The following is a 122,361-nucleotide window of genomic DNA, read 5'->3' as shown; positions in this document are numbered from 1 at the left end:
GGCTCACTGACTGCCATAAGAGGGGGCCCGCTACAGTCATGATTCAGTGATTTCCTATATAATCAACCAAATTTTTCTGTATTCGACCATTTTAAGCTATTATTCCATATGAAGGCTTGTCAGAAATATTGATGTCTAATAAAAAATTAACCACAGATGTATGGCAATGTTAACTACAAAAATCGTAAGTCCATCTACCAGTCATGATATGAAAAAATACAAACAATATATTTGAACATTTTGCTTCAGATGTTATCTCTTAACAACAAAAAAGTATTTCCATAGTTTAGTAAAATTCTAAGAAGGTTTGTCAGAGAAGGATGCCTAATGACTTTAACCACAGGGTGCATCTATGAATATCCAAGTGATATAATATTCACACCCAAATCTGATTAAAATTCTGATCTATATTAACTCTGGGACAGTATAATAGTCACAGATTAACCAGTGGCGGATCCAGGAAGGGGGGGGGGGGTTCCTGCGGTTGGAACCCCCCCCCTTTTTTTTTACGATCAATGCATTTGAATGGGGACATATAGTTGGACCCCCCCCCCTTTATCCTGGGTTGGGACCCCCCCTCCCCCTTTTAAAAATGGCTGGATCCGCCCCTGTTAACTCGCATGCTCGTATGAGGATAACGAAATCAGAGATTTGTATCTCAATTAGATTGTATCACACCATATACATGAAAATAAATTCATATGAACCCTGCCAGACAAACATTTACAACTTACAATAGTTGACCTGTTGCTTTATAGTACCTCGGAACCGGAATTAAGTAACCAAAACAAGTTAGTGTTGAACAAGAATGTCTATTAACCTCATGAACAAGAGACCCATTAGAGGCAACAGTAATTTATTGATGTAATAAATTAATTAAAAAGATATAAATCTCGGAAACAAACGAAATCTTAGTGAATCGCACGAAACTCCAAATGAAGAGATCGAGTGCGCCGACATTGTTAGCGTCTCCTGCTAATCATGTATGCATCACCTGCCATGCGAATCCACGTGGATTCCGTCACAATCTTAAGGCAAGCCGTTTTACTATTTATTCTTACTTCAAGATATCTCATATACTCATTAAATATATAAGATATCTGATAAAATATACAAGATATCTTATAAACTATTCAGATTCAGTCATATTGTCACAATCTTATGGCAAGTCGTTTTACTATTTGCTCTTACTTCAAGATATCTCATATAATATATAATTAAGATCTTATAAAGAAAATTATATGAGATATCTTATGAATTATATGAGATATCTTATAAAATATATAAAATATCTTATAAGATATCTTATAAACTATATGAGATATCTTGAAGTTAGAATAAAATGCCATACAATCTGAATTAACATTTTGCTCAGACTACCTCTCGATTTTAAAGAAGTTTCTGATTTTTGTTAAATAATTCAATGACTGTTTGAAGTAGTTATTCAAGTTACAAAATGTCTAATTTGACAGACTGTACTAAGATTTTGACTTAAAAAAAGGGAGAAAAGAGCTAAGTACATTTAACATTTGAACTAACTAACGTAAATTACTGTTGACAGACTGTATCTATAAAGAGGACATTCAAAAGTCGAGAGAAACTGACAACTTCATGGCAAAAATAAACCCGAAAGACGACGTAAAGACAAATAAGTTCACAAAACACTGCATATAAATCAAAGACCGAGCAATCTAATTAAAATATAGAAGTCTGATTCGTTATCTCCATAGCTCTTTTTTACATAAATTGTCATCCTGCCTTTTTTTTTTGCCAAGTTGCTCATCCTGCCTTTTTTTTTTGCCAAGTTGCTCATCCTGCCTTTTTTTGCCAAGTTGCTCATCCTGCCTTTTTTTGCCAAGTTGCTCATCCTGCCTTGTTTTGCCAAGTTGCTCATCCTGCCTTTTTTTTACTCAAAACTCCTGTCCTGTATTTTTCAAATTTCATCCTAGCCCCCATTCCCCCCTCCTTTTTTTTTGCCAAGTTGCTCATCCTGCCTTTTTTTTACTCAAAACTCCTGTCCTGTTTTTTTTTCAAATTTACATCCTAGCCCCCCCCCTAAAAATCAAATGGTAGCTCCCTAAGGAGATCTTGTTCACTAGTGACACCTATCGTGTTACTAATGGGAAGCAAACATTTGGTTGATTACAAAAAATCAATCCCGAATATCCATTTATCAGTAAAACATGTAAAAATAACAAAAATAGTACTTTGAAAATTTTGCTCCAAATGCTATTCCTTGGCGTAGAAGAATCAAATCAAATCAAATCTAAGTTTTATTTATTGTCGATACGTTGTAAACAAAGTAACACAAGCTCTAGTGAGCTTTTAAAATCGACATTATAATACATTACACACAATCAAAATGCCATGCAACAGAACACACCAGGGGCGTAGCTAGGCCAAAATGATGTGTACTCAAAGCCGGGGAAGGAAGTCATACGGCGATGGGTCTGGGGGCCGCTCAAGGCCCCTCAGAAGCTCTGGGGTAAATGGTGCAAAATCCTGCATTCTCGCGATTTCCTGGGACTTAAAATAACCCCACAGAAATCTTATGTTCATGAGTAACAAATCAACTTTTGAAAATAATTAAATTTGAAAAAAAAATATTGATTAGAGAAAAACAAACTTCTAATGTGTAGTGGGTTGATCTTGATTAGATATTAAGCACAATTAAAATATATAGTGCCACCGCCATATATTTTAATTATTACCTAATCAGTCTCAACCCACTATATATTAGAAAATCCAAATTTCTAAGCCTACACCGTGCAACTTAAAGGGTAATTTTTTTATTGAGAAAATACATAATTTGAATAAATAGAATCACATTTCTCTATGTTTTATTTTATAAGTGAACAAGCAGTCTTTCTTTCAGCTTTTAATTCTCAAAGTTAATACTGAAAATCAAGGACCATTTCCTTTCCTTTCTACTATTGAAGATGTCCAAAACCGTGTCTGCTGAAATTTGTTTTTCACGATATATGTTCAATTGACCAAGCCCAGATAAAAACGATCGGTTTTCATTGTATTTCTCAAGACTTCTCATGGTACTGAAAGACCGTTCTGCCGTTGCCGTCGAGACCGGCATACATGCAAATACGTTAAGTATATATGTTAAAGATTCCCGGGTATAAATCCTTGTTTATAACATCATACATCATAGGTTGGACACCTTTAACTGGCCATTATACATATATACATAAATATGTTTGAAGTCCCGAAATATACAGGAAAAGCATAAAATTATTTCCGATTTCTTTTTATTAACTTCCAAAACGAGAGTCTTTAATTTTTACCAAGCAGGGAAAACAAGCACTTTAGATCTTGAAGCATGGAAAATAAGCACATTTAATCTCGAGGCACGCCACGTATAATTAAATTGGGAATACACGTTGAACGAGGCACCCGTCTTGCACGACCGAACGTAAAATAATAAAGTAAAAACACGTTGATCGTGAAATTAAAAAAAAAACAGAGAAGACGTTGCACGAAAATTACCCTAAACAATTCCCGTTAAACTTAAGTTTGACTGGACTGTTTAAAAAATCTGTTATCATCACGTATGTAAGACTAAACATACCTCACAGGAAAATCATAAGAATAAATCGTTGCCCATGGTCTCTTTAGAACGGCATCATTTGAAATCTTCAGAAAAGATGTCAGGGTAAGGAGGCATAGTGGACGTAACAATTGTGTTCTGACACCCCGAGGACTCAGCTATTTTAATTGTTTGCATCAACAACACAATCACGATGCTGCTTCCGTATAAATGAAAACAGTAGACTAGTTTCCGGAACGGAATATAGCTACAAATTGACTATTAACATATTTGTGTAATACTTTTTAATTTGTTTTATAACTTTAGTTTTATTCTTACCAGATTTACCATATTTTTATTTTTGTCAAATTTTCGATGTGTACGCAACTGCGTTTTTGCGTACGGGTTGCTACGCGCCTGCACACATATATAGATAAACATACATACAATACAACAAGACATAAAAACATCAAGTACAGACATGAAATAAGCAAATAAAATAATACTGTTCATGCAGATAAATTATAAAATCATAGCGAACTAATTTAGTATAAAAGCAGCAAAAAAACCAAGCTACGCTCAAATCACAAAGCAGTAATTGCATGCATTACATTGGCATGAGCTGCCATTCCAGGTCTGTATTTGATTGGAAAATTGAGTTAGAGAATTTTCCTGTCTTGTGTGGTTTGGCAGCTCATTCCATAATTGTGCAGCACTATAACGAAATGATTTTAGCCCATATCTTGTAGTTTTAACTCTCGGTATATCAGCTGTATCCTTAGATCTAAAATTATAACGTTGAGTTTTGATATTTATTAGGTCATGAAGATAACTCGGACTTTTCTTGTGTACAATTTTAAATGTTTCAATTCCAATGGTTCTAAGTCTGTGAATTTTTAAAGAAGGAAGTTTAGAGGTCAAAAGTAAATTTTCATAGCTGCTTATATAGTCCTAATATATGAAGCGGAAAGCTCTTGCCTCAATTTTTTCAATTTTTTGTGTATTTTTTTCACTACAGAAATGCCAAATTACCGGACAATAATTAAAATTTGAAAGAATGAAAAAGTAGTAAGCTGTTAGACGTCCCAACCGGTTTAGATATTTGCCAATACGTTTTAGAATGTTAAGTTGTTTTGAAGCTTTTTTACAAATTTGTAAGATATGTTTTTCAAAATTTAGTTCAAAATCTATCGTTACACCAAAGAGTTTAACATCTTTATCACATGAAATTTTAATTGCCTTCTAAATCAAAAGTTAAATTATAGTTTTTTCAATGTCATTTTCAAGTATCTTAACTAAATTATCTACATTATTGTCACAGTAAGACAGGGTGTCATCTGCATAGTTGTAAATCGTACTGTCTTGAACACAGTAGAAAATATCGTTTATTAAGACATTAAACAACACTGGTCCAAGAATCGACCCTTGGGGGACCCCCTTTATCAGTATTTCCCAGTCACTGTAAGTGTTGCCAATCTTTATACGTTGCCTTCTATTTTCCAGGTAACTTTTAAATAATTTTAACGAGCTTTCAAAAACGCCATAAGCCTCTAGTTTTAATAAAAGTAAATCGTAGGGCAAACAGTCGAAGGCTTTTGATAGATCCATTAGGATGGCCGCAATATATTTATTTTCATCAAGAGCTTTTTTCCAATCTTCTATAATTTTTAATAACGCTGTTTGACAACCAAAACAAGAACGAAAAGCTGATAAAAGGGGATTAAGGCGAAGTGTACGTAATTAGCTACTCCACAGAATTTTTTTAAATTTTACATGTGGATTCTGCTTGTAAAAATACATCACACAATAAAATAAAAAAAGGGGGTAACCGTTTTCGTTTTTCAGATACAAGCTGTTGAAATTAACAGCATGATAAGCCAAAAATACAAAGGATATATAGGGAAAATCATAAAAATCGGCAGATATTTTTACTTTATCAAGATTTTCTAATTCGTTGCTCCACAGAATTTTTTTAAAAATCGATATGCGATTCAAAAATGAACGACCAACCCATTGGTGCAAAGAAAGTCCTTAGCAACCGTGCTAGTTTTCAAGCTATATCCTGTGGAAGTTTGATTTCTAGCGGAAAGAATAAAAACAATCGGCGACGTTATTGATGTCTACTGTAACGTCATCACAATTTCTACTCTATAACGCTATTATACCGTACAGTGTCGTAACAAAATCGTGAGTGTGTATAACCCATTTTCCTAATTATTGCAAATGCTCAAGCGTTAATTTCTGTGTCATTTGGACTCTTGTGGAGAGTTGTCTTATTGGCAATCATGCCACATGTTCTTTTTTTATATTGTAATGTTCTAATAATTATGAATCAAATATCATTACAAGTTTAAAATTGTCCCAGTAAACACAGCGTTGACAGAATGATTCTATACGTATTTAAATAATCGGTTATAATATTGGGATCGTACGGAGCCCTGTTGGTCTCACACAGATTATAAAGTGTCTTTTAAAGTCCTGCGCTGAAGATGTATAAAGTCTAGCGCTGGAGATGTAAAGTCTAGCGCTAGAGATGTAAAGTCCAGCGCTGAAGATGTAAAGTCTAGCGCTGGAGATGTAAAGTCCAGCGCTGGAGATCTAAAGTCTAGCGCTGGAGATGTAAAGTCAAGCGCTGAAGATGTAAAGTCTAGCGCTGGAGATGTAAAGTCCAGCGCTGAAGATGTAAAGTCTAGCGCTGGAGATCTAAAGTCTAGCGCTGGAGATGTAAAGTCAAGCGCTGAAGATGTAATGTCTAGCGCTGGAGATATAAAGTCAAGCGCTGAAGATGTAAAGTCCAGCGCTGGAGATGTAAAGTCAAGCGCTGAAGATATAAAGTCTAGCGCTGGAGATGTAAAATCAATCGAATTACACGAATTCCAAACAAAAAGAAATTAGAAAATTCAGCAAATAGTCAGAAACTCACTAAAATAAGTAAGAAAATACCAAAACGAGAATAAAAAAATTTATAGACGGAAGAAGAAATGAAGCACACTATGACCAGCAAACAACCATTAGATAGCTGATAGTGGGGGCATAAAGAACCCTCAGATAGCTGATAGTGAGCATAAAGAACCCTCAGATAGCTGATAGTGGGCATAAAGAACCCTCAGATAGCTGATAGTGGGCATAAAGAACCCTCAGATAGCTGATAGTGGGCATAAAGAACCCTTAGATAGCTGATAGTGGACATAAAGAACCCTTAGATAACTGATAGTGGGCATAAAGAACCCTTAGATAGTTGATAGTGGGCATTACACAGCAAAGAACAAAACACCCTCAGATAGCTGATAGTGGGCATAAAGAACCCTTAGATAGCTGATAGTGGACATAAAGAACCCTTAGATAACTGATAGTGGGCATAAAGAACCCTTAGATAGTTGATAGTGGGCATTACGCAGCAAAGAACAAAACACCCTCAGATAGCTGATAGTGGGCAAAGCGAACCCTCAGATAACTGATAGTGGGCATAACAAACTCTTAGATAGCTGATAGTGGGCATAACGAACCCTCAGATAGATGATAGTGGGCATAACGAACCCTTAGATAGCTGATAATGTGCATAACGAACCCTTAGAAAGCTGATAGTGGGCATAACGAACCCTTACATAGCTGATAGTGGGCATAACGAACCCTTAGATAGCTGGTAGTGGGCAAAGCGAACCCTCAGATAGCTGATAGTGGGCATAACGAACCCTTAGATAGCTGATAGTTGGCATAACGAACCTTTAGAAAGCTGCATTCTGGTACAGGATTGTGTGAATGTTCGCCAACGTCGCCAACGTCGCCAACATTTACAAAATCATTACTGTTCGCCAACGTCGCCAACGTCGCCAACATTTACGAAATCATTACTATTCGCCAACGTCGCCAACATTTACGAAATCATTACTATTCGCCAACGTCGCCAACATTTACGAAATCATTACTGTTCAGCTATCAGCTATCTATGGGTTTTTTATGTCCACTATTAGCTATCTAAGGGTTCTTTATGCCCATTTTCAGCTAGCTCAGGGTTCCTTATGCCCAATATAAGCTATCTAGGGGTTCGCAATGCCCACTATCAGCTATCTGAGGGTTCTTTATGCCCACTATCAGCTATCTGAGGGTGTTCTTTATGCTCACTATCAGCTATCTGAGGGTTCTTTATGCCCCCACTATCAGCTATCTAATGGTTGTTTGCTGGTCATAGTGTGCTTCATTTCTTCTTCCGTCTATAATTTTTTTTATTCTCGTATTGGTATTTTCTTACTTATTTTAGTGAGTTTCTGACTCTTTGCTGAATTTTCTAATTTCTTTTTGTTTGGAATTCGTATAATTCGATTGATTTTACATCTCCAGCGCTTGACTTTACATCTCCAGCGCTTGATTTTACATCTCCAGCGCTGGACTTTACATTTCCAGCGCTTGACTTTACATCTCCAGCGCTGGACTTTACATTTCCAGCGCTTGACTTTACATCTCCAGCGCTAGACTTTACATCTTCAGCGCTTGACTTTACATCTTCAGCGCTTGACTTTACATCTACAGCGCTTGATTTTACATCTTCAGCGCTAGACTTTACATCTCCAGCGCTTGATTTTACATCTCCAGCGCTTGATTTTACATCTCCAGCGCTAGACTTTGCATATCTCCAGCGCTAGATTTTACACATCTCCAGCGCTAGACTTTACATCCCCAGCGTTAGACTTTACATCTTCAGCGCTTGACTTTACATCTCCAGCGCTAGACTTTAGATCTCCAGCGCTGGACTTTACATCTCCAGCGCTAGACTTTACATCTTCAGCGCTTGACTTTACATCTCCAGCGCTAGACTTTACATCTCTAGCGCTAGACTTTACATCTCCAGCGCTAGACTTTACACATCTTCAGCGCAGGACTTTAAAAGACACTTTATAATCTGTGTGAGACCAACAGGGCTCCGTAGGATCGCGTATACACGTCTTTTTTAAAATCTTATTTCTGCATGTTTGTATTTTAAAAAAGTGAATATAATTTGCTGCATCTTTTCATCCTCACCGTTTCCGGCGCTATTCGAGGGATTGCGCACAAAGCCCATTTTTTGTCAGGTTCACACGCGTGCACGTGACACAACTCTGCAATTTTATTTAAAAAATTTCCTGTCTCGATCGCTTTCCCTTTTCTTTAACTACACGACAAAGCATGATTTAATGTTTGCTGGAGATTTTAAGTAGAAAAGGAAATAATTTTTTGTTCCATAATTTGTTTAATATCCACATGCACGACTCCCAAAAAATAAGAAAACTGCATCTGCATATTATCTTGAGAATTTTTATGACTGTAATAAGGTCAAAAGAAGAACCCGCATATGAATTTTAGCAAAGTAAAACAGATCGGAGTTTTAACTTCACGTAGCACAGATTATTCCCAGTGTTAGACTTAGCATTGCGTATATTGTGTATAATGCTATAGCATTGTGTATTGTGTAATGCTAAAGCTTTGCGCATAGTGATATGCTATAAATTAATTTACTGGTGTAATGCTATAAGAATGTACCAAGAGCGATGCTATACGAGTTTACCTAGTATAGTGCCATACAAATTGTTCCTGTATATAATGCAAATGAATTGCAGTTTTGTTAATATAATATGAACATAAGGAGCTGTGGTATGATTGCAAATGAGACAACTTTCTACCACGTTTAAGGTAGATCGGGTGTCTTTTTCTGAGCGTCCGTTCTGATCATGTTAATTGCAAAAACTTTTTTGTTTTAAAAATATTTTACCAAGTATCATTTAATATACAACAAAATACCTAAAACTTGAAGTTTAAAGATTGAACTATCAAGAAATTAAGTGTCGTAAAGTATATTTAACATTTTTGGGGATTTTTTCAAGAAAATAAGGCCCGTGACCCCTTATTTTTATTTGATATTTCGGAGTTATTAATGAAAAGCAATTCTCTCATCGAATTTTAGCCAATTCTATCGTTTAATGTTTCCGCAATAAGGAAAGCTTAAGTTTCCCCTATATCAACAATATAAAATAACCCAAATTTCGTTAATTTCAATGTGTTATTACGAAAAAACAAGGTCCGTGATCCCCAGTTTTTATATTGAAATTAAAAATTACATTGACACAGAAGTCTTACAGAAGTTTAAGAAAAATCTATCGTCCAACATTTAGACACCCCAGCTACCTTAATGGATGTGGATGTAAGCAATTGTTATAGGCAATCATGCGCCTTCAACAATGAGAAAATCCATACCGTATATAGTCGCCGGGTTATAAAAAGCCCCGACATTGTAGAACTATTATTCTTCACCCCTACCCCTTCTTCCCCTACCTTATACTACTGCTGAATGATACACAAAAGCACAACAAAAGAGAACAAATTTCGCTATCCCTTCGAAATCGGAATTTGATTAAGAAAAAATAACACGTTCTATTTTTATCATACATGTGTAGTTTCAGTTTCAACCATGGTTCTAAATTTAGATTTTACTTTCCCCAAAAATTGCGGACGGAATAGAAGACACCTGTTTATTTTCTGCACCTTGAAAACTGAGATTTGGATGACATAGATTTTACATATTCTGAGATAAATGTAATAGTGAACAATTCTTAGTTTCTGATCGAGTGTGTAATGTTTTGTGGACGGAATCTGATGGTTTTTTTTTGCTGTTGGCTTTTTCTTCGGCTTATAAATGTTGTACTAGTGGTCGATTACCCCTTAGTATCTTTTATACTTTTTACATAAATAATAAAATATAAAACATCATAAAATTTTCAATTGCATAAAAACGGACATGCCAACGTCTTTCTTGTTCAAGACACAAATTCACATGCAATATAATTATTCGTTACCTACAATTTTACGCTACAGGATCTACAGTACACTGTGCATTTCATTCAAAACTATGGTTTTTCAAAAAATATTGTGGGGTCAATTCTGGTTTGATTTTAATGAATTTGATACGAATAGGAGCAGAATTGTCACTGGTTTATTTTTTATTTGGTTATAATTTTGTTGTTTAGGCGTTTTTACCTTCTGTTGAAATAAACACGAGTCGTATACACCTTATCGCTATTTGTCCGCCATTACTGGACATCACACAAGTTCCCGTAAAATTTTGACGTCATAATAGAAAATGTCTGACGCCACAATGGAAAAGTGATTGTTGTATGACGTCAAAAGTTCGAGCGGGACAGATTCTCGGGTCAAGCGGGAATAGCGATAAGGTGTATTGTGTACCTGCTCCTGCGTGTCTAAAACAAAAACAGTGGTAATAGAGTCAGACTAACTCACAATAGGATACTCAGATTTCTGATTGGAGTCATTCTAATTATTTCTTTGAAGTTTTGAGATAGCACATGAAAACTTGTTTGAATTAATGATAGACCGCACGAAGTCATTTCTCTTTCATGTGCCCATTTTTCCTTTCTTGGAGTAGGGGAGATAACCCGCGTAACTAACGACGCACGTTTTTTATCCTGAATTCCGCTAGAGGCGTGCAATTACGTACACTTCGCCTTAAAATGTTTTTTTTTAGAAATTCCATTAGTTCATCGTGAATTGCTCGCTCATGAAATTTAGAAATAGCTGGCAGCACACTTATAGGACGGTAATAACCTTTTTCAAGGGTGTTGTTCTTTTTGAGAATTGGGGCCACTTGAGCAGATTTAAGTTTTTCTGGAAAGACTGAATTTTCAAAAGATTTATTAATCAACAATTTTATGGGGCTTGCAATAAAAATAAGAAGCTTCTGTAATAGTTTCATAAAATTCCACGAATTTTTGAAACAGTTTTTGATATATAAAACAACATTATCCTAAGACTGTATATTAAATGTTAAATGCAAAAAAAAAAATATAATATATTCTATTAATAATACGTTGATTATCAGTAAGATTTGAGGTAAACAGTATTTTGCTGATGTTCAAAGCACACAAATTCAATGAGAACGGAAAAACGAGAAAAAAAAGAACTAATTTTATTTCTGTTCCTTCTGCGCATTTGTGGGTATGCCTCTAATGCAGTCTTTTTTACTTTGTGTCTTTAGTGTTTTCGTTAGTTATTTTTGTGCTTTTTATCGTTCCTTTTCAACGGATTTTTATAGTTTGTTTTTAAGGTTACACCACTGTCCCAGGTTAAGAAGAGGGCTGGGCGCCCGTTAACATGTCTAACCCCGCCACATTCTTTATGTGCCTGTCCCAAGTCAATATTTGTTTTTCGTTCATTGTTTTGTACATAAATCGGGACGTTCTTCATGTGTATATGGGATTCCTCTGATGTTAATTGTGATTCACAAATAATGCTTAGTTTGTTTTATTCATGTTTATTTTTCAAGTTGAGTTCTTAAATCAACAATGGCAACAGCATGGTTGATATTGGGGCTAGAATCAACAATGGCGACAGCATGGTTGATATTGCGGCTAGAATCAACAATGGCAACATCATGGTTGATATTGGGGCTAGAATCAACAATGGCAACAGCATGGTTGATATTGGGGCTAGAATCAACAACGGCTACAGCATGGTTGCTATTGGGGATAGAAGACAGTAATTTATACTGCTACTTATAAAAGAGGGACTATGGTATGTTGAAACTCACTTATAAGATGTTTGTTTTTACGACATAAATGTCTTTTTGCACTGATGATAACGAGAATTATTAAAGCGAGCATAATATTGCATTTATTCATGTTAGCATATTGTGTATGGCAAAACTACCTAAATTTATTCACAACTAGTCACAAGTATCACAGTGTGCTTCTACCCTTATATACATCGTATTTAAGTACTTTTATCAAAATTGGACAGTAATTATAAAAATAATAATTACCCACACTAGATCCCCCCCACAGACAAACAGGAGGGTCTTGGTGGGGTTTACAGAATACAGAATAATGGGCCAAAGGTACAGAAAAGTGGCCAAAAAATAAAGAAAAAAGAAAAATAGGGCAAAAAAAAAAAAAAGAATAGAGAATAATACGGTACTAAAATATGAAGAATAGAGAATAATGGGCAGAAATATCAAGAATAGAGAAAAATAAATTAAAAAATAAAGAATACAGAAATGAGGGACCCCCATCCAGTAACTCGGTGTATGGTTGTTGTCTTGTCATTTTAGTTCGTAAATTGAATTGTTCTTAATTAAGAAATTAGAAATCGTTTAAATTATATCACATTTTTAAAGTGTTTTAAAGCTGACTACCGTATTCGTTTGTATACAATACGCACGTTTTTTTTACCGAAGACATGTAGTTGTAGGTATCAGGGGATGCGTATTATACACAACTGTAGACGAATATAGGTATACGTTATGGGTTTTTCTTTTATTGAAGGCTATACAATGACCTATAATTGCTTACATCGAAATCATTTGCACTCTGATGGATAGTTGTCTCATTGGCAACAAAAAAATGAAAAACAACAAAAAGTAATAACAACATGGTCTAACTAGCCTGACTTGATACATGCACAAAATGGGGGTGGGTAAACTATTTTTAGTTATGCACAAATCTACCCCTTTTCCTTTCTACACCATCTGTCATAAAGTAAAACACAAAAGAAGTTATTTGAATACTGGCACTCAAGCAAAGCAAACTTGTTGGAACTGTTTTAATGGACTAAAACTATTGTCTCTCCTTCATTTTCAGAAGTCACACTAGTAAAGAAAGTTCCAACAAATACATTATAATACTGAAAAGGTATTCCCATGGCAAATGAGAATATATTAATATATAAATGGTTAATGTAGGAGAATCTTATGTTTACAATATATTTAACAATTTATGATATGAAAGGGTGGGACATGACCCAATCACCCCTGTAACACAGACAACATCTATAGTACACTTAAAGGTCTTGTCATGGCACTTTGAAATTATATGATTTAGGGCAGGGATATATATGGTGAAGGGATAGGGATAAGAACAGTTTTCAAGCTATACAACAAATTATACATGTATGTGTGGGGCTGGTAATGCCCCCACCCCCAGCAACAAAACTATGATGAATCAGAAAGGTTTTACCAAGGGTATTAAGACTTTATAAGAATAGGGTGGGAATCAGATCCATTTTTGTCGAGCCTTCGACTTTTGTCGAAAAAGGGAGACATAGCGATCCTACATTCCGTCGTCGGCAGAGTCCACAAATATTCACTCTGTGGTTAAAGTTTTTGAAATTTTAATAACTTTCTTAAACTATCCTGGATTTGTATCAAACTTGGACAGAAGCTTGTTTATGATTAAAAGCTAGTATCTAGAAGGAAATTTTGTTAAAAAATTTTGTTCCATTTTTTCTGTATTTTACTTATAAATGGACTTAGTTTTTCTTCCAGTTAACATTACATACAGTCTGCAGTTTAATTTATTAAAACATTTATTAAGATTCATAAACTATCCTGGATTTTTACCAAACTTGGACAGAAGCTACTTATAATCAAAAGATTGTATAGAGAGGAATATTTTTATTAATTTTTTTCCTCATTTTTGTTGAGCCTGCGATTAACAGCAAAAGTAGGCGAGACACTGGGTTCCGTGGAACCCTTACGAATTTTTGAGATATTTAACAATTTTTCATATATAGGAGAGGGGTGCTCCTGTTTATCCGCAATCCACTAAATGTACCTTGAAAAGCTAGTTATGTCCCCATGCTCTTCCGTTATTGCAGCAAACCTACAACGCTGTACAGTCATCCAGCTTTGAAATGTTTGGTTGACTGCATGCATTACCATAACTTAAGTGTTGGGGAATGTCAGAAGAACTCTGTATCATGGTGTTATACAACGCTTTTTATAGTTATCAACGACTATGTTATATCTACCAGTTTGCATTGACATGGTTTATAGTAAGCTGACAGCTGATTGACATGGTTCTTAAAAGCAACCATTCTCAAAAAACCATCGTCAAGTAAAATAATAAACTTTTACAATGCCAAACTGAACAGCTAGACCAATCAAACTCAAAGTTCTTGGCCTGTCAAGAAGTAAGGATGACAATTACATCTTGCAAATTTTTGAAGGCCTTATGGGAACATCCACATCATTAGGATTTCGTTTGATAGTTGTTTACTTGGCAATCACAACAAATCTCCTTATTATCATACAAATCAATGAAAACAATACAAAATTTTATTTAAATCATATATTTATTATAAAAATAACATCCTTAGCACTTACAATTTTACAGCTTTATAAAATAATACAAGAAAATATTACTTACAGCTTAACTAATGTTAATTCAGAAATATTGCGTGCATTTTTTATTGTAATTTTTTGAAGAATGGAAATATGCGATTTTAATTATTGTGATTTCAGGAAAATCTGCATAGAGATCAATGTATCAGATATCAGAATGTGAGTTCTTATTATTGTGATACTCACCCAGTGGCATTATTCACATAAATAAAAACCTCACAATAATTTCTGAATTTACAGTATTTGAGAGTGTACAAAAAAATGAATATAATTTGCATTAGATTGCTTGCTAGATGGTCTAATTTGTAAATTAATAAAGATGGTTATTGCATGAATATTTATGAATATTGTCAGAAGTAGATTTGTAAATTGCATGGGCTTGTGTGCGTTATATATATTTTACAAGGGAAAGTATTCGCACCAATATTCATGCTATAACCCTACTTTTGTACAGTAAAGCTCAAAACATTTTTTTGTTTTGCATCATATTTAAAGCTTTATTTGCACTAGTGCAATATGAAACATTATTGCATGTTTACTTTAGGTTATGGTCTGTATGAAATTTGTTGTTGCTATACAAAACTAATTGTAGCTCTTTCAACAAGAGACTCCAAGGAGCCTGTGTTGCTCACCTGATATTTTTGTTTACAATTGATTCATGAAATAATGCAACCATTATACTTTTGCTTTTGTTTCAGAGATATAAGACAAAAACTGCATTTTACCCCTATGTTCTATTTTTAGCCATATCAACCATGTTCGTTGGCAGGCGGGGTCATTGGACACATTTTTGAATCTAATGATGATTGTGGCCAATTTGGTTAAATTTGTCTCAGTAGTTTCAGAGAAGATTTTTGTAAAAGATTACAAAAATTTCTGAAAAATTGACTTTAAAGGGCAATAACTCCTTAAGGGGTCAATTGACAATTTTGGTCATGTTCACTTATTTGTAGATCTTACTTTGCTGAACATTATTGCTGTTTACAGTTTATCTCTATATTAATTTTCAAGATAATAACCAAACCTGCAAAATTTCCTTAAAATTACCAATTTAGGGGCAGCAACCCAACAACAGATTGTCTGAATCGTCTGAAAATTTCAGGGCAGATAGATCTTGACCTGATGAACAAATTTTCCACGTCAGATTTGCTCTAAATACTTTGGTTTCAGAGATATAAGCCAAAATCTACATTTTACCCCTATGTTCTATTTTTAGCCATGTCGGCCATCTTGGTTTGCGGGCTGGGTCATCGGACACATTTTTTTAACTAGATACCCTAATGATGATTGTGGCCAAGTTTGGTTAAATTTGGCCCAGCAGTTTCATTGGGCCAGATGAGCTAAAAATGAGTAAAAATAAATGTAACAGACCGATTTCGGGTTGAGTTCTGTTTTACGAATAAGTTACGCTGGTCGACTATTAGTCAATTGGTGTAAATGACGTCATTGAACAATCAACTCTTACTCTGACATTTAACACAAGCATTGAGACATTGGAAAAGTATAGGAAAATGCACGAATGTGAAAGTTGTCTTTACCTATACTTCCATGGTTCACCTAGCAAAAACACAACTTTTTTCATTTTTCTTTGTAGCGCTATCAAATACCGGTAGATATAATAAGCTATAAAAATTATCTATATAAAATGGTATATAATATAACAATCATGTGCTTTCTCTTGTTAAATTTACAAATGAAAACTACATTTACAATGGGTAAAGCATACCTATCTCTGATCATAGATCGGAGGTCAGGATAATAAACAAATTCTTGCCTGTAATGCTTACAAGCCTATAGCTAACTCTCTGATCACAGATCGGCAGTCAAGTTAATGAACAATAAAATGCTCCGCAGGGCGCAGCTTGATACGACCGCAGAGGTCGAACCCTGAACAGTTGGGGCAAGTATGGACACAACATTCAAGCTTGATACAGCTTTGCATTTGGATTGTGATTAAATATTTGACACAGCATAGGTTTCTGACACAGAATGAATGTGGTCTAAGAACTTAAAAATTTTAAATTGGACATTCACCTATTATGGTCCAATATCCAAAATCTAAATACATGGTTAGATTCAGCATATCAAAGAACCCCAAGAATTCAATTTTTGATGAAATCAAACAAAGTTTAAAATTGGACCCTTTTGACCTCAATGTGGACAAAGTTGATAACGGGGCCCAAAAATCAAAAATCTAAATACATGGTTAGATTCAGCATATCAAAGAACCCCAAGAATTCAATTTTTGATGAAATCAAACAAAGTTTAAAATTGGACCCTTTTGACCTCAATGTGGACAAAGTTGATAACGGGGCCCAAAAATCAAAAATCTAAATACATGGTTAGATTCAGCATATCAAAGAACCCCATATATTCAATTTTTGTTGAAATCAAACAAAGTTTAATTTTGGACCCCGATTTGGACCAACTTGAAAACTGGGCCCATTATCAAAAATCTAAATACATGTTTAGATTCAGCATATCAAAGAACCCTAAGAATTCAATTTTTGTTAAAATCAAACTAAGTTTAATTTTGGACCCTTTGGACCTTAATGTAGACCAATTTGAAAACGGAACCAAAAATTAAGAATCTAAATACACGGTTAGATTCGGCATATCAAAGAACCCCAATAATTTAATTTTTGATGAAATCAAACAAAGTTTAATTTTGGACCCTTTGGACCTCAATGTGGACCAATTTAAAAACGGCGCCCAAAATCCAAAAACTTAATACACGGTTAGATTCAGCATATTAAAGAACCCCAAGAATTCAAGAATAAAACCCCATTGAAATTGGTCAAGAAATAAGCAATTTATACGAAGTATCTTCTTTTGCACAATACTGTGCAATTGAATATTTCCTGCTATTGCGCAATACTGTACAATTGACAATTTCTTGCTATTGCGCAATACTGTGCTATTGGATAATTCTTGCTATTGCGCAATACTGTGCAATTGAAGATTTCTTGCTATTGTGCAATACTGTGCAATTGAAGATTTCTTGCTATTGTGCAATACTGTGCAATTGAAAATTTCTTGCTATTGCGCAATACTTATTATATAAAAATTTACACATCCTGTTTGGTGTGTATCTCCTACCATATCATTATTATTTGCTTTTAAATATAAATCAGAAATAACCAACTTAAAATGGAAAATTTTAAAAGAAAAAAAAAAGGAAAAAAAAAATCCCCCCCCAAATTTTTTGAACCCCCTTATGATTCATCACCCCAAACTCAATCCCAGCCTTCCCTTTGTGGTATGGTACCTTGCAGTACAATTTCAGAGAGATCCATACACTTGAACACAAGTTATTGTCTGGAAACTAAAAAAAATGTGTTTTTTGGCCCCTTTTTGGCCCCAAATTCCTAAACGTTTAGGGCAATTACCCCCAAACTCAATTCCAGCTTTCCCTTTGTGATATGGAACCTTGTAGTACAATTTCAGAAAGATCCATACACTTACACACAAGTTATTATCATGAAACTAGAAAAATGCTTGTTTTTTGCCCCTTTTTTGGTCCCTAATTCCTAATATTTTGAGGCAATTACCCCCAAAATCAATCCCAGCATTCCCTGTGTGATATGGAACCTTGTGGTACAATTTCAGAGAGATCCATACACTTTAACACAAGTTATTGTCTGGAAACTAGAAAAATGCTTATTTTTGGCCCCTTTTTGGCCCCTTATTCCTAAACGTTTTGGGCAATTACCCCCAAACTCAATTCCAGCTTTCTCTTTGTGATATGGAACCTTGTAGTACAATTTCAGAAAGATCCATACACTTACACACAAGTTATTATCATGAAACTAGAAAAATGCTTGTTTTTTGCCCCTTTTTTGGCCCCTAATTCCTAAAATTTTGAGGCAATTACCCCCAAAATCAATCCCAGCATTCCTTTTGTGATATGGAACCTTGTGGTACAATGTCAGAGAGATCCATACACTAACACACAAGTTATGTCTGGAAGTTACAAAAATGCTTATTTTTGGCCCCTTTTGGCCCCTAATTCCTTTACTGTTGGTACCATAACCCCCAAAATCAATCCCAACCTTCCTTTTGTGGTATTGAACCTTATGGTAAAATTTCATAGAGATCCATTGACTTAAACTAAAGTTAGAGTGCGAAAACCAATGTGTCTTCGGACGATGCCGGACGACGACGACGACGACGACGACGACGACGCCAACGTCATACCAATATACGACCACAAAAAATTTTTTGCGGTCGTATAAAAACTAGCAAAGCTATATACCACTATGATATATATTTTCAATTTGTTAATTTTTCCATTTTACAAATTTTTTTAGTTTTTAAAGAAAGAATAATCAACAGTTGAGTTAAAAATTTTTGGCTTAAAAAAAACAGAAATTAGAAAAGGAAAGAAATGCTACTGGTTAAAAAAATCTTGGAGGATTCTTGTACATACATTCAGTCAAATATATATTTTCATGAACAATAATTTGATTAAGAGTTGAAATTTAACAAAGAGGATATACACAGTTGTATAATATAAACTATATATTGTTGTAACTGGCCAATATATGAGACAGTAAATAAAATGAATAATGCTTGACAATTTTTTAAAACTTTTTACCAATAAAACAAAAACATTGTGGTCTAACACAAAACAACCTAATTTTACCACCATATCTAGCCCTGTTAAAATGGAAAATAAATTAAACAACAAAAAAAACCAAAAACAATCTATATATGTATTCAATATAAATGTGTTTGGAATTAATTCTACATGTGATAATAAATTTTTTTATTACATTTTTCATGCATAATGCTATTTACTGTCCTTAGTGTCATGAATTTCATATTCAAGCAGTAGGTGGGTCTTCTTCCATCTTGGATTCTAAGTAGCAGAAACAATTGGTCAAGATGATTAAAGAAATAGGTAAATTTTGATGCAGGGATACCTTTTCATTTAATGAGGAAATTTATATGCTTGTATCTTAATATTAGAACTATTTTCTGAATACCACATATTTTAAATTGATTTACTTTATTTTCATTTGAGCCCTTGAAGAGGAATATGTCATTTAATCTAATTTTATAATGTACAGTAAAAAGTATTTTGTATTAAAGCCAGAAAAAAGTTTGGTGACACCATTTTTCTTTTAATTTTCTAAAAGCATTTCTGACAAGTGAGCTAAAATTAGACTTGAGATAAAACTTTTAAGTTTTTAGTTCTCAAAGACTTTTGAACTGGAAAAAAAAAGGATCTGAAATTTCTGTAAAGTCATGTGAAATGAATCTTATATGTTTTGATTGAATGTTAATATATTCTTATTTTATCGATTGATCATAATTTAGTTCAAGAAATCAATTTTGTTCTAAAATCTAAACATTTTGTCAAAATAAAATATCACATGAAACGTGAAAATTTATTTCTTAAAACTTCTTATCGGCTGGTATCTATATGAAAGTATAAGTATATCAGCTTTGTGCTTATTTCATAATATTTCATGCACATTTTGGAGAGGAAAAAAAAACAAAAAACAAAATAATAAACAAATTCACAAACAGATCTACACGTCAACATACAATTAAAATAAATCCTTAAAAAATAAACTGGCACATCATTATGCTGTTGGCAAGTAAAGCTACAATATATATATATACTTGAAACATAATATCAGAATAAAACAATTAATTAGCACACAGACACATGCATAGCACTTAACATTTATCTGAACACAAATGGAATTCACATTTAAAAACCCTGTGCACTAATTCTCAATTAGGACTGATCCATAAATTAGGGGTGTTCCATTACTAAATTTACAAACATTTTTAAGGTGGAACAGGAGTTATAACTTTTATATAGGCAATTCCTTGATTTCATTTTTTTAACTGTAGGACCTTATGTATCAAACCATTCAATACAGTTTTGCCTTTTTTGATTATCTTAAATTCATTTACAATAAAGTAATTAAAAAAAGAATATATTCTTCAGGTTGAAGAGTTTCTGAAAAGGTGCCATAAAAGACATCATGATCTTTTCTTTATGGAAAAGTCCAAAGTACTCAACAAAAAACAGTATTATCAATCATTCATTACAAAATGATTCAGTACATTTATAATTATAATTTCTGATTAAGATAATTAGCTTTGAAAATATAACATATTAAATGCTGATTTTAAATACATAATTCTACTGGCTTTCTCTGTGACAAACCTATATTGACATGGTTACAGTTTTACATGATTTTAAACTATCATTTGTGATTACAACATTTACAAAAAAAAAAAATACACCTTTATAAATGATCATACACAGTACAACTCCATGGAAACACATCAAATAAGTTTATACTTCCATGACATCCATTTTTGGTTTTGGGTAAATATTAAAAATTCTCAAATCTTGATAACCTCAAAAGTAAATTCTTAATTAACCTTTTTTCATACATAATCTCATGCAGTATTGTGCATTTCATTTAAATTCTCAATACAACAAATAAGGTAAAAAATATTCAAACAATATTTTAGAGAAAGACATTAATTCTGTTATTTGATTTATTTGCATTGTAACAAATTTTCATACATTGAGAAAAAAATGTACTTTTTAGAAATTGTGGTTTCGACAAATACTGCATACAATCTAATAGAAAATTTGTATCATATTGAATATCAGTAAATCTATAAAATCATAGAAAATAGGTAAAAGACAAATGGCACTGAACTAATGACAAATGAACTTCAGTAGCAGGCAAACCTATTTTACAACAACCAAAACCATTTCAAAATTAAGCAAAATAATAAGCATAAAAAAACTCTCCTATTTTACATAAAAAAAAAATAGTAGGAAATAAATAGGGGAAAAAAGACCATGAATCAATAAATTAACATTAAAACATTCTAATTGTCATATCAAAATAGAATTTTTATCACAATATTCAATCCAGTTTAAGTTAGGTTTAGAAATAAAAAAAAATAAAATGATTAATTGATCTTTCATATAAAGATATCAAAAAAAATATTCAATGGTATTACATGTATTTATATTTTTGAAAATAAAGTAAAAATGCCGTTTTGATGACTGTTCTGATATCTTTAAAAAAATGTAACCATTCATTTGTACTCTTTATTTATCTGTTGTAAACATCGTTTTTGAGCAATTTCAGACAGTTTCTTCGCATCAACTATTACACAATGTTATCACTTTAAATATTTCATGGGTATGGCCTAGATGGCTAGTACACATTATTGATGGATAGAAAGACATTGTATTTTTTGCGAGATAAATAATATTACATTGCAAAATTGTGTCTTTTAAACTTGAGGTCAACAAGAATTTTTTTTTTCTGTAAAAAAACATATTTCAATTCTGTAACTGTTTAAACTACTGTGGATTCATATATTTTCATGAATACCAATTTTCATGAATACCAATTTTCATGGATATCAATTTTCATGGGTACCCATTTTCATGGATACCAATTTTCAAGGATACCAATTTTCATAGATAATGAATTTCATGGGAACCAATTTTCATTAACACCAATTTTCATGAATACCAATTTTCATGGATACCAATTTTCATGGGTACCAATTTTCATGGATATCAATTTTCATGGATACCAATGTTCATGGATATCAATTTTCATGAATACCAATTTTCATGGATACCAATTTTCATGGATACCCAATTTTCATAGATAGTGAATTTCATGGGAACCAATTTTCATGAACACCAATTTTCATAAATACCAATTTTCATGGATATCAATTTTCATGGATACCAATTTTCATGGGTACCAATTTTTATGGATACCAATTTTCATGGATATCAATTTTCATGGATACCAATTTTCATGAATATTTAATTTCATGGTTTTGCCAGTCTGCAAAATTTGTACTTTGTTGAACACTTAAGTATATGATTAACTGATATCCACTAAAATTGATACCCCACAAATTATAATGAATCCGCATTATACTTGATATTTAAAGTTAAGATGGTACCTAACACTACAGGGAGATAACTCAGCTAAATGTTTTAATTACGTTGTATTGTTAAGGAAATATTAAGCTTCTCAATGATCAAAATTAGTGTTTGTCAAACTGCTATATAACCAATGAAATTTTTCTGATAAAGTGGTTGGTTCAAATTTTTTGAAATTTTTATATTTTTGTCAAAGGGTCAAAGTAAACATTTTGTCAAAATTTTATGAAAATTAAACGAGCCAAATTAATATTAGTCAAGGTGTTGGGTACCACCTTAAAATCATATAAAATCATATAGGAAATAAATACTATATAAATTTAAAACATTTCTGTTTGTCATGGGGTAGCCTAGTTTTAAACAGAACTGAGTCGACCCTGTATTGTGTGTACAATAATGGCATATAACCATACACTTTTACAAAGAAGTTAATACACTTATGTCTTTCCTCAAAATGGGATCTGTCATTTGATAATGTCTGTGGGCAGCCGGGGCAGCGGAATGTCCATCGTGATGTCACCTGAAATAAAAACAATTTATTGTAGAAAGCCTCCTTTTAATACAGTTATTAAAGTAATGATATTCAAATTGGAAAAAAAAATATGATGGATTGGTGCTTAAAAGTCCATGGCAACTAAAACATGCATATCAGAATGGGAATATGTTGATTTGAATATGAACCCCGCATCCTGAGACCATTTTTTAACATCCAAGTTCACAAGGTAACAGTCTGATTGAAGACATGCCACCCTACGGTGGTAAATTATTGTCACTCCATTGGACCAGTCTTTGCTCTTACTCCTAAATGTGCATAGCTGAGAGGCAGCAAATACCAATTTTCAAGTCTATGGTTTGACTGTACCATGATTCAAACCAATGACATTCTGCACTTGAGGTAAGAATGCTATACCACAAGACCACCGAGTAATTCAAAATGAAAAGGATAGTAGATGTTGTCTTGTTTATTGTTGAAGATCATATGTTCACCTCTAAATGTCTCTTGTCCTTTTTTTAATGTTATTTAGTTACTGTCTCATCAATGTATACACCACATCAAATTTATATCCTTGACATTTGTGTACTTCTGAATATTCTGTAAATGTTTAAATAATGCTACTGATAACTTCAGAAATATTCCCAAATACCTTTAGTCCCAAGAACTGCAAATTATAGTATCAGAGTTTTTTTGGCATTCTTTCTTAAAAGTTACTGATGTGAATTCAGGATTTAAATAAAAGTATGATACAATATAAAACCATGATAATGTAGATGTTGCTTCAAAATTGTGAAAGATAGTTTTGAAACAATTTCTAAACGAAAATGCAGCTGTTCAAATCATATTAACTTTTTATCAATAAGCACAATAAGAAACACCGTGTTGACATGAAAAGCAACTGCACTGACAGCTGACATATTTGACCTTACCTTGACTAGAGGCTTATAAAATAAATAATGACCTATGACTTGTTTGACCTTACCTTGACAAGAGAATAAAAATATGAATAATGACCTTTGACTAACTAGAGGCTAATAAAACAATTAATGACCTTTGACTTATTTGACCTTACCTTGACTGGAGGTTTCCTAGTGATATGGCTATATCTTCACCGTTATCATACTTATAATGACCTTTGACTTATTTGACCTTACCTTGACTACAGGCTAATAACATGAATGACATTTGACCTTACCTTGACTGGAGGTTTCCTAGTGATATGTGATACTAAGAAGTTCATGGCTATATCTTCACAGTTAACATACTCATTCACTTTCTCCCTAATAGCTGCTGGCATTACATAGCTGTACATGTAGGCATAATACTGAAACCGAGAAAAATACATGCCTTTATTTCAGTTTCTTTAGGCCAAAAATTAGGGTTTCCTCTTTTTATGGAAGGAAAGGGTAAGTAGGAGGTAGGAATTTTCTTTTCAGTTTGCTGGATTAGTTTACCCTTTGGTATAAGGATTGATTGATTGTTGGTTGCTTAATGTCCAGTGGTAAAATATTTCATGCATGTTTAGGATGACTTTGATCTGTGGAGAAAACTATCAATCTAGTCATGATTTATCCACCCTAAACACAAGCATTTTTTCTTTTGGCCTACATGATTCCACATCTTCTTTTATTCATACATGTTATATACCGATACAATTGTCTCAAAGTTTATACTACAACTAGTTGTGTTAAATTCCTAAATATACTAACAAAGCTATATTTTGTGCAATGTCAGTTTCATCATGGATCACTTTTTCCACAATCAGGGGTTCATTTAGGGATGAAAATACAATTTAAATAGCTATCAATGTTTTAATTTGAGTTGCAAACTTGCAGTATAAAAACAACATTAGGTCAATGTCAGAAAAATATAAACTCTTTTGTATTTGGCACAAAACTGGGAAAGGACACTCAGATCACTTGACTGCACTATTTTGTTTTAACTATCAAAGGTAGTGATAAAACTTGGAATATTTAAATATCAAGTCAGTACCATAGGGTTTTGATTGCATTTCACGCAATCTTTACCCAAAAACATTATGAAATAGTTTCTTCCTCTGTCAATCATAATCCATAGTGTTAATCTAAATAGACTATCAATTGCCATGGTTACAGTAAAGCAGATTATTTAATGGAGTGCTAATTCTAGTCATTACACAATATTTGTTAAAATATTTCTGTTTAAATCAAACTTTTTTACACAGACCATGTATGTCTATTTAAAGTATACCGGTAGTAATTTTTTTCTTATGGTGCTAATTTTAGCTGTAACAAAAGATTTGCTGATATAGATTTTTTTAAACAGAACCATGTATTACTTTAATAGTGACCATATGTTTGCCAATACAAACAAAATCTAACAGAAAACAACTCAGTTGATGAACAAAGTTATTTCTGTTTATAAAGGTTATAAATGTAGATTTCACATTAAGGTGGTACATAACACTACAGGGAGATAACTCTTTAAAAATCAGCTGAACTTTTTAATCAAGTTCTATTGTTAAGGAAATATTAAGCTTCTCAATGATCAAAATTAGTGTTTGTCAAACTGCTATATATCCAATGAAATTTTTCCGATCAAGTGTGTGATTCAAGTTTTTTGAAATTTTTATATTCATGTCAAACATTGTCAAAGGGTCAAAGTAAATATTTTGTCAAAATTTTATGAAAATTAAATGAGCCAAATTAATTCTAGTCAAGGTGTTTGGTACCACCTTAAGTTTGAACAAAGTGTTTTTCTGTCAGCTGACCTTATGGAAGAATGCTGCTCCTGTAAGAACCATAGAAAGTTCACAGGAATAATTAGAGTTATATAACCAGGCATTGTTTTTCACATCCCAGGCATGAAATCTCCCTGGAAACCCAACTATCCTGTCTCTTTCTTCTCTCCAAACCCTAAAATTAGAGCAAATTAAAAATAGCATTATCTTCATAGGTCAGGATTTCCTTGGATTGATTGATTGATTGTTGGTTGCTTAACCGCAAGTGGAGGATTTCCTTGGAATTTCACTTCCGAATTTTTAATTGTTTTGTACTTATTAAAATTAATAAATCTTAATAAGTAGTAGTGTGTTGCAGGCAAGTATTCTCAGTCAGAGCGAATAATGTACTTTGAATTAATTTCTCGTTACTGAGATACAAATGTTTGTGATTTTGCTGGTCCCAGCAAACCACAAATTTAAATTCAGATAACAAATACCGGTAAACAAATTATTTCAATTTTCAAGGTCAGTTCATATATGATGATGACGGATTTGCTCTAAAATAAAATGGCAAATTAAAAGCATATTCAGGATGAAAACATGTCTAGATGTGATATGAATTATGAATATGTAGAAATAAGATGATGTGGTATGAGTGCCAATGAGACAACACTCCATCCAAGTCACAATGTGTAAAAAGTTAACAATTATAGGTCAAAGTACGGCCTTCAACACGGAGCCTCGGCTCACACTGAACAGCAAGCTATAAAGGGCCCCAAAATGACTAGTGTAAAACAATTCAAACAGGAAAACCAATGGTCTAATGTATATAAATAAACTGTTAACGCAGGGATATGTCTCGCCTGTTTGTTATTTTGATAATGCAAATGCTGAAATTAAAATAGCAATACTTTAACATGTAAGTTATGCAAATATTCAAAGTCAATGAACCATGACTGAAGGTACAGGGCTAAACAATCTCCATGGAAATGAGATGTGCCAATGTTAATACAACTGCAAACCAAATACCATTGACTTTTCATATTAAAGTTGTTCCCTTTAAACAAACCTAAACACAAACATTAACTTGTAAACTATGTAAAAGTTTCAAAGTCAATGAACCATAATTAGGGGGTGGGGTTATATAATCTCCATGGAAATGAAACTTGCAAATGCCAATACATTTGAACACCGATATCATTGACTTTAATAACATTAGTGGTTCATCTTAAACTGAACTAATCACAAACTAATACATGTAAACTAAGCAAAAGTTTCAAAGTCAATAGACCATGACTGAGGGGTAGGGACCAAATATTCTCCATGGAAATGAGATGTGCTAATGCTTATACAACTGCATACCAATTATCATTGACCTACCACTAACGGTTTCCCTTAAACTGACCTAATCACAAACTAATACATGAAAACTTAGCAAAAGTTTCAAAGTCAATAGACCATGAATGAGGGGGCAGGGTCAAATAATCTCTATGGAAATGAGATATGCCAATGCTTATACAACTGCATACCAAATATCATTGACCTACCACTAGTGGTTCCCTATAAACTGACCTAATCACAAACTAATACATGTAAACTAAGCAAAGTTTCAAAGTCAATAGACCTTGACTGAGGGGGCGGGGCCAAATATTCTCCATGGTAATGAGATGTGCCAATGCCATTACAACTGCATACCAAATATCATTGACCTACCACTAGTGGTTCACCATGAACTAGACCTAATTACAAACTAATACATTATTGAGGCCGCCGCCGCCGTCGTCATCGCCAATGCCGCAAACAGCATACCTATGTCTCCCTTTTTGACTCCGTCAAGGCGAGACAAAAACGAAAAAAGAGAAACACTTATGAACCACATCAACAAACGACAACCACTGAACAACAGGTTCCTGACTTAGGATAGGTGCAAACAAATGCAGCAGGTTTAAACGTTTTAACAGGCGCCAACCTTCACCCTAACCTGAAACAGTAGTGTAACATTACAACATAGAAAGACACACTATAAAATATCAATTGAAATGGCTTAACTCGATCAAAAAGACATATTAACAAAAACAAGTAAACATACACTGAACAAATAAATTTAATCTATGACACATTATAAATACAATGTACCTGTTTGTACACAAGATAGATATGCTAGTTTACAAGTTACCAATCCACAGGAAGACATGTCACCCTACCTGGACACATTATTCTGACTCTATGCAGATCTAGACCAGTCTTTGCTCTTACTTCTAAATGTCACAAGCTTAGTGAAAATTGAAGCAGCAACAACAAATTTCAAAGTCTTTGGTTTAAACCACTAAGGATAAAACCCACTACTTTTTGAACTCTGGGGGAGCTACCATGAGAGCAGTTTAGTTGATATTTGAAAATTGTTTCCAGTTCATGTTTATGGCACTTCAGGAGAACATAAATGCGAGTGAATCAATAACATAGTTACTTTCAAAATAACTAATTTTATGCCTGAAATCATGTGTAAACTCATATGCAGTAAATACTTCCCTGTTACATGATACAACCTCCACTTCTAACATAGATACCAAATTATGGAAAGTCTCACCTGAAGCCAAAAACAATCTCATCATGTCTTAAGTGAGCATCATCATCTATACTGAGTATAGCCTCTGTTTCTATCACGTCATAGGGCAGGAATCGGTTATTTAGGCTGTTCTTTGTTGTTTTGATAACCTAATAATGTACAAAAGCATGTACGGTAGTTTAATAGTTGTTTGTTTGCTTTAACCCCAAGACATCAAACCAACAACACAAGTCTATAAAATCTTAACAACCCATTAAAGAAACAAGTTTTCTTATGGTCAGACATGTCTACCTTTCTATCTACATCCTAATAATCTAATTTTGGATGTAACAAGTCTACTAATTGGCTGAAAGTTTTTTGTCTATTAGCTCGTAGACATAATTTTGTCAATTGACTGTGATGTCATCAACGTTTTTTCATGATTTACTCCTTAAAAAGGAATTTAGAATGACTGTACCATTTTTTCTGTCTATTCTAAATAACCTAAAAAATGTGGTGCAGTATCTACATCCTAATACTGTAAATTCTGAAAATAATGGGTGCATTTATTTATTCCAACCAACTGATTACAATGTACTAGTGAAAATGCGAGATATTATAAATGCGATTATGAAACTTTTGTGAAGAAAAATCATTACTGAAATTATAAATGCAAGTTTTTATTATTGTAAACCTGATAATGTCGCATTTTTCGCATTAATAAAAGCATTGCAACAATTCCTGAATTTACAGTATATACCTGTTTGAATCAAAATAAAATCTTTGAACTGGTTTGACTAGAATTCCCTTTTATTTTGCAGACGGTAACATTACTGATAGTTGTAAGACACACATTAAATTACTTCATTAATATCATGTTTGCAAAAAAGGGCAGACAACTCAAATTCTCTATTTGTACAACTTCATGATTTAGCCATGTTGCACTGATGTAAAATCAATACAAAATACTCATTCAAACTTATTGTACTTTACATCACAAAACTTTGCTTCATATCATTAGTCTCCTTTTGAATAAGTACAGCATTCCAAATAGCCAATTGTAAGCCGCCAATTTTATCAAGTTGGAATAATCTTACAAATTATGCTCTGCTTCTTTCATGACCATTATTTTAGATTTAAGTACTTTTCCTGTCTTTTTTTTATTGTGTTTTGTTTTATGTACCTATTGTTAGACCACTGATTGAGATAAAAAGGGGGAGGATGCAGATTTAAAAACAAATAATTAAACTAAGCCATATATTCATGTTACTGTCCCAAAAATTGTTAGTGGTGTCTTTTGTCATATACATAATAATGTGTTTTTCTCATTGTAGGAAGTAGGTGTTGATAACAGATCTTTGGTAGCCTCTGTCATATATATTCACTATTTTTCTAGACTCTTGTCACCTTGGTGATAAACTGTTTGACATGTTGTATAAACAAATGACTTTGGTTGAATACTATGTTGACCTTTATATATCTTTCAGTTATTGTTTAATTGGGTTACTTCCTGTTTCAATCACTTTTACTCCACATTCCCTTTAGCTAAGGATGTTCGCTACTCTTGTTTTTGACTTTTTGTCAGACATTCAGAATCCTCTAGTTTTACTCATGTAGTGCCAATAAAAATTTTAACCCGCTAACCACTACTTTTCTTTTCATAATTTTATAACATGTAGTTTAAAAAGCCATTTTTTTAAATCTTATAAAATCCTTGTTATTTTTTCATAGTTTTTGAGAGAGAGAAAAGGAGCCAATGTTAAATGTATGAAAAGTCTAAAGAGAATCACTTCCTGCCAAATTTTCAAATGATTATATCAAAAACAAGGACACGGACATATAATTTTTTTTCTGCTTTTTAAGTACCGTTATTTATAAACTATCAATTCATAATGGTCTTTTAAAAAGCTTGTTATTTTGAAACAGGAGCAAACATCCTTAATATCTCTAGATGTCTCTATGTGTTCTAAGGTCGATGTCCGTTTGGTGTATCTCACAACTATTTTTGTTCATATTTAGTTGAGTCCTATGCTTACATGTATAGGAACACCTATATCTGGCCATTTAAGATCTGAGGTAGGTGTAGCTGGGTTATTCCACACTACTACTGCTTTACTTACATGTATAGGAACACCTATATCTGACCATTTAAGGTCTGAGGTAGGTGGAGCTGGGTTATTCCACACAACTACTGCTTTACTTACATGTATAGGAACACCTATATCTGGCCATTTAAGGTCTGAGGTAGGTGGAGCTGGGTTATTCCACACTACTACTGCTTTACTTACATGTATAGGAGCACCTATATCTGGCCATTTAAGGTCTGAGGTAGGTGGAGCTGGGTTATTCCACACTACTACTGCTTTACTTACATGTATAGGAACACCTATATCTGGCCATTTAAGGTCTGAGGTAGGTGGAGCTGGGTTATTCCACACTACCACTGCTTTACTTACATGTATAGGAACACCTATATCTGGCCATTTAAGGTCTGAGGTAGGTGGAGCTGGGTTATTCCACACAACTACTGCTTTATTAAGGAATGGTAAACCTTTCAATCTCTGTAGAGCTGTTATCAACACATTAGATCTTTCATATGTCAACATTACCACTAAAAAAACAAATATAGACATATTGTCATATAATAAAAAAAAATATTTTCAATAAACATGATAAAAGAGATTGATTCTTTTAATCCTTTTACCATTGTGTACCATTTAATGAAAAACATCAAATCATAAATCATGAACATAGCTTTAAAACCAAGACATTTGTTATTGCTGAAAGCAATGTGAGACTACCTTTTTTTCAATTACGATTAAGATGAAATGTTCAACAAGTAAATGACTTCAGCTTACAGGAATTTAAAAAGTGGAGTTTTGCATCAATCTTTCTAATGTTGACATCATTTATAAAGCAAACAAGTATAAGAATTTTTCTCAACATCTTTTTCAGCTTTACAGACTGATATATACAATTGGTATGCATGGTATGTAATAATTGTGTATTTTTCCAATTAAATTGACGATCTGATCTTGTATTTGGAGGTACACCAGACAATGAAATAGGGTAATAAGGCACAATTTACTTAGCATTTTAATGTAAGAATTTATAATAAACTGTTAACACAGAGATATGTCTCGCCTTTTTGTAATTTTGATAATGCAAATGGTGAAATTAAAATAGCAATACTTTAACATGTAAGTTATGCAAATATTCAAAATCAATGAACCATGACTGAAGGTACATGGCTAAACAATCTCCATGGAAATGTGATGTGCCAATGTTAATATAACCGCATACCAAATACCATTGACTTATCATAAGTCATACCCTCAAACAAACCTAAACACAAACATTAACTTGTAAAATATGTAAAAGTTTCAAAGTCAATGCACAATGATGAGAGGGTGGGGCTATATAATCTCCATGGAAACAAGACTTGCAAATGCCAATCAATTTGCATACAGAATGTCATTGACTTAACATTAGTGGTTCGAATTCATCTTAAACTGAACTAATCACAAACTTATACATGTAAACTAAGCAAAAGTTTCAAAGTCAATAAACCATGACTGAAGGGGCGGGGCCAAATATTCTCCATGGGAATGAGATGTGCTTATGCTTATACAACTTCATACCAATTATCATTGGCCTACCACTAATGGTTCCCCTTGAACTGACCTAATCACAAACTAATACCGTCTTAAGGTGTGTATAGTACACAGATTTTTACCCTGGGATAGATTTCTTAGAAGGGGGTGTGCATTATCCATGCATACGTTGATTTTAAGACTTTTTTTCAGGTATGAAACTCGGCCATGAAACCACGTGGTCAGGAAGAAAATATTTTCGTAGCAAAACAAATTGATTGTTGTTATGTTTAAAAAGTATATTTGTACCTTCTAGTATATGATTTGTAATGTAATATGCAAATAAAAATCATTTAAATGCTTTAGTAGTTATGTTTTTTGAGTTTTCTAGTGTCTGTTCGATGTTGCCGCCCAGAAGTTGTATTTGGTCATATCCCAATAAGAGATGATTGTGTCAATGGCCAAATAAGTGTAGGTGATTATCTATATCTTACTTTTGATATGTTCTAACAAGGAATACAGAAGGTGAATGTATGAAAATTGAATGAAACATGCCTGTTTGATGATAATGACCGCCATTGTTTTTTTACTTTCGTAGTATCAGGTGAACACGTCATGTGACTTTAACATTATGAAGTTGAATAAAGTGATGATGTTATACGTTTTTACTTTGTGACATTTTAAAATCCTCTTTAAAAACCTTCATACAAATCATAAATTGTAAGCATGCTTTCAAAATGCCTTTTTAATACCTGTACTTATTTGATTGAGGAACAAAGTGAACCTGTCAATTGATTTGTTTTGACAACGATTAGACTTCCTAATTGATTATCAATAACAGTGTGATAATTGGATTTAATGACTAACAAACAATAAATGAAATAAGAAGAGATTAATATTTATTTTAGCACAAATTTATCAACATTAATATTACAATTTATCTATTTATTGTGTATTAAAGAATACTAGTAATGAATCCGTATTCCGTACAAGATTCACTATTACGATTTGCATTTAAACAACTCCCCGATTTACACTTCCTGTTGTTCTCAATCAAACACATCCATGGAAACAATAAAGAATCAAACATCATTTGCCAAGTTATTTATTCTGCAACAATGTTTTCTTTATCCTGTAATCAACCAGGACTGGAGTTCAATTTGTCCCAGATAAAGAAATCATTTTCAATGGATGCATTTTACCGAGTTTCAAGTTGGGATTTTTCCAGAAAGTCTTGGGGGGACTTTGCGTGAAAAGCATGAGAAGAAACTTTTTTTCTCAAGTTTCAATGGTGAAAAGGGGGGTGCGTACTATGCATGGGTGTGTTTTATACATACCAAAAGACGGTACATGTAAACTAAGCAAAAGTTTCAAAGTCAATAGACCATGACTGAGGTGGCGGAGCCAAATAATCTCCATGGAAATGAGATATGCCAATGCTTATACAACTGCATACCAAATATCATTGACCTACCACTAGTGGTTCCCAATAAAATGACCTAATCACAAACTAATACATGTAAACTAAGCAAAACTTTCAAAGTCAATAAATTCTTTCCCTGTCATTTATACTTACATGTGAACTGTTCCCTCGGCAAGTTGCCTCCAAGAGCTTCACTAAACTCCTTCCCTGCTCCACCTTCTCCTTTACCTATAGGTCTAAAGCCATAACCAGAACCTAACATAAAAGTAAAGCATAGATCTATACTAATTATACATAAACTTACAACACATACATGGCATGCATGGTGCTGTATGAAATTAAAGATTTTTCATCATGTTCATGTTCTTATTCTTTTTCTTTACCATGTTTACATGTTTCATCCAAATTGAAAAAAATGAAGTCACATTGCTTTCAGCAATATAAAATTCTTGGTCTTATGGAAATTGCTTCAAACATTTTGATATAGATCTTTTATGTACATGTATCTTTTTCATGGTCATGGTAGTAATCTCAATACATGCAAGAAATGTCAAAATGCCATCACCAGTTGGTTGACTATTATGGAATATCTGTTTCACAGATAAAAACGATCCTATCCTCTTTTCCTTGAATGTTACCTACCAAATTAGACATGTGACATCACAGGGTTTGTACTTACATGAGCAACATAATGGATGCCACATGAGAAGGAGGATCTGCTTACCCTTCTGAAGCACCTGAGATCACCCCCGGTTTTTGGTGGGGTTTGTGTTGCTCAGTCTTTAGTTTTCTATGTTCTGCTTTGTATACTGTTCTTTTGTCTTTTGGCCATGGGCATTCTTTGTCTTCTGCCATGGCGTTGTCAGTTTGTTTATGTGACTTTGGTATCTTTCGTCTCTCTTTTCCAGTATATAGCAATAATCAGACATAGTAAATGTACCAATTCTTTTCACAAAAAATCTTTTAAGAAAAAGTACTTGTAAGTCCTGATCATTTCAGTATAACTTTTGATCAATTATCAGATATAACAAATGTACAGTACCAATTCAAACTAGACCATTTAGGTACGTATCACTCTTTGTGGCGATTTATCACAGTTTGCTATGTTGTATTGCTATTTTACTGCCTCTCCTTTAAATCTTATTAACCTTACATTTTACACAAAACTTACCAATAAATTTTGACTCTGATGGTAAAACATGTTCAAATGGCGTAAATGGGTAGTTCCTGAAAGGATCTCCTGTTTGTGTAAACTTGTGATAAAATACATTTTGTGTAAAATTGTTACTAAATTTAACTGAGGGGAAAACCGCTTCTAGAGGTCCTAAAATCTCATCATTCTCTGGATTTACTTCCTCATACTTATAGTCTACATATGAATTGTTCTCAAACACACTAGGAGATTTCATGTCGACGATTGGAGCAGGTGGAATATTTAATCTAGTTCTAATTAAAGCTAAAGCTGTATCTAAAATACTTTGAGTTGATGAAAAATAAGTTTCAAAATAATATCTGCCTGTTCGTCTCATTGTTGCCATGGCTGTATCTGTAAATGTTCGAAGAATAAAATGGAACTCAGTCAACCGAGCCTTTGGTAAAATCACAGTGGCCTTTTTCCAGTCGAGTATTTCCATATAAGGTAATGTCACATGATCTCCAAGTATCACTGGAATAGCACCATATTTTAATGCCTCGTAAAACCGAAGTTGAAAAATGTTTGTAGATACATAGCTTTCATTTGCAGGGGAGATAATTAATGCAAATGTTGAATGTTTTAAAAGTTCATGACGACTTTCATCCCTTTGGCACATAGAATATTCACCGTTTATAGCACCAGGAATAATTGTGTCACATGAAAATTTTATAAATATTTCTGGGTCTAATTTCAACTGAATATTCTTTAGAAATGAAATCACAGAGTCCTCTACATTAGAGATTTGTTCATCAGTTTGTTCACCATTCTGAAATTGCACATTTCCCTTAAAGCTACCTATGAAAGACAAAAAATATTTCCTTCGAATCGGTGATATAGGTGGTAGTTCTTCCCAGACATCTCCAGATGCCTTTCCAATGTTAGGTGGAATTACAATATCAAACTCTGATCTAAATATAGTTTTTACAAAAGGAGACTGCACGATTATTGCTCTGCCTGTATTAGCTCCATCAAAAATGTCAATATCTGCATTCTCGTCTCTCATTAAATTGATTAAAATGTGGTTTCTGCCATCACCATGCCAAAATGGTAATTTTTCTAAGGATTTCTCTAATCCTGAATACGTGATTCTATTAATTTGTTGTCCAACTATGGCAACAAATATACAAGCTGTACTTGGATCAAAAGTTCGGTAAAGATTTTCTTCAAAGTACACATCAATACCATTCTTGACAAAGGGAACTAACTCTCCAATATTTAAATCTTTTTCTGAATCATAGAAATAGACAGGAAATCCAGAGAAAACCGAACAGCGTGAGAAATCAAAGCATGAATGCATTTTACAACGCTGTCCATTAAATGGCATAGGGAGTTTAACGTTGGAATTCTCTCCCATTAACATTTTGATTGGTGCTTTCAAAATTGGTAGATATTGTTTGTCCATCTCTGATTTTTCTAATCTCAACTGTTCTAATGTTAACTGTGTTGATTTAATTTCCTTCTCAGAAGTTTCTATCTGTGCGCTGAGAATATCAATCTGCAAAACAAAACTTCATTTTGATATATATGAGGCTCTTGAGGGGGAGAGGGGACCTTCAATTCTTTATTCTTTTAACTTTTTAGACACCTTTTCTCTATTTTATATTTATTTTCACCATTATTCTCTATTCTTTTTATTTCAACACCCGATTAATCTCTATCTTTTATATTTAAGCATCCCATTATTCTCTATTCTTTACTTTCTGGCCTATTTTCTCTACATATTCTTTATATTTTTGCCTTTTATTTTGCACTTTTTACCCAATTTTCCCTATTCTGTAATCAATTGAAGACTGAACAAAACATTATTACATGTATTAAATGACAGGTGGTTCAACACATTTGACTTTTAATTCAATGGAAGTCTGCTTTTGCTTGCAGATTTCTCCAAAGATTTGAAAAAAAAAAAAAAATCCTGTTGCATTTGTTTCAAAAGCTATGTATACATGTGTGTTCAGTGTAAAGAAAAGGAGATCATAAAGATATGGGGTAAGAGTCAGTGAGACAGCAACCAAACAACCAAAAAATGCTAATGACATCTAGAGGTCAACAAACGTCCTTCAACAACAGACAGGTGCCAATATAGTATGTCAAGTTATATATAGAGGTTTTCTATATATACAATGTATTCCTAGGTACAATTTTTTTGTTCAGAATAGATTACATGTATACAACCCTGTACATAAAATTGTTACAAATCTGATGGTATTGGTACAGGTCTTATTGAATTGCTTCACCTGTGATTAACCCTGAAGACTTATGAAGCCATATTGATTATTCAGGAATATACAGGATATCAACAAAATTTAGGTGACAGCAGCTTCCTATACTGTTTCTAACTGCTGATTGACATGAAAGAACATATTTCTGGTTAAACTATACAAATATATCAGGGCCTAATCTAGGATTTTGAAGAGGGAGAAGTGACTTCTCCTTCCATGAGAGAGAAGGGAGAAGTGGTCAACTTCTTGGAGAAGTGAGATTCCATTACCGTTTCGGTTGCATCGTGTTTTCAAGCTTATCACTAAGGAAATTGTTTTATATTCAATAAAAGATGTACTTGCAGTTTTTTCATATGTTATTGTACACAATGTATATATAGAAAGTTCTTAATAAAAAGGTTTAGACAATATATAGTTGTTATTTATTTATTGATACCAGAATGTGTTCTAAATAAAGTTTGTTGATTGGGACATGAGGGAGTAGTCTAGTAATATTATCAAGATTATGATGCATTAAATTCATGTGCACCTGCCTCAATTTATTTTTTAAAACTCCAGAAAAATATGATGAATTTCACATGACTGGGAATTTAATTTATATCACCACTTGTCATTGTTTTGTAAAACATTATTGAATGTCCAGGACATTTATGTTAGTTGTAGTAAATTGAGATTATCGTTAAAGATTGTAAGTCTATAAATGAAATATCTTTCAATCTCAAGTTAATTATCCGATAAAGAGCTAATTTCTATCATTTTTTAAAAATATCATCCATATCAACGAAGAGGTCATGAGAAAAAATCCACTGCTGATCACAATCTGGTCGAGTGTCGTACGTTTGCAATCACATTATCCATCAGCTGTCTTTCTACCTTTTATATTTCAATTTTTATTCAATGAATATAATAAATCTACCGTTAATTTCCACCCTTTACCTACCGAATAGTAAAATTGATCGACTCGTGTAGGTAATAAAAATAAAACAAATCAGCTGAGTGATTACGCAACATCCTCAGATGAAAATCATCGTAAAACGATAACTTAAACAGACGGTCAGTTTTCCGTTTGAACAGTTTTGAAAGTTATATCCGAGGATGTTCAAAGTCGTCGTTGTATTTATTTAATTTGATCGTTTACAGTATAAATCCTGGGTCGTTTCGAAAATCTCGATTTTCCCTATCAACCGCCATTTTTTTTACCTGTGAGACTTGTCAATCAAAAGTTGTCTCCCTTTTACCGATTTTGATAGCGATTTGACTTCGCTATGAAGTCAGTCGGCCGGCGAGATTTAGCGATTTTCAAAGTCTTTGGCGACTTAAATCGTCATGTCGCCGGCAAGATTATGGCCTGTATATATATGTAGATCAAGTCTATTATAAATACATGCTTAGATTCAGCTTATCAAAGTACCCCAAGAATTAAATTTTTTTTAAATCAAATAAAGTTTAACTTTGGACCCTTTGGACCTAAATGTGGACCAATTTGAAGACAGGCCCCAAAATTAAAAATCTAAATACACCGTTATATTCAGCATATCAAAGAACACCAATAATTCAATTTTTGATCAAATCAACCAAAGTTTAATTTTGGACCCTCACATAACCCTTTAGACCTTAAAATAGACCAATTCAAAAACAGGGCCCAAAATCATTAACTATGGTAAGTTTATGGCTACCAGCCTCTTTTACCTATTCAATCGATCCGTCATAATTTCTTACCTGCTTCTGGTACCCTGATATCTGAGACTGTAATTTTTGTCTTTTACTCTCCATATCTCGTAATTCATTATTAACGGAGGCTTTGATTTTTCGTAGACTTTTGATTTCTTGATTCAATCTTTTGATCTGTGATTCGTCCTCGTCTGTTTGCAATGGTATACGTAATTTCTGTCCATCTGTAGGGTCACTATTTATATCTGTCAGGTAAACATGGCTGATCACTGCAACCATGAACAGGCATAATAAAAACAGACCAATCAAACGTGACCATCGTATCCATGACAACCAAGGGCAAGCAACACCTCTTGGTGATATGCGTATGTCTGGCATTACAGCTCCTTAGACTTAACCATCATAATACATGTAATGCAGGTAACCAGATTATTGTTTAATCATATTCATAAGTACTTTTCTGGTTCCATTTATCTGAAAGTATCAAATAAAAATATTTTATGATTTTCATTATACATGTTATACATGAGCACACAAATAACAATCTTTGACACACAACTGGGAAGGAAATGGAAAGTATATACTGCTATGTCGGGATCTTGACTGTTTACAAGTTCTCAAACAGGAGGGGGTGGGGTGTCCCCAGGGACTCCCCCTATATTTCATTTGATTTGTTTTATTGTCCCATACATGAATGTATATGGTTTAGGGGTGGGGATCTCAACCATTTCCAAGTTCTCAAACAGGAGGGGTTGGGGTGACCCAAGGGACTCCCCATATATTTCATTTGATTTGTTATATTGTCCCATACATGAATATATATGGTTTAGGGATGGGGATCTCGACCGTTTACAAGTTCTCAAACAGGAGAGGGTGGGGTGACCCCAGGGACTCCCCTATATTTCATTTGATTTGTTTTATTGTCCCATACATGAATATATATGGTTTAGGGTTGGGGATCTCGACCATTTCCAAGTTCTCAAACAGGAGGGGGTGGGACGACACCGGGGACTCCCCCAAATTGTTGTCATTTGATTTCTTTTATTGTCCCATACAAGTATATGTATTGTTTAGGGGTGGGGATCGCGACGGTTTACAAGATAAAAGTACATTTTCAAATTGAAGGGGGTTGGGATGACCCCCAGAGACTCAACCTATATTTTGGTTGATTTTTTTTTATTGTCCTGTTCTCATTACTGAATAAAATTGAGAATGGAAATGGGGAATGTGTCAAAGAGACAACAACCCGACCACAGAACAGACAACAGCAGAAGGCCACCAACAGGTCTTCAATGCAGCGAGAAATTCCCGCACCCGGAGGCGTCCTTCAGCTGGCCCCTAAACAAATATATATACTAGTTCAGTGATAATGAACGCCATACTAAACTCCAAATTGTACACAAGAAACTAAAATTAAAAATAATACAAGACTAACAAAGGCTAGAGGCTCCTGACTTGGGACAGGCGCAAAAATGCGGCGGGGTTAAACATGTTTATGAGATCTCAACCCTCCCCCTATACCTCTAGCCAATGTAGAAAAGTAAACGCATAACAATACGCACATTAAAATTCAGTTCAAGAGAAGTCCGAGTCTGATGTCAGAAGATGTAACCAAAGAAAATAAACAAAATGACAATAATACATAAATAACAACAGACTACTAGCAGTTAACTGACATGCCAGCTCCAAACTTCAATTAAACTGATTGAAAGATTATGTCTTCATCATATGAATATCAGACACAATCCTTCCCGTTAGGGGTTTAGTATCATACCATCATAACATATATGAGAAGAACATAACCCGTGTCATGCCAACAACTGGTTTTTAAATAAATGTGTTTAGTGCCGATGCAAAGACCCTATAAGTGAATCAATATTAACGCCAAAATATGCAATCTTTAATGACCTGACAACAGTATCGTAACTATATCCCTTCTTAATAAGTCTATTTAAAGGTTTTGTTAGTTTCAGAGGTGAATACTGACATTTTTGTGCTTTATAAAGAATATTTCCATAAAAAAATGGATGTGAAATACCTGAACGTATAAGAAGTCTGCATGTTGAGCTATATTTACGAATGATGTCCTTATACCGATGATAAAATTTAGTAAATGTTTTGACTAGTTTGTGATATCGAAAACCCTGGTGTAATAATTTTTCAGTAATACATAAATTTCTCTCGTTAAAATCTAAAACATTGTTACATACACGAGCGAATCGTACAAGTTGAGATATATAAACACCGTAAGATGGTGACAAGGGAACGTCACCATCTAAAAATGGATAATTAACGATAGGAAATGAAAAATCATCTCTTTTATCATATATTTTAGTATTAAGCTTTCCGTTAATGATATAGATATCAAGATCGAGGAAAGGGCAGTGGTCATTGTTAGTATTAGCTTTATTTAAAGTAAGTTCAACAGGATAAATTTCTTTAGTATACATACTGAAGTCGTCATTATTGAGAGCCAAAATATCATCCAAATATCTAAAAGTATTATTAAATTTGTGTATCAGATGTTGTTTCGATGGGTCTTTACTGATTTTTGTCATAAATTGTAACTCATAGCAATACAAAAAAAGGTCCGCAATAAGTGGTGCACAGTTAGTCCCCATTGGAATTCCGATAACCTGACGATATACGGAATCTCCAAAGCGAACAAAAATGTTATCTAGTAAAAATTCAAGGGCATATATAGTATCAAAGCATGTCCAATTGACATAGTTTTTTTGTTTATTGCTACTAAAAAATGACCTAAAAGAGTTTGAACATATATATTCACATTCTGACTTTTTAAATGCCCATTTAATTAGGTGTGTGAATTTTTTCTTAATGAGAATGTGAGGCAATGTGGTATATAGGGTAGAAAAATCAAAACTTTGAACAGATTCAAAATCACCAATATATGCATGCAATTTATCAAGTACTTCCAACGAGTTCTTGACACTCCAACGAGTTCTTGAAGACTGCATGTGTCTATCACTTACTGTTTTCGAGAAATAGTCATTTGAAAATTTTAAAAAATAAAATCACTTAGGGTTCTATAGTAAACCCCTCCCTTCTTCTGGCCCCTCCAAATACCCCTAAATAGACCCCAATGCACAAACAAAAGATTAATGGCTCCGCTAGACATGTTAGTCTAATATTTTATGAAACCCTTAGTAAATCTGACAAACGGTCAAAGTTGTCTTCTTAGACGGTTTGAGTGGATTCGGTCCGACTTGTCTCGGGGACTAGTTGTCCACATTACTTAAAACATCCCATCAACGTCGATTTCCGCATCTGTTTCATGACCTCTTTTCATTCATAAAATAACAACAACCTTATTTGGCAAGATAAGTTAAAAATTACCGCCCACTTATGTAACTGTATTTCCTCTATCATAGAGATTTGTTGTACATGAACAATATTCCTGCGCATTTTGCCATTTGGGAAATATAAACAACTTGTAATTACCGATTTTCGGCGATGAAATATTTCATACAATTGTTCTTTGACATCGTAGCCAAAAGCACTGGGGATAATAAACTACGTACGGATTTCTATTGAGCACTACTTCCTATGTGTAACTTCAAAAGTTTTGGGTAGTTCGACGATCATTTAAGGTTTTTCTGGTCATATTTTTTGTATTCCAGAAATAAAAGTATTAAAAACATGTCCAATTAGTTATAAATAACATAATAGCCAGCTAGATAATAACAATGGCACATATTTCAGCATTTATTGGGTAGAACACAAATCTAGGGTGCTCGCATAAGGCAGCTTAACTGCCTTATAAACATGGAATGTGTCCATGGGACACAGATGATGCCCCGCTTGCATATCATATAAATTATAACGGACATATCTGAAGAACGGTAAAAGTGACCCTACCCAAATTTGCACTTGATCTGAGTTTTGTGGTAATAAGTATTGTGTATAAGTTTAATAAAAATTTGGTTGAGGCAAACTTAAGTTAGAGAATGGAAACGAAAAAATTTGTAAAGGGGAATAACTCTAGAACAGTTAAAGTGACGCCACCATATTTCAAACTTGATCTGTATTTTGTGGTAATAAGCATTGTGTATAAGTTTCATAACATTTGGTTGAGGCAAACTTAAGTTAGAGAGCAAACGAAAAATTCAGCAATTTTTCCATTTGTAAAGGGGCATAACTCTAGAACGGTTAAAGTGACGCCACCATATTTCAAACTTGATCTGTATTTTGTGGTAATAAGCATTGTGTATAAGTTTCATAACATTTGGTTGAGGCAAATTAAAGTTAGAGAACGGAAATGAAAAATTCAGCAATTTTTCCATTTGTAAAGGGGCATACCTCTAGAACGGTTAAAGTGACGCCACAATATTTCAAACTTGATCTGTATTTTGTGGTAATAAGCATTGTGTATAAGTTTCATAACATTTGGTTAAGGCAAACTTCAGTTAGAGAATGGAAACGAAAAATTCGGCAATTTTTCTATTAGTAAAGGGGCATAACTCTAGAACAGTTAAAGCGACACCACCATATTTCAAACTTGATCTGAGTTTTGTGGTAATAAGTATTGTGTATAAGTTTAATAAAATTTGGTTGAGACAAACTTAAATTTGACTAAATTAAAACAAATTCAATCTGATGATGTAATTTTTTTTAATGGAAATTGGCCAAATATTGTAAATCCCGGGATTGCAGTAATTAATTAACTCTTGAACTCAATTTTATTCTTTTTTTATCCCTTTGGAAGGCTAAAACAATAACAAGAACGATTTTATTTGTGTTACTGTGTTGATATGATGAAATCAGCTAATGCGCTATATCACCGGCCGCGCAGACACCGGGGACTCCACTGTAGGTATATAATATTAAAAGCTTGTAAGTTGCATAATTAAACATATGGAGGTATACCTGTCCCTCTGGGGTAACAAGACAATTTGGCACCCAGACAAATCGGCACCCAAGTCCATGTCTTCCGGGATCCAGACATTTCGGGACCAAGACAATTCGGCACTTCGTTTTTAAAAATATATATTAGGAAAAATTAAAGAATTGTTGCAGCAATATTATAATTCGTAGGTAAAATTTGCATTACAAAAAAAATAATCATCATTTAATTAAACCCTAAATGATTATGAATGTATGAATAAACATCATTTAATTAAATCATAATTGATTGTTAGATAGGTTGTTATTTGAATAAACATTATTTAATTAAATCATAATTAATTGTAGTTGTGCATTAATCAGTATTTTATGTATAAATCTGATAATTCCTCAATAGAGATCAAAAGTGTATAGCTTGTGTTTGCAGCTTGTGTTCTCGTTTGATCCTTACATCTGTTAAGACAACACAATACCTGAAAACTATATTTTATTGTTTTAATATTAAAAGCCATAAACATAACAGCGTGTGCAAGCCATAATGAGTAAATACCCAGAAACATATATAAGGGTAAACACTTTTGGGATTCTTTTTCTTACACAATGTCAGAAGACAGTTGTATATTAAAGGTCAATCCGTCTCAATAAAATATGAAGGTCAACCACAAGGTAAAAAGTGTTACTCTTGTGGTGATCACGGTCATATTTCAAAAGATTGTCCGCAAAATTTCCCAGTCCCGGATTTTAATCCAGTTCCTTGCTTGAAATGCGGGAAACGAGACCACATGGAACTTCAATGTGGAAATCAAACCGTGCTAGAGAACAAAGACAAAGATGAAAATATAGTGGAAGACAAAATTTCCGATTCAGTGTTTCAACAAAATCCTAATATTCTAAATTCTTTTGCAAAATTTGGAAATGGGTATAACTTTGATTTTACATTAAGTGAAAAGGCGCCAATTTCGGGAAAATCTTCCAAAACAAATGTTCCTTCAGAGGGTCTAGATAAAACACAAGGAATTAATAAGGATAAAACAAAAAGCACACCGACTTTAATAGCTAGCAAGGGCGAGAAACATGCAAAGTCAGGTGATGAGATTATAGCCCGTATGTCGTCATCGAACAAACCATATTCTGATGCTGTCAAAGATGGTTGCGACATAGCAAGTGATAAAACTCCCCTACCAAAACGTAAATCATTAAGTGCGAAGAGAGTTGATAAAAATAAAGAAAAAGACAAAACAAAAATTTCGGAAAGAGAAAAGGACCAGGAAAAAAAGAGAAACAGAGATAGACTAAGCATTGAGAGTTCTGTTCAAACAGGGAAAGATCAAAAACTGGCAAAGACTCAGACGCAAAAAAGAAGTAATACTAGTCCTGCAAATCCTAAACCCCCTCCCATATAACTATTAAAATGTCTAATCATAACAATCACTCTCATATATTGATATTTTGTTTACTCTTTTTTTTCATATATAATTACATTAATATGCTACTCTTTACATTGAACATTAGAAATGGTTTTGAAAACAAAATTTATGAAATATTAGATGACAATAGAAATATAGACATTATCTGTTTACAAGAAACTGGTTATATGTCACCAGATGTTATACATGATATAAAACAGAAATTTAATAAAAATGTAGACTTCTCAAATGGTGCAAGTAGATCTACAGGTGTCATAACAATAATAAGTAAAGATTTAAAACTGTTTAAATCTCATAGGGTTCCAACACCGTTAAAAGGTAGACTCATCCATAATAGTTACGTTTATAATGATACTGTCATAAATCTTCTAAACCTTTATGCACCACAATGTGGTTTGAGGGAGGAACAACGATTATTCTATGACATTCTGCTAAACTATGTCTCAAATCTAGAACAATATAGTACAAAAAATAAGTATATATTGACTGGAGATTTTAATTTCATAGAAGACAAAATAGATTCAAATAACATGAATTGCAGACTTAACAAATATATACTAGATAAATTTAAAAGTATTAAAGATGCTTTAAGAATTAAAGATGTTTTTAGAGAAATACATAACGACAAGGCAAATTTTACGTGCTACAACATCTCTGGTACTCGTACTAGAATTGACAGGTTCTACGCAGATAATGAATTTATTGATAAAATTAAAGAAATTAAACATATTCCGTATAAAAAGTCAGATCATAAAATTGTTCAGATTAGCATACAATATAAGCGGCAAAAATGGGGTCGTGGTTTTTGGAAAATGAATAATAGCTTACTTGAAAATGAAAACTATACCATATTAATATCAAATATTATTAAACAATGGCGAGAAGATAAACTGAAATATGACCCTCTAAAAGGTTGGGATATCCTAAAAAAACAAATAAAAGAAACAACAATTAATTTCTCAAGGGTCCAAACAAAAATTAGTAAATCTAAGTTGAATAAGTTATATGACTCTCTAATAGTTGAAGAAGCAAAACCCTCTCAAAATTGCACTATAATAAATACAATTAAGGACGAAATAATAGCAATTGAAACAAAAGAGAAAATGGGAACATTAATCAGATCACGAGAGTGTTTTTATAAAGAAGATATCGAAAAAATTGAAATCTTTAAAATAGCAGAAGAAAAAAGAGGCACAAAGAAGGAAATAAAATCACTATTTGATATAAACAATAAACCCACTGACGAAAAAAATTCAATAATACAAATAATTCTAAATTTTTATTCCGAGCTATATACTTCTGATGGCTTTAATGATCAAGAGGTTGATGAATATCTAGGGAAAATAGAATTAAATAAACTAAACGAGGAAGATTGGTCAGTTTTAAACCAATTTATAAGCAAAGAAGAATGTCTAAATAATATTAACGATTTCGAAAACAATAAATCACCAGGTATAGATGGCTTAGGTAAAGAATTTTATCTAAAATTTTGGAATATAATTGGAGATGAAGTAGTTGAAATTGTAAATAATATATATTTAAAAGGGGAATTAACCGAAACAATGAAAATGGGTATAATCACGCTAAATTATAAAAATAAAGGGGATAAAAAAGACCTAAAACAATGGAGACCTATAAGCTTATTATGCTTTGATTATAAATTAATCACTAAAACTTTAGCTAAAAGATTATCTAAAGTAATAAATAAACTAGTTGATATAAAACAAACAGGAGCCGGTGAAGAAAAGAATATTTTTGATAATATTATTTCAATTTCAGACATTTACGACTATATGAATTTGAACGATATAAAAGGTTTCTTAATAAATTTTGACCAAGAAAAAGCATTTGATAAGATTAAACATGAATTTCTTATTAAAGTTTTAAAGAAAATGAACCTTCCAGTAGAATTTATTAGATGGATTAAGATACTATATAAAGATATAAAAAGTAAAATTCAAGTCAATGGTCAGTTAACAGAAGAAATTTTAATTACAAGATCAGTTAGACAAGGCTGCCCGCTCTCCATGAATTTATATGCTTTAGCTATTGAAACACTGGCAAGTTCAATAAGAACAAATAAAAAAATAAAAGGTATTAACATTCCAAATTTAAAAGATCCCATAAAACTTTTTCAACATGCGGATGACTGTACAACAATTACAACAGATATTAAAGATTATTACTTGTTTATGAATGAATTCGAAAAATTTGGTAAAGCATCAGGAGCAAAAATAAATAAAAACAAAACGGAAATACTAAGTATTTGTAATGCCCCAGAAGAAGACACTTGTTTAAAGCTTTTAACTAAGGAGAGCGTTAAAACACTAGGAATTTGGTTTGGTAAGGAAAGTAAAAGTAAAAGTTGGCTACCAATTATCCATAGTATAAAAAATACAGTAAATAAATGGGAAAATAGAAAGCTAAATATTAAACATAAACTCATTGTTATAAATACTTATATCATTAGTAAAATCTTATTTGTTGCTAGAGTTGTGTCCCCTTTACCTGAATATCTCACACAAATAAATAGATATATTTATACTTTATTTTGGGGAAGGCGTAATTCGGAATATATAAATAGAAAGTCTTTATCACAAATGTATAATAGAGGTGGACAACAAATACCAAATATAAATCTGAAAATAGATGCCATGCTTCTTCAAAGAGTAACAATTTTCTTACAAGGAAATAAATCTGTTTGGACATGCTTTATGATATATTACTTAGGTTATACATTAAGGGAAATTAATTCAGAATTAGGAAATAATAATTACCAACACACGATGATCTTACCAAGAGTTTACACAAAATTAAAAGTTCTCTTAATGAATTATAAGAATAAAATTGACCTACAAAGTTGCAACCCCAAAAATATTTATAAGAAAATTCTCGAAATAGATAATCATAAACATAAAATTGAAATAAAGTACAGCTATGTCGATTTCACAAATATATGGTGTAATATTAGAAATATCACAAGCAATTACCAGCAAGATTTTATTTATAGAGTTGTGCATAATGCTCTTCCTACTAAAGATAATCAAAAAAGAAGAAATTATAGTAACGTTTCTCCGAAATGCTATTTCTGTAACTCGGAAAATGAAACCTTAAAGCATTTACTGCTACATTGTAACAAATTAAGACTATTTCGAAAATATATAAATGACTTCATTAGAATAGAAATAAATGATGAAACTTTTGTTTTAAATGAATTAAACTGTTTGTTATTTAAGATACCATGGGAACTTTTCCCATCAATATATGCATATGTTTATTCAGTTTATCAAATTAGTTATATTATCAATTCCGGTGGTTTAATTCATACTCTTAACACTACATTTCATAGAAATAGAGATATATTCTTAGATAAAAATAATTTCATTTAGTGAAGTATGATACTTATTTATTATAATTTGTGTGTATATGTTATATTTTTTCAATAAAATACTCTTAATGTTCGGAGCACAATGATGACATAATTTGGCCACATATACCTCTTCCACCAACATGAGAAGGAAGGTTGAGGCCTGTATCCTAATAATATTTTGAATACATTATTTCTAATTATTTGGTTAAAACATAGCTAATGGTAACTCTCTGGAAATCCGGTAATAAGTTAAGCCCAAACCCAGCTTCTTTCTTTGCATATATGTTCAACACTCTATAACAACTCTTAATTATTAATATTCTATACTAATTATTACTTTTGTAATTATAACTTAAGTCATATTGTGATTATTGTGTTAAAATTAATTTCTAAACCCTTCAGTCTGAGTGCTCATTTAAAGAAGAAAAAAAAAAAAAAAAAAAAAAAAAAAAGTTGTATACAGTGCCACAATGTTGTGCGCCCTAGACAAGAAGCTTTACAATGTGATGGCTGTCAAAAGTGGCAACATAGAACATGCAACAGTGGTAAGTGGCTTTTTAATATTTTTAATTATTATAAATTATTATAACCCAAATTCTCCTTGCATACTTTTCATTTCCATACTGGAGCCAATCTCAGATAGAGCTAATAGCATTTGTACATAAGGGAGTAAAGGGAAACTTTTCATTATTGCCAAATAAATAGTAATATTAGAAATCCCCCTATAAATGCAATTAAAACCCATTATACCTATTGTAACTAGCTTGACTCAAACTTTAAACTATTCTAGAATTGCGAAAATAAGGTCCACATTGGTCATTTATCTATATACCTATAATATATTCTTATAATATATTATTAATATCAACTTGACTTGTTTAACATTGACATTGTATGTTTCTTGTCACTTGTGTATATTATGTTTGCAATGTTTCACTTTTTGCAATAAAGTATAATATATTATATAGTTCCTATGTATTAACAGTTATCTATTGCCACGAGCCAGAACGAGCTAATTAACATATAATAATTGATTGGATTAGTAGCTAGATAATTGAATTAACCTGATTGGGAATTTTTAAATGTTGAAGTTGGTCGTTACAATAATATGTGTCTTATTGGAGATGAATATACTTTTGTTCTGGTTTGTCCAGCTTATGAATCCGTGCATTACAATATCTACCAAGTATTATTGTTCTTGACGTAATAATCTTTAACTTTTGTTAATTTTGACAATTCAATTCAATGTTTTATTTAAGTCTCATGTATTAGCATTAAATTATCGTTTATTTAAGTCTCATGTATTAGCATTAAATTATCGTTTATCGTAGAAAGAGAAAACAGAAAGTGTATATTGTGTAATTTTAATTCTACACGGAATATTAAGAGACTATTAAATTGTATGAATATAATACATTAAACGATATGAAATAAAGTACTATTTACAATACATAACATGTATGTTTGATTGACGATGATTTTAAAATTTTGTGTTTTTTTAGGTATTCCAAGAGATCAGTATAGACAGGCGGTTTTAATTTTTGGTTCACTACATTTAGATCAAAGATAAATAATTTATAAGGTGCCGATTTGTCTGGGTGCCGAATTGTCTTTCCGGGTGCCGATTTGTCTATGTTAGGTGCCGATTTGTCCGGATGCCGATTTGTCTGGGTACCGAACTGTCTAGAATTCTCCCTCTGGCAGCAAGTGGGTTAAGAGTCGTGAGTTCTCAGGGTCAAGATTGAGATTCCCTCATAGCAATAAGGTCAACTGTTCCATCCTTGTAATCCTTTCAATTGCCATGATTGGCCATTTTATAACTATTTTTTAAGCTTTCTAAATTTACAGATCAAAACAAAAGACAGATTCAGTGGAAATATTTCGGGCTCAAGTTCAAGACCTTGAACAAACTAAAATTTAGAGAGCTCAATTTTAGTGATTTCCAACTGTCCTTTAAATTTTAATTAGTTCATACAATAAAATTACCACAGATCATGCCTTGTTCCGCGTTAAAACCAAACATTGTTCAGTGTCAAATTTTTTGTGGAGGCTGCCATATTTTTTCTTGCAATCTCTAAACAAAATTGATTTTACATTGGATTTTTTTAATGAACCAGTTCAGAACTGAATCATTATTTCCAACACACTTGTATCATTATTTATTTTTAATATCAAATTGTAACATAACTTGTACACTTTAGAGATTACTACAAACATTGTCACATGACCTGACAAAATGGTGAGTGTCATGCTCCTGAAAAAAATAAACTGTTTTAAGTTTTCTACGCAGGGGTTTAAATAATTATCATAGGAAGAACATTATTTGTTATAAGAAAGAGACATTTAATTATATTTTTTTCCGAAGGGCTTAAGAACTTTGATTACCTTTAGATGTTGTTACAAGATATACCATCCTACGTAAACGAAAGTTTTATCCTTCACTCTATATTTACATGTACCTTAAGTTTAGTGGACCATAACGTTGTTATAAGCATGTCTCAGAAATTTAATTAGTACAAATTACTGTCAGGCGGAGATGGAATTGAATGATATATGCAACAGGGTTCAGAGATCAGCTATTCAGAGCATTTTTTTTCTGATTTTAAGTGCTCACCAAATCTACTTGGGTATCACTATCAGGTGGTTCTTGACCCAAACCGATCTGGGCCAAAGTAGATCTGTCCCAAGTCGATCCGTCCCATGTCGATCCGGCCCATAATAAAATAATGAATAATTTTAAATCGATACAAAAATGAGTATGATTGGTACTGTTTGTAAAGCAGCATCATTTTTCTCGTGGGTTTGAACCCACCCCCACTGAAAAATGTTAATTTTCCGTCTATTTTCCGATTTTAAAACGATCTTGAGAGGTGAACATTGACCAGACTGTTTTTCTTTGTCATTCAAGTATTACCCTATAGTTACAGCAGTCCATTCATGCTAACTGGGAGTATATTGGACTTAAGTGTCTTTCTGGGGAATTATTATTGTCAAGTCAGGTCTGCCTACATGTCCGTTTTTACGGATTTTTGATAAAACGGTGACCTAGATTTTACAGACTAGATTCCTATTGGCCATATTATACCTTGTTGTGTTCCTGTACCACCTATGCATGCATTTATGATAATAGTTTATACCTACAGTCACTACCAGTTACGTAGTGGCCATCAAAAGATGCCCACCCCCACCTGATTTTGGCTACTTTTCACGTTTTCCGATTTTGAACTCTTAAACGGCTTTCAAAGTGCCATATTTTCATGAACGGACATCTGAGAAGAGTTTATGGACCATGAACTGCTTGATTGAAGTCTCTGCTATCATGACAGTTCAGCTGGGGCAGTTCAAAAAAGGTATGGAGGGTCATACGGGCCATCAAAGAATGGTTGTCGCCATCACGCCTACAGGCAGGATTGGGGGCTAAAGGGTTAATGTCTCATCTTATGAAAATTTAATATTAAAATATTCGTCAAAGGCCAACTTTTTTACCGTCCACCTTTCATTTTCCTTTTATATTATTATAAAATTCATAAACATTTATGACACTGAATTCATATATATCTTTATTTTTATTCCTTATTTGATATAAATATTTTTGATGTTTGGGCCGTAACGACTTTAAATATAGGGCCGGATCAACTTTGGCCGGATCGACTTGGGACGGAACGACTTAGGGACGGATCAACATGAAAGCATCTACTTCTACTTGTAGCACGTTAATTCAGTAATTGTTTGTTATGTTATCAGAATGAACTGACTTACAATGAAGCTGCGGCGAACAAAATAAGCAGACTCGAGGGGAAGTATCTATTTTGTAAATACATCAAATATACCAGTTTTTAGTGTCCCCAATTGAAGGAAATAGAAGGTTTTTCCACATCACCACAACAAAAAAGTTATGAAGTCACAGAAAAATAGTGGCTGTATTGGAAGATTTTTGCAATTGTTATTTGGTCATTTGGGCAACTGATCATGCTGATGCAAACATGAGCTCAATTGATAGTAAAATTCCTTAACTCAATTTTTTTATTTATACATGCATGTACAATGAATATTTATTTATAAAGCAAATTGGCAAACTTCATTTTTTTTATTCTAGATTGATGGGCCTAGTTTAACAACTTCAGTTTCTATTTATATGTTGGGGTTGATTATGCAGGCAAAAATTAATGTTTTTTGAAAAAGTTTTTATCTGTTTTAGACAGGGGTAGGTAGTTGTTAAAAACTATCCTGAATATAATGTTAATAGGGCTTGAAAAGGGATTCTGACGGTTGACAAATCAGAAAATCATTCCCGACACAAAATCCCAAAAGGGATTTATTAGTAGGGAAACATTCTGACTTTGATAGAGATTGTCAAAAATGACAAAAACAATCTTTTGTATTCCAGTTTGACACACTTTCATGACTGAGTAAAACAAAAAACTTCTTTTTATATCTTTTTAAAAGAATGGCCTTCAATTGCGTTTATATGAATTTTTCCTAAATGTTTTGGTCATGACTGCCATTAGCATTTGACATACATGTATTGCATATATAATAATAAACATCTTCCATTTGTTGAATACTGCATATCAAACTCTTTTGGTTGTTCAAGAGGTTGGATTGCTGTCTCATTGGCACATCCTGATATGTCCCTACAAACCAAGATTTTTTTTAATACAATGAATCCTTTTATTTTATCTTTCAGTCTTCGTATGCTGATGAAGACCCGGGGTCTTTTCCAAGGGGTTTTGGATATGGTCCAGATGAGAATGATACAGATATTCAAGCAGTTGCAACAGAACAAAAACCAAGAATTTTATTGATGGGATTACCAAGGTAATAAAGTCTGTTATACAAGTCGGAGGTTTTAGCTAGCTATAAAACCAGGTTTAAACTATCAGTTTCTTAGGTAAAATGCTTGTGCCAAGTCAGAAATATGACAGTTATTCAATCTGCACCAAAATCTTTCCAACTATAAGTCCGAAGACCAATATTCCAATATTTTTCTTATGTAGTCTAAACAAAATATTGCAAATAAAGTTTTACTGGTCTTGGGCATCAGACTAGTGGCTAACGGTGCAGACTGGTTATTTATCATTCATTCTGTTAGTTGATAGTCTAATATATTTTGTCAGTTTTATGTACGTCCCACTTTTTGAATTTACCTTGGAGTTCAATATTTTTGTTATTACTTTTTAAAATTATTTGTAATTTTACAGTAAACATAAGATGCCAAAAAATTTAAACATTGTTGCTAGTGATTTTTCGAAAGTTGCTGGTAATCATGGTAATGTCTGCATGCATATATATATATACTCAGACTTCCTCAACCAAGAAAAACTGTCCACCAAGATATAGCCAAATGTGCTGAAAGTAGTGTTCATTACCAATTAGCAATCAATCAATCAATCTACAGTATTAGTCTTTTTGGGATTTACACTTAAATATTAGTACATCATGTACGTTATTTTACACACAAGAATCTTTTTAAAATCAAGTGGGATAAGCACAAAGAGAAAGAAGTGTGGATGAACTTTAAATAGACGGTCAAGTGCAAGGCTTCCAAAACGGTCATATATTCCGGACATTTGTATAATGTCCGGTAAAAGTCCGGCTGGGCAAAGCATGAAACGGTCATCTACTTTTTAGTTTTCAAGGCTTTCTTAAGAGACGGTCATTTTAACATAATTCGCGATCTTTTTGACCCAACCTTTTGCCTTTAACAGCCACACATTTCCGGTCATAAAAGTGACATGATCATTAAGTACTATCAAAACATCCCCTACTTTAATACCTTCTTATTTTAATCAAGGCTAATTAGTTGTCGAACAGCTGAAATTTACCTGTTCAGGTGACAGGTAAACTATTTTGAACCGGACATTGATCAGTCTATTCAAAGTTATTTTCTTACATTTCAGCGGTTTGCATCTAATTAATTTAGTCAAAAAGATTTAAATTATCAGAAATACGTTTACAAATATGATTTGATGAAAAAAATAAAAAGGTGAAAATGAAAAATCGTCATAACCACGTTGTTTGAACTAGTACACGTGTGCGCATGTGGGCAGGTGTGAAATTTAATTATGCATCCTAATTTCTTCAAAAAATGCTTAAATTGTCATTGATACCTTTATCTCACGTTTATTTCGAATATTTTCTTGAAGAAATAACGTAGAAAGAGCTACGTACACTCATTCAAGCTTTGCAAACGTACACGGAATTTACGTATCCGTCTCTGGTCCATGTTTTACCATTGTCAAGATAACATCCGGATTAGATTTAAAAACGAAAGTAAAGTTTTTGACAACGTTATTTTGCACAAATAAAGAGTCTAAGGCAGATATAAGTACGCTGATGTTGCACACTTCGAATTATGCACTGCCAATTTAACAGTTTACGTCAGAACTTCGAATTTGAATCAAAGAAAGTTTAATATCGTTTTTTTTTAATGTCAATCATAAAAAATTTGGGATGGCCAACTCTGCAACTGAATACCATAATTACCTTTTGTTTATTTAGTCTTAAGGGATTAAAATCGGGATAATATATAAAATGTCCGGCTGGCTAAAAATAATTTTGGAAGCCCTGGTCAAGTGATAGATTTAATGTACATTTTCTTTTTAAAAATTATACGATATATTTTCTGTTTTCAGAAGTGGAAAATCATCTATACAGAAAGTTGTCTTTCACAAAGTTTCACCAAATGAAACATTATTCCTAGAAAGTACAAATAAAATAGTAAAAGAAGGTATGATATTAGGATTAGAATCAGAAAAATAATTAGAACCAGATAACTGAACCGAGATCTGGAGGACATGATAATGCAAACAATAAGTAGATATAAGAAGATGTGGTATGAGTGCCAATGAGACAACTTTCCATCCAAGTCATAATTTGTAAAAGTAAACCATTATACGGTCTTCAACACGGAGCCTTGGCTCACACCTAACAGCAAGCTATAAAGGGCCCCAAAATGACTAGTGTAAAACAATTCAAAAAGGAAAACCAACATTCTAATCTATAAAAAAAGTGAGAAACGAGAAACACTTATGAACCACATCAACAAACGACAACCACTAAACAACAGGCTCCTGACTTAGTACAGGTGTAAACAAATGCAGCGGGTTTAAATGTTTTTAACAGGCGCCAACCTTCACCCTAACCTGAAATAGTAGTGTAACATTACAACATAGAAAAACACACAATAAAATATCAATTGAAATGGCTTAACTCCAATAAGGACTGCATATTAAAAATAGAAATAAGAAAATATGGTATGATTGCCAATGAGACAACTCTCCACCAGAGACCATATCATGTAGAAGGTGAGCAACTTTAGGTCATCATATATAAAGCCTTCAACAATGAGCAACAGCCATACCACATAGCAAGCTATAAAAGGCCCAAACATGACAAATGTAAAACAATTCAAATGAGAAAACTAACGACATGTTTTATGTACAAAACAATTAATGAAAAACAAACATGATAATCAGCAACAAATGACAAACACTGAATTACATTCCTGACTTGAGGCAGGCTGATGCAGAAACTTTGTTTAAAGTTAGTTCGAAGGGATATTACTGTAAATAACTTAACAGAAATATGAAAGTTCAATGACCTTTTATTGATAATTACATATCAAGATTTTGTTCAGAGTTCTCCCTTCTCTACATTTTTATACGCCCGTTTACGGGACGTATTATGGTATACCCTTGTCCGTCTGTCCGTCCGTCTGTCCGTCGTCACCATGTCGGGCATTAACTCAAAAACGCTTTAACCAATTTGTATAAAACTTTGGTGAATTGTTTATATCTATTGACATGAGCTCCGTTTTGTTTTTTATAAATTTTAGATTTTACGTTTCTGAGTTATGGGGTTTTATTCATTAAAAAAGGGGGATTTTCCAGTTTTCAGAGAAAAAATCAAAAATGCTTTCAGCAGTTCTTATGAAACTTTGGTGAATTGTTTATATCTATTGATGTAAACTCTGTTTAGAATTTTATAAATTTTACATTTTACATTTCTGAGTTATGGACAATAACTCAAAAATGCTGTCAGCAATTCTCATGAAACTTTGGTGAATTGTTTATATCTATTGATGTAAGCTCCGTTTAGAATTTTATAAATTTTACATTTTACATTTCTGAGTTATGGGGTTTTATTCATTAAAAAAGGGAGGATTTTCCAGTTTTCGGACAATAACTCAAAAATGCTGTCAGCAATTCTCATGAAACTTTGGTGAATTGTTTATATCTATTGATGTAAGCTCCCTTTACATTTTCATAAATTTCTAATATGACTGAGAATTAATTGAACTTTATTTGTTTATAGTCTGACAACAGATTTACTAAGTATTGCGCAACAGCAGAGTGTATTGCACAACAGCCAGAAATCTTTAATTGAATATAAATTCAATTCATATAACCAATTTCAAGTTCTTTGACTTCATTTATGCAGAAACCTATAATATGTCAAATATTTAACACAATCCAAATTCAGACCTGTATCAAGCTTGAATTTTGTGTCCATTTTTGACCCAACTGTTCAGGGTTTGACCTCTGCGGGCGTATTCAGCTGCACTCAGCGAAGCAGTTTATTATATTATGTTAGCTAGTATTGACAGGGAAAATGATTTCTATAAATTATAGCATCAATAATTTAATCTACAGAAAAAAAAATAACTGATACTGTTACTGATAACAAAAGCTGGATTGATATCCAGTTTTCCAAAGTCTTTCATGGTATCAGTCAGTGATCTGCATCATATTTATCAGCATTTTAAAATCCAAGCCTAACAAAATGTGTCGATGTTGAATAGCATTCATCATTTATTAATTTCTCTAAATGTCAAAGTAATAACAATTCAATTATTGTAGAAATTGATTCAATATCTGATGAACATTTTAGGAAAATTCTTTTTGATTGAAAATTCATAATTAATCTACTCACTTTATAATTTATTTTACCATATTCCATTATGTTGGATAATTTTTTTATGGATCATAATTCTTTATGTATTGTTTGTTTACAGATATTTCCAACAGTTCATTTGTACAGTTTCAAATCTGGGATTTACCAGGACAATTTAATCCAATGGATGCAAATTTTGATCCAGAAAATATATTTGGTGGATGTGGGGCAATTATTTTTGTTATTGATGCACAAGTAAGTTCAGATACATGTACCGGTACAAGGTGTAGAACAAGGCCATTGAAATACCAGCATAAGAAGTTTATATTTTGGCACTCTTTCCCCATTGTAAGTCATTAAATAATTTAAATATCTATTTGGAAACCTTTTGTTGCATGTAATGGCAGACCTACTTGAAACTCGTGTAACATTTTATTGTAGGTCAAGGCATAACACCAGCATGCATGGTTTTTGCTGGCGGTCACCATGATCACCATTTTGCGAAAAAATCAAATTGTCATACAGAAAACAAATCATTTTGTCGAAAATGTTTTGCAAAAGTATTATAATTGTTTTCTCTCTTGCTTATTTTTCATACAACCGCAAAAAAATTTTTGTGATCGTATAATGGTATGATGTCGTCGTCGTTGTCGTCCGAAGACACATTGGTTTCCTGACAATAACTTTAGTTTAAGTGAATGGATCTCTATGAAATTTTTTAAGAAGGTTCAATACCACAAAAGGAAGGTTTGGATTGATTTTGGGGATGATGGTCCCAACGGTTTAGGAATTAGGGCCCAAAAGGGGCCCAAAACAAGCATTTTTCTAGTTTCAGGATAATAACTTGTGTATAAGTATTTCGATTGCTCTGAAGTTGTACGACAATGTTTAATACCACAAGTAGAAGGTTGGGATTTATTTTAGGGGTTATGGGGCCAACAGTTTAGGAATTAAGGGCCAAAAAGGGGCCAAAAACAAGCATTTTTCTAGTTTCCATACAATAACTTGTGTGTAAGTGTATGGATCTCTCTGACATTGTACCACAAGGTTCCATATCACAAAGGGAAGGCTAGGATTGAGTTTGGGGTTAATTGCCCAAATATGTAGGAATAAGGGGCCAAAAAAGGGCCAAAAACAAGCATTTTTCTAGTTTCCAGACAATAACTTGTGTTTAAGTGTATGGATCTCTCTGAAATTGTACTACAAGGTTCCATACTACAAAGGAAAGGCTGGGATCGAGTTTTGGGGTTATTGCTCCAAGGGGTTTTTAAAAAAGTTGGGGGGGGGGGGGGGATTTTTTTTCCAATTTTTTTAGAGGATTCATATTTTTTTTTTCAAAATTTTTCAAATTTTGAATTTTTGAAAAGTTTCAAGAAGAAATCTTCAATTGCACAGTATTGCGCAATAGATTTGTAAGATCTTTGACCACATTTATTTTGTGTCAGAAATCTATATTATGTCAAAAATTTTATCACAATCCAAATTCAGACAGTATCAAGCTTGAATATTGTGTCCAAATTTGTACCAACTGTTCAGGGTTCGACCTCTGCGGTCGTATCAGGCTGCTCTCAGCGAAGCATTTTATTCATGTTTCTCTGACTTCTTATTATTCAACACCTAGCTTTTGCTTGAGTTGCCAAAGGAAGAAGCAGGTCTAGTAACCGCACGACCCAGTCAGCCTGTCTGTCACTCTGTCTTTTCGTCCATCTGATAGAAAACTTTGAAAAGGAATGGCTTGATAATTGGTCTACGGCTTGATAATGTAGAGTTGAAGCAAGTTATCAATTTTACATCTTCCGTGTAGCCACTTCCTGTTTGCAGATAGATTGTACAAGGAAAGGTTTCGTCAATCTTTCTTAGCTTCTTTTGAAGTGAGTGATTTTAATATTTGGTCTGCGAATGATCAGTTATGCTCCAGTATACATGTCACCTCAATCAATTGCATGAAGCAAGGAAGATCCAGGTCTTAAGCTTGTTGACCTTGAACTTGTCACACGTTTTGATTTTGACAGAAAATCAATAATCACTGAATCAGCTGATTTAAAAAAAAGCAAAAGCATTTGATAGCTATTGGCAATAAACTAATCAATTAAAAAATGTTACCGGTAATTATATTGTTTAATAAAATGATGGGGTCAAATAGCTTCACATGTCACTCTAATAAACATCGTTTTATTGCTCCTGTCTTAAACATAGTTTTACGTTTTAGCATAAACTTTAAACCATCAAATGGAAATAAAAATGATTTTTTAATAAACACCTACACAATTAAGAAAAACTAATCTATATAAAAAACGAGAAACACTTATGAACCACACCAACAGACGACAACCACTGAACAACAGCCTCCTGACTTAGGACAGATGCATACAAATGCAGCGGGTTTTAACGTTTTAATAGTCGCCAACCTTCACCCTAACCTGAAACAGTAGTGTAACATTACAACATAAAAAGACACACTATAAAATATCAATTGAAATGGCTTAACTCGATCAAAAAGACATGTAAACAAAAACAAGTAAACATACACTGAATGAATAAGTTTGATCTATGACACAATATAAATACAATATTAATAAAAAAAGATGTAGAACAATGTCCAAAAGACAATTTTAACCTGGGACAAAATGGTGTTAAATAAAGTAACGTACAAAGGTTAATTTAAATATAATAATTTTGTTGTTAGGAGTACAGAAACATTTTTTTTTACAAACTTAATAAATTTGTCAATCACAGTACGAGTACAGAAGTGAAAATTTATCGTCATACTAAATACTTATTAATGCCTTTTGAATGATTTTTACAGCTATCCATAACCATGAATAAAAATTAATAATCCAATTTAGTGATCATTCAACTGCTGAAAAGGAGAAATTATAATAGTAGCAGGGTGCAAAGGTAACCTATCATTCGATGAGATTCGATGAAATAATATTTATGGCTTACATCCTGTATATGAAAGATATTGATAAAAAATCCCAGTTTTACTGTTATTTGTCAATTTATTTTTTAGGATGAATATATGAATGCATTGACGAAACTTCATACCACTGTAGCCAAAGCTTTTAAAATAAATCCAGATATTAAATTTGAAGTGTTCATTCATAAAGTTGATGGTTTATCTGACGACCATAAAATAGAAGCACAACGTGATATACACCAAAGGGCATCTGATAACTTAACAGATGAAGGATTAGAAAATCTTAGATTAAGGTAGTATTTTTTCCGTTTTTTTATGCCCCCGCGGTAGTGGAGGGGCATTAAGTTTTACCCTTGTCCCTCTGTACGTCTGTCTGTACGTCCCAAAATTGGTTTCCATTCTCTAACTTTAGTTTGCCTCAACCAAATGTTATGAAACTTATGTACAATGCTTATTACCACAAAACTCAGATCATTTACAAATTTAGGTGGCGTCACTTTTACTGTTCTTGAGTTATGTCCTTTTATAACATTATATGCAAGCCGAGGCATCATTTGTGTCCCATGGACACATTCCCCATTTATTTTTTTTTATTTCTCAACAAACCATTTACAGTGGAATGGTACAGACAACACAATATTAGTTACAAATCAACATATATGAGAGAGATGTCAGCCCATATCACACAACCCTTTATTAACAATGTTGATAAATTTACAGTTTCGAAAGTATCTATTTTCTTTTACAGGTCATAAGATCTCCAAATTTAAGTGTATTTGGACGTTTTGAAAATTTTTCTTGAATTTATAAATTTTGAATGTTGGCAAATTTCCTGCATGACATTATGTAATGAAATTCGTCCCCAATTTCATTCAAGTCGCATAATGTGGAAATTCTATTTTCTATAGTGTAAGAGTCACAGATACTGTGGACTCATTTATTTCGTGGGTATCAATTTTAGTGGATTGAGGAAATAATTGTATAATCCTGGATATTGGATTTCATGGTTTTGCCAAAGTCTGCATACATGGCTATAACAAAAGTCTGCATGTATAAAAAATTTGCACTTAGTTGAACATTTAAAATCGTGGTTTACCTTAAACCACCAAATCCTCAAAAATAGATAACCCACAAATAATAATAATGAATCCACAGTGGGTAAATTCTTAATATCATATTTTGCTATTCTAGTGTATGGCTCTTGCAATCAAATCTTTACATAATTTGATATCCAGATCGATTACTTAAAAAGCTGAAATTTTTCTTATGCTGTTTGTTCTATTTTGCAGTTTGCCTACATGACCTAAGGATACATAACAAAAACAGTTTTGATGCATTTTCTGTTTAAAAATCCTATGTGTGTATTTTTAAATTGCTTTATGTTTAGTGGTATATATTTCATGCATATTTAGGACAATTCAAACTGGAAAGATGAATTTATTGTTTGTTCATTGTGTATTTTAGTTTTACCTTAACAGTATATATAAAGGTAAACATCAGAAGATGTGGTATGATTGCCAATGAGACAACTCTCAACCAGACACTAAATGACATAGAAGTTTACAACTATAGGTCACCATTCAGCCTTCAACAATGAGCAAAATCCATACCGCTTAGAAAAGGCCCAGAAATTGACAAATATAAAACAATTCAAACGAGAAAACAAACTTATGATCATTATATATATATTATCCTTTAGTCAAGTTGTACAAATAAAGATTCAATGTTTGTTTATTTCAGTTTTTACCTAACCAGTATATATGACCATTCAATATTTGAAGCCTTTAGTAAAGTTGTACAAAAGTTAATACCACAGCTTTCAGTGTTAGAAAATCTCCTGAATATACTCACCACAGTAAGTACACATAGTGTGATTGATCTCCTCCATATACTCACCACAGTAAGTAGACATGTTGTGATGGATCTCCTTCATATACTCACCACAGTAAGTACACATGTTGTGATTGATCTCCTTAATATACTCACCACAGTAAGTACACGTGTGGTGATTGATTTCCTTCATATACTCAACACAGTAAATATGCATGTGGTGATTGATCTCCTTAATATACCACAGTAAGTACACATGTTGTTATGGATCTCCTTCATATGCTCACTACAGTAAGTACACATGTCGTGATGAGTCTCCTTAATACACTCACCACAGTAAGTACACATTTCGTGATGGTTCTCCTTCATATACTCACCACAGTAAGTACATATTTCATGATTGATTCGATACACTCACCACAGTAAGTACACATGTTGTGATTGATCTCCTTGATATACTCACCACATTAAATAGAAATAAGAAGATTAGTGCACATGTGATTGATCTCCTTGATATACTAACCACAGTAAATACACATGTTGTGATTGATCTCCTTGATATACTCACCACAGTAAGTACACATGTTGTGATTGATCTCCTTTATATATTCTCACCACATTAAGTACACATGTTGTGATTGATCTCCTTCATATACTCACCACAGTTAGTACACATGTTGTGATTGATCTCCTTGATATACTCACCACAGTAAGTACACATGTTGTGATTGATCTCCTTAATATACTCACCACATGTTGTTATGGAAAGCCTCAGCTGTCATATATTAGAGATTTACAAAACGTTATGCTGAAGCTTAAAATGTAAAGTTAAGACAGCGTGATGTTGAATTGAGTCATCAAAATGCTAACTCTAAATTACAATATGCTAAGTTGAATCTGCGCAATGTTGACTTGCAATGACAATTGCTTTAGTCCTGATAGTATAATGATAAGTCACGATGTTGTGATGATATGCCAAACACATGTAACGTTGGGTTTACAGTACATGTCTGGCATGATGATGATGTGAAGTTGACGTTGCATGATGTTAGCTTGCAGATGTATACTGCTCAGTCATTCACATTGACAGCTATGATAACAAATAAAATGAATAGCTAAAATGTATGGTGCTGACTTGTTATTAATAAATGTTGAGCTGATATAGTACGATGTTATATCATTGTGATATTATTATTATTATTATCATGCAATCTGTTGATTTAAAACACCATGATGCACAGTTGAAAGTACATGATGTTAAGTTAAGATAACACGATGCTACAACACTATATTGAAACGAAAGGTTTACTATACAATTTGTTGACTTAAAATAACACGATGCAACGTGTTAAGCTAAGATGCTCACTTGAAACTACACAACGTACAGTTGAAATTTTGTAATTTTAAGCTACGATAGCACGATGTTATATCATTATAATGTCACAATAGGCTTATTATACAATTTGCTCATTTTAAACTACACAGCGTACAGTTGAAAGTATGTGATGTTAAGCTAAGATAGCATGTTGTTATATCATTAGAATGTCACGATAGGCTTACCACACGATATGCTCATTTAAAACTTGATGACTTTCAGTTGAAACTAGGTGATGTTAAGCTAAGATAGCATGTTGTTATATCATTTGAATATCACGATAGGCTTACCGTACAATATGCTCATTTAAAACTACACAACGTACAGTTGAAAGTATGTGATGTTGAGCTATGATAGCACGATGTTATATCATAATAATATCACGATAGGCTTGCCATACAATATGCTCATTCAAAACTACACGACGTACAGTTGAAATTACGTGTTGTTGAGCTAAGATAGCACGATGTTCTATCATTATGACGTCACGAGAGGCTGATCATACAATGTGTTGACTTGAAACTACACGATGTAAATTTGAAGTAGTTTAGTCTTGACTTGAAACAGTAAAATGTTAAGTTATAAAAACAGAACGTAAAGTCAAAATAAAACAATGATAGGATGACATATACTTGTGCAGAATTGAAGATTTTTGGTGTTGGCCTCGAATATAGTACAAATATTGGATCGTTTTATAATGTTAAATTGAAAGACAATAATGATGCGTAAAACATTACAGAATTAGGTGAATTGAAACTGCAATTCTATGGAAAAGAATGAGGGACAAATCCCCAAGATTTTTTCTTCTTCATTTGCAAGTTGATGAATATTAATGAAATTTAACTCCGGAGGCAAAATGATATACAAAGAAAGTTTTCCCTAAATTCATAAAGCAAAAGATTTACCCATCGCTATATATTACACTTGAATACAGTTTAGCCGTATATTTTACATGTTTTGTTTGGATTTTTTTTTATGATTAAAAACTAGACTTTTTTTATGAACAATATTTAAGAAAATATTAATCTATGTTGTGTGTTAATATATACAACAGAATATTGTGCTTATAAGACTTATGACTGTGCGGGTCAAATTTTACTCATATAAAATCACATCTATGTAAGAGTTAGCGGAGAATTTGTATTTACCACTCCCGTTTTCCATGAAATAGAACATAATAATCTGGAGTCTTAATCTTAAAAAAACAAAGATCAACTGATATGACAAATAATTGAGAGAGTCAGAGCTATATCAGCTGTTTGTCGACTAGTTCGTTGAAAATTCGGCTAGGCAAGTAAAGTATGTCTTGTAGCAAAGCAGGGTTTATTCATATTCATATCACACTTGCATGTTCTTGTCCTGATATGCATGTAATATTTGCCACTGTACGTAAAACGCACCCTTTTTCCCCGAAATAAAACCAAAAAATTTGGACTGAATCAAAACCCATGCTATTTGGATTTCCATAGATTGTCAAAGACGGTTTGTCAACTAGTTTGTTAAAAATTCGGCTAAGCAAGCAAAATATCTCTTGAACAGAGCCAAGATTTATTTATATTCATAACACACTTACATATTCTCGTCCTTATATGCATGTAATATTTGCCACTGTACACTAAATACAAATACATTTTCATCAATTCTTTTCTTATGAAAAGGAGCCTATTCTAAAGCACGTTCACCGATTTGACACCCTGTAATTCATGTTTTTTGGGAGTTCCTCGAAAAAGTTCCTCGGGGGGGGGGGGGTCACATTCTCATATAGCTCTGACCCTCTCAGTCCTACGCCTTCACATATTATTTGTCATATCAGTTGATCTTTCCCACGGTTTTTTAAGATGCTTCATTGCGTGGAAAACGGGAGTGGTAAATACAAATTCTCCGCTAACTCTTACATAGATGTGATTTTATATGAGTAAAATTTGACTCTCACAGTCATAAGTCTTATAAGCACAATATTATGTTGTATATATTAACACACAACATAGATAAATATTTTCTTAAATATTGTTCATAAAAAAAGTCTAGTTTTTAATCATAAAAAAAGATCCAAACAAAACATGTAAAATATACGGCTAAACTGTATTCAAGTGTAATATATAGCGATGGGTAAATCTTTTGCTTTATGAATTTAGGGAAAAATTTCTTTGTATATCAATTTGCCTCCGGAATTAAATTTCATTAATATTCATCAACTTGCAAATGAAGAAGAAAAAATCCTGGGGATTTGTCCCTCATTCTTTTCCATAGAATTGCAGTTTCAATTCACCTAATTCTGTAATGTTTTACACATCATTATTATCTTTCAATTTAACATAAAACGATCTAATATTTGTACTATATTCGAGGCCAACACCAAAAATCTTCAATTCTGCACAAGTATATGTCATCCTATCATTGTTTTATTTTGACTTTACGTTCTGTTTTTATAACTTAACATTTTACTGTTTCAAGTCAAGACTAAACTACTTCAAATTTACATCGTGTAGTTTCAAGTCAACACATTGTATGATAAGCCTCTTGTGACGTCATAATGATAGAACATCATGCTATCTTAGCTCAACAACACGTACTTTCAACTGTACGTCGTGTAGTTTTAAACGAGCATATTGTATGGCAAGCCTATCGTGATATTATCAAAATATAAGATATTGCTATCATAGCTCAACATCACGTACTTTCAACTGCACGTCGTGTAGTTTTAAACGAGCATATTGTATGGCAAGCCTATCGTGATATTATTATGATATAAGATATTGTTATCATAGCTCAACATCACGTACTTTCAACTGTACGTCGTATAGTTTTAAACGAGCATATCGTGTGGTAAGCCTATCGTGACATTCTAATGATATAACAACATGCTATCTTAGCTTAACATCACATACTTTCAACTGTATGCTGTGTAGTTTTAAATGAGCAAATTGTATAATAAGCCTATTGTGACATTATAATGATATAACATCGTGCTATCGTAGCTTAAAATTACAAAATTTCAACTGTACGTCGTGTAGTTTCAAGTGAGCATCCTAGCTTAACACGTTGCATCGTGTTATTTTAAGTCAACAAATTGTATAGTAAACCTTTCGTTTCAATATAGTGGTGTAGCATCGTGTTATCTTAACTTAACATCATGTACTTTCAACTGTGCATCATGGTGTTTTAAATCAACAGATTGCATGATAGACCAATCGTAATATCACAATGATATAACATCGTACTATATCAGCTCAACATTTATTAATAACAAGTCAGCACCATACATTTTAGCTATTCATTTTACTTGTTATCATAGCTGTCGATGTGGATGACTGAGCAGTATACATCTGCAAGCTAACATCATGCAACGTCAACTTCACATCATCATCATGCCAGACATGTACTGTAAACCCAACGTTACGTGTGTTTGGCATATCATCACAACATCGTGACTTATCATTATACTATCACGACTAAAGCACTTGTCATTGCAAGTCAACATTGCGCAGATTCAACTTAGCATATTGTAATTTAGAGTTAGCATTTTGATGACTCAATTCAACATCACGCTGTCTTAACTTTACATTTTAAGCTTCAGCATAACGTTTTGTAAATCTCTAATATATGACAGCTGAGGCTTTCCATATGTTGTGATTGATCTCCTTGATATACTCACCACAGTAAGCACACATGGTGTGATTGATCTCTTTACTATACTCACGACTTTGACGAAATAAATATTTAAATCAGATATGTAAAGTGATATAACAAACATTATGTTAAAAGATCTCAGGCGTTAAAAAATTTGGTACAGGTAACTAGCCCAGGACTTATTTGCAGCAGGATTTTACTAGCCCTGTTGGAAGAACTGCTAGCCCATCAAAACTGACCTGCTAGCCCGAGAATATGCCTTACAAATCAGAGTTTGCTGCATAATTACAAAGTGGGTGTCTCTTGTTTTGATGGCAGCATTATACACTGTATTTAATAATTTATGTTGACCTGTTTTTTATTCTGCTGATAAACAAACAGTGGGGCTCATCTTACATACAAAGCAGACTTTTTATTGGCATACTCGGGAAAATAACGGCAATAGTCTCAGCAACACGCCCGACCTTGCCTAGGGGAATTGTTCTTTCTGGGACACTATAAATTTTCCTTTCCGCTTTTCCTGGTCGTGTTTGGCATTTTTGGGGGATGAATTGTCAGTCTTATTACCCCCTTCATCTACAGTTTTTATGCCCCCGCCGTAGCGGTGGGGGCATTAAGTTTTACCCTTGTCTGTCTGTACGTACGTACGTACGAACGTCCGTCTGTACGTCCCAAAATTGGTTTCTGTTCTCTAACTTGAGTTTGCCTCAACCAAATGTTATGAAACTTATACACAATGCTTATTTTCACAAAAAACAGATCAAGTTTGAATTTTGGTGGCGTCACTTTAACCGTTCTAGAGTTATGCCCCTTTATAAATGGAAAAATTGCAAAATTTTTAGTTTCCGTTCTCTAACTTAAGTTTGCCTCAACCAAATGTTATGAAACTTATACACAAGGCTTATTACCTACAAAACACAGATCAATTATGAATTTTGGTGGCGTCACTTTAACCGTTCTAGAGTTATGCCCCTTTATAAATGGAAAAATTGCAAAATTTTTAGTTTCCGTTCTCTAACTTAAGTTTGCCTCAACCAAATGTTATGAAACTTATATACAATGCTTATTACCACAAAACACAGATCAAGTTTGAATTTTGGTGGCGTCACTTTAACCGTTCTAGAGTTATGCCCCGTTATAAATGGAAAAAATTGCAAAATTTTTATTTTCTTCTAAATATCAAGTTATTTTTAAAATTGGAGTTATCTTCCTTTGTCCATGATTATAGTTGAATCAACTACAATGAATGCTTTATACAATGCAATGTTTAATTTTGACTTCCACTGATAAAACACAGATCAAGTTGAATTTGGGTAGTGTCACTTTAACCATTATTGATTTATGCCCCTTTATAAATAGAAAAATTGCTGAATTTTTAGTTTCTGTTCTCTACTTAAGTTAGCCTCAACCAAATGTTATGAGACTTACACACAAAACTCAGATCAAGTTCAAATTTGGGTAGCGTCACTTTTACTGTTCTTCAGTTATGTCCCTTTATAACTATATGATATGCAAGCGGGGGCATCATCTGTGTCCACATGTGGACACTATCCACATTTATTTCAAAATATATACAAAGGTAGAGCAGAAAATAAATTTTCCAAATGTAAGCAAGGGGAGAAATTCTATCTCAACATTTGACATTTACAAATGTTCTTGACCACTGATAATGCTTCATTTAAATGAACAAATATTTGATAGAATTAAGATCTACAAAAGTAAGAAAAATTTTAACCAAATCAATGTATATATCCCTTTCAATGCTTGAAAACAGAGCTTCCAACATACATGACATATGTAAAGAAACGATTTTTAGTAATAATTTTCTTGTAGGGATATGCTACTTTTTGTGATCAAGGATGACAGGCTCATGGTATCAACTGTGCATTGATTGATTTACCCTTGTCACATAATTATACCCCATGGAACTATAATGTTTTTGACCCATCCATCCGTCAGTCCTACTGTCAGTCTGTCTGTCAGTCCTGTTCTTATCATCGCACCTCCTCTGAATCCACACAACAGAATTTCCGGAAACTTTGTAGATAATTAGGACATACTATGTAAATGTGCATATCGACAGGAAATTATGATTCTATTTATTTTCTAGGAGTCATGCCCCTTTGAACTTAGAATTTTGGCCTAAATATACTACTGCAACAGTTTGTCATGAAAACTCCTCTGAAACCACACAACAGAATTTCCTGAAACTTTGTAGATAATAAGAACATACTTTGCAGATGTGCATATCGACAGGAAATTATGATTCTATTTTTATTTCTTTTTAAAACTGACAAAGTTCCTGGGGTGCCCGTACTAAAATATTTAGAAATATTTGTTTGCATGGATTGGTTTCATGCTCAACAGCTGTCCAACAAGTCAGATCAATACCAATCAATACATCATACCCCCAGTACCGTTAATTGAAAATCTCGGCATAAGAAATGTAAAATACCCCCCTGGTACTAAGAAATCGATATTTAAAGTACGAGAATTGCGATCAATATATGATACCGGGCCACCCAAAGTAATTCGTTCTATTTTTAAAATATGTACAACAGGACCTGTACAAACCAGTTCAAATTCTTGGAATCCTGGATGACGTAATTGAATCTGATTGGTTAAGATAGAACAGTGATTAAGGGATTTTCCACTTTCTATTTTGGAAACGCCAAGAATTTTTTGTTACTAGTCCGTCGGACATATTGGGTTAAACATTTTGATTGCCCGAGGCGTAAATGCTCCAGTCCCGGGCGGATTTTCCACTTTCTGTTTTGGAAACGCCAAGAATTTTTTGTTACTAGTCCGTCGGACATATTGGGTTAAACATTTTGATTGCCCGAGGCGTAAATGCTCCAGTCCCGGGCTTCAAGCTTATGGATTTTTTAACCCCTGGATCTTTCTTGTCGACCCATGGACTCCTGTCCAAAAAACTTCCCTTTTTCTTTTTTAAAAATTGCATAAACATGACCTAGGAGAAAAGTTTGTCCCTGAAGTATTGTGAGAATTGAATTAAACTACAGTACACACAAGGTGATTTAGTTGGAAATTACTCAGGCACTCTTTGTGGTGTTGAGTGAATCATAGAAATGGGCCTAGGTTTCAATGTCAACTTTTTTATCAACTTGTCCCTGAATTTTTTTTAATAATTTTTTTTGGGGGAGGGGGAGGGGGGCAGAGTTTTTTTTTTCTTTTCTTAGTTTTAATTTTAACGAAAATGTCCATATATATTTATATAAATATGGCATATTTTATTTTTCCCAGATTACCATTTCAGGCTCCTTGTAGCTCTAGTGTTTTAGAGTTTTTTTTATATTTTTAGCATTCTGGTAAAGAAAATGTCTTTTTTGTTTGACGTAGTCAGTGAAATCTACATAGCCATAGATATTTGTAATATTTTATATTTTTAGCATTCTGGTATAGAAAAGGCCTTTTTGTTTGACGTAGTCAGTAAAATCTACATCGCCACAGATATTTCCCCGGTAGATATGCAGTCGTATGAACTTTGCTGTGATATGATTGACGTTGTCAATGATGTGTCGTATATTTACGGGTAGGTAATATATAATAACAAGACAATTGTCAGAAGTTTGTTATAATACATCCACTAAAAACTTGAGTCTGTTGATATAGAATATATATGTAGGACTCTGAACAGCGATGGTACTGCTGAGGTGCAATGGTTAGATGCTGAAGTGTGTTTTTGATCACGCTGAAGTGCAATGGTGGCATTGTGACGCTATCTTGTTGATAGCTACACCGAAGTGCGATGTTGGTAACGCTGAAGTGCTATGGACTGAATAAACTTTATTTTCAATGCTTTTCAAGTCTATGTAGAAGGCAATTTGTTTGCCTTAGGTCGACCATACATTGTGTTACTGTAGAAGCAGTATTTCGGGTTTTTAAGTAAATAAGGGGCTTATAAACTTTGGTAAACAGAGAGTGATAGGTAGAGAGGGGAAAGTCAACCTTCTGTAGCAGATTTTTTTCGAAATCTACAAAAGGTTCTAGTTGACGTACGATGGAGCGTGGCATTATTCTCTAAATACATACGGGTCTGTAAAAAGACTTTCCATAATATAATATTACTGTAAACGAGGAAATCACGAGAAGAACCAGGTAAAAATAAAATGTTGAAGCAGAATTATGTTCGCATGCAGAAAATCAAAGAGGACGATCTCTCATTTGTTATGCAACTGTAACTAAGGACAGCAATAAGGTATATCAGTAGTAAACTGTAACTAAGGACATACGTAGACAATAATGAATATTTTATATAAATATATAAAACAATTAAATAATTGCACATCTGTAGATTTTAAACAAGCCATTACGCGTCATATAGACCATCGCACATTAGCAAACGGACCATCGCAGTTTGGTGCAGACCATCGCACTTCAGCATCCCCATCGCACCACTGAGTCCTACATATATACCAAAGGTGTGGACATTTTCATGGGTTTTGGTAAATTTATCATATCTTTAAATTCCATGTTCAGGTTCAAAGGAGAGGATGGATAAACACAGTTGCAAACATTCTGCTATGGTTTCGTAATATACTAATTCTAGAATATACCGCTGCCGTTTGTAATGCAAGAACTTGCGTTTCTGAATAACTCATTTAAAATGTTAAAAAAATATTTTAAAAATAACAAAGAGCTTAAAAGAAAAAAAGAGATATTTACTTTCTGTATCATTTATATGATTTTCAAAATTACTTTTGAAATGAGAGATTGAGCCATAAATTTTTATTTTTATTTTCAAAGGAAGGACCACAGCAAAACCAGTTGTGGTATACTATCTCGACAGGATTCTACAGCGTAATTGTATTTTCTGGGAGTTATGGAATCCTTTCTTTTAATATATGGGGTCATTTTCTTTCATGATATGCACATACATTTTTCATTTTACCCTTAGAAATAAAAAGACTTATTGCTTCATGGTGCAAAGCTATTAGTTTCATTCGTTATACATGATAACTTGAAATTATTACGAAACAAAAGTTAAATCTGATTGGTTTTTGTCGCGCCTGCAGCTCCTGTTGCAGAAAGCTCGACATAGGGATAGTGATCCGGCAACAGCGGTGTTAACTAACAACTTTAAAGCTTTATATTTTAGAAGGTGGAAGACCTGGATGCACCATACTTTGTTTATAGATGCATTATGTTATGAAGTTTCTGTCTGTCATATGTCCATTGTCCTTGACCTCATTTTCATGGTTCAGTGACTACTTGAAAAAAAAGTTAAGATTTTTTGTAATGTTAATTTCTTTCTTATTATGAGAAATAGGATGACTAAACTTAGTATGTGCATACCTTGCAAGGTCCTCGTGCCTGTCAGACAGTTTTCATCTGACCTCAACCTCATTTCATGGATCAGTGAACAAGGTTAAGTTTTTGTGGTCAAGTCCATATCTCAGATACTATAAGCAATAGGTCTACTATATTTGGTGTATGGAATACATGTCCAACTGGCAGGTGTCATATGACCTTGACCTCATTTTCATGGTTCAGTGGTTAAAGTTAAGTTTTTGTGTTTTGGTCTTTTTTTCTAATACCTTAAGCAATAGGTCAACTATATTTGGTGTATGGAATGATTATAAGGTGTATATGTCTGTCTGGCAGGTATCATCTGACCTTGATCTCATTTTCATGGTTCATTGGTCAATGTTCAGTTTTCATGGTTAAGTTTGTTTCATAGATACTATAAGCAATATGTCAACTATATTTAATGCATAGATTGATTGTAAGGTGTACATGTCTGTCTGGCATGGTTCATCTGACCTTGACCTCATTTTCATCGTTCATTGGTCAATGTTTAATCTTCCTGGTTAAGGTAGTTTTTTTAAGAAACTATAAGCAATAGGTCAACTATATTTGGTGTATGGAATGATTGTAAGGGGGTACATGTATTTCTGGTTTGGTTTATCTGACCTTGACTTCATTTTTTTGGATCATGTTAAGTTTATGTGATACTTGTAGTAAAGCTTTATGTTTAGGACTATCAACATAAAATCAATGGTCAGTAAAGCTGGCGAGACATTTAAGCGTGTGCACTCTTGTCTGATCATGATGCTGTTCAAATAAAAAAAAGTTTTAAAAAAACGATATGCCAGCCCTTACCCATTTTCATTCTCATTACTGGAAAAACATTTTCCCTGGCATGAGTTTGGCATCTGAGACAAGAAACAACATCAGAAAAAGGTTTCAAAATAATGTATTGCCAAATGCATCTCAAATCACTTTAAAAGTATATATACCGTTATTGGGTCTATCTTTTTGCATGATCATGCGATAAAATACCAAGCTTATGATATGTTATATATATAATTCTCCTTTTTCACCCATTTTATAAAGTATATAATTTCATCAATTCTTTTTGGCATACCTTTTTTTTGAATGATTTATCTGCTTAAAGAAAATATTATAGATGATTAACTATATTTCTCTCTTCCACAAAAAAGTACTGTCATGTAAATTCAGAAATTTTTGTGATCTTTTTATTATTGCGAAAATTGTGACAGGATATGTTTCTTTTTATAGCAATTCGCCGTTTCAGAATCTAAAGAATCATGGGTAATCTTGTTGTTCGTACCCCAAAATGAAAACAATGTCACGACATTGTTTAAAATTCAATTGTTTTGGACGTTGTAAGCCAATAACAGCGTTTGGTTGACGCTTTTGAAAATTACCCAGAATGCATTAGATTCTGAAACGGCGAATTATTTCTATGCAGCATTTCCTGAAATCTTAATATTTAATCTGGCATTTTCTCCCATTGTTCAACAGTTCCAATAAAAAATGTATACAAAAATTTCTGAATTTGAAGTTTTTAATTTTCAAAGATCAATTTCAGATAGAAAATGATTTGTTGTGTAATGGGTGATATTTTTTTTCAGGATGAAAATTAAAAGATCTGTTAGCCTATCTAAATTTCACCTTCAAAAATATACTTCCATTCTCAAATTTAATTAGGTATAGAAATTAAATGCAGCTTCTTCCATACGTTATGAAAATCAAAAGTGAGACAAATAAAGCTGTATGCTTTTGGATTAAAACTTTACATTCTAATACTATTATAAATATCTCGGTTGTGTTGTATTCGGTTAAGTATCTTATTATTATAAACTTCAGACATTGTTGAATTACGTAACATTGCAAATTTTTGTGAGTGATTTGTAAAACATAATAAATTATTTACTTGTAAATGAAAAACAGGAAAATATTTGTACACAACTTAAAGTGTGGACATACATACTTATAATACTTACTCCTTAATCAAAAGATCAAAGGGAGGTTAATCAAAATATCTACACATGTTTTTCAATTATTTATGCACTTTAATAACAACACTAAATATAATGAAAATATGACTTATTTACATTTCTGTAAATGCATATGTATTTAAAAACAGATCTTTTTCAATTTATTTTGATATAACCAACATGGCAGTACAAATGTTAATCAAGGCGATAGGTGCATCGGTTTAATATCCACTTACCACAAAAATTGAAAAGACCTGGGGAGAACACTGCCTATGTTGAAATTCATATTTTGCAATTTTTGTTTAGGAATAGAAATACAATTTATTGAAAATGAAAACAGCTGAAGATTTTGTCAAATGTAGACAATTTGGTTTCAGTATTTCAGAAATGTATAGTTTTGAATTTCTGTCTTATTTTAGAACAAAAGAAGATGGAGCCTTTGATAGTCAATCAGCATCAACAATTAAATTAAATAATGGTACAATTTTATATCTGCGTGAAGTCAACAGATATTTAGCGTTAGTTTGTATTTTACGGGAAGATAGTTTTGACAAACAAGGTGAGTGATTATTTACATGCTTAATCTGTGTTTAAAGTATTTCGGTCTTTAGTTGTACTCAATGAAAGTGAGATTTAATGTTGTCATTATTTCCCAAGAAAATTTAGTACACACATTGTATTGGTATTAAAGTTGTTTTTAAATATCAAAGGGAGACAATTTAATCTCACTTATCCAAAATTATGAACAGTTTACTTAACAGTTTATTATGCTTCATATTAAAAAAGCTAAATTCTGCAAGAGTTATATACTGATCTGAGTTTTGTGGTAATAAGCATTGTGCATAAGTTCCATAACATTTGATTGAGGCAAACTAAAGTTAGAGAACAGAAACCAATTTCGGGATGTACATACGGACATACGGATGTATGAATGGACATGGGTAAAATTTAATGCCCCCTCCCGTGATGATGGGTGCATTAAAACAGCATCCATGTAACTATAACATTTAATTATTTCTTTACAAATGTTTCATGCAAAGTAGTTGGTCAAAGTTCTTTTTTCAAGTATTAAAAGGTATATACATGCAATTAGATTAAAAAGTCTATTAGTTTTGAATACTTTGAATTCAGAAATTATTGCATGCATTAATTATTGCGATTTTGATGAAAGGACAAAACTGACAGATTTATTATTTCGATTTCAGGAAAATCTGCATACACTTATGTGTATCAGATATCAGAATGTGAGTTCTTATAATTGGGATTGTCACACAATCGCATTATTTGCAATAATAAAAACCTTGCAATAAATTCTGAATTCAATGTATTTAAAACTAAGAAACTTTAATCTAATTGCTTGTATATACCTTTTAATACTCGAAAAAGAACTTTGAGCAACTACTTTGCATGACACATTTATAAGGAAATAATTTAATGTTAAAGTGACATGGATGCTGTTTTTGTAATTAAGTCAAGATTGGTTAGCATTTACTATTAATTTATTTAATGGTATAATCTAAACATTTATATTTTAAAACAGGATTTGAAGCAGTAACTTTTTACAGAATTGCAAAGTTTAGGCTTGATATGTTTAGAGTTTTCCTCATACTTAGATAAGTTTCCCCAGTTTACAGAAAATTCTCTAACTCTCTCTTTTGTCATACAATTAAACTGGAGATAATTTTAAAAGAATAAATGTAGAATAAAAAAAAAATTGAAACTGAAAAGGGAGATAATCCTTCTTTACCCTTGTATTAATTTGCCATTTTGAATCTAATGAATTATGGGTAATATTTTCAAAAGATTACACCAAAACATGATGTCTGCCTATCATTGTCCTTAACAAAGGTGTGAAAATATTTTTATTTTATTGAGCATACAAACAATGAAGTTACCCAAAATCATTTAGATTTAGAAATGTTGAATTATAATCTTTTCTTCATTTATAAATTATTTTTTGCAAACTTTTTAAAATTAACCTTTGAACTTGTTTTTTTTTCAGGGGTAATAGACTACAATTTCCTATGCTTCCGACAGGCTATACAAGAAGTATTTGAGGTCAAACAGAAAGGACAGTTAGTAACGTCAGGTGAATTTATCCAGCCGAACGGAATCATTAAATGAAAATGTATATATATGTGTAGGGTTTTTATTTCAATGACTAGAGACCTCAACTGATATTAGCAGAGAGGATGCAAAAGTGATGTCACATTTTTGCCAGTCGATAAGACTTCTTTGATTTAATTTTTAATGTACAAATTAACAACAGGCTCTGACTATCAAATCTAGATGGAAACAATGTCAAAATTTGTGAAATTTACTGAAATCTAAGGATGGAAAAGTCTATAGAACTTACTCAAATCTATATGTAAAAAATATCTAAAATTGTCAAACTTACTCAATTCAAAATGTAAGTCATGTCAAAATTTGTCAAATCTAAATAATGTCAAGATTTTGTTTTTGTTTTGACTTTTATAAGCTACAATGTACTATCACTTTTGTCAAATATCAACAACAAAAAGTGATATTCTTGGGGACAAGGGAAAAGTTTGTAACTTGCATTGTAAATTCAAAAAAAAATTTTTTTCAAGAGACAAATACTTTTTATAGATTTTTAAAAGACATTGTATTAATGATAAATAAAATTTTGGATTTTTTATGCCCCTGCCGTAGCGGAGGGGGCATTAAGTTTTACCCTTGTCCGTACGTACGTCTGTCCGTTTGTCCCAAAATTAGTTTCCGTTCTCTAACTTAAGTTTGCCTCAACCAAATGTTATGAAACTTATACACAATGCTTATTACCACAAAACACAGATCAAGTTTGAATTTTGGTGGCGTCACTTTTACCGTTCTAGAGTTATGCCCCTTTACAAATGGAAAAATTGCTGAATTACATTTCCGTTCTCTAACTTAAATTTGCCCCAACTAAATGATATGAAACGTATAAACAATGCTTATTACCACAAAACTCAGATCAAGTACAAATTTGGGGAGCGTTACTTTTATCGTTCTTGGGTTATGTCCCTTTATAATGTTATATGCAAGCGGGGGCATTATCTGTGTCCCATGGACACATTCCCCATTTATTACATATACTATATACACGATATGGATGAATTTGAATTGTCACAAACAATTCTTCACCTGCCCCATTTTGTTTGTGTGTGAAAGAAGGTTGGAGTGGCCTTCATTGATTTGCTATGCCTTCCTACTCAGAAAAATTGGTATAACGCTGAGTGAAAATTATTTTGATCATTTTAATTTTGAAATGAGGAGTTTAAAAGTATTAAAATGCTAGTTTATGCTGTGTATGATACTTGTTTACAACTTTGTCCTTGCTCATTGTTGAAGGTATTAAGATCACCCGTAGTTGTTAACATCCTTGTCCTTGGGTCTTTTGGTAAATAGTCGTCTCTTTTACAATCACTAGAAAACAACAGCGACATCGTGAAACAGTGATTGAATTTAAGTACCAACGCCTAATTTTTAGCCTGGATTTTAGTATTCGTATTGTCATCTGATAAAGTCGTGCTTATTTCAAAATCTTTCTGTTTGAACCCGTCCTGTGCTTTTTGTTTTACTACATGTGACATATACTATTGGTATTGGCATCGGATTCAACCCAGAACTTTTTAATTATATTGGTAATAATAGTTATGTGGAAAAAAAAAGGGCCTGGAATGGTGTAATTTTTAATCAACAATATTGTCTTATATTAGTTATGTATGAAGTTGAATATGCCGGCTAACAAATTGGCTAACAAATTGGACCTCGTTATTTTAGTAGTATAGATACCACATCTCTGTATTTTGAATGATGACTGTTGAAGAAAATTTGCCTACCCCAAACCATAAGGGGAGTTCCAGCAGAAACCAAATTTCTTTTTTGAATCCAACATAATGTGAGCAGTTTTAATTGTTCATGTATTTGAATTCTTCTTGAGATAGATCTCAAAGGAGGAGATATGATAAAAGCCATTATTTTGGCCTTCAAAGTTCAAAAATAGTATAACTGTTCAAGCCTTTTAAAATTTGTTTATTTTATTGGTAAGTGAACAGGGTGATATAATCCAGACACATTAGTTCAGAAATGTGTCGTTATGACGTTAGACCTAAAATGGCCATTTTACTGTAGTTTTTAGTCAAAATTGATAAGGGCAGAGGCTAAAAAGAAATTTTACACATCTTTGCATCTATGTAAAACAAATCTTGTACCAAATATTTTAGGTAAAGGCTTTGCTCATACACAAATATTTATGACAAGATCTCAAAATAAGGCTATTTTTGCAGTTTCTACAAATACAAGGACTTAGAAACCCTAATTCAAACATGTAAGATAAAATTTAAAAGTATGATTACTGATCGATGGCAGTCTTATGTCTTATGAACATATTAGTATAAAAATAAGGAGATGTGGTATGAGTGTCAATGAGACAACTCTCCATCCAAGTCGCAATGTATAAAAAGTAAACAATTATAGGTCAAAGTACGGCCTTCAACACTAAGCCTTGGCTCACACTGAACAGCAAGCTATAAAGGGCACCAAAATGATTAGTGTAAAACAATTCAAACAGGAAAACCAACAGTCTAATCTATATAAAAAACCAGAAACGAGAAACACTTATGAACCACACCAACAAACGATAACCACTGAACAACAGGCTAGGCATGTTATTTGGCAGATTCATAGTAAATTTTAATATTTGGAATTCAGGGGGAAATAAAGCGGCTTTATCGTACCTTCTCTTATGGTTGTCCCAGATTTCTATATTTTTAAACTTCTTTCCACTAGTCACATGAATGAGAAGGATGTTTACATTGTTTTTGTAGTTGCACAAAGAAGTGCTATTTATAACAAAGTTGAGTGCTTAAATGTTTCTGTTGACTGATATGCATTATTATTATCAAGGACTTGTATTTATCCTCAACTCTCTTAATATATGCATGCAAATTTGTATTGTAAGTTTTGAATATTCATAGACCATGTATTATGTTGCATATTCATTGTTATGTTGAATATTCATTGATTTTATTATGAAGTTTAAATATTCATGTATCATTGTTAATCCTACCACATAATGAATGTGATTGAATGTTATTTTTAATTGTAAGGATGAAGATTATAGTTTATATGTTATAATGAATAATATGTTATACAAAAGTTTATGCAAATTTTCATTTGTCATTATCATGCTTTGATATTGGAATGATTGAATTTCTATGAATAAATATCTCATTTTTTTTAATAAGTAAATTAATCTACTTTGAAAATGTGTTATATATCTGTCAATTGTTATTTTTCAGGATTACCGGTATACATTTTACAAAACCTTAATAACTTATTGTCAAACATCAAAGTTCCATGATTTTAACTGAAGCATCATTTGAACCTAAAGTTTTATTTTTGTAAAGCCTATGAAATTGGAACTTCTCATAAAGAATCACTGAACAGGTTTCTTGGCCTAGTGCAAGTTTCAAATAAATATTTTAATGTTTTTTTTTAAAGAAAATGGTTAAGGTTGTCCTTGAAAGAACCCCATTGCCACCCCTCTAAAATGTGGTGCTGATATATATGTTTATATATAACAAAGCAAAGACCAGCTTTACAAGGTCACAAAATAATTCATTATAATTTAATTTCACAACTGTTATTCCTGTATCTTCCATTTTGAGCAGAAATACCAGCATTTAAGTTTTTATTTTTGTTATTTTCGCACATGGGATTACATTTTTATTATTTATTATTTTTAAGAAGAAACAAATGGGCACAAGATTCGTTTTGCAATATAATGTTAAGCTTACATAAATTCTTTATATCATAGAAAAGTAATTGTTTTTCATGAACATCTCGCTTATATTTAAAAACAAAGTTAGATAACAAAGCGTTTAAGTTTAAAACAAAAGGAAATAATAGAGTGTTATATTTAAAAACAACGGGAGATAAATAACAAAGTGTTATATTTAAAAAACAAAGGAAGATAACAAAGTGTTATATTTAAAAACAAAGGGAGTTAATAAAGTGTTATATTTAAAAAACAAAGGGAGGTAACTTATTCAAATCAGCTAAAACTAAAATTGTGATATGTTTCCTTACATGAACATACAATATGAAAATTATTTAGCAATTGTATTACATACATCAATCATGCAACTGAATTTTAAATTGAAATCAATTTTTTGATGTCCAGTTTTGATCGTATTTTATTGAAATTTTTTGTGTGATTAATGTTTTATGTTCATTGTTGCATAGCAGTTGACTATGCCTTCAGAACTGATGTATTATTTTCAAATATAGATTTTTTATTGAAATTTTCTTTGATAGCGTAACAACTTATCAAAACATTTTCAGTAGTGTGTTTAACATATAAAACTTCATGAAAACTATTAGTCAGTAAAGTGAAATAATTATTTACAAGAGGACATGTGGAATCCCCAGGGCAAGCAGGAACACTTTTTAATAGTAAATTGATTATCCATCATTTTTTTTCCATTTAGAAAATGGTCAAAAGGCTTAGGGTTAAAATTGCATAAAATGTCGGTCTGCTCAATTGAATCATGAGGCCAAGAAATTTCTCCAGAAGTAATGAAATAAATTGTAGAAACATTATTAACAAGTCATTTTCAAAGCGAGACACGGTTCAAAGCACTTACTGTAAACCAACTAATTTTTATGGACTTTCACAAGTAGAAATATAAATCTATTATAAATCGTCAAGAATGTTAGATTTCGATCTTCTCTTATATGAAAACATCAATATGATTTGAAAATCGTGAAAAAATAAATATCTGTGAATTTGAATAGAAAGGGCTAAAAGCCAAATAAATTGTGCATATTTTCCACATTTAGCTTACCTGAAGAAGGTAATTGTAAACTTTTACCTTCAAATGCAAGAAGCTTGAAACCCTCAAATCTGTAAGATGAAATTAAAGAATAAAATCCTGATGTCTGATTAGCCTTGTGAGTCAGAAGGATTTTTTTATAGATTTATAATACTTTTTGATTTTGTAATCCAAGGGGCTAAAAAGTACTCTTATCATACCTACTTCTGCGCCCCTCCCCTTTAAACCTATAAACATGAGCATATATGTTTGTTATGTGTACTCATTTTGTACATAACAAGTAAAAGTTGTATATTGTGTTTATAATAATTGTATGGTGGCATGATATATGAAATTATGTAAATAATCATGTGATGGAATGTCATTTTTATAAAGAATTAAAATGTAAATAAACTTTGTTAAGTGTATGATTAAATCTGCAAGCCACATTTATTTACAAAAACACGAATTGAATTTCTCTCTCATCATCTTTTACCACAAAATTTATAAGAATACAGTTGTATATTTTAAAGAAACTAAGGTTTTACTCCCTCTGGCAAATTAGTTGAATTTAAATGAATTTGGCTGTTCTTTTTAGGTACCTTTTGGTTTATATAGTTCCTATATAGATTCTACCACTGTATCGAGTCTGATACGATATTTATCCACTCGAGACTGTTAGATTTTCAAATTGCAGAGGGTTTTAAATATTCAAAATTTAACTGTCGAGTGGATAACTATAGTATTGCACAAGATTTGGTGGTGGAATCTGTTTCTCTAATGATTTTCAAACCATATGCAGACAAACTCAATCCTTCTTTTCGAATGATCTACAAAAAGATGTGTTCTTTCTATGTGACTTCATCAGGCATGGCTGCTTTTTTTCATGACGTCACAATAGGAAATTCAGAGGAAAGCAAGAAAATTTGATGTCATAATTGAATTTTGACCAGTGAAGAAGTGAGATCAAATGAACCACACGTTGATTAAATAAAAATTGTCAGGAAAAGGATAAATCATGCAAGGATTAGAGAAATGTATTTATACATCCCTTACTTTCAAATGTTTATTTTTGAGCGATTCTAATGAAGGTAAATCCAGAAAAACATTTAGTTAAAAAAAATCTTTTTCCTGTTATTGCATACAAAAGCACATACTGAATATAGTCATGATTTACCAATATAGTAAAAAATGGAAATAAAAAAACATATAGCCTATACTGATAAAACAAGTATAGTTCCTTTACATCGACAAAATTGGGTGAGAATCCTAAACAGACATAATAAGTTTATGTGATAACTATTGGTATAAAGCAGCTGAAACTGTGTAAACATACAGATATACAACAAACTGTAAACATACAGATATACAGCAAAACTGTTAACATACAGATATACAGCAAAACTGTGTAAACTTACAGATATACAACAAAACTGTTAACATACAGATATACAACAAAACTGTTAACATACAGATATACAGCAAAACTGTGTAAACTTACAGATATACAAGAAAACTGTTAACATACAGATATACAGCAAAACTGTAAACTTACAGATATACAACAAAACTGTTAACATACAGATATACAACAAAACTGTTAACATACAGATATACAGCAAAACTGTGTAAACTTACAGATATACAACAAAACTGTTAACATACAGATATACAACAAAACTGTTAACATACAGATATACAGCAAAACTGTGTAAACATACAGATATACAACAAAACTGTTAACATACAGATATACAGCAAAACTGTGTAAACTTACAGATATACAACAAAACTGTTAACATACAGATATACAACAAAACTGTTAACATACAGATATACAGCAAAACTGTGTAAACTTACAGATATACAACAAAACTGTTAACATACAGATATACAACAAAACTGTGTAAACATACAGATATACAACAAAACTGTGTAAACATACAGATATACAACAAAATTATGTAAACATACAGATATACAACAAGACTGTGTAAACATACAAATATACAACAAAACTGACTAAACATACAGATATACAACAAAACTGTAAACATACAGATATACAACAAAACTGTAAACATACAGATATACAACAAAACTGTAAACATACAGATATACAACAAAACTGTAAACATACAGATATACAACAAAACTGTAAACATACAGATATACAACAAAACTGTGTAAACATACAAATATACAACAAAACTGTTAACATACAGATATACAGCAAAACTGTGTAAACATACAGATATACAACAAAACTGTGTAAACATACAGATATACAACAAAAACTGTTAACATACAGATACATGTATACAACAAAACTGTAAACATACAGATATACAACAAAACTGTGTAAACATACAGATATACAACAAAACTGTGTAAACATACAGATATACAACAAAACTGTAAACATACAGATATACAACAAAACTGTGTAAACATACAGATATACAACAAAACTGTAAACATACAGATATACAACAAAACTGTGTAAACATACAGATATACAACAAAACTGTAAACATACAGATATACAACAAAACTGTAAACATACAGATATACAACAAAACTGACTAAACATACAGATATACAACAAGACTTTGTAAACATACAGATATACAACAAAACTGACCAAACATACAGATATACAACAAAACTGTGTAAACATATAGATATACAACAAAACTGTGTAAACATACAGATATACAACAAGACTGTGTAAACATACAGATATACAACAAGACTGTGTAAACATACAGATATACAACAAGACTGTGTAAACATACAGATATACAACAAAACTGACTCAAAAATTCAAACCAACATACTAATAAATCTCAAAGTCGCCAGCAAACAAGTTTTTGTAGTTGATAGTACATACTGTATAGCATAACTCTTTGATAAAGTACAAAATAAGTAAAATATAAATACCAGGGTAAGCAAAATGAAAACAGCATTATAAAATCCTCTTGTGTTTGAATTCCGTCGTCAGCATCGTCTTCACTGCGTCAACATTTAGGTTCAGTCTGTGGTTAAATTTTTTTTTTTGACATCAATAACTTTGTCAAACCTACATGGAGTTTTATGAAATTTGGACAAAAAAAATTTATTTATCTCGTAATTACGAGATAAGTAAGTATCTCGTAATTACGAGAAAACTATCGCGTAATTACGAGATAATTATCTCGTAATAACGAGATAAAAAACTTCTTATCACGTAATTACGGGAGTAGTTTGTGACTTCCACCATCTGATACTTGAAAGTTTATAATTACCACTATATAATACTAATTTAATTTTGTGACTACCACTATCTGATACTAAATGTGTGACTAACACTAGCTGATACTAAGTTTGTGACTACCGCTTTCTGATACTAAGCTTGTAACAACCTCTTTCTGAAACTAAGTTTGTGACTACCTCTTTCTGACACTGAATTTGTGACTACCACTAGGTTACACTAAGTTTGTGTGTGACTACCTCTTTCTGACACTAAATTTGTGACTACCACTAGGTTATACGCAGTTTGGGACTACCTCTTTCTGACACTAAATTTGTTACTTCCTCTTTCTGATGCTAAATGTGTGGATAAAACTAGCTGATACTAAGTTTGTGACTACCTCTTTCTGAAACTAAGTTTGTGACTACCTCTTTCTGATACAATGCTTGTGAATACCACTTACTGGTACTAGGTTCGTGACTACCACTATCTGATACTAAATGTGTGACTAACCCTAGCTGATATTGAGCTTGTGACTACCATTAGCTGATATAAAGTTTGTGACTACCTCTTTTAGTCTAGCAGATCGGTGACAAAATTGTGAGTTTGATGATTAAAGCACCAAATTTAACATGGTAGTAGTCCAGGGTGTTTATAACAATTTAAAATATGGACCCACTTTGAAATTTTAATATGGCGGCCTTTTCCAAGATGGCCGCCATAAAATATCAAAATCAACAAATATCCCTTACATAAGGTCAAATTTGGCATGGTAGTAGTGCTGGGTGCTTCGAACAATGTAAGTTATGGACCCACCTTAAAATTGCAATATGGCGGCTTTTCCAAGATGGTCGCCATAAAATATCAAAATAAACAAATATCACTTATATAAAGTCAAATTTGGCATGGCAGTAGTGCTGGGTGTTTCGAAAAACATTATTTATGGACCCACCTTAGGTGCTACCATTTGATTTTTATGGGGACTAGAATGAAATTTGAAAAAAAGGCAGGATAGTTTTAAGTAAAAAAAAAGGCAGGATGAGCAGATTTGCCAAAAAAAAATAATTGCAGGATGACAATTTATGTAAAAAAAAGTCAGGATAAACTAATAAAAAAAAGCAGGACCGAATAGAGTGGAAAAAGGCAGGACAGAGATTACAACTAAATTTTTCATCCTAGCCCCCTCCCCCCCTAAAAATCAAATGGTAGCTCCCTTAGAATTGCAATATGGCGGCTTTTCCAAGATGGCCGCCATAAAATATCAAAATCAACAAAGATCATTTATATAAGGTCAAATTTGGCATGGTAGTAGTGCTGGGTGCTTCGAACAATGTAAGCTATGGACCCTAACTTGAAAATTCAATATAGTGGCTTTTTCCAAGATGGCCGCGATAGAATATCAAAATTAACAAATATCTCTTATATAAGATTACAAAGTGTTTCGTTTTGACGTACCTTCGGTTAAACTTAGTGCCCTATTATACCAAATGTATGCCACATTAATTACTTAAGCCAAACATAAAAAAGATTTGTGAGGAAAGTATTGAAAATCGTAACTACGGTACCGTTCTTGCAGAACAGTAGTCTACAACGAGGGATCACACATAGACATTGGCATTATTCCAATATTAAGATAGACTTAACTATAATGTATACTTCTCGACTCGTACAGCTTTCTTTATGATCAACTTGAAGAGGACACATACTGATCTACAACTTTGCATTCCTGAAGTAATCTCAGGCATGTCAGCCATTAACAAGGCAGCTGCTTGCTTCTGTTAAACAGTGGTTGAACAAGTGTTAAATCAAGGAAACATAGTACTTCATGAACATCATATTCTTTTTAGAGGCTCTCATGCATCATGAACAAGACATTTCCATGAGGTTACAGAAGGTTTTACTTCTCATTCTTATGCAAATATCCTGACATAATTTTTATTGAGGTACGAGACCCTGGTTAGAACTATGTAACATTCAAAGAATGGAGTAATAAGAGGGAAATTGAGAGTCCTCTTAACCACAAATTGTCTGTAACATTAAAGATTGAACTGGGCATCTTGATTTGAGATCATTAAGAGAATGTTCCTTCTGGGTGTATACAGATTCCATTATACTGCTAATACAGTGGTTCTTTGCATTTTTTCCATTCAAATTATGATTTGTAGTACCCGTGCGCAATATTCTGTCACTTAACTCTACAGTTCAAATGTTGCAAATGCAATTTAAAAATGGTTAATGTCAATCAAGCCCATGAGTAGGAATACACACATGTAAAAGGAATAGGTGGGACAATCAGAATGACCATTAATATCGCACAACTACTGCAGCATTTGAATATGATGTCTCGTCCAGAAATGGCCATATTGATTAACAATTTTCAATCCAAACTTTGAAATAATCTAACATGATCAGGTAAACCACACGATGTTCAACACCAGAAACAGTTTTAAGGCAAACAAACAACATGCTCGAAGCATTTGAAAGCTTTATGTAGGGGAATGTTTAGGCCTTTTACCTAGAGTGATACTTCGAGTGAATGAGGATAGCATACACCCTATTTGACATTTATCATACAGGTATCAGCATTCTGTATCGCTTATAAAATGGGGTTGAAAGATAGAAAACGGAGGTCGCGGTAAGATGCAAATGGACGAGGGCAATGGTGGTATGTACGGTGGTGTTTAAAATGAGGTGGGGAGTGAGGAAAAGACTAAACGGGCTGTCCTTAAAAAAAAACTGCTGATGTAAAAATGTGTTATTGTTGAGATGATAAAACAATAGAGAAGATGCCTAGACAGTCATAAAATCATTAGTAAATCAAAATCACATAACACCATGAAACAAAAACGGAAACAAGACTAACAGCAGTCCAGAAGTCACCACAAAACAATTTAAAGAATTACGCGACACGAACCCCACTTAAAATTGGGGATGGTCTCAGGTGCTCTAGAAGGGTCAGCCGTTTTTGTTCCACAAGTAACAAACGCCAAGGTGCTCTTGAATAAATATCTTTTCTAACCCTAAGAATCACAAAATTGAAAACACGTTAAAACCATTGGTACATGTAAATTATCTTGACCGAATGTGAACGTTTGAAATGAAATAATGTTTCATGCCTGTACGACGGATAAACAAGACTTTCACTGGTTGACAACACAGATATTGAAAAATAATGAGCAAATAATACAACAGTGAAAGCATAAATACACGAGTATCTTTCGTCTAAACTAGGGGTCAATTCAGGTGTTCCGAAAGGGCGACTAGTTTTTGGCCAACTGGTAGCACTCCGGTGGTGTTACTCATTGCAAGTAGAAATTCGGTGATTCGTCCTATTTATTGATCATCTTGATGTTACCTCAATCGAGGGGAAAATGCATTTTGACCACGAGATGTGGAACATATACCTAATCATTTGTGACTCATATGGTACTTAACGGTAAAACAAATCCTGATTGCGTCCTAAAAACGTTCGAAAATTTCCATTTTGGGACTTTTGGTTAAATTGTCTTGCAAGCAGCATCCATGTATCATCAAAACGCAATCCCTATAATATCGTCTGAACTGCAAAAAGCAATTCTATAGAAGAAATAAATATCAACAAAGACATTTCTCAGTTTTGTTCTTTTTCTCTTTTTTGGCGGCCATTTTGAAATTTCGGTCAATTTGAGAAAAAAAAAATGAAAAGTTTAACACAACATCATGACCTTTTTATTTTTACATTTTATATGCTTTTAAAAGATTTGGTTTGAACATTATTTGCTTTAATTCATACACGGTTATGAAATTTGAACTAATTGGCGTACATCTTGAAAATGGCCGCCATATTGGATTTTTCTGAGTGGGTCCATAGCTTAAATGGGCAAACAAATGTATATCTATAATTGTGCAAAGTTTCATGCTTTTATCATCAAACCCATAATTCTTCTAAAAATATGCACGATTCAGCTGGACTATTTCTGATACTAAGATTGTTACTACCTCTTTCTGATACTAATTATGTTACTACCACTATCTGATACTAAGTTTGTGACTACTTCTATTTGATACTAAGTTTGTGACTACCACTATCTGATATTAAGTATGTTACTACCACTAACTGATACTAAGTGGGTGACTACCACTCATTGGTACTAGGTTTATGACTACCACTATCTGATACTAAATGTGTGACTAACACTAGCTGATATTGAACTTGTGACTACCACTATCTGATACTAAATGTGTGACTAACACTAGCTGATATTAAGTTTGTGACTACCTCTTTCTGATACTAAGCTTGTGACAACCTCTTTCATATACTCAGTTTGTGACTACCATTATCTGATACCTAGTTTGTAACTTCCTCTTTCTGATACTAAGTTTGTGACTACCTCTTTCATATACTCAGTTTGTGACTACCACTATCTGATACTTAGTTTGTAACTTCTTCTTTCTGATACTAAGCTTGTGACAACCCCTTTCATATACTCAGTTTGTGACTACCATTATCTGATACCTAGTTTGTAACTTCCTCTTTCAGATACTAAGTTTGTGACTACCTCTTCCATATACTAAGTTTGTGACTACCACTATTTGATACTAAGTTTGTGACTACCACTATTTGATACTAAGTTTGTGACTATCTCTATCATATACTAAGTTTGTGACTACCACTATCTGATACTACGTTTGAGACTACAACTATCTGATACTAAGTTTGTGACTACCTCTATTTGATACTAAGTTTGTGATTACCACTTTCTTATACTAAGTTTGTGACTTTCACTATCTGATACTACGTTTGAGACTACAACTATCTGAGACTAAGTTTGTGACTACCACTATTTGATTTTAAGTTTGTGACTACTAATTTCGGATACAAAGTTTGTGACTACCACTATCTGATTCACCAGTTTCTACTATTTCATACTTAGTTTGAGACTATCACTATATGGTACTTATTTTGAGACTATCACTATATAATACAAGTTTGTGGCTACCAATAGCCACTAACTTATACTAAGTTGGAGCCAACTACTAAGTGATACTAGATTTATGACTACCAATAACTAATACTAAGCCGTATCAACTATCTGATACTAAGTTTGTGACTACCATTATGTGCGAGCAACACGACCGGTGCCAATAGAGAAGAAACGGAAAATGCTGATCCTAATTTTGGAACAGTTGAGGTCACTTGTTTTGTTGGGTCCATGTTGCTTTATATGTTATGTTTTAAGGCCATTTAAAATTAATTGATATATTTTCATCCCCGCCCGCCCCTCTGAAATTGTCCCGCCCTGATTTTTTTTTTTATTTTTAAAAATTTACGATTTCCGGATTTTGTTCATTTCCGTTACCGGTAACCGCCGATAATTTTGTTTCATTCAAAACTTCCTGTAGCAAATTTCGGTTTACGTATTTTTTCCAAGTAATTTAACCAAAATGATTAAGTCGAAATATTCTGCTGTTATGATGACAGCATTATCTTCCGAGAATAGAAATTGCTTACGAGAAGGGCATGAAATATTCGGGTTACGAGTAACAGGCGGTGTCCAAGAACGCAAATCGCGGTATGTCACAAATTTCAGTGATTAGAAACCTGTGGATTTTTTATACGACCGCAAAAATTGAAAATTTTTTGGTCGTATATTGGTATGACGTTGGCGTCGTCGTCGTCGTCGTCGTCGTTGTCGTCGTCGTCGTCGTCGTCGTCTGGCGTCGTCCGGCGTCGTCCGAAGACACATTGGTTTTCGCACTCTAACTTTAGTTTAAGTGAATGGATCTCCATGAAATTTTACCATAAGGTTCAATACCACGAAAGGAAGGTGGGGATTGATTTTGGGGGTTATGGTACCAACAGTTAAGGAATTAGGGGCCAAAAAGGGGCCAAAAATAAGCATTTTTGTAACTTCCAGACAATAACTTGTGTGTAAGTGTATGGATCTCTCTGACATTGTACCACAAGGTTCCATATCACAAAGGGAAGGCTGTAATTGATTTTGGGGGTAATTGCCTCAAAATTTTAGGAATTAGGGGCCAAAAAAGGGGCAAAAAACAAGCATTTTTCTAGTTTCATGACAATAACTTGTGTGTAAGTGTTTGGATATTTCTGAAATTGTACTACAAGGTTCCATATCACAAAGGGAAAGCTGGAATTGAGTTTGGGGGTAATTGCCCGAAACATTTAGGAATTGGGGGCCAAAAAGGGGCCAAAAATAAGCATTTTTCTAGTTTCCAGACAATAACTTGTGTTCAAGTGTATGGATCTCTCTGAAATTGTACTGCAAGGTACCATACCACAAAGGGAAGGCTGGGATTGAGTTTGGGGGTGATGAATCATAAGGGGGTTCAAAAAATTTGGGGGGGGGGATTTTTTTTTCTTCTTTTTTTTCCTTTTTTTCCTTTTTTTTTTCTTTTAAAATTTTCCATTTTAAGTTGGTTATTTCTGATTAATATTTAAAAGCAAATAATAATGATATGGTAGGAGATACACACCAAACAGGATGTGTAAATTATTATATAATAAGTATTGTGCAATAGCAAGAAATTTTCAATTGCACAGTATTGCACAATTGCAAGAAATCTTCAATTGCACAGTATTGCGCAATAGCAAGAAATCTTCAATTGCACAGTATTGCGCAATAGCAAGAAATATCCAATAGCACAATATTGCGCAATAGCAAGAAATTGTCAATTGTACAGTATTGCACAATAGCAAGAAATATTCAATTGCACAGTATTGTGCAAAAGAAGATACTTTGTATAAATTGCTTATTTCTTGATCAATTTCAATGGGGTTTTATTCTTGAATTCTTGGGGTTCTTTAATATGCTGAATCTAACCGTGTATCAAGTTTTTGGATTTTGGGCCCCGTTTTTAAATTGGTCCACATTGAGGTCCAAAGGGTCCAAAATTTAACTTTGTTTGATTTCATCAAAAATTGAATTATTGGGGTTCTTTGATATGCCGAATCTAACCGTGTATTTAGATTCTTAATTTTTGGTTCCGTTTTCAAATTGGTCTACATTAAGGTCAAAAGGGTCCAAAATTAAACTTAGTTTGATTTCAACAAAAATTGAATTTTTAGGGTACTTTGATATGCTGAATCTAAACATGTATTTAGATTTTTGATTATGGGCCCAGTTTTCAAGTTGGTCCAAGTCGGGGTCCAAAATTAAACTTTGTTTGATTTCAACAAAAATTGAATATATGGGGTTCTTTGATATGCTGAATCTAACCATGTATTTAGATTTTTGATTTTTGGGCCCTGTTATCAACTTTGTCCACATTGAGGTCAAAAGGGTCCAAAATTAAACTTTGTTTGATTTCATCAAAAATTGAATTCTTGGGGTTCTTTGATATACTGAATCTAACCATGTATTTAGATTTTTTTATTTGTGGACCCGCTATCAAATTGGTTCATATTGAGGTCAAAAGGGTCCAAAATTAAACTTTGTTTGATTTCATCAAAAATTGAATTATTGGGGTTCTTTGATATGCCAAATCTAAGCGTGTATTTAGATTTTTAATTTTGGGTCCCGTTTTTAAATTGGTCTACATTAAGGTCCAAAGTGTCCAAAATTAAACTTAGTTTGATTTTAACAAAAATTGAATTCTTGGGGTTCTTTGATATGCTGAATCTAAACATGTGTTTAGATTTTTGATTATGGGCCCAGTTTTCAAGTTGGTCCAAGTTGGGGTCCAAAATTAAACTTTGTTTGATTTCAACAAAAATTGAATATATGGGGTTCTTTGATATGCTGAATCTAAACATGTATTTAGATTTTAGATTTTTGGCCCAGTTTTCAAGTTGGTCTAAATTGGGGTCCAAAATTAAACTTTGTTTGATTTCAACAAAAATTGAATATATGGGGTTCTTTGATATGCTGAATCTTACCATGTATTTAGATTTTTTATTTGTGGGCCCGCTATCAAATTGGTTCATATTGAGGTCAAAAGGGTCAAAAATTAAACTTTGTTTGATTTCATCAAAAATTTAATTATTGGGGTTCTTTGATATGCCAAATCTAACCGTGTATTTAGATTTTGAATTTTGGGTCCTGTTTTTTAAATTGGTCTACATTAAGGTCCAAAGGGTCCAAAATTAAACTTAGTTTGATTTTAACAAAAATTGAATTTTTGGGGTTCTTTGATATGCTGAATCTAAACATGTGTTTAGATTTTTGATTATGGGTCCAGTTTTCAAGTTGGTCCAAGTTGGGGTCCAAAATTAAACTTTGTTTGATTTCAACAAAAATTGAATATATGGGGTTCTTTGATATGCTGAATCTAAACATGTATTTATATTTTAGATTTTTGGCCCAGTTTTCAAGTTGGTCCAAATTGGGGTCCAAAATTAAACTTTGTTTGATTTCAACAAAAATTGAATATATGGGGTTCTTTGATATGCTGAATCTTACCATGTATTTAGATTTTTTATTTTGTGGGCCTGCTATCAGATTTGTTCATATTGAGGTCAAAAGGGTCCAAAATTAAACTTTGTTCGATTTCATCAAAAATTGAATTATTGGGGTTCTTTGATATGCCAAATCTAACCGTGTTTTTAGATTTTTAATTTTGGGTCCCGTTTTTTAAATTGGTCTACATTAAGGTCCAAAGGGTCCAAAATTAAACTTAGTTTGATTTTAACAAAAATTGAATTCTTGGGGTACTTTGATATGCTGAATCTAAACATGTGTTTAGATTTTTGATTATGGGACCAGTTTTCAAGTTTGTCCAAGTTGGGGTCCAAAATTAAACTTTGTTTGATTTCAACAAAAATTGAATATATGGGGTTCTTTGATATGCTGAATCTAACCATGTATTTTGATTTTGGACATTGGACCATAATAGGTATATTAAAAAAATTCAAGTTCTTAGACCACATTCTTTCTGTGTCAGAAACCTATGCTGTGTCAAATATTTAATCACAATCCAAATTCAGAGCTGTATCAAGCTTGAATGTTGTGTCCATACTTGCCCCAACTGTTCAGGGTTCGACCTCTGCGGTCGTATCAAGCTGCGCCCAGCGAAGCATTTTATTTATATATAAAATGACTTTGTGTCTGGAATTTTGGACTGCGAATGATATCCAAAGCGCAAGAATCGTGGAACACATTGCTACAAAAAAACTGGAATAAAGAAATTGACACAAGCACGAACTTGTGCGATCTATGACCATATATATTGAGTACAAAAAAGTCGGCCAACCTGGGACCATTATACTTGTATAATAGGCCAATGGCCAACGTACAAAATGTTTTATAACAAGCCCTTAGATTCACCCCAAGGCTGTTATTTTTTGTGGAATAAGAGCAAACACCATCTTCTTCTGATATACAATTTCAGCTTCATTTATATTGAAGATTACGAACTGTTGCATGCGCGGAGTATGTGATTAAAAATATGTCCCCAAACCCTCAATAGAGTCATTAAACAACTTCTTCTTTTTGGTTAAGTTCATGTTTTACATTGTATTTTTTCACGGCTGCATAAGAATCACAAGGTTCATGTGGACTCTGGCTAGAATGGCTGCGTTTTCCGTGACCCCAACATTTACTCTGAGTACAGACAAACTTGTGCATCTAGAAAAGTTTTAAGGCATAGCATGCCCTAGATAAATAAAATTCAACTGCATTGTATGTTTTAGAAAACATGCAGAAGATGATTAAATTAACAAACAGTTGAGTTTCGCTTGATATGGTGTTGGTCCACTCAGGTACACAGTTTAATCACCAATTATTGTCGGGTATCTATTGTCCATCTATTGTCCTTGTAAATCAATACAGTTCACTTCAAATATTTCATGTGGGAAAGTTCTCAAACCTTTCCCAACTTAGTTTATTTTGGCACCTTCTGGAGGAATGAAAAAAAAGTGCAATGGAAAATCCTGTTAAGTTTATAATTTTCTAAAACATACAATATATTTGAATTGTATTTATCTAGGGCATGTTTCCAGAACCCGTCTGTACTCAGAGTAATTTTTGAGGTGAAAATGCAGCCATTTTAGCCAAAAGGTCCACATGAACCTTAAAAGCATAAACCCTAGTATTTTCAACAGAGTTTGAGTTTTTATTTCACTCTGTATTCATAATACTTGTAATGGGCGCTACAAACCATAGCTAAGAAAGCAAAAATAAATTTGATGTAGATAGTCTTAAAGAGAGCATTTATCCAACTTTTTGCTATTCACTAAAAATAAGTTTCTAAAGCGGTAATTACATGTAGAACAGTGGATGCCAATCAGAAATATTTATTAAGAATTTGAAACATTATGTAGAATTCCTTGTATATACATGATATAAGCTGAATATTACCCTTGCATATGAACAGTATGATTGAAACCAGCCCCCACTATCTACAAAGGCAAATGAATAGTGGGAGCTGGTTTCAATCAGACTGGCATATGAAGAACACGTCACAAAAGGGTTTCGGAGGAAATACAAATTAAAAAATTAAATCCTCCCACCCGCCCCATTTTTGTCAAACATTTGGATGAAAATCTACTAATTAATTTTAGTTGGCCTTATAATGACTTATTTTTTGGCCATGGTGTATTCTAACCTTTTTCGACATGTAGAATTGATTCTATGCATGGTGTTTTCTTTTTTTTTTAGTTTTTTGCTACCATTGAATAATAATTAAAGTTCATACAGCCTCGGAAAAAGTCGGGCTTAGCAGATTGATTTCTCTGTTAAGAAACAATTTTGCTTTGATTATATATGTTTTTGTTATCTCATACGCAATAAACTTTTCTAATAATGATTAACAATCTTATATGGTAATGAACTCATTGCCATGATTACCAAGGGAATATAATTGAATGTAAGTCATTGTGAATGCGCTGCGACAGTTTTCTATGCATAAATATTGACACTATAGATACAATCGATAATGTAAAGTAATATTCATGCACTATTTGAAATTGACATCTATTTATACATTGTAAACATCAACCGTCTGTTACCACAATTTTTATACAAGAAAGCGGGAAAATCGACAGTGTATTGATTTCATATAATCACCGTAAGCGGACTCCCGAACAATTGGCGAGACGTGAAAACTTGAAGACACTGTTTCATGTCACATTACAGATATGCTATGATAGTTATTTGGTATCTATAATTCTTCTTACGGAATGTCAGCTATCAGGAATTTGACTTGAAGAAATGGATCAAGCAAGTTAAAATCAAATTAAGGTTAGTGAATTTAAATCTGTTGGGAAAATTTATAAAGATTTATAAAACTAGATAGTAACCAGCGCTAGTGTGTGTATCAATTAAGGACATTTTGAATATATCTCTTTATAGAAACGGAACACTAACATTTAAACTGTTTGTTTGGTGGTGAGGGGCAAACGAATGAACATAATGCAGCCTGGTTTATATTCACACAGCTGCAACATTAAAGCTGAACTTAGCATGTTATAGGTAACTAATTGTTAAGGACCGGGTGCTCAGGCGGGTCTGGAAACGTCTCTTTGTGTGTCGTAGCGTGACTGTTTCTTTGGAGTATTCTTTTTCTTTTTATACATTCCATGTTTATCAGTAAAATGAGTCACATTAATCATAAAACTTTAAACAGCAACTTAAATTAGTCAAACTTTTTTCAGCTGATTTTTATAGTTGTTCTGTAACACCACTGTCCCAGGTAAGAAGATGTGTGGCGCCCGCAAACATATTTGACCCCGCCACATTCTGTATGTGTCCGTCCCAAGTCAGGAGACTATAATGTGTTGCTGTAACTCCATTGCTTTTCGTTTATTGTTATAAATCAGGCCGTTAGTTTTCTCGTTTTTTTTTATTTTACATTTGTCATGTCGGGGCCTTTTGTAGCTTGCTTTGCGGTATGTCGGGTTTTGCTCACTGTTAAAGATCGTACGGTGACCTATTGTTGCAAATTAATTCTGCGTCCTTCTGATTTGATATTTGGTTGAAACTGTCTCAATAGAAATCATACCACATCTTCTCTTTATACTAGTTTGAGTCTTTCAATAGATTTATGTGGAACGTTCGTATATTTATTATCTGACAACAGAGAGAACAGTCCATCCACTGCAAGTTTTTTTTTAAATTTCTAATGACCCGTAGACGTGTTATGCATTGCAATTGTCGTTGGGTTACTGTTTCATTGATATATACCCATTATATCCATCATCATCATACTGCAAAGGATGTTTTACTTTGAAAAATCAACGAACAATTTAATAATCATTGATAATACTATTTGAGAAAAACCTGTTTTAATATGAGGGACATGAACACTGCGTTTAAAAATACCTTTGACGGATTATTATTGAAATTTAAAGATCGAGTGTTGTATGTACTTGTTCGTTCGAGAAGCAGAATTGATCGCGTATAGTAGGTTGTTCGTAATAGATGAAGGTCTGGATAAAGGGTGCTTCATTTCTTTATAAATTAACTTTTAAGACCATTTTTCTCTATTCTTTATTTCTTTTGGCCCTTTATTCTTTTCATTTCAGCGCCCTATTATTCTCTATTTTTTATTTTTGGACCTATTTTGTTTCTCTATATTCTTTACACTTTTTGTCTTTTATTCTGCACATTTTGTCCATTATTCTCAATTCTGTAAACCCCATCCAGACCCTCATCGATTGCAAAACATTCTGTCGAATGTCTTTTTCGCGTTGAACACGTGTTTTACAATTACCGAACTATGGAAACACACTTTGAGAACCAGTAACGAAATATTTCATAGTGTCGCACTAGACAAGATTTTGCTTTCTTTGCGATCTTTTCAATTTGCAAGCAAAAATCAATTAAGGATACCAAAAGAACAAATCTGAATGACCATTAATAAGACTGACACTTGAGATTGTCCATTTACATACGTCTTCCCCTAAAAGCTAATGGAGAGCTTTGTCTTCATTTGTTGGCTAATTGGTTTTTGATGATAACGGAAAAAGAAAAAAATATATCGTTGCGTGATTGAGCATGTAATGAAACATTTCACTTTTTTTTTAGCTTATCAATTATGTCATTCGCCACTTCAAAATCTTAAGGGCTATGGGTAATATCTGTGTTCGTAATCCAAGATGAAAATAACGATAGGTTATTGGTTGAATTTCAATTCGTGTAGGACGTTTTTAACCAATCACAACGTTTTGGTGTACGCTGTCGCATGTTACCTAAAATGCATTAGATTTTTAAACGGTAAATTATACTAGAACTAAGGTTGTAATTCCTTCAGGCAAAGCTTGTATAAGTCAGTTTTGTCTTTACTATTTAAGGCTCATTTGGTTTTCTATGTTGTTTTGTGTACTGTTGTCTGTCTGTCTTTTTCTTTTTTAGCCATGACGTTGTCAGTTTATTTTAGACTTATGAGTTTGAATATCCCTTTGGTATCCTTCGCCTCTCTTTTGATGTCAATTTTCATTAATGTATTATAACTATAAATATTTGTCTTCCCAAACTGTTGATCTTGGAATTGTCCCATGATGATTTGTGGGTTCATTTTTTAGACACAATTTAATGGAAAATTATAAGAAGTGATTATACAATCTCTATAAGAATAAGAAGATGTGGTATGATTGCAATAAGACAACTATCCACCAAAGTTCAAATGAAGTGGTTGTAAGCAATCATAGGCAACCGTACGGCCTTCGACAATGAGAAAAACATTATTGATATCAGAGTAGAAATGATGTTCATCAATGTTGACTAATTACATACTTTCGATGGCCTGTAGTTACACGCACTGTTTGAATGACAGGAAAATGATTTTAAGTTAAGTAATTAGTAACCTTTATTTTTACAATTAATGACAGTAATGTCAATGTTCACTCTCTAGAGATTCTAAAAAATGTTGCACAGACCATTCTGTTTACACATTCACTGATTTGTGTGATGGATAAAGATTGTATATGAGGGTCTAGATGGATGGGGGTGGGGGTCCTTCATTTCTGTATTCTTTAATTTTTTAGGCCATTTTTCTCTATTTATTTATACTTTTACCCCATTATTCTCTATAGATTCTTTATTTTTTTGGTCCATGTTTCTCCATTCTTTATATTTTTTGCCCATTATTCTCTATTCTGTAAACCCCCATCCACACCCTCGTATATTCCAATGGATAGCTTTTACTATTATTACAACATATACAATGAATAAATACTTAGATGAGAAAATAAATATAGTAAAATGAAAATGAAAACTATATTAGCGCAGTAGATTTTTAGCTACGGATTAAAACGCAATGCTGAACTATGAAACAAACCTGGCGCCACATATTGTTTTCGCCATACTCGGGCATTTTATAGCTTTCACTACGGTATTGGTTTTGCTCATTGTTGAAGGCTGTACAAAAAACTCATAGCGAAATATACATGAAATGATAAGCCTTCTTAAAGATGGCATTAAAATTGTGGAAAAAATTCTGTCAGGTTTTTTTTTCAATGTGATAAATAAAATCTTAGTGACTTATTCACTCCCTTTCTTTGTAGTTTTACGCGGAACGTTCCTAACCCCAGGAATAGATTACTTGTACCTTATCTGTATTGGGCAAAACCCTTCGAAATTTTGGGTCCTCAATGCTCTTCAACTTCGTACTTTTTTTAGCCTTTTTTACTTTTTTGGTTCGAGCGTCACTGATGAGTCTTTTGCAGACGAATTGGGCGTCTGGCGTACAACATTGTAATTGAGCCCGGTTTATTTGATGAGTTTTTTGTTCACTTTTAAAGTATATTAACCAATATAAAAATAAAAACGAGACAATATATATATATATATATTACATCGGTGATCCGTTTATTTGGCATGCACACGTATAAAAAACGTTTCAAACAACGTTCAAACCTATGATTGCGTTGGATAAAAACCGCAATTTTTATACGTGTGCATGCAAAACAAATTTCTTGTTAGAGGGTTCTAAATACAGCACAAACAACATTTTCCAAAAGACCAAAAAAGTGAAAAAGTATATTTTAACAAAACGCATTTGACTAGCAGGTCTAACAACGGATGTTCTTAAACCCTGCTGACTGCCATTGGCGATTGCCAAATAAACGGATCACTAGATGTAACAAAATGGATCTTAACTATTAATTTAATACCAAACAGAAAACAATAAACTTGCGGAAAAGATGGTATACCGCAAACAAAAGGTGCAAAAATTAGTACACCATATCCTGATTTCGACAATTAATGTCTCTTCAGTGATGTTAGGAATCGACCCGGTATTTGGATATAAACAAGTCTAAATTGAAAACAACGTTCAAACCTATGATTGCGTTGGATAAAAACCGCAATTTTTATACGTGTGCATGCAAAACAAATTTTATTGTTAGAGGGGTCTAAATACAGCACAAACAACATTTTCCAAAAGATCAAAAAAGTGAAAAAGTATATTTTAACAAAACGCATTTGACTAACAGGTCGAACAACAAATGTTCTTAAACCCTGCTGACTGCAATTGGCGATTGCCAAATAGACGGATCACCGATGTAATAAATGGATCTTAATATATATAGCGATGGTTCTATGAACTTGTCACGTGATAATTACTGTCACTCTTCCTCAGCTTGCGTTTTGTATGTATCGGTTGAATAGGGATATAAAAAGTCTGCTGAATTTCTTTACAATTTGTAAAGACTAAGGACAATTCATAGCTAGACATATAGTTTGGGCACTTATATGTAATTGAAGACAGTTATATAAACCCCTAGATCTATTTTTATTTCATTGTGTTGTTGGATAGCTGTATTATTAGCATACTTTTCAAATCTTCGTTTGTTCGCATCTTGGGTAAAGACCATTAGACGGCTCGTTTTAAAGCTATAAAATGCAAACCAAAGAAGTTTGACAGCTTCCTGTAACAGACTTACTCTCAGTTTGCAACTCCATCGCCACAATTTCTAATATGACAGTGCCAGAGAAGTTTAAATAAAGAAATACTTAACATTCTCGTAAAAAAATAATAGGTCTTGTTTATTCCTGAAATAGGCTGTCAGATCATCCGTTATTGCCGATCATGACCAGTATAAGTTGGACGAAGGAAATAGGGAAATAAGTATTAAAAAAGAAACAAAAAAAAACCCCAAAACACAAAACACACGGTCATACAATTTGTAGGAAACAAGTTTATCGTAAATGCATTGCAAATTTGCTGATCATAAATACAAAAGAGAGTTTATTCATCAAAAACAGCAGTGGGAGTTGCACTTGATTGATTAAAGTTGAAAATATTTTCAAAGGGAATTCAAAGTGCAAATTACACATTAATCAAAATTGGAAATTTATTGCATTGAGTTTTTATTTTTTTATTTAGACCTGTTTAAATGCTTAAGTAGGATACCAGATCAGACGTTTCAATTTTGGCTTTTAAGTCGAAAGCAGCATTATTAAAACTTCATAATAAATGTATGATGAGGCATTGACAACATTGTTTCATATTCCTCAACATTTCATCGATTAGACAGCTCAAAACTGAAACCCCTGGCTCTTATACGATCAATTAGAGGTTTATATTTGCGCAAAGATGGTTATACCAACCTTTAATAAAATCAGTAATTAACCATGAGATTTCATAATTTCAAGGAAGTACTTATTCATTTTGATACATTGGGTGGATTCATGGTTCGATGAAGTTGTTATTGTCAACAATAGTAAAAAAGATCGTGTAGGGTAACGAGGCGGAAATTGTTTTGACAATTTTATGCAACAACGAAAAATGATTTTATTCCGATCAAAGGGAAAAGGTGGTGGGGGCGTAAGCACTCTACCTTCTGTGAGTCCGTCTCTAAATGCCAATATAATTAAAATCGCTTTTAAAGTAGATATTTCTTTTAAGATGCGAGCTCGTTAGTTCTTTTCGAAGACCTGCCTGAAAATGCAAAGATTGAAAACGACAATACAATCACTTTTCCGGTAATTTGTGTTTATTTTGTCACTTCTTTGTAAGCACTCTTGTTAACTTTGGTGTTCTCTGCTTATTTGTTTTTGCTCAATACTTTTGTTTGTTGTGGAAAGTTGTCTTATTAGCAATCATACCTTATCTTCTTTTTTTTTATATTGTTGCTGTTTTCTGTGTTTTTTTGAACTCATTGTATTAACTTTTTTTGTATTCATCATTAATATACTAATAGTGTTTAAAAGATTGAAGGTTAATTGCTACCCCCTCGATCCCTCACATGTTGAAGAGACCTTTCTCAAGTCAGGAATCTTATCAGCAGTTGTTTTCAAATACATCTCAAGGTTGTAGTCCTTTAATTAGTTTTAATGTTGAAGTAGATCTTTGTTAGTTAATACTATTGAAATTATGCAGAACTTGTCAAGACTTGAAACAATTTAGAGCTTGATATATTGCTAAGACATGTGTCTTTTATTGAAGAAAGAACGTATACTTTTAGATTTGTTTTAATCGTTCGTATGCTGTCCTAATGAAGACATATACTTCAAAATCGTTTAATGCATTCTTATAGTGTTGTAATATATATGGTATTGGGGAGAGATATTAGTTTACTAGTTTATTTGACTGCAGTAATGTCACCCGCTTCAATCTACTATAACGGTCCCATATGTTATTTCGATATATTTCAATTCAAATCTTTATCGTCATAATACTACAACTTTTGCATGTAAAAAAAACACCATAAAAACATCTATTATATACATATTCAAGTTAATAGATAAGAGGTCCTTTGTCCTCAGCTCTATTGACTGCTTTATATATAAGATACCAAACTTATTTACCTGAATGTACGATATACGGTCTGGTGATATATGTCACTTTAACTATATTAGATCAAGCTATAAATTAATTTTATATTTTCATTTATCAAACTTTTCTAATTTTTCATTGTTTATTATATATGTATGTGTGTAAGCCATTGGCTCATATGGACGTAAAGTGCTTTTCAATCAAGCGTATAAAAATAAGACTTAATTTGACAATGTAAAAAGAAATGAATTCCATTTTCATATTTTTCAACTTTTTGCATAGCCTATCATCTCTGGGAATTTGAAGATGTCTCCCTTTTGGCTATTTATAAATTGTTGTCACTAATTCCAAATTTTGTTATCAGCTTTCTAAATTCAAATTTGGAGCCAGGCAGATAATTTTATTCTGAACATGTAATTTGGTGTTGTCTTCTATATCTGTTAGTTTTTTTTGAAATTTATTTTTCATGAAAAATACTTAAATTTAATTTCATTTAAAAATAAGGAGAAGTGGTATGAATGCCAATGAGACAACTATCCACCCAAGTTCAAATGAAGTGGATGTAAGCACTTATAGGCAACCATACGGCCTTCGACAATGAGTAAAACCAATACCGTATAGTCGGCTATAAAATTCATTTAATTTCAATTTGATTTATTCCCTTATAGTTTTAGATATTTTAGGTATCCAAATCCAGACCTGTTTCAACTATCCCATTATTTTCCATATTAAAATCAAGTTTGAACAGTAAATTCATAAAGAGTCAAGATTGTGGATCAATACAAAGTATTCTTTAACAAGATGATTGATGTCTTGAGAATATCATCTAACTAGATATACTATAGGTTGATAGTTATTATAAAGTTCCAGAGGAAGTCTCCCCAACCCAGATTTGATGAAGTTTTTCTTGCATGTAATACATACTTACAAAACTATAGATATAAATTTTCCATAGGTGTTTTATCAATGTAATTAAAAGGGTCGAATTTTGTTTTCATGAATTATTTGCACTCTTTTTGGCTTTAAAATATGTGATATAACTTTTTAAATATAAAGCAAAGTAAATTCTGAATTGTATAAAGCTATGGGATTTTCTAATGAATCAAAGATATTTAACAATAATATAGGTCTGTAAAGAATGGATAAGCATAGCTCGTATTTTATGTTATTGTATATCTTTATTATTTGTTTTTAACGTTTTTTTGTTTTCATTCGCACTCGAGATCACATGACAGGAAGATTATCGCTTGTCAGACTCAAATCCCTTCATGAGCTTAATATTGGCAAGAGAATAAGTTGACATGGAATGACTTTTTTTAGCGAATATGAACCAATTATTTGGTAATAAAAAATGACAGTACTTTATAAATTGCATGCGTCCGAAGGGCTTTTCTGGATTTACCTTCATCAGGAATGCTCTAAGCCGAATATTTGAAAGCCAAGAAAGTATACATGATACAGTTGAAGAGCTATAAGACCAAAAAAAAAAGGACATTCATAATGTAGCTATTATAAACTGAAAATCTTAACTTCAGTAAAACACATTTTTAATCTCTCGAATTAAAGTTTGGAAATTATTTATGAAACATTTTTCCGTGACATCTTAATATTTTCATACTTTGCCATTTCAAATGTTTGAATTTAAGTACATTGAATTAATTGCTAGTAATTTAGTTTTATGGTAAATCCTACATTTTCTCATAAACGAATCCCTAAATAAAATATAAATAATAAAATTGTGAGAAAATGCAAAAACTTCAAAATCAAGATCAAAGAATTAGCACTCGTTAAATGAGAAATCAATACATAATATCGATCTGCAATCCAAACGGTTAACAATGCCTGCTAGAATATTACAACCAAAGGATATCACCACCATTCTTCTTGAAAATTGAAATATGATTTATACTGGTTTTACGTTTCAATGTCAATTTCCATATCATATTGAGATGAAATCAGTGTAACAATAGACAAGTTGAATACCGAGTGATTAATCCAATATGTCGATTATCCAATAAAACGTCTACGGAATTCCCTGTATACACCGTCTTAGTTATTGGATTTTATTGTAACTGTATTTGACAAAGAAATTGCTTTTATTTGGAATCGTTCAAACAAGAAATGCAAAGCAGAGTAATTTGTTTCCCTCGGCTTATATTATATTAGAGAAATGCAAGAAATTTTCAAAATTGGATTTAAAGTCTTTTCTGTTGGTTGATTGATAATTTAAGTGAATTTATTAAGTATTTATTTTCATCTGAATTTCGTGAATGGAATAAATGTCATTTTATCATGCCCAGTTTTCTTTGTTTTGTCGTATTTTTTGGTCTTTTGGCGTACTGATACCTTTTATACTAATAAGTAAAATCAAGTCGTAAATTTAATTGAATATTTGTTTTTATACAAAGCTTTGACGGTGACCCATATAGTTGTTAATTTCTGTGTCATTTGGTCTCTTGTGAAGATTTGTCTCATTTGCATTAATACCACATCTTCTTTTTCACATCAAAATCACCTTTTCTTTGACTTAACTATATCGTTGAAATTTATCAAACTATATCAAATTTTGAAACAAAATATATACTTCAACCCAAATTCAACGTTAAAAAATCAACTTTAATTCAACGTTGAAACAACATTGATACTCCAACCTACTTTCAACGTTAAACAGTCAACTTTATTTCAACGTTGAAACAACCTATCCTTTGCAACCTAAAACCAACGTTGTCCTTTAAAAGTTGAATCAACGTCATGACGAGAAATCAACCAATTTTCAACGTTGAAATGACGTTGAGTACCGGGTGGGAGTCATCTTTTGATGTACTGAGAACACGCACTAAGAAAAAGATAACAAAGCAATATAAATATACAATATTCGTACAGTAAAGGAAAACATCAAATGTATTTGACGATCTTTAGTAACAGAGAGAAAAGTGAGGTTAGCCGAGCTCATCTTCTGTTTCCTAGCGAGTACAAATACATTTTATATTTTCCTACACTGTAAAAATATTGTTTTATCTTGCAATTAAACATTGAACTTGAACGTTTAGTTTTTATAACTGTCTCCTTGACTTTAACGAAACATCTCTTTTTATTAATATTAAGACTTTCAACATCAATTTAACACCCTTTTTGTAGTAATTAAGATTATAACACATGTTGACTGCTGTACCCCTCTGTTTGACAATTTTACCTATTATGCATGTCGGTTTGTTTTGTTCACACATCGTTGTCAATATAATGGAATTTTATGCGACTGTCATACTAGTAAGAGGTTTAGCTAGCTATAAGGCCAGGTTTAATCCACCATTTTCTACATAAGAAAATGCCTCTACCAAGTCAGGAATATGACAGTTGTTGTCCATTCGTTTGATGTGTTTGAGCTTTTGATTTTGCCATTTGCTTAGGGACTTTCCGTCTGGAGTTTTCCTCAGAGTTCGGTATTTTTGTAATTTTAATTTTGCCCTCCAAAAAAAGTATTTATATATACCAAAAGGGTAACCAAACAAAATCTCTGTAGTTTCCTATATCTGAAGTTCAATGGTATATATTAAACCAACTTAGTCCCTGCATGAAATGAGGACAAATGAAAGGATTATACACGGTGTTTGAAAAAAATATTAGATCCCTTCAAAAGGAGGGGAGGAACTTACGTTTCTATTTGCTTACCAGACACTTTTAGCAAATTTGTTTTCATAGTTTTTAAGTCAGGAACCTGATGTTCAGTGGCTGTCGTTTGTTGATGTGGTTCATAAGTGTTTCTCGTTTCTCGTTTTTTTATATAGATTAGACCGTTTGGTTTTCCTGTTTGAATGTTTTTACACTATTCCTTTTTTGGGCCCTTTATAGCTTGCTGTTCGGTGTGAGCCAAGGCTCCGTGTTGAAGGCCGTACTTTGACCTCTCATGGTTTACTTTTACAAATTGTGACTTGGATGGAGAGTTGTCTCATTGGCACTCATACCACATCTTCTTATATCTATTTGTATTTCCAAAAACAGTTATAAATATTCTTTCAAGATGGATTCGAACAAATTCTTACTAATAACGTTCTTGTGCTCAAAGTATTCCACTATTTCAAGTTTCGCGAGTATGTCTTTGAAATCAGAAAACCAATTATTTCTACATCTAGATTTATGTCTTATTGATGCATATGTAAAAATATTTCTAAAAGGTTGAATTTAGGGACTTAACGGCCCTCCTCAGAAACATAAGCTAAATCAATCTACAGAGTAACAGACATTCTGTCATCAGTTATTTCATTTATATCCTCATATCTAACGGAAGTTAATCTAGAACAGCATGAATTAGATGCCGTCACATTAGGACTTTTAATCTAAGTTCGCTAGCAACCGATCTTTATTTTAAGTGTCAAGTATACTAATGAATATGAGGTTTGGTATAATCAGTGGTATTGTCTTTATTATTATGTATGTTTTGAGATGTGATTAGCTGCTTTTCCAAAGACTACTGTGACTGTCTTGTATGGTACGTAGTTGTATTATCAGGCGGAAATAACCGTTTGGTGCCTTAAATTTTGCTGAAAGACATAACTGAACACTTCAAAATCCTCTATTATTATGACAAAACTATAATAAAGGTTTTCGTTCAGAATGACAAGAAAAGCTAAAAGTCAAGACCCTCGTATCGCTCTCCGATAAGCGTTATAAATCATTCTAAAGCCTTTTTATCGACATATAAAACGGTATTGTATGTTTCAAAGTTGTATTAGCATTCTAGGTGCTTTAATTTTTTCTAAAAAACATAATTAAACATTTCCAATTCCTCTGTTATTATGACAAAATGATAAGAAGACTTTCACCAAGAATGACAAGAATAGCGAAAAGTCAAAACCCTCGTAATGCTCTCCGATAAGCGTTAACTTATAGTTTATTCTAAAACCTTTTTATCGACATAAAGAAAAGTCTTGCGCTGACATTTCACGTTGGCATTTCATGTTTGTATAAGGCATTAAGTGTTCATAGATATTCGTGATGGTGGTATTGCTAATTCCATCATTCTATTGATTTTGAAATCAGTAAAACACTAGCGAGAGAAAGGAAACCCCTGACGGTTCATAAATCACAACACAGTATCTTATTTAATGAGCATTCATGTAGGAAGAGATTTATGGGTAGTGATATTACAGAAAAGAGGAAAATAATCATTATTAATATAACACTTTTGCTGTATTTATAAGGATTTAAAGAGTTTCATATTCAAATGGATAATTTATTGTAAAGCATATACAAATTATTTAAACCAAAAAAGCGAATTCTTAACATTGTTGATCACAAAATCGGAATAAAGAAAATACTGAGATTGGAATTTTAGGATTATTATTTAATTGATTAGAACTTTTATGTAAGGTAAGTCTCTGTCACAAAAGCACGTTCGGATTTTCTCTATGATAATGTATGTAACTATACTTATAACCAACAGTGAGTAAGTCTACAACGCAAAACATTGATAATGTTCCTTAAAAGAGTTGTTTTCAATTTGAAGAGAGAGAGAGAGAGAGAGAGAGAGAGAGAGAGAGAGAGAGAGAGAGAGAGAGAGCCTATTTTGTTATTTCGGGCAACGATTAATTAATATTTAATGATTTTAATTGCCTTCCTAACGAAGTTATCAAATTTCCTGTATATGTCATATTTGTTTATTGTAGGTGTATTTCCTGTATAAGTCATATTTGTTTATTGTAGGTGTTTGCAAAGCCGACCAATAAAGAATGAAAAGACAGAACGTGCGAACCTTGTCGCTGATCATATGTACATTTACTTATCTTCTTATTGGAGCAGCAGTGTTTGATTCACTTGAATCCGACTTTGAAATAGAAAATAGGCGCAATCTACGAGAAAGAGAACGCAAAATCAGAGAAAAATATAATATCACTGATGAGCATTTTGAAAAAATCAGAATAAACGTTATAAAGTCGAAACCCTATCAAGCCGGTACCCAGTGGAAATTTTCTGGTGCCTTATACTTCTCTTTAGTTGTTGTAGCCGTTATAGGTAAGTAACAATATCAAGCCGGTACTCAGTGGACATTTTCTGGTGCCTTATTTTTCTCTGTAGTTGTTGTAGCCGTTATATGTTAGTAAGCCGGTACCCAGTGGAAATGTTCTGGTGCCTTATACCGAGTCCTCTTTAGTTGTTGTAACCGTTATAGGTAAGAAAGCCGGTACCCAGTGGAAATGTTCCGGTGCCTTATACTCCTCTTTAGTTGTTGTAGCCGTTAAAGGTAAGTAAGCCGGTACCCAGTGGAAATGTTCTAGTCCCTTATGCTCCTCTTTAGTTGTTGTTGTTGTTAAAGGTAAGTAAGCCGGTACCTTCTGGAAATTGTTTAGTATGTTATACTTCTCTATGGGTTTGTATAGCTGCCATAGGTAAGTTCAAATAGCAATTTTAATTCCCTTTTTAAAATAGTTGGGGAGGGGTGGGGGGGGGGGGGGGTTTACGTATCCAGCAAATGTTTTAAAATCGGCACTTTGCGTTGACGGTTAGTCATAAATTATAATATCCGCACAGCAACCAGTGTTTTTATTGCTGCATATTTAAAATTTAAGTTTTGACTCCAAATGTTTAGCTTATAACACAAATAATTATAGCTATAACTTCAGACATAATCAAAAGTTAATGGTTGTCCAGCTAAGGCCAATTTGGGCTTGATGCTCCTAAATGTTTTATATATTTGACTTTCCGAATGTGTTGTCTCCAGCTTACTTTATGACGCTTATTCAAGGTTATTCACGAAACAAATATTCAGTGCACTGGAATCGATACTAATATTCAACATTTCCCCTATTTGCTACAGACACCTTCATATTTCAGTATTTTCTAGGAACAATAAATTACGTGTTTTAAAATGGAGATGTCATTAATACTTAATTAAGTTTGGCTATACCCAAGGGCAAACAAGTGTTAAAAATATAAACTTATTTATTTAATTTGGTGGTAACCCGAACAATTCAGTCGTTATATTCCGCTGATCTACATTTTCTTCATTAACAAATAGGTGATGAATTTCGGGGATGGACTGAATTATTCTGGTTAATTTGGTGGGTAAATATTAAAGGACACATTTGTATTCCAAAGTTAAATTAACAAACAAACATATAAACATTACGAAACCATTAAAAATGTTTTAAAAATCGTGCCCTTCATTTTTTCTCTCTCTTCAAAAACATATTTCACAGCATAATTATGATCAGCAATTTTTTTGTATATATAGAAAACCCCATGTAAAGATAATTTACTATAATTGGAGGGTTTTAACACCTGGAATACATTAAACATTTTAAAAATATTTTACAGGTTATGGACATAGTACTCCTAAAACTGTAAGTGGCAAGTTGTTTTGCATGGGATACGCATTAGCTGGAATTCCACTATGTATAATAATGTTCCAAAGCGTGGGCGAAAGACTTAACACATTCATGTCGTATGGATTGAAACAAATTAAAAAATGCTTCCGACTTAAGAAAACAGAGGTGTCCCAAACGGACTTGATTTTTGTGACAATGAACCTTTCTACAATCATTGTAGCCGTCGGAGCTTTAATATTTTCCCACTATGAAGGTTGGGAGTATATTGATTCTCTGTACTATTGTTTTATTACGCTAACAACAATTGGATTTGGCGATTATGTAGCTTTACAAAAGAAAGACAAAGTACAGACGCATTACTATGCATTCAGCTTACTTTTTATTCTATTTGGATTGACGGTTATATCAGCTGCAATGAATTTGTTGGTGTTACGTTTCCTTACTCTTAATTCTGAGGATGAAAGACGAGACGAACTCGAGGCAGCAATTGCAGCCCAGAATGCAGTTCATCTTGAAGGTGACGTCATAACCGGAAATGCAGGTGTTGTGGGTAATGCACAAGAGCGACCTGATTTTCAAGAGACATTATCAGTATGTTCATGCTCGTGTTATAAATGGAGGTCAGCCAGAGATAAGATTTATGGTGCAACAAACAACCCAACACGTACAAAATCTTTCATGTCAAACAATGTCCCGTCAACAAAGGAGGACAATAACTCCGAAACTGATTCATTTTTAGTTTGGCAACGGAGTAAGCGTGCGTCATTTTAAACAATTTCAGTTTTATTATCTATTTACATTATACATGTATTCATTATTTTATTACACAGCATTGCTCGGTCAGAATGAATAAAAAAAGATGAAGTTGGTATATTTTATATCTTTGAAACTGACTTCAAAGCTTCCAGAACGCCTTTTTCTCACAGAATAACTTGATAGTTGAGTAAATCTTATATTTTATCATGGCTTTTGTCATGTTTGGTAATTCTATGTTGATAGAAGTTTAACGGACGCCATCATGAGTTGGAATGGAAAGTCTGTTTTACAGAGGACGACCGATATGTTCAAATTGTCGTAACCACAATCTCTTCCTCTGTTCCTCGTTTGTGACATCACCGAATGAGAGTTCTCACCGGATGTGTGATTGTCATGAATAAAGCGACGGTTGCCATGCACATGTGGAGCAGGTGGTGTCTTCCCGATTGTCCCACTTTTTGAAAAGACAGGTAAAAAAGTAAAAAGTAACAATCGGGAATATGATTGTGGGACAATTGGGATGCTTAAATATGGGACAATCGGGAATTGTTTTGATAGTGATTAATTTGTTTTTATAGTGTGCAGTAGTTAGTTACTGGTTACTAATCAATGTATCTTATAAAATATGAAATAAACATGAATAAATAATAATATATACATATTTTGTTTCCACATAGTAGTTACATGTACAACTGAAGTATCATCAAACATAGAATATAATTTGAAGTCATAAAATAACACATTTCAAGCACTACTCAATTCTACATAAATGTGTACTAAAGAGTAAACAATTAGGCTTAGTATTTATAGCACACATAATAAACATCTTAATTTATTTTAAAAAGCACGACACGAAAAGCAGATACTTTAAAGCGCATACAATACAGAAAGTACAACAATAAACCACGCATAATACATAAGTACAACAATAAAGCATGTATAATGCACAAGTACAACAATAAACCACGCATAATACATAAGTACAACAATAAAGCATGCATAATACAAAACATAAACATCACAACACATTATATTCCTGCAACACATTTAGTCCAAGTGTAACAAATAAGATGCAATGTACGCATACTGAAACACACTATATATAACTTCACCATTCTGAAGAGGATCTTTGAATTCTTGTAGGCGTTGATAGATTTGTGTGTATTTTCCTCTCTTTGATGGTCGTACCAGTTTTTCTTCGTTTTTTTTTAGTTTTGAATGTCTCCATGGAATACTCCACCTTTTTAACACACAGCCAACCAATACTTGCTCTTTAAGGATATTCTACTCTGTTTCAAAATAACAAGCCTTTTCAAAGATTGTTATAAATTGATAGTATATAAATAACGGAACTTAAAAAGCAGAAAAAAATTAAGGGTCCGTGTCCTTGTTTTCGAAATATGGCTTTTCAAACTATATCTAATAAAATTATGAAAAGAAAAATAGGGGTTGGCGGCCAAAAGTTTTTATGGCACGACATGGATAAAACCAGAGAATTTCGAATATCTGAACATGCTTAACATTCCTTGTAGCAAGTCTAAATTTCGAATAAAAAAGTTTGTGTTTGATGAGTAGTAGATTTGTTCGGTGACTCTGGTCATGCGTCAGTCTCATGATCGAAATTACTTCAACAAATATGTTTACAAAGGAGATAACAATATACTGAAATATCCCGATTAATCGTGCAATTTGATAGGTTACCTTGATAGTGGATAAATATGAGCCCATTTATTCATTTCTTAATTTTGGTATATTAAAAATTTCACACGCCTTGAGTATTAGGTTTCACACATACAAATCTCTTGATTTCGCGCCAATCTTTTGTGTTTTTTTTTATTCCTATCAATAATTTGTAGCTTCGGACACCACGCTAGTACAGATTTTCATTACTTTTCTCTATCAAAATGATGCGTGCGATTTTTCCTCATTTGTTTTCAGACCATTTTTATGTACGTATGAGTATAGCGAAGTAGAGCATAACCCTTCGAATAAAACAGGAGCCTGTAATTCAGTGGTTGTCGTTTGTTTCTGTGTAACATATTTGTTTTTCGTTCATTATTTTGTACATAAGTTAGGCCGTTAGTTTTCTCGTTTGAATTGTTTTACATTTGTCATTTCGGGGCCATTCATGACTGACTATGCGGTATGGGTTTTGCTCATTGTTGAAGGTGACCTATATTTGTTAATTTCTGTGTCATTTGGTCTCTTGTGGAGAGTTGTCTCATTGGCAATCATACCACATCTTCTTATTCTTAATTTTTATATTTACAGGGGATAAGGGCTCATATTCTATGTGTGTGCTCCATACCCCCTTCGCCTGACGGCTCAAGGATGACAAATTTTTTTTTATATAACATGTTATTAAAATTTTAAAGTTAGTTGATGTAGATTTTATTTGCTTTATTTTCATTTTTCAAATTTATTTTAGATCGAGTTTGATTTAAACAACCTCTATTAAGTATTTTTTTTAATATCAATTAACATATGCATATTACGAATATTTTTCACAGATCCCATGTCATAGGGTCAACCTATTATAGTGGCAGTGGATCTTCATATATTGTAATTGTTCCATAGAATCAACTAGAATTCATCGACATAATGTTAAATAGGATTGACAAATCTTACTGATGAAATACATGTATTGATAAAAGAATAATAGTAGGAGACGGTATTACTTGTAATAACGATGCAACTACTTTCGGTTGCCCGTATTCAATGACATGTTTTCCGTAGGTTTCAATTTTACGCCCGATTGAGCTTTTGTCGGTTCAATGAATTATGAGGCGATTCGCTATAGCACGAACAACCACGATAGAAAAAAAGCAGAAACGACCTATTAATTACTATATATATATAAAAATATTAATTTTCGCGAACCATTTAGGTCACGGAAATTCCATTTTTTGCCATCAGTAAGGCGAGTTGTACAAATGATGTGAATACACAGAACCCCGATCCAATTCATCTTTTGCTAAAAATATTTATCATTTTCTGTTTTATATCTCCTAACATCATTCCATTTTTCTCTAATTTCGATTAAAATATGCCAAAACCTGCAGTAAAAATAGATGTATGCCCCAAATAAACATTCCCCGATTGGTTAAAATACTATGGCGTCGATGTAAAGCAACGAAAGCCTCGATGTAAAGCAACGCAAGCCTCGATGTAAAGCACACGCTTCCCAAGAGTAAGGAGAGTTGTACAAATAATGTGAATTCACAGACCCCCGATCCAATTTATCTTTTGCTAAAAGTGTTCATCATTTTCTGTTCTGTATTTACCAACAACATTCCATTTTTCTATAATCCCGATTTAAACATGTCGAAACCTGCAGTAAAAATAGATGTATGCCCCAAGTAAACATTCCCCGATTGGTTGAAAAGCTGTGGCCTCGATCTAAAGCAACGCAAGCACACGCAAAAATTTCCGTTGAAATGTTGAACTTCGACCCCGAGCCGATTCACATAGAGATTTTCTTGCGCTCAAATGTAATTCTAAGTGAAGTATACTGGTAAAGTAAAATTATGTTCTTTTACAGAAATATTTACACATTTTATTATTAATGTATTGTCATGCTTCTGCATATTTACGCTGAGCTTTAGTTAAATATAATTCTATACAAATTTTGTTACGTCAAGCATTAAGAGTAAGAATATATTTCGCGCCAAAACCAGAAAATAATCTGTGTCACCAAATAAGTTTATCAGCATCTTTCTGAAATTTTCTAACAGAAAATAGCGTTAATTATAGAGAAATTTTGGTGAGTATTACTTATTAATGTTAAGGTTCTCCAGAGGTGGTTCTCTACACCTTCTTGGCGGTCAATTTAATCCCATTTATTAATTATCCCCGATGGCGATGACATCCAGTCGATATTGTGTCATGAGTGAAAATCTTATCTATTTGATGAAATAACTTCTTCATTAACTGTACATGCAATATTTTTGTAGTTTTTGATAACCGTGTACATTCCCATTGCATGTCCGCAAGATAAATGGGTTATGCATTTGTGAATTGTGTAAGTACAGTTAATATTGTGTGATAACAATTTTGTGACGGTCAGTGCGTGATCACGTGACATTATTATTTGTAAACAAACGGGCTCCCCATGTAACACGTGTCGGAACTATCCATATAAGGTGCAATCAATCTTTTATTTCACTATTTGATGATATTTTTGTGTCTGTTTGTAGGTTTTGCAGATCAGATCATCGACAGATGTCATAGTGTAGTTTCATAGGTAAAAAAGTACCATGATCGTTCCTGTTCAGTAGTTGTGAATTTTTTTTATAGAATTAGGTTATTCTACATTAGTCATTATTTGAATTAAGTCTGAAAAAAATGACTCAACTCTCTGTGTAATTTTTCCCCAATTTTTGAAACATGCATAATTTAAAGAGCATTTGCTTCCCTTGAACCCTCCCCCCTTACAAATTGCCCAAAACTCATACTCATAGTCCGAGATTACTCTGGTGTTCAACATCTGTTTTTGCGATTCCGGCATTTTAACTCTTTATTTTCAAATTCAGCTTATTTGCATCATAAATGAACGAGGTGTTAGATTATGTTTTCCTATTGAATAAGGGTCATTTTCATAAATCAGCTCTCATACATGTAATGCATTGTAAATTACTTTTCTGTTGGTCATGTCACAATCTTTTAAAGTTAAAGTAAAAATGCCAGTATTGATGTGTCGATGTGAAAACTGTCCAAATATGAGAAAATAGCGGGTGGCAGGTCGATTAAACTTACTTTAATCATGGAAGTAATATTTAAAAGGAATAACAACGACTAATTAGCATGTATTAACAGCCTGCAGAGCTCTGTACTAAAGTCATATGATTTTATTCAATTATAGTCTCAGCGGCAATACCCCTTTGGTTACTATCTGTGATACCGCGGTTGTAAAATGGCATCTGGAATTTCTTATCAGTCACGTGATTTTATCGAGTCCGGTAATTATAAAGCACCTGTGTGAAATCCGAGGTTTATTAATAAGAAGGTGGCGCTGTATCATATAAAACCTCTACCTTCAGAAAGAAGTCGTATGATGTAAAAAAACTTGAAAAACGGACGAGAATTGTTCAACCTACAACAGTTTAGCATGGAAAATTGTATTTAATTTAGCATATTTTTGCTTTTTACCGTTTGTTTTAAACTGTTCTAAAAGTATTTTCCGGTTAAAAGCGGATCCCGAGTAAAACAGTTAAATACCGATGAATTGATCAGGTTTCACATGATGTTGAACAAAATAATGTAGACAGATGTAGACATAGAATATTTTACTGTTGAAATGTGGCAAGTTTATCGAGATTTATAAAAATATTTACTTTCAAGTAATTGATTACGTTATTGAAACTGGACAATTAAAATCGGGATCATAAGTTCGTAAACATGTTAAATTTATATCTATTTTAAAAAAGTGTTTACAATTGAATACTAATATTAATGTAGCACGTTACAGCAAAAAGAAAATTAATACAAAACGAGCTTGACGATATCTGTCTAACCGCAAATTTATTTTATATGAATTTGTTTATGTACAAATTAAAGAATAGAAACGTTTAAAATTGTGAATATTTGATTTGCCTGGTATACACGGAAGACTTGGATTATTCGTATTTAATAAAAGGGGGTCGACACATATTTTTTTGTACAATCATCTTCTTAACTTTCAGAAATGGCTTCTTAATTAACTGGTTTTAAGTATTAAAATTGAAAATGATCCACCCTTTTTCTTAAATTCAATATGTGATAACTGTCGGCCTAAACTATTAAGATCGAAAAAGACATAAATAGGAAAAATAGACTAAAATCAACATTGAATGACTGACTCTATTCGGTAGCGTACAGCAGCGGAATGTAACGAGTGAACTATTCGGGTTACTTCGTACGTACATACGACAACAACTGGTCTATTCGTAATTTTCCGGGAACACGCAAATGACCGAAAAGTGTCAGTGATTTGATCTATCACATGCCGAGAGTCAATTACCATGCCATATATTAAACCAATTAACGAGTTATCGAAAGATGGGCGGTAACGCAGATGAAACCTTTGAAGTGACGACGTTGTTATTCCTATCAATATTACTTCCATGCTTTAATGAAGAGAAAAATGAACTAATTGAGGCTCGATTTATATAGATTATGTTTTCCTATGGAATATGGGTCATTTGCATAAATCAGTTTCCATAATGTTGGTCATATGACATTCTTATAAAGTGAAAGTTAAAATGAGGGTGGTAATGGGGGTACCTTCATGACGAATAACAGTAAAAAATCCTGCCAAATGACGTTAACGGTAATTTTTGGTGCATGACGATAAAATACTTTCTTCAAGACGATAAAAAAATAGACAGATTTTGACGAAACACGTTATTTTTCCCAAAACATAATGGTAACGATATTTATTTGAGACCTCTGACGAATCACGATAAGGATATGTTGACGAATCACGTAAAATGTTAACCAATTTGATGCTAACGGTAACCGAAAATGACTGTTTGACGCCTGACGGTAAAGGGCATTCATACCCTCTAAAATGCCAGTATTGATGGGTCAATGTGAAAACTGTCCAAATATGAGAAGATAACGGGTGGCAGGTTGATCAAACTTACTTAAATAAAGAGAAAAATGAATTAATTGAGGCTTGATTTATATGAATCCAGTCGCCTCCACTTCGGACAGGCAAATATCATCTATCTGATATGGGACCAGCTGAAGTCCCACTGCCCTAGCTTGTGTCGCAAAACAGTCGTGGAGGTTAGAGTAATCTCCGACTACAAAACTCAATTCCAATGACAAAAATGCCCTAATCTTAAATTGAAAGCATTGGAAAAGTAAACTGTAAACTATAATTTTGACAATGACCACAATTTGTTTTAGTTCAATGTACATGTAATAATATGCGGGATAATACATGAACTTAATACTGCTTCAAGGTTATACAGGTTTGTCAATGTAAAAATAAAATAATTTGTTTGCTAACTTAGGGAGCTACCATTTGATTTTTTAGAGGGGTCTAGGATGAAATTTGAAAAAAAGGCAGGATGAGACAATATGAAAAAAAAGGCAGGATGAGACAATATGAAAAAAAAGGCAGGATGACAATTTATGTAAACAAGTCGGGATAAACTAAAGAAAAAAAGGCAGGACAAAAAAGAGTGAAAAATAAAAAGGCAGGACAGATAACATCTCGAACTAAAAAAAAATGCAGGAAAAAAAATTTCATCCTAGCCCCCCCCCCCCCCTTTTTCCCCCCATAAAAATGGAAAGGAAGCTCCCTTATAGTGTCCTTCAGAGGGTGTTGGCCTGGAATGGTACCCTGCAGTTTTCATACGCCTGTTCATGAGAAATATTATGGTATGCCTTTGTCCGTCTGTCTGCCCTGATCTGTCTGTTTCTAGCATGTTGTTCACTAACTCAGTAATATTTTCACCAATTTGCATGAAACTCTGGTGAATTGATTATATCTACTGACGTGAGCTCCCTTTTAGATTTTTAGGAATTTTATAATATACATTTTCAAAATGTGAGGTTTTATTCATTAAAAAAGGGGGATTTTCGTGTTAACGCCCATTAACTCTAAAAATGCTTTGTTCACCAACTCTTCAACGCTTTCACCAATTTGCATGAAACTGTTGTGAATTGATTATTTTATAAATTTTAGGTTTCCCGTTTCAGAGTTATATGGGATTGTATTTATGTATTGATGTGAGCTCCCTTTAGATTGTTTTGGAATTTTAGAATTTACATTATCCAGTTACAATGTAAGGGGTTTTATTCATTCAAAAAGGGGGATTTCCATGTTTTCGGACATTAACTGGAAAATGCTTTAAGCAGTTGTTATTTGTAATGAAACTTTGGTTAATTGTTTATATATATCTATTGATGCAAGCTCCCTTTCAATTTAATAAATTGTGGAATTTTATTCGTGAAAAAGGATGGCTTTCCCAGTTTGCAGATTAAATTAAAAAGTTTGTACATGCACTTCTCTGGCATGTTTCAGTAAATGTGTAAATTATAACTGACATAACTAACTTTGACAATGACCACATATTTTTAAGTTCAATGTACATGAAATATACAAGGTAATGCATGTATACTAGATACTGCTGCAAGGTTATACAGGATTGTCAATGAAAAAGACCCTGTCATTTTTATATGCCTGTTTACGGGACGTACTATGGTATACCGTTGTTCGTCTGTCTGTACGTCGTCAACATGCCAGACATTAACTCAAAACCGCTTTAACCAATTTGCATAAAACTTTGGTGAATTGTTTATATCTATTGACATGAGCTCCCTTTCGTTTTTTATAAATTTCAGATTTTACGTTTCTGAGTTATGGGGTTTTATTCATTAAAAAAAGGGGGATTTTCCAGTTTTCAGACAATAAAAGCTTTCACCAACTTGCAAGAAATTGTGGTGAATTGTTTATATCTATTGACATAGTTCCCTTTCGATTTTTATATATTTTAGATTTTACATTTCTGAGTTGCAGGGTTTTATTCATGAAAAAAGGGGGGATTTTCCAGTTTAGGACAAAAATCAAAAATGCTTTCAGCAGTTTGTATGAAACTTTGGTGAATTGTTTATATCTATATTGATGTAAGCTCCGTTTAAAATTTTATAAATTGTACATTTTACATTTCTGAGTTATGGGGTTTTATTCATTGAAAAAAGGGGGATTTTCCAGTTTTCAGACAATAAAAGCTTTCACCAACTTGCAAGAAATTGTGGTGAATTGTTTATATCTATTGAAATAGTTCCCTTTCGATTTTTATATATTTTAGATTTTACATTTCTGAGTTGCAGGGTTTTATTCATGAAAAAAGGGGGGATTTTCCAGTTTAGGACAAAAATCAAAAATGCTTTCAGCAGTTTGTATGAAACTTTGGTGAATTGTTTATATCTATATTGATGTAAGCTCCGTTTAAAATTTTATAAATTGTACATTTTACATTTCTGAGTTATGGGGTTTTATTCATTGAAAAAAGGGGGATTTTCCAGTTTTCAGACAATAAAAGCTTTCACCAACTTGCAAGAAATTGTGGTGAATTGTTTATATCTATTGAAATAGTTCCCTTTCGATTTTTATATATTTTAGATTTTACATTTCTGAGTTGCAGGGTTTTATTCATGAAAAAAGGGGGGATTTTCCAGTTTCAGACAAAAATCAAAAATGCTTTCAGCAGTTCGTATGAAACTTTGGTGAATTGTTTATATCTATATTGATGTAAGCTCCGTTTAAAATTTTATAAATTGTACATTTTACATTTCTGAGTTATGGGGTTTTATTCATTAAAAAAGGGGTGATTTTCCAGTTTTCGGACAATAAAAGCTTTCACCAACTTGCAAGAAATTGTGGTGAATTGTTTATATCTATTGAAATAGTTCCCTTTCGATTTTTATATATTTTAGATTTTACATTTCTGAGTTGCAGGGTTTTATTCATGAAAAAAGGGGGGATTTTCCAGTTTCGGACAAAAATCAAAAATGCTTTCAGCAGTTTGTATGAAACTTTGGTGAATTGTTTATATCTATATTGATGTAAGCTCCGTTTAAAATTTTATAAATTGTACATTTTACATTTCTGAGTTATGGGGTTTTATTCATTGAAAAAAGGGGGATTTTCCAGTTTTCAGACAATAAAAGCTTTCACCAACTTGCAAGAAATTGTGGTGAATTGTTTATATCTATTGAAATAGTTCCCTTTCGATTTTTATATATTTTAGATTTTACATTTCTGAGTTGCAGGGTTTTATTCATGAAAAAAGGGGGGATTTTCCAGTTTAGGACAAAAATCAAAAATGCTTTCAGCAGTTTGTATGAAACTTTGGTGAATTGTTTATATCTATATTGATGTAAGCTCCGTTTAAAATTTTATAAATTGTACATTTTACATTTCTGAGTTATGGGGTTTTATTCATTGAAAAAAGGGGGATTTTCCAGTTTTCAGACAATAAAAGCTTTCACCAACTTGCAAGAAATTGTGGTGAATTGTTTATATCTATTGAAATAGTTCCCTTTCGATTTTTATATATTTTAGAGTTTACATTTCTGAGTTGCAGGGTTTTATTCATGAAAAAAGGGGGGATTTTCCAGTTTCAGACAAAAATCAAAAATGCTTTCAGCAGTTCGTATGAAACTTTGGTGAATTGTTTATATCTATATTGATGTAAGCTCCGTTTAAAATTTTATAAATTGTACATTTTACATTTCTGAGTTATGGGGTTTTATTCATTAAAAAAGGGGTGATTTTCCAGTTTTCGGACAATAGCTCAAAAATGCTGTCAGCAATTCTCATGAAACTTAAGTGAATATCTATTGATGCAAGCTCCCTTTACAGTTTCATAAATTTCTAATATGACTGGGAATTAATTGAACTTTATTTGTTTATAGTCTGACGACAGATTTACTAAGTATTGCGCAACAGCACAGTGTATTGCACAACAGCAAGAAATCTTTAATTTCATCACGTTCTAATGAAGTAACAAGCTTATTTTGCCGACAGTTAGAATGATTTGATCTACAATTGAGTAACAAGTACCAGAAGTGATGAACTAATTGAGGCTCGATTTATATAGATTATGTTTTCCTATGGAATATGGGTCATTTGCATAAATCAGTTTCCATAATGTTGGTCATATGACATTCTTATAAAGTGAAAGTTAAAATGAGGGTGGTAATGGGGGTACCTTCATGACGAATAACAGTAAAAAATCCTGCCAAATGACGTTAACGGTAATTTTTGGTGCATGACGATAAAATACTTTCTTCAAGACGATAAAAAAATAGACAGATTTTGACGAAACACGTTATTTTTCCCAAAAAATAATGGTAACGATATTTATTTGAGACCTCTGACGAATCACGATAAGGATATGTTGACGAATCACGTAAAATGTTAACCAATTTGATGCTAACGGTAACCGAAAATGACTGTTTGACGCCTGACGGTAAAGGGCATTCATACCCTCTAAAATGCCAGTATTGATGGGTCAATGTGAAAACTGTCCAAATATGAGAAGATAACGGGTGGCAGGTTGATCAAACTTACTTAAATAAAGAGAAAAATGAATTAATTGAGGCTTGATTTATATGAATCCAGTCGCCTCCACTTCGGACAGGCAAATATCATCTATCTGATATGGGACCAGCTGAAGTCCCACTGCCCTAGCTTGTGTCGCAAAACAGTCGTTGGAGGTTAGAGTAATCTCCGACTACAAAACTCAATTCCAATGACAAAAATGCCCTAATCTTAAATTGAAAGCATTGGAAAAGTAAACTGTAAACTATAATTTTGACAATGACCACAATTTGTTTTAGTTCAATGTACATGTAATAATATGCGGGATAATACATGAACTTAATACTGCTTCAAGGTTATACAGGTTTGTCAATGTAAAAATAAAATAATTTGTTTGCTAACTTAGGGAGCTACCATTTGATTTTTTAGAGGGGTCTAGGATGAAATTTGAAAAAAAAGGCAGGATGAGACAATATGAAAAAAAAGGCAGGATGACAATTTATGTAAACAAGTCGGGATAAACTAAAGAAAAAAAGGCAGGACAAAAAAGAGTGAAAAATAAAAAGGCAGGACAGATAACATCTCGAACTAAAAAAAAATGCAGGAAAAAAAATTTCATCCTAGCCCCCCCCCCCCCCTTTTTCCCCCCATAAAAATGGAAAGGAAGCTCCCTTATAGTGTCCTTCAGAGGGTGTTGGCCTGGAATGGTACCCTGCAGTTTTCATACGCCTGTTCATGAGAAATATTATGGTATGCCTTTGTCCGTCCGTCTGTCTGCCCTGATCTGTCTGTTTCTAGCATGTTGTTCACTAACTCAGTAATATTTTCACCAATTTGCATGAAACTCTGGTGAATTGATTATATCTACTGACGTGAGCTCCCTTTTAGATTTTTAGGAATTTTATAATATACATTTTCAAAATGTGAGGTTTTATTCATTAAAAAAGGGGGATTTTCGTGTTAACGCCCATTAACTCTAAAAATGCTTTGTTCACCAACTCTTCAACGCTTTCACCAATTTGCATGAAACTGTTGTGAATTGATTATTTTATAAATTTTAAGTTCAATGTACATGAAATATACAAGGTAATGCATGTATACTAGATACTGCTGCAAGGTTATACAGGATTGTCAATGAAAAAGACCCTGTCATTTTTATATGCCTGTTTACGGGACGTACTATGGTATACCGTTGTTCGTCTGTCTGTACGTCGTCAACATGCCAGACATTAACTCAAAACCGCTTTAACCAATTTGCATAAAACTTTGGTGAATTGTTTATATCTATTGACATGAGCTCCCTTTCGTTTTTTATAAATTTCAGATTTTACGTTTCTGAGTTATGGGGTTTTATTCATTAAAAAAAGGGGGATTTTCCAGTTTTCAGACAATAAAAGCTTTCACCAACTTGCAAGAAATTGTGGTGAATTGTTTATATCTATTGACATAGTTCCCTTTCGATT

At 32.7% G+C, this 122,361-nt stretch overlaps 3 protein-coding genes and 1 long non-coding RNA gene across 5 annotated transcripts; 2 read left to right on the top strand and 2 right to left on the bottom strand.

Annotated features, from left to right (window-relative positions):
- Nucleotides 1-14,631: 14,631 nt before the first annotated feature.
- Nucleotides 14,632-21,681, bottom strand: LOC127732080 (uncharacterized). The gene is made up of 2 exons (XR_007996050.1): nucleotides 18,452-21,681; nucleotides 14,632-18,128 (listed from the first exon to the last, which is right to left on the bottom strand). It is a non-coding gene; the product is annotated as an uncharacterized LOC127732080 (long non-coding RNA).
- Nucleotides 21,682-22,698: 1,017 nt separating this feature from the next.
- On the bottom strand, nucleotides 22,699-50,224 carry LOC127732068 (exostosin-like 3). Its single transcript, XM_052241121.1, has 9 exons — nucleotides 50,146-50,224; nucleotides 38,548-38,973; nucleotides 34,586-36,104; nucleotides 33,568-33,669; nucleotides 30,855-31,009; nucleotides 28,441-28,568; nucleotides 25,902-26,046; nucleotides 24,348-24,476; nucleotides 22,699-23,176 (listed from the first exon to the last, which is right to left on the bottom strand). The coding sequence occupies exons 2-9, from the start codon at nucleotides 38,875-38,877 to the stop codon at nucleotides 22,967-22,969; spliced, it is 2,718 nt and encodes a 905-aa protein (XP_052097081.1). The 5' UTR covers nucleotides 38,878-38,973; nucleotides 50,146-50,224; the 3' UTR covers nucleotides 22,699-22,966.
- A 52-nt stretch (nucleotides 50,225-50,276) lies between these two features.
- Nucleotides 50,277-81,310, top strand: LOC127732069 (ras-related GTP-binding protein C-like). 2 transcript variants are annotated; one of them, XM_052241123.1, is made up of 10 exons: nucleotides 50,277-50,398; nucleotides 52,847-52,977; nucleotides 54,795-54,889; nucleotides 57,176-57,309; nucleotides 60,068-60,267; nucleotides 61,715-61,829; nucleotides 70,220-70,362; nucleotides 71,577-71,630; nucleotides 74,494-74,633; nucleotides 76,077-81,310. In XM_052241123.1, the coding sequence occupies exons 1-10, from the start codon at nucleotides 50,396-50,398 to the stop codon at nucleotides 76,196-76,198; spliced, it is 1,137 nt and encodes a 378-aa protein (XP_052097083.1). In that variant the 5' UTR covers nucleotides 50,277-50,395; the 3' UTR covers nucleotides 76,199-81,310. The 2 variants fall into 2 exon arrangements, with proteins under 2 accessions (XP_052097083.1, XP_052097084.1); XM_052241124.1 differs by lacking the exon at nucleotides 71,577-71,630.
- Nucleotides 81,311-95,087: 13,777 nt separating this feature from the next.
- LOC127732070 (two pore potassium channel protein sup-9-like) lies at nucleotides 95,088-110,515 on the top strand. The gene is made up of 3 exons (XM_052241125.1): nucleotides 95,088-95,304; nucleotides 107,483-107,791; nucleotides 109,094-110,515. The coding sequence occupies exons 2-3, from the start codon at nucleotides 107,509-107,511 to the stop codon at nucleotides 109,873-109,875; spliced, it is 1,065 nt and encodes a 354-aa protein (XP_052097085.1). The 5' UTR covers nucleotides 95,088-95,304; nucleotides 107,483-107,508; the 3' UTR covers nucleotides 109,876-110,515.
- Nucleotides 110,516-122,361: the final 11,846 nt, after the last annotated feature.

Source organism: Mytilus californianus, unplaced genomic scaffold (genome assembly GCF_021869535.1).
Source record: "Mytilus californianus isolate M0D057914Y unplaced genomic scaffold, xbMytCali1.0.p SCAF_22, whole genome shotgun sequence".
Lineage (NCBI taxonomy): Eukaryota > Metazoa > Mollusca > Bivalvia > Mytilida > Mytilidae > Mytilus > Mytilus californianus.
This window is presented reverse-complemented; position numbering and strand designations above follow the sequence as displayed.

What these genes read in the sequence shown, in the direction of transcription:
- LOC127732068 (XM_052241121.1), bottom strand. Translation starts at nt 38,877, where the DNA reads ATGCCAGACATACGCATATCACCAAGAGGTGTTGCTTGCCCTTGGTTG. An exon ending in GCCGAGGGAACAGTTCACAT is followed by an intron (nt 31,010 to 33,567) that starts GTAAGTATAAAT and finishes TTGTTTTTTTAG; the next exon opens with TGGTAATGTTGACATATGAA. An exon ending in GAGATTGTTTTTGGCTTCAG is followed by an intron (nt 26,047 to 28,440) that starts GTGAGACTTTCC and finishes CTCTAATTTTAG; the next exon opens with GGTTTGGAGAGAAGAAAGAG.
- LOC127732069 (XM_052241123.1), top strand. An exon ending in AAATAAAATAGTAAAAGAAG is followed by an intron (nt 54,890 to 57,175) that starts GTATGATATTAG and finishes GTTTGTTTACAG; the next exon opens with ATATTTCCAACAGTTCATTT. An exon ending in TCCTGAATATACTCACCACA is followed by an intron (nt 61,830 to 70,219) that starts GTAAGTACACAT and finishes TTATATTTTTAG; the next exon opens with CATTCTGGTATAGAAAAGGC.
- LOC127732070 (XM_052241125.1), top strand. Translation starts at nt 107,509, where the DNA reads ATGAAAAGACAGAACGTGCGAACCTTGTCGCTGATCATATGTACATTT. An exon ending in AGTTGTTGTAGCCGTTATAG is followed by an intron (nt 107,792 to 109,093) that starts GTAAGTAACAAT and finishes AATATTTTACAG; the next exon opens with GTTATGGACATAGTACTCCT.